The sequence below is a fragment of the Hemiscyllium ocellatum genome, chromosome 14 (assembly GCF_020745735.1).
Source record: "Hemiscyllium ocellatum isolate sHemOce1 chromosome 14, sHemOce1.pat.X.cur, whole genome shotgun sequence".
NCBI lineage: Eukaryota > Metazoa > Chordata > Chondrichthyes > Orectolobiformes > Hemiscylliidae > Hemiscyllium > Hemiscyllium ocellatum.
Genome location: NC_083414.1, coordinates 85,354,595 through 85,498,773, shown reverse-complemented (window position 1 = coordinate 85,498,773; position 144,179 = coordinate 85,354,595).

Here is a 144,179-nt window from a genome sequence, read left to right as displayed (position 1 = left end):
CCCTCTCTCAATCCCCCTCTCTCTGTCCACCCTCTCCATTTTCCCACTCTCTGCCCCCCTCTCTGTCCAACCTCTCTCCCTGTCCCCTTCTCTCTGTCCTCCTCTCTCTGCCCCCTCTCTCTGTCCCCCTCTCTCTGTACCCTCTCTCTGTCCCCTTCTCTCTGTTCCTCTCTCTCTGTCTCCCTCTCTCTGTCCCCCCATTTGTACCCAACTTTCCCCCCTCAGTCTGCACCCTGCTCTCTCCCTCTCTCTGTCCTCCCTCCGTCTGTCCCCCATTCTCTGTTCCCCTCTCAATCTCACTCTCTCTGTGTCACACTCTCTCTGTCCCAAATCTCTCGGCCCACTCTCTCTTACCCACCTCTCTCTGTCCCCTCCTTTCTGTTCCCCTTACTCTTTCACCCTCTGTCTGTCCCCCAAGTCTGCCCCCACTCTCTGTCACCCCTCTCTCTGTGCCCCTCTCTCTGACCCCACTCTCTTTGCACCACTCTCTTACCCCCTCTCTCTGTCCTCCCTCTCTCTGTCCCCTTCTCTCTGTTCCCCTCTCCCTGTCCCCCTCTCTCTGTCCCCACTCTCTCAGTCCCTCTCTCTCTCTGCCCCCCCTCTCTCTGTCCACTTTCTCTCTGTTCCCCCTCTCTCTGTCCCCTCTCTCTCTGTCCCCTCTCTCTCTGTCCACCCTCTCTCTGTTCCCCCTCACTCTGTCCCCACTCTCTCTTACCCCCTCTCTCTCTCCCCTCCTTTCTGTTCCCCTTACTCTTTTACCCTCTGTCTGTCCCCCAAGCCTGCCCCCACTCTCTGGCACCCCTCTCTCTGTCCCCCTCTCTCTGACCCCACTCTCTTTGCACCACTCTCTTACCCCCTCTCTCTTACCCCTCTCTCTCAGTCCCCTCTCTCTCTGTCCCCTCTCTCTCTGTCCACCCTCTCTCTGTTCCCCCTCACTCTGTCCCAGCTCTCTCTGTCCCCCCTCTCCCTGTCTCCCCTCTCGCTGTCACCCTCTCTCTTTCCCCCCTCTCCCTGCCCCCTTCTCTCGTTTCCCCACTCTCTGTCCACCCCCTCTCTGTCATCGTAACTTTCTCCCCTCTCTCTGTCCCCTTCTCTCTGTTCCCCTCACTCTATCCCACTCTCTCTCTCCCCTTCACTCTGTCCCCCTCCCTCTGTCCCACTCTCTCTGTCCCCTTCTCTCTGCTCCCCCTCTCCTTATCCACCTCTCCCTGTCCCCACTCTCTCTGTACACCCGCTCTCTGTTCCTCTCTCTCTGTCCCCTCTCTCTGACCCTCTCTTTGTACCCCTCTCCCTGTCCCCCTCTCTTTATCCCCCTCTGTCTGTCCCCACTCTTTCTGTTTCCCTCTCTCTGTCCTCCCACTTTGTCCCCTCTCTTTGTCACCCCCTCTCTGTCCATCCGCACTCTGTCCCCCTCTCTCTGTCCGCCCTCTTTCTGTCCCCTTCTCTCTTTCCCGCTCTCTCTGTCCGCCATCTCTCTGTCTCCTTCTCTGTGTCGCCCTCTCTTTGTCCCGTTCTCTCTATCCCCCTCTCTCTGTCACCCTCTCTCTGTCCCCTTCTTTCTCTGCCCCCGTCTTTCTGTCCCCCTCTCTCTCTCCACCCTCTCTCTGTGCACCCTCTCTCTGTCTCCCCTCTCTCTGTCAACCTCTCTCTGTCTCCCCTCTCTCTGTACACCCTCTCTCTGTCTCCCCTCTCTCTGTCACCCTCTCTCTGTCTCCCCTCTCTCTCTCCACCCTCTCTCTGTACACCCTCTCTCTGTCTCCCCTCTCTCTGTCACCCTCTCTCTGTCTCACCTCTCTCTGTCACCCTATCTCTCTGTACCCCTCTCTCTCTCTCTCTGTCCCCCTCTCTCTCTGTCACCCTCTCACTCTGTCCCCACTCTCTCTGCCTCTCACTCTTACCCCCCTCTCCCTGTCCCCTCCTTTCTGATCCCCTCTCTCTTCCCCCCTCTGTCTGTCCCCCAAGTCTGTCCCCACTCTCTGTCCCCTTCTCTCTGTTCCCCTTTCTCTCTGTCCGCTTTTTCTCTGTCCCCTTCTCTCTGTCCTCCTCTCTCTGTCCCCCTTATCTATCCCCCATCTCTCTGTCCCCTCTCTCTCTGCCCCTCTCTCTTAACCCCCTCTCTCTGTCCCCTCCTTTCTGTTCCCCTTACTCTTTCCCCACTGTCTGTCCTCCAAGTCTGTCCCAACTCTCTCTGTCACCCCTCTCTCTGTCCCCCTCTCTATCCCCTCTCTCTGTACCCCCTCTCTGTTCGCCCCTCTCTGTTCCCCTCTCTATGTCCCCCTCTGCCTTTCCCCCTCTGAGTCCTCCACTCTGCCTCCTCAGTCTGCCCCCCTCTGTCCCTCTCTCTGTCCTACCTCTCTCTGCCCCCTTCTCACTGTCCCAAATCTCTCTGCCCCCTCTCTCTTATCACCCCTCTCTCTGTCCCCTTCTTTCTGTTCCCCTCGCTCTCTCCCCCTCTGTCTGTCCCCCAAGTTTGTCCCCACTCTCTCTGTCACTCCTCTCTCTTTTCCCACTCACTGTCCTCCTCTCTCTGTCCCCCTCTCTCTGTCCCCCTCTCTCTGTCCCCTTCTCTTTGTCCCCTTCTCGTTCTCCGCTCTCTCACCCTCCCCTCCCTCTCCCTCTCTCTCGCCCTCCCCACCCTCCCTCACCTCTCTCTTGCACTCTCCATCCATCTTGCCTTCCCCTCCCTCTCCACCTCTCTCCCCTTCCCCTCTCTTCCCCCCTCACTCGCGCTCCCCCTCTCTACCATCCACTCTCTCCCTCCCTCTGCCTTTCTCTTGTTCTCCCATCCCTCACTTCCCTGTCTCGCCCTCTCCCTCCCTCTCGGCCTCCCCTTCCTCCTTCCCCTCTCTGACGGTCCCCTCCCCTTCCTCTCCCCCTCACTCACCTCCATCCATCTTGCCTTCCCTCCCTCTCCACCTCTCTTACCCTCCCCCTCTCTTTCCCCACTCGCGCTCCCCCTCTCTCCCATCGGCTCACTCACCCTCTCCCTTCCTCTCGCCCTCCTCTCCCTCCCTCCCCTCTCTCTCCCTCTCCCTCTCTCTCAGCCTCCCCTACCTCCTTCCCCTCTCTCACCCTCCCCTCCTCCCTTCCTCCCCTCTCTCGCCCTCCTCTCTCACCCTCTCCATTCTTCTCGCCCTCCCTTCCCTTCCCTCTCTTTCTCTCTCCTGCCTCCCTCCCCTCTCTTTCCCTCCCCTCTCTTGCACTCCTATCTCTCGACCTTAATTCCCTCACCACTCTTGTCCTCCTCTCTCTCACCCTCACCCTTCTCTCACCCTCCCCTCCATCCCTATCCTGTCACGCCCTCCACTCCGTACCTCCCCTGTCTCCCCCTCCCTCTCGCCCTCTCCTTCCCTCTCGCCCTCCCCTTTCACGCCTTCCCACCTCTCACACTCCCCTCTCTCACCCTCACTCCTCTCTCACCCTCCACTCCCTCCCTTCCCTCTCAAGCCCTCACCCTCCCTCATGCCCTCGCCTCCCTCCTTCCCCTCTCTCGCCCACCCCCTCTCTCGCCCTATCCTCTCCCGCCCTCCCCCTTCCTCGCACCCTCCCCTCCCTCCCCTCTCTCGCCCTTCTCTCTCTCCCTCCCCTCTCTCATCCCCTCCCCTCTCTCGCCAACCCCTCCCTCCCCTCTTTCACCATTGCCTCTCTCACCATCCCTTCTCTCACCCTCCCACTCTCTCGCACTCCCCTATCTCGCCCTCTCCATCCCTCTCGCCCTCGCCATCCCTCTTGCCCACCCCTCCCTCTCCTCCCTCTCTCGCCCTCCCCTCTTTCACTCTCTCCCTCCCTCTCGCCTTCACCTTCCTCTCCCCTCTCGTGCACTGCGCTCTCTTACCCAACCCGTCTCTCACCCTCCACCTCTCACAACCTCCCCCTTTTCTCGCCCTCCCCCCCGTCTCACCCTCCCATCCCTTCCCTCTCGTCTCTCGGTCTACCCTCTCTTGCCATCTCCTCTCTCATCCTCCTCGATCTCGCCCTCCTCCTCTCTCTCCTCCCTCTACCACTCTCCCTCCCTCTCGTGCTCCTCTCTCTTGCTCTCCACTCCCTCACTCCTCTGTTTCATTCTCCCTCTCACAACCTCTCCCCTCTCTCTCTCCCTCCCCTCACTCCCTCCTATCTCTCGCCCTCTCCCTCCCTTTTCCTACCCCCGCGCTCCCTCTCTCTCCCATCCCCTCTTTCGCCCTCTCCCTCCCTGTTGACATTCCCTCCCCTACCTCCGTCCCATCTCTCGCCCTCCCCTATCTCACCCTATCTCTCCCTTGCCCCCTCTCTCTCTTCCCCTCTCCTTCACTCTCCCTCCACCTTCTCTCACTCTTGACCCCCCTCAATCAGTGTCTCTCTCTCTCCCCCACCTTCCTCCGTTTCTCTCTGACTGAATCGCTCTCCCTCCTGTCCCTCCCTCCCCCTGTCTCAGACACATTCTGTCTCCCTGGTCCTTCCCTCTCCCTCTGAACCAGAGACTGGGGGATGCGGGGTTGGTTGGTCGTGAGGCTGCGTGTGGGGAGGGGGGGAGATTTGGGAGGTAGGAGGAGGGAAAATGGGGTAGAGATAGAACTGCTAGAGGGAGACAGAGACAGCAGGACAGAGAGAGTGAGGGTGAGGGGATAGGGAAGATGTGGGCAGGTGGAGAAACCGGGGTTGGGGGGATTGTGTGTGAGAGGGGAAACAAGGGAGTGTGATGAGGAGAGGTCATGACGGAGAGATAGAGAATTGAGGAGGGAGAGTAGGGGAGAGGTAATGGGGTGGCCAGGTTGGAGTCAGGGGGAGCAGAGGGGGTTAACCCCAGCTCCTGAGCTCAGGGCGAGGTGCCCTCCCCTTCCCTGAGAACCAGGACATGGGGCTGAGTCTGTCTCTCTCCAGCTCAGCTTCTCCAACACAAAGACACACAACAACATCGGTCACTCTGCTGCTCGGCACGCTTTCATCAGCATTTTTATTGGTTACAAATGGAAGTGTTGGATACAGTCAGTGGGATGGTGCCTTTTCTCACTGGCCCCTGAGTTGTGAGAAACATTGAAATGTTGCCCTGTAACCCCCCTGTGGGATAAGGATGGACAATCCAGCGCTCCCCTCAGTCTGTTACCATAGCGACAGGCTGCTCCATCGCTGAAACACTGAACTGAAATGAGAAAATCCCGGATGATGTGATTAATGAGGGAATTTGATGGATGGATGGATTTGGGTGAAGGGATATTTCAGCACATTCTTCAGCTGCTGCCTGAACTTAGTCTGGGTCACGGCATAAATCGCGGTGTTTGTGCAGCAACTGAGGAGCTGCAGCATGAAGCCCAATTCCTGCACAAACCAATCGAGATGCACAGACTTATACCCAATATTATACATCCGGCTCCATATAGAATACAGCATTAACGTTGACCATAACAGGATGAAATTGGCCGAGATCACAAACAGTAAAATGATGGATTTTTTTCGGTTTCTCATTTCAGTGTCAGACTGAGCGTCCCCATTGGTGTGAGCGCGGAGTCTCCTGCGGCCTCTGCTGGTCACTAAAATGTGTCTGACGGTGAGAACATTGAGCAGCAGAATCAGGAGAAATGGGACACACGGGGTTAGAATGTGGTGGAGGAACTCGATTGTGACCCAGACACTGGAGAAATAAACAGCTTGTGTTACATCACAAAACCAGGGGTCGTGCCCCAGCGAATACCGAGCCGTGAACATAAAATACCAGAAAATGTTCTTTAAACAGCTCAGCACACTCACTGCTCCCAGAACCACAGCCGCCGTTTTCTCACTGCAATATTTACTTTTCAGCTTCTGGCAACAAATGGCCACAAACCGATCAAAGGTGAAAGTGACGGTGAACCAGACAGAGCAGTCAGTGGCTGCATAAAGCAGGACAGCGTGGATATTACACAAGGGGACGGAGTACAGGAAATAAAACTGTTCCGGATAAAAAATGGGAATGTGTCTCAGGATCAGGTCGAGGATAATGACCAGGAGATCCGCCGCTGCCATGGCCCCCAGGTAACGTCTGACACATGGAGACAATCCACAATCTTTATAAAGCAGGACGTAGATGGTCACTACGTTAACTGTGAGGAAGGAAAACAAACTCATTATCCATCAGACGGGAGGCAAAGGGACCCGTTTGATCAGGGACCCAGTGAGATTTTCAAATGTGTCCCTGTATTCAGGGATTTATTAAAATAATTGGAGCTGGAATAAGAAATGGGAAGGTCAGAATTACTGACAAAAATGTGACATAAACCATAAGAAGCCCTCCCTCCCCAAACACACAGAGACACATCCATAAGGACAGATGGTTTCTAGAACATTCCCACAAACTCGATCACTCGAGAGCAGACACAGGTCACTCCTTCCCAGTTCATAATACAGAGGATGGAAACGTTGCTGTCCTGAAGGATTCTCTCCCAATTTCCTGCAGATAAATGGAGTTTGGGAATTTCCTGTATTTTGGTCTAAATTGTGATCGATCCTGTGTCAGGAGGAAATGTAAACGTAGGGAACACATTTTCAATCCTTTAACTGCCTGAGGGATCTCTTCCCTCGGGATCTTATCGTTTGTTCAATTCACTGACGTCCGGCCGTTCACAAACAAACAACGTCAGGGACAGAACGTTCCGGGGAATGTCAGTTATAGAATGTCAGGGACAGAACGTTCCGGGAATGGCAGTTATAGAATGTCAGGGTCAGAACGTTCCGGGGAATGTCAGTTATAGAATGTCAGGGACAGAACGGTCCGGGAATGGCAGTTATAGAATGTCAGGGTCAGAACGTTCCGGGGAATGTCATTTATAGAATGTCAGGGACAGAACGTTCCGGGGAATGTCAGTTATAGAATGTCAGGGACAGAACGCTCCGTGGAGCTCCGTGAACTGTCCATCACCTTTCCCCCCATCCACCCCACCAACATGATGTACTGTGCAGAGGCTACATATCTATCCAGTACGGGGAGCCGTGCAGACCACAGCAGGGCAGTAATGCGTGAACCTGCAACAAATATCCATCCAGCGCAGGGAGCTGCACATCCCACAACATTGTAATATCTATAAACGGCAACCTGATAGTCTGACCAGCACAGCGACCTGTGCAGTGATCACCCGTGAATTAATCTGTAACCCAGGAGCAATTACCCTCCCAGCATGTAGGGCTGTGTACACCACCCCAGTGCATTCATCTGTAACCCAGGAGCAGTTACCCTCCCTGCATGTAGCACTGTGTACACAACCCCAGTGCATTGATCTGTAACCCAGGAGCAGTTACCCTCCCAGCATGTAGGACTGTGTACGCCACCCCAGTGCATTGCTCAGTTACACTGTGTTAGATCCCGCCCAGTGAGAGGAAACTTGCAGCCCATGCTGGAAGTGACAGGATGTACAGCTACCACCCATTTACAGCTCCATATCTCCATTTTACCATGACAAGGGGTTGCTGTGGGTGTGAACATCCCTGCCAGAGAGAGATGGCGGGGGAATCAGTTTAAATATCACCACATGGGAGGGGTTTGGGGTATAGACAGAGAGGGGGAGACTGAGAGATAGTGTCATGGAAGGATGTGTTCCCAGGTTTCAGAATGCTGAAACGGAGACACTTCGATCACATCCTGTAACATGAGCCAGTCTTCCCAGGAAAGATGGGAAAAAGTGATATTGATGTGAGGTGAAATGTTGGAGATATTTGGATGAGCATTTGTAGAAGGGAGTAATTACAACAGAATCTATGACTCACTGGGCTGATTCTAACAATAATTTGCCTCAGTGTCATTTTCATTGAGTGTGACAGAGAGATTATCTGTACGAGGCCAAGCTAGATTCCTGGTGCTATCTTATCAAACTCAACTCGTTGACTACCCACACACCCCACGCCCACCATGGTGTCCCTCTTATTCAGTACCAGCCCGATTCTCCCACCCGTCATGGCTGGATGGACTCACAGTCGCCCGGGTGCCCCTGGATATTCCGTGACTCCTGGCACTGGTGCCATCTTTGAAAGGCCAATGGGCACACGGTTGACATTTCTCAGTTTGGAACTGCCCTGCACAGTTTACCCCGAACATGGCAGATAAGGGGCAATTACAACACGGTTTGTCGACAGGGACACGGAGGTCCTGGTGGATGGGCAAGTACAGAGGGTGACAATTCTCTTCCCAGAGGGAGCCGCACCACCAGACCCACCGAGCATGGTCTGAGCTCCCCACCCAGCTCAGTGCTGTATCTGCGGTCTGAAGAAATGTCCAGCCATTCAGGACAAGCATCAATCAATGTGGACGGCACGGTGGCACAGTGGTTAGCACTGCTGCCTCACAGCGCCTGAGACCCGGATTCAATTCCCGACTCAGGTGACTGACTGTGTGGAGTTTGCACGTTCTCCCCGTGTCTGCGTGGGTTTCCTCCGGGTGCTCCGGTTTCCTCCCACAGTCCAAAGATGTGCGGGTCAGGTGAATTGGCCATGCTAAATTGCCCATAGTGTTAGGTAAGCGGTTAATGTAGGGGTATGGGTGGGTTGCGCGTCGGTGTGGACTTGTTGGGCCGAAGGACCTGTTTCCACACTGTAAGTAATTTAATCTAATCTAACCTTCCCTGCTCTGTCAGGATAAGGGTCACTGTAGTCTCTCTGCTCCCTCACACTCGCGGTATATCTGTTATAGCACCCTGAACAAAGCTCCTGCTCATCCACACGCAGCGTGTTCTGTTCCTGCAGCCCCTTTATAACGGCACAGCCTGTTTTAAACTGTCTTTCTTTATCTTTCATACCAAAGTGCATCACCTCACACTGCTCTGCATTGATTCCCGTCTACCAGCGTGTCACTGTCCTGTTAGAGTTCCACACTGTCCTCCATAGACTTTACAATTCTTGCAGGTTTGGTACCATTTACAAACATTAAGATTGTCCTTGTGTCACAGTGCCCATGAAACAACTGAAATCCTGCCCCACACACAGGAGTATGAGCAAGTGAAATACTGATATATTCCCACGGACAGAGTCGAATAACGACATACTGTCAATGGAGCAACAAAACTCCTGACATATACGAGACAGAGTAGATGAAATATTGACAAACCACAGAGCAAGAGAAATCTGGATAGGTTCCACTTATCTATATTCATCAGGGTATAATAGGATCAAGGTGAAAGTGTGTACTGTACCTTTAAGAGAGAGTGAATGTTGCTCTGAACTGAGAGTTTACAAGTACCTGTGATATGAGAGGATGACAGACCCAGAAACAGTATATTACAGTAGGGCTGGAGTTTGATTATAAGCAGTTAAGAGATAGAAGGTCTTTCAGTTCACTTTCAGTGTTAAACAATACATTGTTGTTTTTATTTAAACAGTGGAATTTGGGAGTTCTCTGTCACGCATATTTTAACAGTTTACGAGGCGAATTGAGCATTTATTTATGTTTAGTTTAAATTACCAGATGGGATCTATGCCGTGTCCTAACAATTGCTGTGTGTGTATCTGTGGGTCTCTGTGTGAGGCAGGTCTGCCAGTCTCTGTGGTGCTGAAAATAATGCAGTGCCACCCTCTGCTGGTCTCCTCACGCCAATGTACAGGCATTGGCAGAGGGTGAAAACCAACAGGGATTCATTCAGAGAGGGGGAGAGAGAGGGCAGCTGCTCACAGCACCATCCAAACTGATGTCTTATCCATGTACTGATCTAAATATCCTTTAAACGTTGTAACTGTCCCTGTTTTCACCACTTGCTCTGCAAGTTCATTCCAAACACAAGCCAGCTTCTGTCTAAAATAATTACCTCTCCTGACTTTTGTAAATCTTTTTCCATGCACATTAAACTATCCCTCAGTTTTGAATCCCCAACTCTCGGGAAAAGACATCAGCCCTTCAGCTTATCTGTACCCCTCATTATTTTATAAACCTCTGCAAAGTTACCCCTCCATCTCATACTCTCCAGTGAAAAATGTCCCAGCCTACCCAGCCTCTCCTTATAGCTCAATCCCTCCATTTCCAGCAACATCCAGGTTAATCTCTTCTGAACCCTCTCCAGCTTAATAACATCAAGGTCAATAATATCAAAGTGAATAGTCAATGTATTTTATAAGGGTAGTGGAGACCAAAACTAGAGGACATAGGCTTAACTTGAGAGGGGAAACATTTAAAAGTGACCTAATGGGCAGTTTGTTTCACCCAGAGGGTGGTGAGCCTATGGAATGAGCGGGCAGGATGTCCAGACTGGACACAGTATTCCAGAAGTGGTCTCACCAATGTCCTGTACAGCCACAACACGACATTCCAATTCCAATGCTCAAAGGTCTGACCAATTAGGAAAGTGTGCTAAACACCTTCTTAATCACATTATCTATATGAGATGCACATTTTAAAGAATACTTCCTGACGGCCTTGGTCTCTGACCTTCAGCACTGCCAAAGACCCTACATTTAATTGTACAGGTCCTGCTCTTGTTGATTTACCAAATCCAATACCTCACATTAATCCAAACTAAACTCCATCTGCCACGCCTCGGCCAGTGAGTGATATTGCCACCTCCTCACCTTCCCCGTTTAATTTTAAAATGTCCCCCCCTCTCCAGGAGGCCTGCACACTCCGGCCTTGATTTTCACGAAGACCCTGAGCTTGGTTTGCCTTGTGTGGTTAGAGGGAGGAGGGACGGATTTCAGACACAGTCAGTGGGGAGGAGAGGCTGGACAGTAATCAGCGGCCTGGTATCATTTCATGGTTTTAGGCAGAGGGCAGACACACGTGAGAGTCGGGTTATACTGATCGGTGTTTTGGGACCAGAACGTATGGTCTTTCTCCGTGTCTGGTGTTCAGTAATAAATATCTATTTGAGACCCTTCATTGGGCAGAGTATGTCTGCAGGATTCCTTGCCCTAATATTGCAGACTACAGACAATAGCGATTGAAGATGGTCATAGTTAATTTCGATCTTGCACTTGTTTAACAAAACAAAATGTTTTGTGTAGTTCAGTAATGGTAACCTGATTATAATAAATCCACACTGAGCTGAATGCTGCCCCTTAAAATGTGACCAAAAATCTGGGTATAGCAGTTTAGTGGGTAGTGTCCCTGCCTCTGAGCCATTGTTCTGGGTTTGATTCCAATTTCTGAAATTGTTTGGTAGTGTTCCTAGCTCTGGACCAGAAGGTGTGGATTCATGTCCTGCCTGTTGCAGAGGTATGTCACAGCATGTCATAACAGGCTGATGAACAAACACACAGGAGAATAATGTTACAGCTTAATGGGTATTGCCGAGTGGTGCTCGTGTCCCTACCTCCGGGCACAAATGTCTAGGTGTAAATCCCACAGAAGTGTCTCATAATATATCTGAACAAACTGATGAAACTGGTTTTAGCATTGTGACTTGATGGAGAAAGAGTAGGTGTCGGTGTTGAATTTCAGCATTTCGGCCCGGGATTATTGAAAGTACGGCCATTCGTGTTGATTGAAGTCACATTTCGCAGCAGGAAAGGTTTATAAAATCAGAACGGTCATGGATAGGGTTTGTAGTCAAGGTTTTTCCCCAGGTTAGGGGCATCCAAAACTAGAGGACATTGCTGAGAAGTGAGAGGGGAAAGATTTTGAAGAGGCCTAAGGGGCACCTTTTCACACAGAGGGTGGTGTGTGTATGGAATGAGCTGCCAGAGAAAGTGGTGGAGGCTGGTACAACTACATCATGTGAAAGGCATCTGGATGCTGACAGACCTGCCGAGCTTTTCCAGCAATTTCTGTATTTGTTAAACAAAACATTTATTTTAACACCGGGTATCTGTGTTAGCTGTTTGGATACAGAATTGGCTGGCCAATAGATGTCAGCGAGTGGTAGTGGAAGGAAAATATTCTGCCTGGAAGTCTGTGGTGAGTGGTGTTCCACAGGGCTCTGTTCTTGGGCCTCTCCTGTTTGTAATTTTTATTAATGACTTGGATGAGGGAATTGAAGAATGAGTCAGCAAGTTTGCAGATGACACGAATGTTGGAGGTGTCGTTGACAGTATATAGGGCTGTTGTAGACTAGCGGGACATTGACAGGTTGTGGAGATGGACTGAGAGGTGACAGATGGAGTTTAACCTGGATAAATGCGATGTGATGCATTTTGAAGATCGAATTTGAAAGCTGAGTACAGGATTAAGGAAAGGATTAGATTAAATACAGTATGGAAACAGGCCCTTCGGCTCAACAAGTCCACACCGACCCGCCGAAGGGCAACCCACCCATACCCCTACATATACCCCTTACCTAACACTATGGGCAATTTAGCATGGCCAATTCATCTGGCCCGCACATCTGTGGACTGTGGGAGGAAACCAGAGCACCCAGAGGAAACCCACGCAGACACGGGGAGAACGTGCAAAATCCACACAGTCATTCACCTGAGGCGGGAATTGAACCCGGGTCTTTGGCGCTGTGAGGCAGCAGTGCTAACCACAATTTTTGGCTGTGTGAAGGAACAGAGAGATCTTGGTGTGCAGGTACATAGATTCCTTAAAATGGCCACACAAGTGGACAGAGTTTTAAGAAAGCATATGGTGTTTTGCCTTTTATTAACGGGGGATTGAGTTTAAGAGTCATGAGATCTTGTTGCAGCTCTATAAAACTTTGGTTCGAACGCACTTGGAAGACTGCGTCCAGATCTAGTCACCCTATTATAGGAAAGATGTGGGTACTTTGGAGAGGGTTCAGAGGAGGTTTACCAGGATGCTGCCTGGACTGGAGGGCTTATCTTATGAAGAGAGGTTGACTGATCTCGGACTTCTTTCATTGGAGAAAAAAGAGGTGTTGATGGGACCTAATTGAGCTAATCAAGATAATGAGAGGCTTAGATAGAGTTGATAGCCAGAGACTATTTCCAAGGGCAGAAGTTGTTCACACGAGGGGTCATAGTTTTAAGCTGGTTGGAGGAAAGTATAGAGGGGATGTCAGAGACGGATTCTTTACACAGAGAGTTGTGAGAGCATGGAATGCGTTGCCAGCAGCAGTTGTGGAGGCAGGGTCATTGGGGACATTTACGAGACTGCTGGACATGCATATGGTCACAGAAATTTAAGGGTGCATACATGAGGATCAGTGGTCAGCACAACATCGTGGGCTGAAGGGCCTATTCTGTGCTGGACTGTTCTATGTTCTATGTATTCTGAATACATTAAACATTTTATTTTTTAATGACGCAGGGACATATATACATATCTTCAAATCGACCAAGACCATGTTCTGCTCAGGGTATGGCTCTGTGTATGACAGCAGCAATGATGTACCGACATGGAACAGGGAATGTGATGGAGACATAGTTTGGACAATGTACAAGGAGACCTCACATGGTGCAGTTTGGGAGAGAATGACATTATTGTGTGATTCAACTCAGAAAGGGAGAAAATGTCATCTGCCAGAGAAGGAACGGCCTTTTGCACTCTCTCTCCTTCATTATTCCTCATCACAGTAACGTGTGCAAGCTAAAATAAAATGCTACTATTATTGTTACCATTCTTATTTTTATAGAATCCCTACAGTGTGGAAACAAGTCCTTTGGCCCAACAAGTCCATACCAACCTTCCAAAGAGTAACCTTCTCATGCCCTTACAGTTACCACTGACTCGTGCACCTAAAGTAGAAATCGCTGAACACTATGGACTATTTGACCAATCCACTTGAATTATACAGCTTTGGGCTGTGGGAGGAAACGGGAGCACCCATCAGAAGCTCACGCAGACAAGGGGAGAAGATGCAAACTCCACGCAGATAGTCGCCCGAGGTTGGAGTTGAACTCATGCCCTTGATGCTGTGATGGAACAATGGGAACGACTGAGCCACTGTGCTAACCTGGAACCTCCTGACAGCCTAATGCAAAGGGAATTCAGCCAAATCCAACTCTCCCAGGATAAAATCCCATTGCTAGCATCTGTGTGACTACAATATCTTCAGAAGCAGAATGACATTTTGGACAATCTCTCAATTTTTCCTTTTGTCATTAGTTACACTAATATTTGGGCAAGGTTCTTTCAACATGAAATTGCAGAGATTTTGTTTGTGTGTGTGTGTGTGTGTGTGTGTGTGTGTGTGTGTGTGTGTGTGTGTGTGTGTGTGTCAGTGTTTTTAGAACGGGAAATATCGATTCTTTATTTGCAATACCCAAACAGTTTGCCATTCAGCATTCCATCATAGTTGGAGTAGCGTTGCTCTGGATCATAAACGTGCTATTTGAGCAGATTAAAGAAACTAGCCTGACTTGTTCCTAAAACTGACCCTGACCCTGTCTGAGACCGATATCGTCGGCCATATCACCGACCTGGTTACATTTAACATTTGTTGTGAGCAGTGGAGGAGTGGGATGAGAAATGGGACCGGTGAGCCTGATGTCGGTGATGGGTAAGTTTTTGGAGGGGATTCTGAGGGAAGTTAAGGGCTGATCGGAGTAGACTTCGTGGCTTTCTGCATGGGAAATCATGCCTCATTAATTTGGTTGAGTTTTATGAAGAGGTGACAAAGAAGATTGATGAAGGCAGTTTGGTAGACATTGTCAATATGGACCTCAGCAAGGTGTTCAGAACATTCCGATTGGTAGACAGATTAGTAAGGTTAGGTTTCATGGGCTACAGAAGAAGCTCGTCACAATTGGCTTGAAGGAAGAGGGTATTTTTCAGACTGGAGGCTTGTGAGCAGAAATTGTACACTTAATGGTAAGGGCCTGGTGAGTGTTGTGAAACAAATGGACATAGGGCTGCAGGTACATTGTTCTTTGAAAGTGGACTCGAATGCAGACAGTGCGGTACAGAACACATTTTACACATTTGCCTTAATCAGTCAGAGCATTGAGTATAGGAGTTGTGGTGGCATGTTGTATCTGTACAGGTTGTTGGTGAGGCCACTTTAAGAATACTGCGTACAACTCTGTTTTCTGCAGAAAAGATTTACACAGATGTCCCAGGACTGGAGGTTTGAGCTTTAGGGAGAGGTACATTAGTTTGAGGTGTTCCTCCCTGGAGTGTCAGAGGCTGAAGGGTGACATTATAGAGGTTTATAAAATCATCAGCGGCATGGATATTCTGAACATCCATGTCCTGCTCCCCCGGGTAGGGGAGATCAGAACAGGAGAGCATAGGTTGAAGGGGAGAGGGCGAATGATTTAGAAGGGATCTGATGTTAAATGTTTCATACAGAGAGTGATGTGTGTACATAAAGTGCTGTCAGAGGAAGTGGTGAGGCGGTTACAATCGCACATTTAAAAAGTATCTGAAAGAGGAGGGATATCGGCCAAATGCTGGCAAATGGGACTGGATCAGATGTGATATCTGATCGGCGTGACCAGATTGGATTAACGGGTCTGTTTCTACTCTGCAAGACTGATTTTATAAGAGGGATGACGAAAAATTCTGAAAGTATCTTTCAAATCAGAATCCTCTTCACTGGAAGTTTATCGTGCCTCTATGTTCATATTGATTGAAAGTTGCGTTAGTGAAATATTTGACAGAGAACTGAGTCATGGATAATGGGACACAGACAGGAAAGTGGGGCTGAGACCCCAACCTGATCAGCCACAATCTTATTGCCTGGTGGAGAAGGTTTAATGTATCTAATGACTCATGTCACTCAATCCCGTGTTCCTGTGTTCCATTCAGCCCATTAAACCTGTTAGGCAGGAGCATTTAGAGACTACTTACTTCTATAACCTGGTGCACAGAAACAGAGGAGATCATTCGGCCCTTCAAGACTCTCCGACATGCTTTGAGGTGATTTGAGAAATGTAATTGTAAAACACAGGCTGCGTATGAAAGAGGCTCCCTCATCTCTCTTTACAGAGATTCCCCTCTCTGAAACTTGTGCTCCATTTGTTGGTCATGTTGTAGACCCAAATTCACTGTGAATATCGCTCCCATACCTCACCCAGCGATGGCTCACAAAATCCTCTGGTCTCCCTGACAGCAACATTCAATAACAGAACATTCATGAAAATTATTCCCACTAACTTTCTAATAACAGAATGTGAGAACATCAGACACAGGGGCAGGCCATTCACTCCTCAAACCTGCCTTGCCCTTCACTAAGATCATGACTGATCTGCTCTTGGTCTCAACTCCTCTTTCATACCCAATTTTTCATTGCCCTCAACTCTCTGACAGGTCAATATCCATCTCCCTCCTCTTCAAATAAGTTCAGACATCTGGTTCCCGAACACTCTTGAGAAGAGAAATCCTGACATTCAATCCACCTGTTTGAAGAAAACCCTTGCTGCTCCTATACCATGGCCTATTGATATGACCAAAAGAGGTTGACACAAGGGTTCCAGTAAAAATGACTGGCCCTGATATCAAGGCTTCTGTTGACTTCTGTTGACATCAATGAGCTTAACAAATCTGAACTTAATGGGAATCAGAGAAAAATCTCCAATGTTTGGAGTCAAACATGGCACAAAGGAAGATGTTCATCATCTCAGTCCTGGGTCACCTCTGTGGGAGATCCTCAGGGTAGCTTCCTCTTCACAAACACCTTCAGCTGCTTCATCAATGTCTCCCCGCCCTCACCCTCCCCACCATAAGATCCGAAGTGGGGATGGTCACTGAGAATTCCACAATGTTCAGAATAATTTGACGCCCCTGTCAGCTTCTGAACGGGACTGTGTCCATGTGCAGCCAGACATGGACTCCATTGAGGCTTGTGCTTTTAAAAAGTCTGTAACATTCATATAAAGGACTGTCTGACACTGCACATTGCCACAGTAAGATAAGAGTTCATTCCGCACCTCACACTGTTTTCACAGGAATACGAGGAAGTCGTTCAGCCCGTTGACACTATTGGAGAAGAACAGGGACAGCCCATTCAGTGCCACCAACTTATTACTCAGGAAGAGAAGGGGTCTAGTGTGATGGACCACACCAGAGCCCCTCGACAATATTTGCAAACGGTAGCCTAGACTCTAATGTTTTCTTATTAAAAGGAAATGTAAAGTGTCTCTCCCAGATGCAATGTGACTGATCAAACAACTCGGTGTGAAGCAAAACACCATGTACTTAAACACAATAGATTAAAAAAAAACAAAAAAGAGGAATTTAGAATAACGTAATTATATTGGATGAGTTAACAGAATAATAGATCTAGGAACTAATACTAATGAACTGTTCCAATACTGGAAAATCACATGAACACAGCCCTTGGAAAAAAGGAATATTCAGACACTGAATGACACAAATATTTCTACAATTTAGGATTTAAAAACAGCACCAAGAGAAAATTCATAGAGAGTACCTGCCAGGAGACATTCACTAAAGCTTTCAATTTGGTGGAGACCCCATAATTTCTGATGTTACTGAGGAACCAAAACGCAGAAATCCTAATCTGTGAGAGCTGACCACACCCATTCCATCTGCATTAAAATAAACCTAAGGCCTCACTAGTTGTTTATTCAAGTGGTCCTAACTAGCCAGCTTGGTAACAGTCATTCAATCTCTCTCTTAAAATAAACCAGAACAAAATAACCTCTTAAAGCTACAGCACCATCACACTAGTCAGCACATCGAGCTGTCATACAGGAACCAGGGGTAACCTAATCAGGCCCTTGGCCCTGTCCAATCGGACGGGGAAGAAGCCAGTTAGTCCCTTGAGTCACTTTCACAGGAACAGTAGGAGGCCATTCCCATCTCGAAGCACTTACACAGGGGCAGAATGAGGTAATTGATGCTGATTCCTGATGAACGGCTTATGCTCGAAACATCGATTCTCCTGCTGTGCTTTTCCAGCAAGCCACTGTCTACTCTAATCTCCAACATCAACAGTCCTCGCTGTCTCCTAATTGATGCTCTAACATGATGACCAAGTGGAGCAGAGGCTGCACAGACAGACTGCTCCACGTTGTTCCTCGTAGCTCCGTCTGTCATGATTCACACGTGGGACAGCTCAGGTACTACCTCATATTTATCTTCCAGCCCCCTTGTCCCCCCACCACGTTCCGGACGATGGGTTTCTGCCTGATATGCGATTGTCCTGCTGTTCGGACACTGCCTGATCTGTTGTGCTTTTCCGGCGCCTCACTTCCCAACTAATAGAGAGTGAACAGATCCCTTATCTCACAAAATTATAATTTCTTATCCTTCTCCCTCTGTTCTTTCTGAGTAAACTTTACCTACAGAGGCAAATTCTTTAGAGAGATCAGGCACTGCCTCCATACCCAGCCCTTGCCTAGGCTGTGCAATCTCCTGCAGCTCCTCGGCTGCACTTGGGGTTTCCTTTACTAATTTCACTAATGCCACTGGCTTAGCCTTTTCTACCGCATCTTTCCCCAAAGTGTCTTCCTTTAACGCCCCGCACAGTGTGTGCCAGCTAATTGCAGTGAAAACAACTTTTTCCCTGTGCCCTTCTTAAACAATCGACACTGCAATTCTATGTGTTCCACTCCATTATGGTGAGAGCACCTGAGGCCTTTCACCACCTTGCAACCACCTTGGGATTCTTTCTTCACCTGTGGTAAACTATTGTGAGCTACTGTTCGCTTTGTAATGTGTGATCTTCCCTTCTCCCAATTTCTATCCCCCACAGGATGAAATTCCTGCCAGAAGCTAAATTTCATCACATGCCACAATGCCCCAATCACCTGGCATTTCTGCCGCGCTTTTCACTTCTTGAACTTTCTATTCATTCACATGAATTCTTACTACCTCTGGAAGTGAGTCTTTTAACTTCTCCAGCTGATTAATCTTCCTTCAAGCCTCACAGGTCTTATCCATTTTGAAGGCCATAATCCACCTATCAAAATGACTGTGGTTAATTCTTTCAAACTCACTATAAGTCTGACCTGGTTCCGTCTCTATCTTTCCGAATTTCTGTCTATATGCTTCTAGTACCAATTCATAACGAATCAAAATAGCCAATTTCACATTTGATAATGTCTTGATCCCTCGTCTGACAGAGCTGCACATACCTCACTAGCTGTGCCCATCAGATTAGTCTGAACTAGCATTACCCACAAGTTCACTGGACACGTCACCTGCCGAGTCATTTTTTCAAATGAAATAAAAAAAAGGTATGGACATTTTTCTCAACGAAATATGGCAAGTTACTAACCTAGTTGTATATATCCCTACGTTCTCCCTTCATCTCCATTCTGTTAATTTAACTTTCTTACCTAATTCCCAACTTCTGAATTTCAATTGCCCTCTCTCTTTCTTTCTCTTCTCTTTCTCTTTTCTCTCTCTCTGTTTCTGCCCCTTTACTTATCTTCTAACTCCAGTTGCCACATTTGCAAGTTAAGTTTTTATAACTCTACTGCAGTTGCCTATTTCTCTGAAACATCAAAGTGCTTGACCAACTCACTTACAATTTCAGCTTCCCTTTTCTCCCAGGTTAAACCCAATTCCAACCTATTGGATAATTCTGAAAAAGATCCTCCTTCTGTCTTTTGAAGTTTCCTTGGAAAATTTGGGAACCTCTTCAGTAATGTTAAATGCCATTTTTCTCACTTTTCATTTAACCAACCACAAGTAACAAAATTAAACGGATTTTCCCAATGGTTTTATTTGAAGCTCAAAGTCACTAATTACAATGAGTTGGAATTTGCTGGGACCTGTTGTATCACAGATCTGTTCAAGTCTGTCCAAATGCCATATGGCAAGGCCCCAAACTGTATAACATCAATGTCAAACCCCTCTGTTAATTAAAACCACATACCCAGAAAAGCTCACCTCACATCATAATCTGTCAAAACGTGAGCGACAGAGAACTCCTAAATTCCACTAATAAACAAAAAAAAATAACAACTTATATGTATGCAGTTTAGCTCACTGAGCTTGAAGGTATGTTTTCAGAAGTTTCGTCACGATGACTATGTTTCTTAAATTGGGTGATGTCATTTCAGGTTATTTTAACATTAGAATGTGGACAGAATCTAAATTGATGAGTTTATTGATGGACTTCTGCTTAGAATACCATTCTTCTAAGAAGGTCCTTGCGTGTCTTAGTATGTGTGTGTGCTTTGTCCCAGTCAAAGTGGTGCCCTTCTTTGTCTGTATGTATGGAACATAGTGATAGTGCGTCATGTCTTTTGGTGGCTACTTGGTGTTCATGTATCCTTGTAACACGACAGTAGGTCAGTTTCAATGGTGGAAAAAAGATTGCATATACACTGTTTAATCAATGTGTGTGTGTGCAGACAAGTCACAAATGATGTATAAAATTGATAAAATATTAAAACATTACTTGATCCTCTCAACGTTCCCTCTTTTTCTGGGATTCCCAACTCTAATTTCTCATTCTTACCAGGATGTGTGCTCCAAATTCTTGATTCTGGTGTCCCAAATTATTTCAATATGTTGGCCTGCTGGGTTCTTTCCAAAGCTAGTGTCTATCATATTATTGGAGATAGATATTCTGGCATCAGATTAAGCATTTGAACATATGACTCTGTTGTACGTGCACTGTACAAAGGAACACAGCACACAGTCATTGCCAAAATATTGGGGGATGTTCATCTGCTTCTTTCGAGAATGTGGTTTTCTCATTTTCCACATCTCCATATCTATATACTCTCTCTCTCGTTCTCCCTTTGTAGCTGGTTTAGAATTCCACCGATTATTCTTCGTGTCCCATCTCTCAAAACTCCTTCTTTTAGTTTACATCTCTTCAAGATGTAATGTGGTTATAATTGAGCAATGTAAATACAAAGACACGCGGGCGTACCTGGCCAGAGTTAATTGGAAGTGGAGCTGAGCAGGAAACACCATGGAGCAGCAATGGGAGGAGGTTCTGGTGATAATTTGGAAGATAATACAAGAAGTGCAACCCCAAGAACATGAAACATACCCATGGGAGGACAAGGCAGCCATGAGTGATAAGGCATCAAACCAAAAGAGAAAACATACAATGTGGTGAAGATGATTGGGAATCCAGAGAATGCATTGGCTCTGAAACTACATAACTCTGGTATCACTGACACTACAGAGCTCTTAATCATGGTCAGCGAAAGAAACAGAGGAAAAACAATCAATTTAAACACAGAAGATTGCATTTCTCAAGGAAAAAGATTCAGGTGAATAAAACATTTGAATTAAGATCAGTTCAATGCTTTTGCAGAATGTGTCAGATTGGAGGCAAGACCCGGGGAGACAGACCCTCAGCAGAATGAGAGTTTGAAAATGGAAGCATTTCCACATCAGAAACTAAGTTAGGTCACTGAGTACGGGGCTGATGGGTGAATGGGTCTCAATGAGAATTGGGGAACAGACAGCAGAATTGCATTGCAGCTATTGCAGCTCCAAACTGCGTATTCATGTAGTGCTTTAGACCACAGCAGCAGGAGAAGCAGAACAGCATCCAACCACAACCTGTAACTTTTTGCGAGGATAACACTTCGGTCTGTCATTACCATCAACACCATCTATGGCTCAGTGACGAGTGTGGGGGAACATGTCAGAGTCGGAATCACATGAACCTTAACCTGATGCTAACTCATTAAAGCTACCAGACTTGACCAACAGATCTGAACGAAGCCCTGCAGTCCTGCCACATTCAGTTATAAATGGTGATGGACGATTAAACAAATGACTGGAGGAGAGGGCTCCACAAACATCCCCATTCTAAATAATGGAACAGACCTGCACATCAGTGTAAAAGAGAAGAATGTTTTATCTACACCAACTTCTGCCAGAAGTGTTGAGTCGATGATAATCCTCACCCTCGCCATGATGCCCACAAAATCACAGATGCCAGTCTTCAACTAATTTGATTCGCTGCACGTGACATGAAGAAACAGCTGAACACAGTAGATATTAAACACAGGCAATGGGCCAGGACACCATTCCTGCAATAGGACTGAAGACTTGTGCTGCACAACAAGCCGTGTCCCTGGGGGAGCATTTTCATTCCAGCTCCAACTCTGACATCTCCCTGGCAATGTGGAAAATTACTCAGCTAAGTCCCGTTCCCTAAAACGGGAATAATTACAATCTGATCATTTACCACCCCCTCAGTCCCATCACGACAGTCAAATTGGTGGGAGTTCTTTTTGACAGAGCTGTCAAGCAGCACAGAAATATCCTGCTCAGTGTTGTCTCTGACAGGTCCCCATGTGGAGATGGTGCTGTTGTGGAAATGTCACTGGATTACTAATCCAAACCAGGCTAATGCTCTGGCAGCATTTGGAAGTCAAAGACAATTAATAAAATATCGAGGTCTAAAATCTGGGGTCAGTAACAGTGACCTTGAAGACAATATCGATTGTAAACAGAATTTCCTTCTCCAATGTACTTTTAGGAAGTGAATCTCCCGGGATTTCCTGGGCTGGCCTAAAACTGACTCCAAAGACCCTGACATGTGATAAACATTTTAATGGTCTCTGAAACAGCCAATCAAGGCACTCACTTGTATCAAACTGCTCCGAGGACAGAAAAGATGAAACCGGACAGAACATCCGGCCTCAGCATCAGTGTCAGAAAAGGGAATGGGAACACAATCCTGTCGACCCTGCAGAGACCTCCTTCTTAACATCTGAGAGCTTGTGACAACATTTACCGAGCTTTCCCACACACGGCACAGAAACAGCGGGAAAGGAGTAGGTCATACAACACATTGAGCCTCCCCCATTATAGTTCATGGAAAAAATTCTCCTCAATGCAATTACCCCACATGATATACATATCCGTTAATGTGAGTAACCTTGGGAAGTTATAAAATAGGAAATGCAGTAGTACATTTGGTCCATTCAGTTTGATAACCAATTCCATGTAATGATGGTTGGCGCTTCATTTCCACACCGTACTTCTGCTCTCCCACCATCCCTTTACTGTCTCTAAATCCTTATTTATAATCAGTGTCTTGGTTTCCAGGTGCAAGCCAATTCCCCATGTTCCCCAGTCTGTGAGTGCAGACATTTATTCACATCTCATTGCAGAGTGACCTGCCTTACCTAATACTGTGGTTCCTTGTTTTAGTAATCCCGCCAGGGGAATATTATCCCTGCTTTTAATCTGTCTCACCCTGTCAGAGTTTTGTGTATTTCACTGCGACCTCCACTCATTTTCCGAAATCCCGTTGAATACTGGCCCAGACACCCCAAACTCGGTTCCCACAACAAGCCTGTCATCCCAGAGATCAGTCTGGTCATCCTTCACTGCACAGCCTCAATGTCAGGTTTGTCCTTTATTAGGTGAGGAGCCCAAAACTGCACATAATGGTGCACAATGTTCGAATTGATGTCTCACCAGGGCCCTGTACAGCTGCAGTAAGATACCCTTACTCCTAGACTCAAATCCTCCTGAAGTGCAGGTCAACACAACATTTATCTTCCTCACTGCTTTCTGTTTCTGCAATATTGCTTTCAGCAATTGGTGTACAAGGAGATGCAGATCCTTTTCCGTGTTATAGCTCCCCACTTGCTGGTTGTATATACACTGGACAGCGTGTCAATGCCATTCCGAGTATTGACATCTGGTTACTGCGCTGCAGGAACTTAGAGGTTTATGCAGAAGGAAACAACAAAAAGGAGCATAAGTCCCTTTCTAGATCAACATGTTTCAACCAATCCTTTTCAAATGGTAGACTTTCAATTTATCGTTTCCACCAAAGGACACATTGTCACCTCTATCCACATTGTTCTCCATCTGTCACGTATTTAACCATTCACTCCACTTGTCTTAGTCTTCTTGGTGCATTTTTACAACCTCCTCACCCACTCACAATCCCACATCCGTTAGTGCTGTCAGCAGGCTGGGATATATTGTTTCTGATTCCAGCAACCAAATGTTTAAAGGACATTGTGAACAGCTGGGACCAAGCACCGATCTCTGTGATACCTCAGCAACCGTCCTCTGTTAATTTCTATTTCTGTATTTCCTCAATCTGGGTGTCACTGGCTGGGCCAGCATTTATTGCCTGTCCCTAGTTGCCCTTGAGAAGGTGGTGGTGAGCTGCCTTGTTGAACACTGCAGTCCACCTGCTGTGGTTGACCTCCAATTCCATTAGGGAGAGAATCCCAGGATTCTGACCCAACGACTGTGAAGGAGCTGTGATATATTTCCAAGTCAGGATGGTGAATGGCTTGGAGGGGAACCAAAAGATGATGCTTTTTCCATACATCTGCATCCCTTGTCCTTCTATATAGACGTGGTCGTGAGTTGGAAAGATGGCCTCTGAGGATCTTTGGTGAATCACTTCATTGCAGCATGTAGATAATAAACACTGCTGCTGCTGCTGCGCGTTGATGGTGGAGGATTGTGAATGAAGGGACAGTCAAACTGGCTGCTTTGTCCTGGATGGTATAAAGCTTCTGGAGTGTTGTTGGGGCTGCACTCATCCAGGCAAACTGGGAATCTCCTATCGCACTTCTGACTTAGATGATGGAGAGACTTTTGGAAGTCAGGATGTGATTTACTCGCCGTAGCATTCCTAACTTCTGACCTCCTCTTGTAGTTACTGTGTTCATGTGGCGAGACCAGTGAGTTTCTGAGCAATGATTACCCACCAGGAATTTGATACTGGGGGATTCAGTGATAGTAACACTATTGACTGCCAAGGGGAAGGTTAGATTGTATTTTATTGGTGATGGTCATTGTCTGGCATTTACGTGGCCTGAATATTACTTGCCACTTGTCAGCCTGGATGCTGTCCATATCTTGTCGCATTTGAACATGGACTCTTTCAGTATCCGAGGAACCACAAATGTTGCAGAATATTGTACAATCACTGGCGAACATCCCCACTTCTGACCTTAAAATGGAGGGAAGGTCGTGGATGAAGCAGCCTTGAAGAAGCTTTCGGCCGAGGCCACTGCCCGAGGGACTCCTACAGACTTGGAGCTGAGTTGACTGACCTTCATCAACCATGACCATCTTCCTACGTGTCAGGTATGATTCTAACCAGCGGGAAGTTTGCCCCGATACGCATTGATTCTAGTGTTGCTAAAGCCCCTTGATGCCACACTTGGTCGAAGGCAGCCTATATTTAAAGGGCTGTCACTCTAACCCCTCCTCTGGAATTCAGCTGTTTTGTCCATGTTTGAACTAAGGTAATGAGGTCAGGAGCTGAGTGGACCTGGTGGAGCCCAAACTGGACGTCATTGAGCAGGGTATTGCTGAGCAAGTGCTGCTGAAAAGCACTGACACCTTCCACCACTTTACTGATGATCGAATGTTGGCTGATGGGGTGGTAATTGGCCGGAATAGATTTGTTCTGCTTTTTATATACAGGAGATACTTGGGGTAATTTTCACATAATCAGGAAAAGCCATTGTTGTAACTGTATTGAAACAGTTTGGCTAGGAGAGTGGCAAGTTATGGAGCACAAGTTTTTGGTACTATTGCCAGAATGTTGTCAGGGTATGTACCCCATAGAGTATCCCGTATCTCCAACCGTTTCTGGATATCGCGTGGACTGAATCGAATTAGTTGATGACTGGTAACTGAATTGCTGAGGACCACTGGAGGGGGTTGAGATGGGTCATCCACTCAGCATTTCTGACTGAAGATTGTTACGAGTGCATCAGCCTTATCTTATACACTGAAGTGCTGGGCTCTTCCATCATGGAGGTAGGGGTTACTTGTGGAATCTTTTTCTCCAGTGAATTGTTTAATTGTCCCCAACCTTTCTCGACAAGGTGTGGAAGGACTGCAGAGCTTAGATCTGATCATTTGCTTGTAGGATCACTTAGCTCTGTTTATCACTTACTGCTTATGCTGTTTGGCGCACAAGTTGTCCCGTGTGGTGGCTTCACCAGGCTGACACTTCATTGTCAGGTATGCCCAGTGCTGCTCCTGCCAACGTGCACATCCATTGAACCAACGTTGATCCTCTGGATTGATGGTAATTGTTGTGAGGGGGATATGCCAGGACATGAGGTTGTGTGGGTGTACAATTCTGCTCCTATAGATGAACCACAGCACCTTATGGACACCCAAATTTGAGCTGCTAGATCTGTTTGAAGTCTGTCCTATTTAGCACTGTGATAGTACCACCCAAAATGGTGGAGGTTATTCTCAATGTGCAGGTGTGACTTTGTCTCCACAATGACTATCCGGTGGCCGCTCTTAACGATACTGTCATGGACAGATACTTCTGAAACTGACAGATTAGTTAGGCTGTGGTCAGTATGTATTTTCCTCTTGATGGTTCCTTCACCACTTGCCAGTCTAGCAGTTATATCCTTTAGTACCAGGTCAACTCGATCAGTAATGCTGTGGCTGAGATACTCTTGGAGGTGGACATTGAAATCCTCTACCCAGAGTACATCTTGCGTCCGTGCGACCCTGAGTGCTTCCTCCAAGAGTTGGTCAGCATGGAGGAGTACTGACTTATCAGTTGAAAGATGCTGGTACATGGAAAGCAGCAGGAGGTTTCTTTTCCGATGTGTAAACTAATGCCATGAGACTTCATGGGATACGGAGTCATTGTTGAGGACTCCAAGAGCAATTCCATTCCAACTGTATCCCAATGTGCCGCCACTTCTGCTGTATCCGTCCTGCTGATGAGACAGGAGGTTTCCGGGGAAGGTGATGGGGAGTATGGAACATAGTCTGAAATGGATCATCCACTTAGTATTTCTGACTGAGGATTGTTACGAATGAATCAGTCTTATCTTATACACTAAAGTGCTGGGCTCTTACATCATGGAGGAAGGGGTTATTTGGGGAATCTATTCCTCCAGTGAATTGTGTAATTGACCCCAACGTTTCTTGACTAGATGTGGAAGGACTTATACCTTACAGAATCATACCTTACAGACAATGTCAGGCTGTTGTTTGACGAGTCTGGTTATTTCTATTCAATGTTTCCTGCCAGCTGTCCCATTCTAGAAACATTTAAAGTCTGATTGAAGATTTGTAGCTCGGGTGTCCGTTGTTGTGGTTCTGCTCACCGAGCTGGAAGATTTTGCTGCAAACGTTTCGTTCCCTGGCTAGGGAACATCATCAGTGCTATTGGAGCCACCTGTGAAGCGTTGCTTTGATGTTTCTTCCGGTATTTATAGTGATTTGTTCTTGCCGCTTCCGGGTGTCAGTTTCAGCTGTAGTAGTTTGTATATGGGGTCCAGGTCGGTATGTCTGTTGATGAATGTTCTTGCCGCTTCCGGGTGTCAGTTTCAGCTGTAGTGGTTTGTATATGGGGTCCAGGTCAATGTGTCTGTTGATGGAGTTTGTGGATGAATGCCATGCCTCTAGGAATTCCCTGGCTGTTCTCTGTCTGGCTTGTCCTATGATGGCAGTGTTTTCCCAGTCAAATTCATGTTGCTGGTTGTCTGAGTGTATGGCTACTAGGGATAGCTGGTCGTGTCGTTTTGTGGCTAGCTGATGTTCATGGATGCGGATTGTTAGCTGTCTTCCTGTTTGTCCTATACAGTGTTTTGCGCAGTCCTTGCATGGTATTTTGTAAACTACGTTAGTTTGGCTCGTGCTGGCTATTGGGTCCTTTGTTCTAGTGAGTTGTTGTCTGAGCGTGGATGTTGGCTTGTGTGCCGTTATGAGTCCTAAGGGTCGCAGTAGTCTGGCGTTCTGAGACGCTCCTGACGTATGGTAGTGTGGCTAGTCCTTTAGGTTGTGGCATGTCCTCGTTCCGTGGTCTATAGAGCGTCTCAGAACTGACAGCCAGACTACTGCGACCCTTAGGACTCATAACAGCACAAAAGCCAACATCCACGCTCAGACAACAACTCACTAGAACAAAGGACCCAATACACAGCACGAGCCAAACTAACGTAGTTTACAAAATACCATGCAAGGACTGCACAAAACACTACTTAGGACAAACAGGAAGACAGCTAACAATCCGCATCCATGAACATTAGCTAGCCACAAAACGACACGACCAGCTATCCCTAGTAGCCATACACTCAGACAACCAGCAACATGAATTTGACTGGGAAAACACTGCCATCATAGGACAAGCCAGACAGAGAACAACCAGGGAATTCCTAGAGGCATGGCATTTATCCACAAACTCCATCAACAGACACATTGACCTGGACCCCATATACAAACCACTACAGCTGAAACTGACACCCGGAAGCGGCAAGAACATCCATCAACAGACATACCGACCTGGACCCCATATACAAACTACTACAGCTGAAACTGACACCCGGAAGCGGCAAGAACAAACCACTATAAATACCGGAAGAAACATCAAAGCAACGCTTCACAGGAGGCTCCAATAGCACTGATGATGTTCCCTAGCCAGGGAACGAAACGTTTGCAGCAAAAACTTCCAGCTCGGCGAGCAGAACCACAACATACTAGAAACATGTCCATACATTAGCCCCAATCCACTCAGATTTGATTATGCAAACTGGGCTTGGAGCTGTACCAAAATTTTTCTAAAAATCAAAATGTTTAACATATATTGCTTCTCTTTCATTTATCTCCTATTCTGTTTCTCAAACATAATCCCCATTTCATAAATCTATGTTAGTGTTGTATATGACCATTACTTTAAACCCCAATAATTTCTCCTAAACAATTTCCTTACTATGTTCTATGTTCCACGTACTCTAGCATTTTCCCACACCAGACTTGGTTTTCCTTGTATTGTTAGAAAGTTCTGTGAAGACAGAACTGAAGTAGTAGCTTCATAGTTCTGCCATTTCCCTGTTCCCCATTCTCCATTCTCTGGTTTCAAAATGTAAGGAAACTGTACATGTTACTCAAAGTTTTCACATTGATATGATTTATCAAGTTATTACAGTTCACTCTTATAACCCTTGTGAATATACTCTTCAGAAACCCATCAATTCCTATCTTAAACTGCTCAATAATTGACCTTCCACACCATACACTCACAGGAGCATAGACTCTGTGCCAACAGAAGTACAGCACGATCTATGTTAGTCCCACTTTCTGCAGCAGGCCCATAACCTGGAATGTTATGACACTCCCAAGTGCTCGTCCAAGTCCGTTTTAACGATTGCGAGGTTATCTGTGATAATTTCCCTATCAGCAAGTAATCCCAGAACACAACATCCTCGAGCTAAATCGTCTCTGAAACTCAAACTTTTCACTTTAAAAGTGTGCTCCTTTGTTCTCGACCCACAGACTAAAAGGAACAGCTGCTGTCTATCCACCCTGTCCATGTCGCTCATAATCGTATCCTTCTGAATCACTGACTCCTCAGCTTTCTCTGCTCCAAAGTAAACAACCCGATCTTATCCAGCCTCTCTCCAAAGTTGATATGCTCCATCCCAGGGAGCATGCTGGTGAATCATCTCTGCACCCTCTCCAGTACAATCACATCCTTCCTGGAATGTGGCTCCCTGAGCTACATACAGTACTCCATTTTGGCCGAACCAAAGCCCTGTATTACTCTTATAATCTACGCCCTGATTAGGAAACACAGCACCCAAGGTCCAATTCTTAACTATTCCATTACCCTGTCCAGCCACATTCTGGGATGTGTGGAGAAGCACACTCTGAGGTTCCCAGTGTGCTGCCATGCATTGAGTCCTCCCCTGCCTGCTTCCTTCTCCCAAAGAGCATCACCTCTTATTTATCAGGGTTAAATTCAATCTGCCATTGATCTGCCCATCTGACCATTCTATCTGCATCTTCCTGCAACTTAAGGCCTTCCTCCTCACTACTAATAACTCAGCCAATCTTTATGTCAAACATACACTTACTTATCACACCTTCCCCACTCTCCACCTAGCCCCCTCCACATTCACACACACACACATACATATATATGTGTGTGTGTGTGTGTGTGTGTGTGTGTGTGTGTGTGTGTGTGTGTGTGTGTGTATATATATATATATTACACAAACAATAAGGGATACACCTCTATCCCTGTGGTACACCAGGGGACACTGGACTCCAGTTACACGAACAGCCCTCTCCCACCACCCTCTGTCTCCTGCTCCTAAGATAGTTTTCGTTGTAACTTGTCAAGCTTTGCTTCATATTGTAAGATTTTACTTTATTTTTCAGTGTCCCGGGTGGAAATTTGTCAAAGGCCTTCCTAAAAAAAAACAATCGACCTCCTCAAACTAATTCAATCAAACCCATGAGATGTGACTTCCTTCTGATAGTCATGTTAATTATCCCTGATCAAACCTTGCGACTCTGATTGGAGTTCGATTTTTTCCTTCCCTTTTTTCTCCAGTAGTTTCCTTAAGAGTGATCTAACACTCGCTCATCTACAATTCCCTGGTCTATTTCTCCAACCCTTCCTGTGAAGTGGAATCATATTAGCAGTTATCCAGTTCTCTGGCACCTCCCCTATGGTCAGATTCTAATTAAAATATTCAGTCCGCAATGCAATCAACGTGTGTATTGCTGCTTCCTCTGAAATACATGTATGAAGTACATCTAGTCTGTCAGATTTATAAATACTGAATCCAGCTTTCTTTTCAAAGATGACCCAACATTGATAAGAATTATCTCAGATTTTACTTACACAAGTCCTCTGGTCACTTGGTATTTCTGGAAGAATTTCTGGACATTCTTCCATGAAGGTAGACACCAAAGAAACTGTTTCCTTTCCCTGCAATTTCTCTGTTCTCTGCAATAACTTATCCTGAACGCACATCCTTATCCAACTGCATCACATTTGATCTTATTTTGTTTCATACATTAATAGATGCTTTTTAGCAGTCTTTACGTTTTTTTTTCGTTCGCACGTTTTTTCTCTTTTTGTTTTTCTTCTCAGTTTCTTGGTCATCCTTTGCTGGGTCCTACATTTCTGTGAGTCTACTGGCTTACTGCAACACCTGCCATTTTTCTAAGCTGCCTCCTTTCATCTAATAGGTAGATGAAGGTGGGGTTGAAAGTGATAGTCAGAGAGGAGGGGGGACCAGATTGATAGGAAGGAAGGTGGACACATCAGAACATTCAAAAGGGCGGTGCTGACTTGGAAGGTTGGAGTGGGATAAGGTGGGATTAGGGGAAATCGGGAAATCCACTATGATCCCCCGTGGTTGGATGGTCCCAAGGCAGAAGAGGAGGCTTTCTTCCCCCAGGCTTCTGGTGGCTCTGGTTTGGTGATGGAGCAGGTCTAGGACCCTCATGTCCTTGGCAGATTGGGAAGGGGAGTTAAAGTGCTCAGCCACCAGGCGATGAAGTTGTTCAATGTGGCTGTACCATAGATATTCTCTGAAATGATCCACAAGTTGATCTCCTGCCTCGCCAATGTAGAGAAGACCACATTGGGTTTAATGGATGCAGTAGATGAGGCGTTTTGTCTCCCTTTATCACCTATCACTTTCAACCCCACCTTCATCTACCTATCGCAATCCCAGTTACCTCCCCACTGCCTCACCCTCTTCTCATTTATCTCTCAGCCCCCTTGGCCCATAAGCTTCATCTCTGATAAAAGGCTTATGCCCAAAATATCGATTTATCTGCTCTTGTATGCTGCCTGACAGTGCGTTTTCAGCACCACACTCTTCGACTCTGATCTCCAGCATCTGTAGTCCCGACTTTCTCCTCACACCTTGTTGGCTTGCATAACTCATATTTATAACAGTTACTTCAAATAAAACAAAAACTGTCGTGTACTCAAACAGCATAAATGAAAACCAATACATTGTGGTCACTGTTACCCAAAATTTTCAATGAGCCCTTCTGATCAGTCAAAACCAATTCCTAAATAACCTGATCTCGAGCTCAGTGCTCGACATAATGTTCATGTAAACTATCTTACACGTTGTAATGAAATCCATTTTCCCAGCATTAGCATTCAATTGAGTTAACACAGTTTAGATATAATTTAAACATGTATTATTACTGCAGTACCCACAAATGTGTATATCTCATTTCCTGTTTTATAACATGTCCTGCATTTGTATTCCAGCTTTCACTTTGATATATAACTCCCATCAATGTTTGATCCTCCTTGCTGTTTTTCCGCTCCACCTTACTAGATGCTGTGGAATCTGAGCGATGTGGGCCCTGGGGAGATTAATGGCAGAGATCATCTCGCCACATCATTTATGATCTTCTCAAACTTTAATTTCTCCAGATCTCTCGTTGTGCTGATGGAGTAGAGAAGGACAATGAACTTGCAACAATGCTCTGTATTCCTCCAGAGAGCAGTGACAGCTCTAACCTGGATGGGAACATTACAGCAGGCTGGTAAAGTGTTGCTGCTGCTGTACAGGGTCTTAGTGAGATCACATCTCGAGTAGTGTGTACAGATTTAATCTCTTCTATGAAGAAAGGGTGTTGTTATATTGGAAGCAGATCAGAGATGGTTCCCTCAACTGATTCCTGCAATGTAGGTGCTAGATTATAACGAAAGGATGATCAGATTGGTCCAGTAGTCATTGGAGTTTACAAAAAATAAAGATGATCTTATTTGAACACAGATGACAGAAGGAGTTAACGAGTGAAGGGAATTACACAGATAGTGAAGGAATCCATTCCGTTCTCCAGCCTGTTACACAGGAACAACAGAATGATATTCAGGCCTTCGACCCTGTTACCCCAAAACAGGACGAGGGTATTCAGCCCCTGGAGCCTGATATACATTTACAGAAGGAGGCCAATCAGCCCCTCGAGCCTATAACAGTAGGCCATGCTGCACCAGTATCCTGTTAAACAGCAACAGGATCAGTCCATTCAGCCTCCTCAAATCTGTAACATAGCAACTGGAAAAGGTCACACAGTGACTGGAGATTGTTACACTGGGATAACAGGAGGCCATTCAGACCCACCGAGCCGATTGCAAGGGAATTGGATAATGATAAAAACTATCTGAGACTTCTTTCATGAGAAAGGAAGAGGTAATTTAGACACGTGTCTGTTGTATGGGAACAAGAGAAGACCAATCAACCCTTGGTCCCTTTTCCGGGATACATGAGGAGACCGTTCAGTATTTCCACCTGTTATGAGAAGACCCATCAGCCCCTCAAAATGTTACACAGCAACGGGAAGATTCCATAATCTCCCAATCCTCTGAAGCGTCAACAGGAGGAGGTCATTCTGGCCTTGGAGACGACAACATGGGAACACCAGAAAGACATCAGCTCATCGATTTTGATGATGAGTCCATTCAGTGACACATGGCTCTTACACAGCAATTGGAGCACATCTCTTAAAGTCTTGTTCCCATTAAACAGGAATTCAAAGAAAATGTAAAGGTTTTTGAAAGGGAAGAACTTATAATAATGGTATACATTAGGTACTAAAGTGTAACAATAAACTATTGTAATGTAAGGCAAATTGTTAGAGTCCATTGTTCAGGACATTTGCCATGTTAAACCACAATCCATCAGAGTCACCATGGATTTACGAAGCTAAACGGTGTCTGAATTGTTTGCTTGAATTATTTGAAGATGTCACAAACAAGGTGGATCGTGGGAATCATGGAGATGGAACATATCTGGCCTTTCTGAAGGCATCGGATATGTCGCTTCTCCAAAGAGTAAGTGGTAATATCAGACAACATGGGTTTAGGAGTAATTTATTAGCTTGGACGGAGGATTGGATAACAAATAAAATGGAGTCAGATGGAATAAATGTGTCATTTTCTTTTGGCAAATGCAATTTGTGGGGTGCCATTGATTTCAGTACTCATGCCTCATACATTTGCAATCGATGGTATTACTGTACTCGGTTGATGGGATAGAAAATACAATGCCACATTTTCAGATGACACTAGCATTGGTGAGAAATTACTTCGGAAAGATCATGCAACAAATTTGAAAATTATATGGATAGGTTTGGTGAATGGGCCAACATTTGGCAAGCTGAAAATGTGTTGCTGGTTAAAGCACAGCAGGTCAGGCAGCATCTCAGGAATAGGAAATTCGACGTTTCGAGCATAGGTCCTTCTTCAGGAATGGGAGAGGGTTTGCCAAGCAGGACCTGGGGGGTGCTGTGAGAGAGAGACTCACTGAAATCCTTGTAGAGGGAGGAAGAGAGCTTCTTCGAGGAAGGCATCCTTGCAAGAGGATTCGCAGTAGGTTAAAATCTTCGAGTAAAAAATGAGGTCTGCAGATGCTGGAGATCACAGCTGAAAATGTGTTGCTGGTTAAAGCACAGCAGGTCAGGCAGCATCTCAGGAATAGGAAATTCGACGTTTCGAGCATCAGCCCTTCTTCAGGAATGGGAGAGAGTTTGCCAAGCAGGACCTGGGGGGTGCAGTGAGAGAGAGACTCACTGAAATCCTTGTAGAGGGAGGAAGAGAGCTTCTTCAAGGAAGGCATCCTTGCAAGAGGATTCGCAGTAGGTTAAAATCTTCGAGTAAAAAATGAGGTCTGCAGATGCTGGAGATCACAGCTGAAAATGTGTTGCTGGTTAAAGCACAGCAGGTCAGGCAGCATCTCAGGAATAGGAAATTCGACGTTTCGAGCATAAGCCCTTCTTCAGGAATGGAGAGAGTTTGCCAAGCAGGACCTGGGGGGTGCATTGAGAGAGAGACTCACTGAAATCCTTGTAGAGGGAGGAAGAGAGCTTCTTCAAGGGAGGCATCCTTGCAAGAGGATTCGCAGTAGGTTAAAATCTTAGAGTAGGAAAATTAAAGTGAATAAATTATGGGTTATTCAAGTTGGCCAGTATAAGAGAAAGACAAATTATTATCTAAATGGAAAGAAAGTTCAAAGTGCATAGGTGCAGAGGGATCTGGGTATCTGCTTGCATATCACAGAAAACCTACCTGCAGATACTGCAAGTAATGAGAATTGCAAGCATAATTTCAGTGTTTATTTGTAACTTGATAGAGTAGAAAGGTAGGGAGTGTTGGTGTAGCTATGCAAGGCATTAGTGAGGCTGCAACTGGAGTAGAGTTTGGTGTCCTGCAGAATGAGGTATTTCCATTGGAGACAATTCAGAAGAGATTCATTAGATTGATTCCATATTTGAAGAGTTTGTCTTATGAAGAAAAATTGAGCAGTTTAGGCCTATACTCTCCAGTTTATAAGAATGAAAGGAGATCTCATTGAGGTCTGTAAAATGCTAAAAGTAATTTAAAGTGTAGATGTGGAGTGGATTTTTTTTCATGTGTCGCAATCTACAACAAGAGACTAGAGTCTTAGGATGGAGAGATGGCAGAAAAGTGGAACAGAGGCCGTGTTGACATCAGCCTCATCGAGGGGTTGGATTCCTCACAGATGCTCCTTGTTCTTATTCAACCCTTCAACTGTGTTGCACAGGAATGGGGGGCGGGCTGGGTATCATACAGGAAGCAGGCACTCAGGATAAATCAGTCTCAATCAGTTAGAAAGAATGTAACCAGTAAGGTCACACAGTGACCAGCACTGGGTTCTCAACTATTTACAGTCTATATTAATGATCAGGAGGATGGAACAGATATACAGATGCAGAGTTTGGTGATGTCGCTGTGGTAAGCAAGAGATTAAATTACTAAGAGAAGGTGGAAAGTCTGCAAATAGATTCAGAGAGGTAAAGGCAATAGATAATAGTTTGGCAGGTGGAATTTAACATGATATAACCTGTCATTTCATTTACAGGAATAACGGAAAGCAATGTGCTACTGAAATGGAGAGGGATTTTAGGACTTAGTGATACTGTGTATTGGGGGGTTCACTCAGACGTTCAGACATGCGAGGTTTTGCACCATCCCTGATCATCTGCTCCTTGACGCTCCAAGTGACCCCATTGCTCTCCGTACACATGGAATTCATTAATGTAGTTGATTGGTGGTGGAGATGGTGTTTTGAAACGTGCATCAAGTGGACGGCCTTTATCCAAGATATATTCATTTCTTTCTACGTAGAGAACCGCTGACGATGGGAAATGGCTGACTGTTTTGAATGAAGAGGCCGTGACTGCTGCCAGGACAGGGACTATTCACCAACATGATGTACTGTGCATGGGCACACTGTAACATTAATAGAGAGAGAGAGAGAGCTCCTTCAGTTCCTCTACCTCTATCCATTGACATGGGCACTCTGCAGATGCCATGTACACCATCGCAAATCCTCCTATACCACTGGTTACACACAGCAGCTCCCTGCTGTGGGAAAAACAATGTATTTACCTCATCCACAATATATATCCTCCATCACCGAATGGTGACTTTGATGTTGAGATATTGGGATTTGATGGATATGTCACCTAGTTCTGCCTGGAAAGTTATGGATCATAGAAACTGAATGAAACTGTGATCCTAACAGCCACTGGCAGCACCACCCATCCCCTGGTGTGATGCGCCAGGATGTGTTGAAGGAGATGACACCACTTTGTGTCCATCTCCTTGTTCAGTCAGGGTCCCCTCACTATCTGCTCCTGGGTTAAGTGTAGCTTGGGAAGTTGTTCCTGGAATACTTGGAGTGGATACAGCAGATCCTTTTCCCCACACACACTCACTCCGTGGCTTCAGAGCTTCCCCTCTCTGCAGCCTCTGTTTCATGTGTTGTTCATGTTGCAGGCTCAGATGCTGTAACTACAGTCCCCATGCTCCATCCAGAGTTGGTCACCAAATCCTCCGGTCTCCCTGAATGTCTGAGGCAGCTTACAGCACAACGTCCAGCAAACCATCCACAGCCACTCCACTAATTTTTTTAATAACAGGAGTCAGTCAGAAACCTCTTGGCTACAAGTGTTGTGGACTAGACCAGATCCCCGCAAAACATTTTAAGAAGCCCGCTTAGACACAAACCTTTACTTATTTTGAATATAGATGTGAAGCGTGCTTTCTCGATATATTGTGACTGGTCAACCTACTCGACATTCAGCAAAATATAATCTATTCAAATACTTTAGTTAAAATACAATCAAAGAAAAGAAAAAATTGGGATGGTTTATATGTTGGAACACTGACACAAATAATATATACCATACCATCTTGGTTTACACCGCTTGGCACAAAGATATGCTCATCCTCACTAACCTCCTCATCCAGCCTAAAGTCTACCTTCATCACCGCCTTCCATGTCCACTTTCCTCTCTAATTACTAACTTTTGAAGTTGAAACTCTCTGCTTTTCTTCTCTTTTTCTCTTTCTCTTCTTCATGTCCTTTTCTTTTATTTCTATTTTTCATCATAATTCAAACTGTTTCAATTCTTTCTCATGCTCAAGCCGCCTCATTTGAAATTGAATTCTCGCCAGTTCCAAAGAGTCTGATGGCGGTTCCACCAAATGTATTTGCTGAGCTATCGCTGTAATTATCTCTCATTTTCTCACAGACAAACACAGCCCCAACTCCAGTTACTCTGTCAATTCCTACAGCTTTGCCTTCATTACCTTTGTAAAACTTTACTTCTTCCACATACAGAAAACTCTTAGTGACTGAAAGAATCTTTATACACAAAACACTGTTTAACCAGCTGGAACAAAAGACACTGACTGCTACCATACGCGACCTTGGAACCCAATAGCCTCCTGGTGCGTTCTCTCCAGCGTCTGCATGAGCTTATTCGGGATGCTCTGGTTTCCCCCCACAATCCAAAGGTGTACATGTCAGATGAATTGGTCATGCTTAGTTGTTCATAGTTTTCAGGGATGTGTGGCTTAGGTGCCTTAGTCGGGGTAAATGTGTCATAATAGGGTAGAGGAATTGGCCTGGGTAGGTTACTCCTCGGAGGGTCGGGTGTAGACGTGTTGGGTCAAATAACCTGTTTGCACGCTGTAGGGATTGTAATTCTAAACCCAATTACCGATTTAGAACCAGACAAGAGACCCCAGTTTGCTATAGACCAGCCAGACTCTCTCAAACTATTTTAAGAAGGTAGATTGGATGCCAAATTTTCCTTAATAACAAGATAGATGGGAAATGGATGTCCCAGATGTGATTCCAATCAACAAACCAATCACCATTATGCAAAATACACTATAATTAAACACTCTCATGGAAATCCATACAAAATAAGAGGAATTTAGAATAACTTAGCTATTGGAAACCTGAACTGAATGATGGACACAGACCCTGCTACAAATGAACTGTTCCAATACACTAACATCACCTAAACACACCCCTTGGCAAAAATGAGCATTCGGACATACATTCTTGCATACAGTTCTCAAGTCCAAGAGGAAACAGTATCAAGTGAGGTTTCAGAGAGAATAGCAGCTAGGGATAATTTATTAAAACTTCCAACCCTTCTGGGACCCAAGCACCTGGTGACTGTGACATCTGCAAGGAAAAAAAAACTATAAAGCCTGGTCTGCGCCAGCTGGCCATTGTTACTACTATTTATTTAAAAAAAAAGCCTCAAAAGTTTTTTCGTTGAGCCGTTTTCATTCGCACTTTGGCCTTTAAGACCTCTTACTAAAAAAAAGGAGAAAATAACATTTTCTTTAAAAAAAAGACAGCATTGCTACATAATTTAAATGACTGTTCCTTTATTCAAGGGGCTTCCTCGTGTTACTGACAGCAAGGTCACCTGAGAGGGACAAACACAGGCACAGACCAAGTTACAAGGATGTGTCTCATAACTTCTGAAGCACACTGTCCATGGGCCATCACATGGGACATACCGGGAAGTGAATAACAGCCTGACACACACCATTTCACTGTTTCTGAGTTTCACAATGCCAGCACTCAATAAACTACAGAGCCAAAACCCAAGGACAGGGAAAGATACAGAGGGACAGAGAGATTCACATTAAAGACAGTAACAGACAGTTAATTAACTGGGAGGAGGTTGTGGAAATATGGGGAAAAAGACAGGGCAGTGGGACTAACTGGAGAAGTGTGATCTTCGAAAGCAAAATTACAAGAATGAGAACATTGAATAAAGGCATTGTCAGATCAGCTGAAATGGTTTGTTACATCAAATTCTGAATTTGCTTCACAGAACATCACAAACAACATAAACTGGGACAAGATGACAGCCCAGAATGGAGAGCTGTGCAGACCATGCGACTGTATTGCTCAGTAAACTGCACTATCTGCCCAGTATGGAGAGTATTGCAAACTTTACTATCATATGCTAACTATACTCGCAACAGATTATTGCCTACAATGGGAAGATTTGTTGAGTGTATGTGTTCATCAGAAACTGAGGGACAGTGCATGTGTGTGCACGATAGACGTGGTTGAATGTGAACCTCATTGTTTGAGACGGAACGCACATGGAAGAAATTATTTTAAATACGAACGACTGGCAGGCTTTTTGTTAATCAACAGAGAGAGAACGAGAGACGTTTCATGGACAGATAAGGTAAACTGTTTGAGAATGTTAAAATAAAGACATTGCCAGACACAACAGTAATATACTTTGGCGTGCACATGAATGACAGATAGATGGGAGTTTGGTGTGAGTTAGAATCAGATTTCCTTTGGCAGGTTTGAAGCCGGGAGCATCAGCAGCAGATTATTAACTTCATTAAGACGATATTTCATAGCTCAAGGTTCAAACAGCAGATGGAATACATCAGTGAGACATATTCTGGGGTGGTGAGTTTTTCAAGTTAGAAATGGTCAGGGTATGGTGTCAGGAATCAGCTCATGGTCAAAGGGATCTCCCACAGTTGTGACTTGTTTGCTTCAGCCGCAGATATTAGCCAGGGATGGGATGGAAGTGGAGTTTGTAAACAGAACAGTGGAGAGTGACCTCCATGCTGTTAATATTTAAATAACAAAGACAATGATACAATAAATTGTAGTTCTCCGCTGAAATTGAGTAGGTCAACATAGAGACTCATGAGTAACACTGCCAGAGCAGAGAGGGACGCAGGAATTTAACACCTTCCTTGATGTAGTTAGTAGTGGTCTGTAGAGTGAATATCTGGATTGAGAGTTTCAACAGGAAAATAATAGTGACAAGAGGTGTAGTCTATATGAAAGAACAGTAATACAGTCATAACCGGTTTATAGAAAAACAAATCTGGACAGTGACACTTACCAGGAACACCAACGATAGCCAGGAAAGGATAATAAAAATATTGAATAATGAGAAGAGCGTAATAGATCCGTGATGATAATGACCACCAATAAAATACAGAAAGATACCAAACGTAATTGGATAAACTCCTGTCTATTTTTGGAACGTGCCAGTCTAATGTTCCCAGATTCGGATACATTTTTGGAACATTCCAATCTAATGTTCTCAGATTCTGATCTCTCCGCCCCGCTCTCTCCAAATCTGCCGATCCCTGTCAGCGCTGTCGGTGTAGCTCCCACTCATGTTATGGGTTAACACATTGAACGGCGTCCATTTATCATTAAAAGATGGAAACCCTCCACTCGGATAATTAGAATCCATAGAGATTGGCATTAATCACAGTCACGGAACAAACACTGGGAAACTGAGCAAAGGCTACGACAACGGATGAATGGGCACCACACAACAATCAACAGACAGGAGTGTTCCCTTCCAATTGGGGAATACTTCAGTGGTCCAGGACATTAAACCTCGGAGCTTCTGGTGACCATCCTTCAAGGTGGACTTCGGGACAGGCAGCAGTGGCCGAGCAGAGGCTGATAACTATTTTCAGTACCCATAGGGAGGGCCTCAACCGGAACTTGGGTTCATGTCATATTACCGTTGACAACCATTGCACTGTATACACACACACACACACACACACACACACACACACACACACACACACACACTCTCTCTTATACACACACATGCACACAGACACGCACACCGACACTCACACACACCCTTACAGACGCCCACACTCAGACAGGCATCCGATCAGAGATTTAGACCACTCTGCACTCATGCACACACATATACACTCTTTCTCTCTGATACTCAAACCACCCCCCATCCTAGCCATGCACACACACTCCCACACTCACACATGCACCCCTCACAGACTTAAGAAACTCTACATCACTCACACACATATACACTCCCTCTCACACTCACAACCCCCAACCAAGCCAAACACACACACACACACAAACAGACAAAGACCCACATGCACACATATATTTTGTGGGGTGAATTTGTACTTGCAGAGTTACATTGTACTTTGCTCAAAAACTACATGAATTCATGTAAATCTCTGAGCTCAAAAACTGCATGAATTCATGTAAAACTCTGTAATCTCACTTTTCAGATTAGAATCCATCTAGAAACATCATGGTATAGACAGAGAACACAGGGGGCGAACACCTTCAAGGTATTGTCTAGCTGTCACTCAATGTTACAGCTAACCTGAGAATACAACTTTAAAAGAAAAAGGTTTTGTGATTTACACATGAAAGAAGTGAAACTATCATGGTATTCGAACAGATGAAAGACACAAGAGACAATCAAGGTATTTTCCAATGGATAATTTCAGTTACATCAATCACCCTGTAAATTTTTGCTATAAATTCTGTGCCTTAGAAATGTGTCCTCCACTATCACCTGATGAAGGAGCGGCGCTCCGAAAGCTAGTGTGCTTCCAATTAAACCTATTGGACTATATCCTGGTACTGTGTGATATTTAACTTTGTACACCCCAGTCAAACACTGGCATCACCAATTCATGACTAAACAAACAGGCTCAGGTGAACCAGCTCCACACATCACTTTTCATATCACTATAAAAGGGAACATTTACGGGGTTTGGATGGAATGGATGAGGGTTGCTGAGGGATGGACAATAAATCTTTAAACCTTTTAAATCTTTTTTTAACTTGTATATGAGAGTATTAACAAGACACTACAGGGGTCTATATATGTTCCGGTCTGTTTATGAAAGGAGGCAATTACAAAATAACAGATCGGCTGCATGAAAAAAAAACTCAGGTGGGTAAGTTTGTAGATACCTCAACACAAAGTGCGGTACTTTTTGACCAGTGTGAGGCTACTCCTGGTTTTAAGTGCCCTGTTGTCAAGTCCTTTCATAACCTTGAGACAGAGCAATGAGACTGCTGCTCAGGAACAGGCCGAAGCAATTCTGTCCCTATGGACCTATTACAGAGAGATAGGAGAAGGCCATTCAGATCATATTAGCCTGTTGCTACTTAAAAAGGTGGAAATCTAGAATATTGGCACATTTAGCCAACAGAATCATTCAAAACAAAGAGCTGTATCGCTGCAGCTGTATGATGGGTTACTGAGATAGCACCTCGAGTACATTGTGTTGTTTATGTTTCGGTAACTGACAAGGCATGGACCTCCATCAGATACAGTTTACCAGTTGCTCATAATTCATGGGCTGCTGTGTCATTTAATGTCTCGGGTCTGTTACACAGGGCCACGAGGAGCCCATTCAGCCTCTCGAGCCTGTTCCAGAGGGACTGGAAGCGTTTATTTAACTTTCAAGTCTGTTACGCATAGATATTAGTTTTAAATTAGTTTTGGAATACAAAAGACGTAATGTAAATATTAAAGTTCTAACTTTGAACAAGGCCAATTTTGAAAGTGTTATGCAGACCTGTGAAAGGCTGATTGCAATAACCTATTCACAGGTAAAGGGGTTGTTGGAAAATGCAAGGCCATTAAACTGGGTTTCAGAGAGTCCAGTGCCAACGTGTTCCTATTAGTGAGAGGGGAAAGGCTGGTGGGTGCAGGGAGTGCTGGATGGCTAGATATATTGATGTCCTGGTCAAGGTAAGGACGGAGGCATATGTCAGGTAAACACAGCTGAGATCAAGTGAATCCCGAGAGGTGTATAAGGGCAACAAGTGTATAGTCAATGGGGAAATCTGGCCAGAAAAATGAGGACAAGGGATGGCTTTAGAAATAGGGTTAATGAGGCATTGAAGAAATTCTATACATCCTTCTATGGGAAAAGATTAACTCGGGAGAGAATATGGCCCCTTAAAGATCAGTCAGGCTACCTATGTATGGAACCACATATACATAGGTTGGAGAGATACTAAACAAGCATTTATCCTCAGTATTTAATGTGGAGGATGATACAAGAGTGAGAGAATGAAGAAATATATAGTGATACCTTGAAAAGTGTCTATATTACAAGGAGGCGTTGGACATTTTAAAACACATAAAGGTGAACAAATCCCTGGAACCTGAACAGTTGTATCCCAGATACTTTTGGGAAGCTAGGACATCGATTGCTCAGCATTTTGCTGATATATTTGTAACATTGATTTCCACAGGTGAGGTGTCAAAAGACTGGAGGGCTGCTAACATAGTGTCATTATTTAAGAAAGTAAGGAAAAACATGTAACTATAGATCAATGAGCCTGACGCTAATGGTGACTAAATTGTTGGAGAAGATTTCGAGGAAAAGGATCGACATGCATTTGGAAAGACAAGGACAGAAGAGGGCTTTGTACATTGGAGATCACGTCTCAGTGACTCGGTGGAATCTTTTGAGGAAGTGATGAAGATGATTGATAAAGACAGGACAGTGGATGTTGTCTTTATGGAAATCAGTAAGAAAACCAAAATATTCTACATGTTAGACCGGTAGCAAGGTCAGACTGTCTGGGATCCAGGGAGAGTTCGCCATTTAGATCCAACATTTTCTTGAATATTGGAGACAGGGCGTGATAGTGGACATTTGTTCATTAAACATGGAGACCTGTGACCAGTGGCGTGCCGCCACGTTCAATAGGGGGTCCACTGCCTTTTGTTACTTAAACAAATCATTTGCATTTGGGTATATGATGTATGATCAGTACGTTTGCAGATAATACCGAATTTGTTGGTGTAGTCGACAGTGAAGAATGATCTGTCAGATTATAATGGGACCTTGTTGAGGTGAACCGAGGAGTGGCAGATGGAGTTTATTTTAGTTAAATGTGAGGTGTTGCATTTTGGCAAGACACATCAAGGCAAGACAAAAAGGTAGGGTCCTATCGAAATCTGCCAATCAGGGAGAACTCCATCGAAATTATCGAATCCCTACAGTGAGGAAACAGCCTATTCAACCCATCGAGGCCACACCGAACCTCTAAACAGTATTCCACTGGACAAACCCCTACCCTAAACCTCTGATCCTGCATTTCCCATGGCTAATCCACCTCCACTACCATGCCTCGGTACTTTAGCATGGCCAATCTACCCTTATCTGTATATTAGATTAGATTAGATTACTTACAGTGTGGAAACAGGCCCTTCGGCCCAACAAGTCCACACCGACCCGCCGAAGCGCAACCCACCCATACCCCTACATATACCCCTTACCTAACACTACGTGCAATTGAGCATGGCCAATTCACCTGACCCGCACATCTTTGGACTGTGGGAGGAAACCGGAGCACCCGGAGGAAACCCACGCAGACACGGGGAGAACGTGCAAACTCCACACAGTCAGTCGCCTGAGGTGGGAATTGAACCCAGGTCCCTGGCGCTGTGAGGCAGCAGTGCTAACCACTGTGCCACCGTGCCGCCCTTAACTGTGCCACCGTGCCGCCCTTTATACTTTCAGAGGAAAACATAACATCCGGAGGAAACTCATGCAGACACGGGGAGAATGTGCAAACTCCGTGCAGGCAGTCATTCAAGGATGGAGTTAAACCCAGATCGCTGTGCTCTGAGGTAGCAATGTTAGCCACTGAGCTACTGTGTAACCTGGTGGTGCAGGTTCTCCTTTCCTTGAAAGTGCCGCCACAGGTAGACAGCGTAGTGAAGAAGGCACTTGGTGATCATCCCTTTATTGGTGCGTCCTTTGAGTCTAAACGTTTGCAAGACATGTTACATTTGTACAGGACATTGGTTTGGCCACTTTTGTAATATTACCTTTAATTCTGGTCTCCCTGCTGTCGGAAAGATGTTGTCAAACTTGAAAGGGTGTAGAAGAGATTTAATAGAATGTTGCAGGTGTTGGAGGGTTAGAGTTGCAGGGAGAGTTTGAATAGGCTGGGGCTATTTTCAAGTGTTGAGGCTAAGGGGAGACGTTAAAGAGGTTTATAAAATCATGAGGGGCATAGATAAGGTAAACAGTCAATGTCTTTTACACAGAATAGAACATCGAGCATAGAACATAGAACAATACAGCACAGAACAGGCCCTTCGGCCCACGATGTTGTGCCGAACATCTATCCTAGATTAAGCACCCATCCATGTAACTATCCAATTGCCGCTTAAAGGTCGCCAATGATTCTGACTCTACCACTCCCACGGGCAGCGCATTCCATGCCCCCACCACTCTCTGGGTAAAGAACCCACCCCTGACATCTCCCCTATACCTTCCACCCTTCACCTTAAATTTATGCCCCTTTGTAACACTCTGTTGTACCCGGGGAAAAATTTTCTGACTGTCTACTCTATCTATTCCTCTGATCACCTTATAAACCTCTATCAAGTCACCCATCATCCTTCGCCGTTCCAACGAGAAAAGGCCGAGAACGCTCAATCTATCCTCGTACGACCTATTCTCCATTCCAGGCAACATCCTGCTAAATCTTCTCTGCACCCTCTCCAAAGCTTCCACATCTTTCCGAAAGTGAGGCGACCAGAACTGCACACAGTACTCCAAATGTGCCCTAACCAAAGTACAGCTGCAACATCACTTCACGACTATTGAATTGAATCCCTCTGCTAATGAACGCTAATAGAACATAGGCTATCTTACAAGCTCTATCCACCTGAGTGGCAACTTCCAAAGATCTATGTACATAGACCCCAAGATCCCTCTGTTCCTCCACCTGACTGAGAACCCAACCGTTAACCCTGTATTCCGCATTCTTATTTGTTCTTCCAAAATGGACAACCTCACACTTGGCAGGGTTGAACTCCACCTGCCACTCCTCAGCCCAGCTCTGCATCATATCTAAGTTCCTTTGCAGCCGACAACAGCCCTCCTCACTGTCCACAACTCCACCAATCTTCGTATCATCTGCAAATTTACTGACACACCCTTCGACTCCCTCATCCAAGTCATTAATAAAAATTACAAACAGCAGAGGACCGAGAACTGATCCCTGCGGAACTCCACTTGTAACTGAGCTCCAGGCTGAATATTTACCATCTACCACCACACTCTGACTTCGACCGGTTAGCCAATTTACTATCCAATTGGCCAAATCTCCCTCTATCCCATGCCTCCTGACTATCCGCATAAGCCTACCATGGGGAACCTTATCAAATGCCTTACTAAAATCCATGTACACTACATCCACTGCTCTACCCTCATCCACATGCTTGGTCATCTCCTGAAAGAATTCAATAAGACTTGTAAGGCAAGCCCTACCCTTCACAAATCCGTGCTGGCTGTCCCTGATCAAGCAGTGTCTTTCCAGATACTCATAAATCCTATCCCTCAGTACCCTTTCCATTACTTTGCCTACCACAGAAGTAAGACTAACTGGCCTGTAATTCCCGGGGATATCCTTATTCCCTTTTTTGAACAGGGGCACAACATTCGCTACTCTCCAGTCCCCTGGTACCATCCCCGTTGACAGTGAAGACGAAAAGATCATTGCCAACAGTACTGCAATTTCCTCTCATGCTTCCCACATAATCCTAGGATATATCCCGTCAGGCCCGGGGGATTTGTCTCTCCTCAAGTTGTTCAAAATGTCCAACACATCTTCCTTCCTAACAATTATCTCTTCTAGCTTACCAGTCCGTTTCACACTCTCCTCTTCAACAATACGGTCCCTCTCGTTCGTAAATACTGAAGAGAAGTACTTGTTCAAGACCTCTCCTATCTCTTCCGACTCAATACACAATCTCCCACTACTGTCCTTGATCGGACCTATCCTCGTTCTCGTCATTCTCATGTTTCTCACATACGCATAAAATGTCTTGGGGTTATCCCTGATCCTATCCGCCAAGGATTTTTCATGCCCTCTCTTAGCTCTCCTAATCCCTTTCTTCAGGTCCCTTCTGGCTGTACTGTATCCCTCCACTGCTTTGACTGAACCCTGTTTCCTCAACCTTATGTAAGCCTCCTTCTTCCTCTTTACTAGACATTCAACCTCCCTCGTCAACCAAGGCTCCCTCACACGACCATTTCTTTCCTGCCTGACAGGTAGATACATATCAAGGACGCGTCGTATCTGCTCCTTGAAAAAGTTCCACATTTCCACCACATCCTTCCCTGACAGCCTATGCTCCCAACTTATGCTCCTCAAATCCAGTCTTACAGCATCGTAATTGCCCTTCCCCCAATTGTAAAATCTACCCTGTTGTACGCACCTATCTCTCTCCATAACCAAGGTGAAAGTCACAGAATTGTGGTCACCATCACCAAAATGTTCACCCACTAACAAGCCCATCACTTGTCCCGGTTCATTACAGAGTACCAAATCCAATATGGCCTTCCCTCTGGTTGGACAATCTACATACTGAGTTAGGAAAGCTTCCTGGACACACTGCACAAACACCGCCCCATCCAATCTACTTGATCTAAAAAGCTTCCAATCAATATTTGGGAAGTTGAAGTCGCCCATGACTGCGACCCTGTGGCTTCTGCACCTTTCCAAAATCTGTTTCCCAATCTGTTCCTCCACATCTCTGCTGCTATTGGGGAGCCTATAGTAAACACCCAACAAGGTGACTGCACCTTTCCTATTTCTGACTTCAATCCATACTACCTCCAAAGGCAGATCCCCCTCAAACTTCCTTTCTGCAGCCGTTATACCATTTCCATTTAGCAATGCCACACCCCCTCCTTTTTTACCACTCTCCCTAATCTTACTGAAACATCTGTTACCAGGAACCTCCAACAACCATTCCTGTCCCTCTTCTATCCACGTTTCCGTGATGGCCACAACGTCATAGTCCCAGGTACCAATCCATGCCTTAAGTTCCCCGACCTTATTTCTGTTACTTCTTGCGTTGAAGTATATGCACTTGAGCCCATCTCTGTGTCTGCAAGTATTCCCTGTCAGTGCTACCTTCTCCACAGCCTCCCTACATTCTTGGACATCCTGAAACACAGCTAGCTTACTTGCTGGACTACAAGTCCGGATCCCATCCCCCTGCCAAATTAGTTTAAACCCCCCCGAAGATGCTAGCAAACCTACCCCCCAGGATATTGGTGCCCTTCTGGTTCAGGTGCAACTCGTCCTGTTTGTAACGGTCCCACCTTCCCCAGAATGCAGTCCAATTGTCCAAATACCTGAAGCCCTCCCTCCTACACCATCCTTGCAGCCACGTGTTCAACTGCACTCTCTCCCTATTCCTTGCCTCACTGTCACGTGGCACCGGCAACAACCCAGAGATGACGACTCTGTCTGTCCTAGCTTTTAGCTTCCAGCCTAACTCCCTGAGTTCTTGAATGACCTCCCCACCCCTCGTCCTACCTATGTCGTTGGTGCCAACGTGTACCACGACTTCTGGCTGCACACCCTCCCCCTTAAGAATTCTGAAGACACAGTCCGAGACGTCTCCGACCCTGGCACCCGGGAGACAACAAACCATCCAAGAGTCTCGCCCATGTCCACAGAACCGCCTGTCCGTCCCTCTAAATAGAGAGTCTCCTATAACTAGCGCGCTCCTGATCTCCCCCTTTCCCTTCTTAGTCTCAGAGCCAGTCCTCACGCCACAGACCCCTTCACTGCAGCTTACACCTGCAAGGCTGTCCCCCCCAACAGTTTCCAAAGCTGTATACCTATTTTTTAGGGGAACGACCACAGGGGAACCCTGCACTGCCTGCTTCTTCCCCTTCCCACCTCTAACTGTTACCCAGCTACCTCTGTTCTCTGGCGTAACTATGTCCCTGTAGCTTCTATCAATCACCCTCTCAGCCTCTCGAATAATCCTCAGTTCATCCAACTCCAGTTACAGTTCCCTAACGTGTTCGGTGAGGAGCAGGATCTGACTGCATTTCCTGCAGACGAAATTGGCAGGAGTATCGATGGTCACCCCTACCTCAAACATCCTGCAGGAGGAACATTCCACCGCCCGTGCTGCCATGACTGTACACTGTCTCCAAACACTGAGTCAATAACACCGATTCTCTTACCAGTGGACTTTAAAGTTAGGTTAGAGGAGGAGGGTGGGACAAATGCCCGACGAATTAGGGCCTGGGGTCTAGAACACACCCAATAAAATACTAATCACTTACCTTCCCGACCAGCTCTGCGCTCCAACTTCACTTCCGCTGCTCCCACTCAAATGACCGCTGTTGTTAAAGGGAGAGTATTGAAACTCACTATTCTCCTTCCCGGCTGCCCCTCTGCTGGCCGTCACTTCCTCTGCTGCTCCCGCTCTTTCTGTGAAGAGAGAGAAAAAAAACACCGCTGCCCGCTACTGGTAAGTAATTTTAAAACAAACTGTCTTACCTTAGCTGTAGTCTCCCGGGTTCGCTTTTACTCGGCCGCTGCTCCCACTCAAATGACCGAAGGGCTTATGCCCGAAACGTCGAATCTCCTGTGCCTTGGATGCTGCCTGACCTGCTGCACTTTTCCAGCAACACATTTTCAGCTCTGATCTCCAGCATCTGCAGAACTCACTTTCTCCACAAGTTAAAGAACAAAATTCGTCTTGCTGCAATCCAGAAATTATTGGTGAAGAGTTTTTGGCAATTGATTGTGGAGGCTATTTGCAGGTAAAGGGATGTCAGGCAGATTGGAAGCTTTCAAAAGAGTGATAAAATGAGAGTTCAGGGACACCATATTTCTGTTAGTGTGAAGGACAATGCTGACACAAGTAGGATACACTGGATGACTGGGGGTATTGAGACTCTGGTCAACAAAAAGGGGGCACATGTCACATATAGGCAGCTGGATTAAGGCAATCCATTGAAGAACACAGCGGGTGGAGTAATTCACTTAAGAGGGAAATCAGGAGGGCATAAAGGGGACCACAAAAAGCATTGGCAGATGAGGCTGAGGGAAATCCAAAGAGATTCTTCAAGTATATTCTTCAGGAGATTAACTAGAGGAAGTGGGGCCATGACGATGAATGGGGCCATCCAAGTGTGGAAACAGAGGAGATGGGTGAGATCCTGAACAAAAATTTCATGTTTGAACTTAACTTGGAGAAATACTGGGGAAGTCAGGGAATAAGGAACAGTGACGTCTTCAAAAGACTCCACTTAACAGAAAAGGAGATACTGAAGGTTCTATAATGTATATAAGATGGACAAATCCTTGGGAACTAATCAAGTATATCCCAGGATATTGCGGGAAGCTCAGGCTGAAATTGTGGGGTCCCATAAAGAGATATTTCTATCACTGATAGCCATGGGTGATGAGCTGGAAGCCTGGAGGGTGGCTAAGGTTGTGCAAGTGTTTAGGAAAGGCTGCAAGGGAAAGTCAGGGACATCAACACCAATTAGTTTGATGTCAGCGATGCAGACATTGTTGGAAGCAATTCTGCGGGACAGAAGTTACATGCATTTGCAACAACAAGGATTGATTAGGGATAATCAGCACAGCTTTGGAACGCTGCATAGAATTCTGATCATCCTGATCTGGGAAGCATTTCCTGAAAGTGCAAATGGAGCAAAGAGTGACGAAGATGTTACTGATACTGGAAGGTTTGACAGAAACGAAGAGGCTGGATAAGCTGGAAAGCAACATGGGGGAATGAGATAGATTTGGCAGATAAGGTTAAGTAGAATGCGAAGAATTTTCTACAACACACAAGTACAAAAAAGCAACTGGAGAGACACTTGGGCTCCTCAATGATCAGTGAGGCCATCCAAGTGTCGAACCACAGGAGGTGGGAGAGAGCCTAAATAAGCGTTTCATGTCAGAATGTACTGTGGACAAAGACGAGGAAACAAAGGGAAAGAAACAGTGATGGCTTGTAAAGAGTCGCCATGACAGAAGAGGTGGTGCTGGAGGTCTTAGAACACAAAGGTAGAGAAAACCCTAGGTCCTGAACAAGTGTATACCAGAACATTGTAGCAAAGTAGTAGCAGGGACACAAGCAGAAATATTTATATCATTGTCCTTCACATTTCCACTGGGTGTAGGAGGCTGAGGGGTGACCTTATAAAGTTTATAAAACCACGAGGGGTACAGGTAGTCAATGTCTTTACCCCAGGGTAGTGGAGTCCATAACGAGATGGGATTGAACTGCAGAAGGATAAGGTGTTAGCAATTCTGGAAAGTGAAATAAAAGTCCCCTGGGCCAGATGGGATTTATTCTTGGCTTCTCCGGGAGGCCAGGAAGGAGATTGCTGAGCCTTTGGCTTGGACCTTTATGCCGTCATTGCCTTCAGGAATAGTGTCAGAAGGTTGGAGGACAGCAAATGTTGTCCCCTTGACCAAGAATGGGAATAGAGACGACACTGGTAATTATAGAGCTGTGAGCCTTACTTTGATTCTGGGAAAAAGTGTTGGAAAGGCTTGTAAAAGCTAGCATTTATAATCATCTGGAGATGAATACGTTGATGAGGGATACTCAGCACGGTTTTGTGAAGGGCAGGCCATGCCTCACAAACCTTGTTGATTTCTTTGAGGTGACCAAACAGGTGAATGTGGGTAAAGCAGAACTTGTTGGTGCAGATCAGCAGAGAGATTACTGTGTCCATATACATGGATCGCTGAAAGTTGCCACCGAGTTTGATAGGGTTCTCAAGAAGGCTTTCACCATGTGAGCTTTTATTGGTACAGGGACTGAGTTTCGGTACCATGTGACAATGCTGCAGCTGTACAAAACTCTGGTGCGGCTGCATTTGGAGAGTTGCCTATGGTCCAGGTCACCGCATTAGAAGAAGGGTGTTGAAATATTTGGAAAGGGTTCCGAGGAGTTTTACTACGATGTTACCTGGTACGGAGGGAAGGTGTCATGAGGAAGGCTGAGGTACTTGAATCTGTTTTTGTTTGAGAGAAGAGTTTAAGGCCAATTAATTGAGATATATAAGATAATCAGAGGGTGACATGGGTTGGACAGTCTGAGCCTTTTCCCTCGGATGGCGATGCCTAGCAAGAGGGCAAATAGCTTTAAATTGAGGTAGCAATTAATATTACTATTAATTAATAGATATGGGACAGATGTCAGAGGTAGGTCCTTTACTCAGAATAGTCAGGGCATGGAATGCATGGCCTGAAACAGTGGTAGACTCGCCAACGTTAAGGGCATTTAAATGATCATTGGATAGGCATATGGTTGAGATTGGACTAGGGAAGGTCAGATGGACTTCAGATTGGCTCCACAGGTTGGCGCACATTGAGGGCCGAAGGGCCTGTACTGCAATGTCATATTCTATGTTCTGGAGGGCATAAGTAGGAGATGGGAGAGGAAAAAACTTAAAAGGGTTTGGAGGAGAAGATTTTCCACACAGAGTATGGTGCAGGTAAGGAATGGGTTTCGAGGGGAAGTGGTAGAGAAACGTACAATAACAACACGTAAAAGACATTTGGGCAGGTACATGGAGAGGAGAGGGTTTGAAGGGATATGGGTCAAGTGCAGGGAAACGCGACTCGTTCAGGGACTCTGGTCAGCATTGACTAGTTGGATCGAAGGAACTGTTTCCGTGCTGCAAGACCCTGTCTCCTGTTATTGGAGGAGGAGACTACTGAGATAAGGCACGTTATAGACACTGAAACAAGTTACAGCGATAGGGATGGTAGTTTGGAATGCAGTACAATTCAAGTATGTCGAGGGAGTATAGGGATGGGAGGAGGTTACCAGGACAGGAACTGTTATAGGAGTTACAAATTATTGAAGACAAGAGTCACCAAGACATGCCATAGATAGATTTTGCAGAGTAGTGAGTCTTAACACAACAGAACTTACTTTAGGGGTCTTGGTTGAGCCAGGGGTCTGTCTGTACTGCGTTCCCCCTCCAGCACTGTATCTATGTCGTGATTTGTTAGCCGATGATTGGAGCTCTGTCTTTGCTCTCTGCTCTGTGCACTGTGAGTGACCTTACCTCACTGCAGGATTTATTTAAGACTCCAAATCTCCCTTCCCTTTGTCTCCCTGGCTGATCAACCATCTTCAATGTGGCGATGGACGAGGCACTCAGCAGCTGGGAAGTCTATTGAGTCAGGCCCTTCCTAATTTCAACAGGAGTCAGAGGAATAGACAGTGTGGGAAATCAGACTGATCCCGTGAGGGAAACACATGGAGAATGGCGCTAAGTCCAACAGAGATCTGAAAAACCCCGTCTCCATCCCCGGCCTGTGCTGCTGTGTCTCTCTGGAGTGAAGACTTCAATTGGCTCAGGATCTGGAGTAGCTGCAAGAGTGAGAGACACTGACAGAGGTGGCAATTAGAACGTCACAGAGAGGGATACCACATGGAGAGAGTCTGAGTGATATCACCAGAGTGCGGGAAGATTTCATAATGAAACAATCAACTACACTGGCACCACCCCCCACCTTTTCCTCCGCTACATCGATGACTGTATCGGCGCTGCCTCGTGCTCCCACGAGGAGGTTGAACAGTTCATCAACTTTACTAACACCTTCCATCCCGACCTGAAATTCACCTGGACTGTCTCAGACTCCTCCCTCCCCTTCCTAGACCTTTCCATTTCTATCTCGGGCGACCGACTCAACACAGACATCTATTATAAACCGACTGACTCCCACAGCTACCTGGACTACACCTCCTCCCACCCTGCCCCCTGTAAAAACGCCATCCCATATTCCCAATTCCTTCGTCTCCGCCGCATCTGCTCCCAGGAGGACCAATTCCAACACCGCACAGCCCAGATGGCCTCCTTCTTCAAGGACCGCAGATTCCCCCCAGACGTGATCGACGATGCCCTCCACCGCATCTCCTCCACTTCCCGCTCCTCCGCCCTTGAGCCCCGCTCCTCCAACCGCCACCAAGACAGAACCCCACTGGTTCTCACCTACCACCCCACCAACCTCCGCATACAACGTATCATCCGCCGCCATTTCCGCCACCTCCAAACGGACCCCACCACCAAGGATATATTTCCCTCCCCTCTCCTATCAGCGTTCCGCAAGGACCACTCCCTTCGTGACTCCCTCGTCAGATCCACACCCCCCACCAACCCAACCTCCACCCCCGGCACCTTCCCCTGCAACCGCAGGAAATGTAAAACTTGCGCCCACACCTCCACACTCACTTCCCTCCAAGGCCCCAAGGGATCCTTCCATATCCGCCACAAGTTCACCTGTACCTCCACACACATCATCTATTGTATCCGCTGCACCCGATGTGGCCTCCTCTATATTGGTGAGACAGGCCGCTTACTTGCGGAACGCTTCAGAGAACACCTCTGGGCCGCCCGGACCAACCAACCCAATCACCCCGTGGCTCAACACTTTAACTCTCCCTCCCACTCCACCGAGGACATGCAGGTCCTTGGACTCCTCCACGGCAGAACACAACTACACGACGGCTGGAGGAGGAGCGCCTCATCTTCCGCCTGGGAACCCTCCAACCACAAGGTATGAATTCAGATTTCTCCAGTTTCCTCATTTCCCCTCCCCCCACCTTGTCTCAGTCGGTTCCCTCAACTCAGCACCGCCCTCCTAACCTGCAATCCTCTTCCTGACCTCTCCGCCCCCACCCCACTCCGGCCTATCACCCTCACCTTGACCTCCTTCCACCTATCCCACCTCCATCGCCCCTCCCCCTAGTCCCTCCTCCCTACCTTTTATCTTAGCCTGCTTGGCTCTCTCTCTCTTATTCCTGATGAAGGGCTTATGCTCGAAACGTCGAATTCTCTATTCCTGAGATGCTGCCTGGCCTGCTGTGCTTTGACCAGCAACACATTTGCAGCTTACTACTTAATCATGTAGGAAGAGCAGGTTTAGCTTCCTGATGCCCTGGTATCAGTGCTCAGGAATGAGCAACCTTTGAGCAGGTGAAGTGATGGCCTCATGGTATTACTGCGAGAGCATGTATCCGAAACCTCACCCAATGTTCAGTGGAGGCAGGTTTAAACCCACCATCAGAAATGGTGGAATTTGCAATCATCATTTTTAAAATAAAATTGCAATTAACAATCCATGAATAAGTATGAAATCATTGCTGATGTCCAAAACAATGTTTGTTCATCAAAAATACACTAAGGGACATCTGCCATCCTCACTTGGTCTGTACGATATCCCCACAGCAAAGTGTTTGCCTCTGAAATGGCCGAGCAAGTTACTCAGCTCAAGGGCAGCGAGGGCTGGGCAGGAAAGACTGGTCAGTCAGAGACACCCACATCCCATACCTGAGTTTAAAAATAAACCATTTGGATGGTCCCACTGGAACCGTGCTGTGCCCAGGCTCGTGGACAGTCACGCCAGTAGGTTTAGGGATAGGGCTTTCAACTGAGAGAGAGGATGCAGGGACAGTGTTCAGGTGAAAGGAGCTTTCCAAATCCAAATAGAAAAGGTGAAGCTTTGGAATAGCATGGGGATGTGGCTGAAGACAAGCGGAAAGGAACAGGATGGGACCAAGTTTAACTAAAAATGTACGTCAGCGAATCAATTTGTGACAGGAAATTGTCGGAAACAGTAAATTAAGTTTTTTTTTGAGAAATGGACAAAGTGTCTGACATAAGGTAGATGGAGTTGTGTCCCAGAGATAAAAGAGAGTTAGATACCAGGGTGACGTGGTCACAGGGTGAAAAAAGGTGGACATAAATATTCAATGGTTCACAACCTTGGTCAAACTCAGGCAAAGAGGGCAACGCTGACAATAATTGATAACAAAGGCATTACAGAGAAAGCATTTGGCCGCAGAGCATGAAGTCGAGTCCTTCTGAATGCAAATTCTGGCTACTACTTGCCAAGGACACAAGCAGCAGAACAGTTTTAGGCCACTGAACAGTATTTCATTGCTCATCACTGCATTAAACAGGAACTCATTGGAATTTTTAATAAAGGCCTTAAGAAAAATTGAGTGAACATTCAAAATTCGCATAATCTTGACAATCACACTGACAACAGTGATATTTGAAGGGAAGTTCAGAAAATTGTTTTCACTGTTTCTTTAAATAACACGTTGTGCAACTGGCTAGGGATGTAACTATGTCAGATCGACCGTTGTGAGATGAAAGATAGTGAATGAGTAATGTCACCTGGAGAGATCCTCTGGGAAATTGTGATAAAGTGCATTTTAAAGAAATATAAAATTTTAAAGTGAATCACAGAAAGGACAAGCTACAACTAAAAACAAAAATTGCCAATTCCATGAGTTTGAGAGGAGAACTGACAAAGGTAAACATGCTAAACAGACTGAAACATGTGTATGTGTAAATGAACAGTGGTAAACATTTGAAGGAACAGTGTAAATCACTCAACAAAAGGATATTCCATTGAAACAGACAAAATCTTAACAAGAAACTCACACCTGTCCCTCACTCAGGACAAAATGGATCACATTAGATTATGAGGCTGAGAAGATCACCACAAAGTACTTAAAATCCTGAAGTGCGAGTGTGCTTTAGGAGTAAGTTTTAAAGGGATTGCAAAGGTTCTGCTCGCAGGAGGAGGGCAGTTGGCAGAGGAATCCCTGTGAGGGTGTAATGTCACAATAGGAACAGGGAGAGGTGAAGGTGCTGGAGGTGGTGAGAGTGTTACAGAGAGTGGTCAGGGCCTGAATGTATTTCAAACTAAGTCCGGATTGTTGCAGCTGGAGGGATTTGCAGAAGTAGGGAGGGACATATGTATTTTTATTTATTCATTTATGGGATGTGGGTGTCACTGCCTGGACTAACATTCTTTGACCCCACTCTTAATTACCCAGAGGGCAGCTCAGAGTCAGCCCTCTTGCTGTCTGGAGTCACATGTTGACCAGACCAGGTGAGAATATTTGGTGTCCTTCCCTAAAGGAGATCAGTGAACCTGATGAGTTCTTCCTACTGATCAGCAATGCATTTATGGTGGCCTCGCCAATGTCTTGTACAGATACAACATGACATCCCAACTCCTACACTCAAAGCCCTGTCCAATGAAGGTAACCATTCCAAATGCCTGCTTCACCAGCCTGCCTGCCTGTAATGCAACTTTCAAAGAACTGTGTACCTGCATCCCGGTGTCTCTGACTGACAACACCTCCCAGGGCCCGAACGTCAGCTGTACAAGTCCCACCCTGGTTTGTTTCACCAAAGTGGAACACTTCACATTTATCTAATTAATATATCATAGATAACCTTCTTCACTTTCCACTTTACCACCAATTCCAGTGTCACCCCAAACCTTACTTACAAGGAAACCAATATTCCCTTCCAAACCATTTACCCAAATGACAAACAACAGGAGACCCACTCCACCGCTGGTTACATGCCTCCAGGCAGAAAACAACATGTCTCCCATCACCCTCTGTCTCCAACCATCAAGTCCAATTTGGATCCAGTTGACTAGCTCCTCCTGAATGCCATATCCTTTTACACTAATCTAAGCTTATTACCCAGTTTCCCACACAGAACGTAGAACACAGAATAGTACAGAATAAGACCCTTCGGCCATGATGTCATGCCAACCTTTTAACCGACTGTAAGATCAAACTAACTTCCATACCCTTCATTTTACTATCATCCATATGCCTATCCAAGAGTCTATTAAATGTCCCGAAAGTATCTAATTTTATTACCACCATTGTCAGTGCATTCCAACCACCTACCATTCTCTATCCTTTTATCTATCCCCATTCACCTTAAAATTACGCCCCTTTGTAATAGCCATTTATGCCATAGGAGAAAAAGTCTCTGACTATTCACTCTCTCTGTGCCTCTCATCATCTTGTTCACCTCTACCACATTGTCCACTCCTTTCTTCACTCCAATGAGAAAAGCCTTATCCCACTCAAACTTTCTTCATAACAAATGCCCTCCATTCCCTGCAGCATCCTGGTAAATCTCCTGTGTACGCTCTCCAAAACTTGCAAATCCTTTCTGTAAAGACGGGACCAAAACTGAACACAATATTCCAAGTGTGTTCTCAACAGGATGCAATAAAGATGCAGTAAAACCTCACGGCTCTTAAAATCAATCCCCTTGCTTGAGGAATCTATGGACATGGACCCCTTAATCTCTCTGATCCTCCACACTGCCAAGCATTCTGCCTTTCACCCTGTATCCAGACAGATAGATTTCCCTGTATCCCAATCATCCTTCTTTTCTTAATGAGCCGTCAACGTATGCTGTCATATCCTCGAAGAATTCAATAAGGTTTGTGAGGCATGACCTGACCCCTCACAAACCCGTGCTGACTGTCTAAAATTTAACTATGGTTTTCCAAGTAGTCATAAATCCTCTCTGTCAGAGTCCTCTCCAATAATCTGCACTTCACAGACATAAGACTAAATCTGTAATTCCCAGAATTCTACCTCAGTAACATGGCCCGGACTCACAAATCTTCCCTCTTCTGCCAGGTTCTCCAAAATGGCACTGGAGGTTGGTGGGGGTTACAGAGACAGGGAGGGATATCAGGACAGGAGGGTTTTGCAGACATTAGGAGTGTTGCAGTGCCGAAAGGAGGATTCAGTAATTGTGAAGTTAAATGTCAATGAATGCATTTGAGGAGGGAGGGAGGGAGAATTGTAGAGAAATGAGAGGTTTCACAGTTTAGTTGTTTTGTTATGCCTGCAAGTGGTTACTGAGTTGGGAAGGGTGTATTTGGTTTTGGTTGCAATTGCAGGAAGACGATGCAAGAAGCTGGAGAGTATGGTGTTTGAACGAGGTAACACAAATGGGAAGAGTTGTCAGGAGTGGAGGTGTTTACAGAGACAGGAATGGTCTGATCTGGAGCAGAGGACCCAGATTGGGAGGAATGTGGGGACTGCAAGTAGTTTGACAGGGAAGGAGGACCATAGACCAACAGGAGGTTACAGAAATGTGGAGAGCTGTAGGGCCTGCAGGAGTTCATGGAGATGGGGAGTTTGGGAGGAATGGATCAGTTTACAGGGGTAAGGATAGTGGTAGGAGTGTGTTGGTTTATACTGACAGGGACTATTTAGGGAATGGAGCAGATTACAGAGATAATGTAGGTTGTATCGGCTGGAAGTAAAAAACACACATATGGAGGGTAGTCGGGACTGAACAGGTTGAGAGATATCGAAATTCTTAGGTTCTGGTGTTATTTAGCCATGGAGGATGTGGAATCGGACAGATTTTCCTGGAGATGAGAACTGGCCGATGGTCTCTCTCTTTTTCAGAATCCCAATCGCCTGGCAAACCAGATTAAGCCCTCCCAGGTAACACTAGCAAATCTCCCTCCCAGGTTGCTAGTACTCCTCTGGTTCAAGTCTAACTCGCTCCCCTTTTCCAGGTCACCTCAACTGCAGAAGAGATCCCAATGATCCAAGACGTAAAAACCGTAACCCCTTCCACCAACTCCTCAGGCAATCATTCATCAGCTTATTTTTCTACTTTCGTATTCACTGGCGAGTGGCACTGGGAGTAATCTGGAGCTCACTGCCCTTGTGGTCCTGCTTTTTAACTTCTTACCTAACTCTCAATACTCACTTGACCAGAACCCACCTAACTGTATCTATCTCATGTGTACTGATGTGCACAATTACCACTGGTTGTTTGTCCTCCCCTTGGAGAAAAGGGCAAAATCTGACCTCTCATTTTTTTTTCTGTCTTCACAGAAAGAGCGGGAGCAGGAGGGGAAGTGACGACGACCAGAGGGGCAGCGGGGAAGGAAAGCAGTGAGTATATAAATCAGGAAGGCAGCTAAACCCGAGATTCTACACCTGTAGTATCTCCCACCCACCCTCCTCCTCTAACCTCCTTAACTACTCTATTTTTTTAAAGTATTTTTTACCAGAGACTGGTTAAAAATTTATTTTGTTTTTTTGTATATATATATATTTTTTTTAGGAAAAGAGTATAGCAGAGAGGTATCAGAACGTATTCTAACTCAAACCTGTACAAAGTAACAAAGTAATTAACTAAGCAAAGATGGCTGGGCAGGTGATGTGCTGCAGCTGTATGATGTGGGAGCTGGCTGCTCCCGTTGTGAATGGCAGTGACCACACCTGCAGCAAGTGTTGGTTGGTGGAAGAACTCCGGATCAGATTTGATGATCTGGAATCTGACCTTCAAACACTGCAGCACATCCAGGAGGGGGAGATTTACCTGGACGCTTTGTTTCAGGAGGCAGTCACACCTGGGAGATTAAGTAATTCACAGTCAGCTAGTGATCAGGCACATCAGAGCGTGACTGTCAGTGAGGCAGGTAGAGGGAACCTGAGTTCAGCAATGGAGTAGCCTCAGCCCTTGACCTTGTCCTACAGCTACGGATGAGGAAAAGGGCTGTGGACAGGAGAGCTGACCATGGCACCATGGTGCAGAAGGCGATTCAAGAGGGGGCAGCAAACAGACAAGTAGTGGTTATAGGGGATTCTATAATTAGGGGGACAGATAGAATCCTCTACAAGCCAGATCGGGAGTCTCGCATGATGTGTTGCCCGCCCGGTGCCAGGGTGCAGGACATCTCCGACCGGCTTGAAAGGATATTGGAGTGGGAGCGGGAGGATCAAGTTGTTGTGGTCCACGTTGGTACTAACAACATAGGCAAGTCGAGGGTGGAGGACCTGTTTGGGGATTACGAAGCGCTAGGCAGGAAATTGAAGTACAGGCCCTCAAGGGTCATAATCTCCGAATTACTGTCCGAGCCACGTGCCAATTGGCACAGGGATAAGAAAATTAGGCAAGTAAACACGTGGCTGAGGGATTGGTGTGGGAAAGAGGGATTCCACTTCATAGGGCATTGGCATCAGTTTTGGAACGGAGGGATCTGTACCGTTGGGATGGTCTCCACCTGAAGCGATCAGGTACCAATGTTCAAGCGAAGAGGATAAATAGGGTGGTCAGTAGGACTTTAAACTTCTGAGTTGGGGGGGGGGAGGGAAAGTGAAAATGACAGGGAGTATGGAGTTAAATGAAAAGATAAGCAACAGGATAGCATATGTGCAGGCGGTTCTAAACTCGAGGCAGACTGGGAATGCAGCAAAAAGGAAGGCTAATTTAGGACATCTTACGACTTCCAATATCTCTAATGATAAAGTTAGCAATTAAGGCACTTTACCTGAATGATCGTAGAATTCATAACAAAGCAGATGAACTAATGGCCCAGATCATAGTGAATGATTATGATGTGGTAGGCGTCACAGAGACGTGCTTACAGAGGGGTTAGGACTGACAGTTAAACCTCCATGGTTTTTCAACTTATCAAAAAGACAGGGAGGTCGGCAGAGGGGGTGGGGTTGTCTTGTTAGTTAACAAAATTAAATCTATGACACTGAATGACATAGCATCAGATGATGTGGAGTCTGTGTGGGTGGAATTGAAGAACCACAAAGGCAAAAAAAAACATAATTGGAGTTGTGTACAGACCTCCTAACCGTGGTCAGGACCAGGGGTGCAACATGTACCAGGAAATAGAGAAGGTGTGTCAGAAAGGGAAGGTCACGGTGATCATGGGAGACTTCAATATGCAGGTGGACTGGGTAAATAATGTTGCCAATGGATCCAAACAAAGGGAATTCATGGAATGCTTACAGGATGGCCTTTTGGAACAACTGGTCATGGAGCCCACAAGGGAGCAGGCTATTCTGGACCTAGTGCTATGTAATGAACCAGACTTTATAAAAGATCTTAAAGTAAGGGAACACTTAGGAAGCAGTGATCATAATATGGTAGAGTTCAGTCTGCGATTTGAAAGAGAGAAGGCAAAATCAGATGTAATGGTATTACAGTTAAATAAAGGTAATTATGAGGGCATGAGAGAGGAACTGACAAAAATAGACTGGAAGCAGAGCCGAGCGGGGAAGACAGTAGAGCAAAAATGGCAGGTGTTTGTGGGTATAATTGAGGACACTGTACAGAGGTTCATCCCAAGAAAAGAAAGATTATCCGGGGAGGGATTAGACAGCCATGGCTGACAAAGAAAGTCAGGAAACGTATTCAAGAAAAAGAGAGATCCTATAAAGTGGCCAAGAGCAGTGGGAAATCAGAAGATTGGGAAGGCTACAAAAACAAACAGAGGACAACAAAGAGAGTAATAAGGAAGTAGAGGATCAAATATGAAGGTAGTCTAGCCAGTAATATTAGAAATGATAGTAAAAGTTTCTTTCAATACATAAGAAACAAACGACAGGCAAAAGTAGACATTGGGCCACTTCAAACTGATGCTGGAAGCCTAGTGATGAGAGATAAGGAAATAGCAGGAGAACTTAACAAGTACTTTGCGTCAGTTTTCACGGTGGAAGACATGAGTAATATCCCAACAATTAAAGGGAGTCTGGGGGCTGACTTGAGTATGGTTGCCGTTACAAAAGAGAAAGTGCTAGAAAAGCTAAAAGTCTTAAAATTGATAAATCTCCTGGCCCCGATGGGATACATCCTAGAGTTCTGAGAGAGGTGGCTGAGGAAATAGCAGAGGCATTGGTTGAGATCTTCCAAGAGTCACTGGAGTCAGGGAAAGTCCCGGATGATTGGAAGATGGCTGTTGTAACCCCCTTGTTCAAAAAAAGATCAAGGTAAAAGATGTAAAATTATAGGCCAATTAGCCTAACCTCCGTTGTTGGTAAAATTCTAGAATCCATCATTAAGGATGAGGTTTCTAAATTCTTGGAAGAGCAGACTCTGATTAGAACAAGTCAACGTGGATTTAGTAATGGGAGGTCATGTCTGACAAACCTGCTGGAATTCTTTGAAGAGGTGTAAAGGCAGTTAGGCCAGGGAAACCCAGTGGATGTGGTATATCTAGTATTCTAAAAGGCCTTTGATAAGGTGCCACACGGGAGGCTGCTGAGCAAGGTGAGGACCCATGGTGTTCGAGGTGAGCTACTGGTATGGATTGAGGATTGGCTGTCTGACAGAAGGCAGTGTGTTGGGATAAAAGGTTCTCTTTCGGAATGGCAGCCGGTGACAAGCGGTATCTCGCAGGGTTCAGTGTTAGGGCCGCTGCTTTTAAAATTATATATTAATGATCTGGATGAAGAGACTGGGGGCATTCTAACAATGTTTGCAGATGATACAATGTTAAGTGGACAGGCAGGTAGTACTGAGGAAGTGGGGAGGCTGTTGAAGGATCTAGACAATTTGGGAGAGCGGTCAAGGAAATGGTTGATGGAATTCAACGTGAGCAAATGCGAGGTCTTGCACTTTGGAAAAAAGAATAAAAGCATAAACTACTTTCTAACGGTGAGAAAATTCATGAAGCCAAAGTACAAAGGGATCTGGGAGTGCTAGTCGAGGAATCTCTAAAGGTAAACATGCAGGTTGAGTCCATGATTAAGAAAGCGAATGCAATGTTGTCATTTATGATCAAGACGGTTGGAATATAAAAGCACCGTTGTGCAACTGAGAATTCATAAAGCTCTGGTTAGGTCCCATTTGGAGTATTGTGTCCAGGTTTGTTCCCCACACCTCAGGAAGGAAATACTGGGACAGCAGCATATCCAGCGGAGATTCACACGGATGATCCCTGGAATGGTTGGTCTAACATACAAGGGACGGCTGATGATCCTGCGATTGTATTCATTGGAGTTTAGAAGATTAAGGGGAGATTTAATAGAAACTTACAAGAAAATACATAGCTTGGAAAGGGTGGATGCTCGGAAATTGTTTGCATTAGGCGAGGAGACTACGATCCGTGGACACAGCCTTAGAATTAGAGAGGGTCAATTCAGAACAGAAATGCGGAGATATTTCTTCAGCCAGGTGGGTTTGTGGAATGCATTGACGCAGAGTGTAGCGGAGGCTGGGATGCTAAATGTCTTCAAGTCAGAGATTGATAAATTCTTGATGTCACAAGGAATTAAGGGCTACGGGAGAATGTGGGTAAGTGGAGTTGAAATGCCCATCAGCCATGATTGAATGGAGGAGTGTACTCATTGGGCCGAATGGCCTTACTTCCACTCCTATGTCTTATGGTCTTATGGTCTTAACTTACCAAAATGCAAAACCTCACAAATATCTAAATTAAAGTTTATCTGCCAGTCCTTGGCTCTTTGATGGTCAACGGTGTCGTTGTGCTCTGAGATAATCTTCTTCACTGTCTACTGCACCATGATTTTTATGTTATCTGTAAACTTACTAAACATGCCTCCGCTATCCCCATCCGAGTCGTTTATATACATGATGAAAAGCAGTGAGCTTAGCACTGATTCTTTCAGCACACCGCTGGCGACAGGACTCCAGTCTGGAAAACAATCAGTTACCTTCAGGACAATTTTGTACCCAAATGGTTAGCTTTCCTGTGTGACCTAACCTTAATAACCTGTCTACCATGGGGAACCTTATTAAACACCTTGCTGTAGTCTGTGTAAACAATATATACGACAGTGCCTTCCTCAGTCTTTTTTGTCACCACTTCACATGACTCAAACACATCAATGCGACATGATTTCCATCACACAAAGCCATGTTGTCTATCCCTAATCAGTCCTTGTCTTTTTAAATGGATGGAAGTCCTATTCCTCAGATCCATCAAACTATGATGGAAACAAGAATGACGAGAGAATTTGCAAACGTGTACATTGATATTTCTATTTGAAAAACATTGTGGAACACACACACACATACACACACTCGTATATATATAGTATTGTTATTTTTTTCTGGTGAAGGTTTGCTCACAACTGTCCTCTTCTGTATGCCATTGCGTGATGCTCTGACCTCCCCCAGTCTGTGTCACATTGCAGACGTTCTGCACTCCCTCTGTCTGCATCCCATTGCAGACACTGTGCTCTCCCCTCTCTGTATCACAAAGCAAACGCTCTCCTCACCCCATCTGTATCCCTTTGCAGCCGCCCAAATCTCCACGTCTGCATTCCATTGCAGAGGCGATGCCGTCGCCCTGTCTGTATTCCACTTCAGATGTCGTAACGTCCCCTGTCTCTATCCCATTGCAGACATACTGCCCTCCCCTGTGTCTATCCCACTGCAGATGTTCTGCCCTTCCCCCGTCACTATCCCATTGCAGATGCTTTGCCCTTCCCCGTCCCTATCCATTGCAGACGCTCTGCCCTCCCCCTGTCTGTGTCCATTGTCCCATCCCCCTTCTGTATACCATTGCAGATGCTCTGTCTCCATTTGGCATCTTATTGAATGACTATCCTGGTGCGTGAGCAAACGGAGCTCCATCCCTTTCATCCAATTGATTGGTATGGATTGTAATTTGTTGATGACATCACACAGATCCCTGAAGAATTCAACTAGTTACAGCTTTCCAAACACAAAATGTGTAAGGACCTCTACTCTGTATTTCCAGACGTACCTCAGGTGTCCCTTGACCACTCGCCCTTTCCATGCCCTTCATCATTTTATAAACTTATAGGAAGTGCAAATGTGACATCAATCAACACCAATGGCTGTGCTCTCAGTCATCCTGAGTCTAAATTCTCAAATTCAGTAGTCATACCTCTTCCTTCTCCATCAAGGCACGATTCCAAAAAGAGTTTAATCAATTTGTTCAGACATATTATGAAACAGCTCTGTGGGCTTTAAAACTGGAATTTTCGGGCCAATGATAGGGACCTACCATCATTCAGCATTAGCCGCTAAAGCTGCAAGATGATGCTTCTGTGTGTTTATTCATCAGCCTGTTGTAACATGCTGTGACACACCTGAACAGGACATGAATACACACCACCTTCTCCAGTGATAGAGGCAATACCAGCCTGTCATGGACTGGAATCATTTCCAGAGTTCTGCCTCAGAAACGTGGGCACCATCCATTAAACAAGGCCTAAACCATGTCCACATTTTGGCTCATATTTTAAGTGTATGGATCAATTAAATTCTGGTTAACATTACCAATATTTACAGGGGACATTTCTCATTGAAAAACGTGCAAGTTTATCGCCTTAACTATAGGATGTTGATTGCATTTGCTGTGCCATTGAGATAAACAATGAAGATCTTTAATTGCTTGTTTTTAATGGCTATTATCAGTAGTCTCCTATATTAGGGGAAGAAATCCTGCAACACATTGTGCACTACGAATGATCTCGAGTAGATACCAATACTGAATACCAGAGATGAGGAAGGAGCACAATTCTGGTCCCAAAACACCGGTCACTATTTCAAATCTCTAACATGTGGCTTCCCTCTTCCTAAAAACATTTATTGACACAAGCCAACTGTTTCCCTTCCAGCTTTTGCTTACTGCTCCCTCTGTTTGCTCAAGGCAAACCAAGATCTGGGTCTTTGGGAAACTCAAAGCTGGTGTCTGTAGGCCTTCTGGAGAGGGGATTATCGTTTTAATACGAAGCGGGAATGTGAGGGGGCAGTAATATCATTCACTGGGTTGAGATGTGGCAGGTGGATTTTAACATGGATACATGTGAGGTACTGCATTTTGGTAAAACAAACAAGGGGAGGGCTTACACAATGAATGCTGGCTTTGGTGGTTATATAGAAAAGAGGGACCCACGGGCGCAGGTATAATTCTTTGAAGTTTGTGGAAAAGGGTGTTTAAGGTTACTTCATTGCTCAGACCTTAGAGGTTAGAAGTTGGGAAGTCATGATAAGATTCTGCAGGACATTGATAAAGCATCTTCTGATCCTATAACAGAACTGTACACCTAGTAAGGAGATTATGCAGCTGCAGAGGGTTCAGAAGATATTTACCAGGGTGTTACCAGTAACACCTCATCTTCTGTCTCGGAAGCCAGCAAAATCACGGCAGGAACATTGGATTCAGTGATTTACAAATCTCCCCTGGCCAATCCAGATCCCAGATCCAACCCCCGGACTCCCATCTGCTCTCCTGAGGAGACGGAATGCCCATCTTCTTTCCCCCATTTGCTCCACACTCCCGACCGATCTATCACTATCACCCCAACCTTCACTCACCTATAACTTATCTTTTCCCCAGCCTCGACCCATCACCCAGTTTCTCTTAGCGTCCTCTCCCTCCCCAGTCCTGAAGAAAGGTCCTTTCTAAAACGTTGACTCTCTTGCTCCTCGGATGCTGCCTGGCTTACTGTGCCTTTTCCACCTCCATGCTTTACCTACACGGAATCATCAAACATTTGCAGACCCCATTGTCTCTTAGGCACCATGTCGTTGTCTTTTATAACCGCATATAGTCTTAGGGATAAGAAAATAGCAGAGAAACTAAACAGCTACTTTGCATCTGTCTTCCTGGAGAAAGCACCAGGAAATCTCCGTGTAAAGCAAGTGTTCACATGGGACTTGTGGAAATAAAGACATAAAGTGAATTCATATCAGCAACGAGGTAGTACTTGAAAATTGAGCTAGATTGATCATTGCTAAAGCTGATAGGCCAGATATACTTCATATCAAAGTGTCAAAAATAAAACAGCATATTAATTGAACTCTCAGTGACTGTGTTTTTTTTTTCTTGCAGATCCTCCAAAGGCCATAGCCACTGTAGATAACTGAAAGGTAGTAAACATAATCCATCTATGTGCACAGAAGAAGACATAATGTGGAGGACTGCAAACAAATCAATTTGACATCTGTAAGGAAAGAGTTGGAATCCATTATATAGGATGTGATATTGGGTACTTAGAAGTGAACAGCAAAATTGCAGAGAATCACAATACATTTCTGACAGAGAAATCATGCCTGACAAACCTCGGAATTATTTGAAGTTGTTTCTTGTAGCATAGACCACAAAAACCAGTGGGAGTAGTGCATTTGGATTTTCAGAAATCTGGGCGGGAAAAATTTCTGGCTGTAACAGCTGCTCCTTTTTTGAAGTATTTTAGGTGTTGAAAGTGATTTCCTCCAATTCCAGAAGCAGCATCTTATTGTTATGTAGGCTGTTGCATTGTTTTGGAACAATGGGAAAAAAAGTCAAAGCAACAGCAGTTTTAAGAGGGAAAAGAACAGACAAAGGAAGCACATTGTGAGGGGAAGAAACTGACAGGTCAACGTATCTGCACAGTTACTGCCTTTACTGTTTGAATTCATGTATTCCTGGATATCGGAGTGCCTCTAGGAAAATTAATAAACAGTGAAATTTACAACTGGTTTGGAGGAACTGTTTGGGCAAATTTCCCAGCCAGATAGTGAATTGTTTTAACTATGTTATACTGAAAGTCTGCAGAAGTGAGTAGAGTTGGTTCTTCCTTAATTATATGTGTTTGAAATATGTCTCTTGATTAATCTTAAAATATACGCCATAAATAATAATTTAACATTGGGCAGTGTTTTTTAGAGGAATAAGACAGTTTTCTTTTTCTGGGTCTGTAGATTGTGAAGGAGCACAAATGGCCTTAGTAGAATCATAAGCGCTTCTTGTCAGATGTGGGAGTTTGAGGATTTAAGGGTTACTGCGGATTATATCTGCAATAAATGCTTCTGGTTGCGAATGCTATTAGATCGAATGGATCGGTTAGAGAGACAGTTTAAGACAATGAAGAATTGGTAACAGAAACAGTATGAGACAGATGACAGTTATTGGAAGGGGAAAAGTCACAGATGCAGTTACATAGATGGGTTAACTCCAAGAAAGGCAAGAGAGTTAAGCAGCTAGTGCAGGAGTCTTCTGGGGCTGTCCCCATTTCAAACAAATATGCTGTTTTGGAAAATGGAGCAGGTGATGGATTCACAGGGGAACGTAGCACAAACAGGCAAGTTTCTAGTATGGAGACAGTCTGTAATGCAACAAGGGATACTCGCTAGTCTGAGGTACAGACAGACGGTTCTGTAGCCAGCAGAGGGATAAGCATAATGGTGTGTTGCTTCCTTGGTGCCAGGATCAAGGATGTCTCAGAAAGGGTGCAGAATGTTCTCATGGGGGAGAAGGTCCAGCAAGAGGTCATTGTCAAATTTGGAACCAACGACATAAAGGGAAAAGTTTGAGATTGTGGACGGAGATTGCAGGGTGTAGGCAGAAATTTAAAAAGGTATTCGAGAGTAGTAATATCTGCATTACTCCCGGCGCTATGAGCTAGTGAGGGCAGGAATAGAGGGATAGAGCAGATGAATGCACTGCTGTGGAGCTGGTGTATGGGAGAATTATTCACATTTTTGGATCACTGGAATCTCTTTTGGGGTAGAAGGAACCTGTACGGAAAGACGGATTGCACCTCAATTGGAAGGGGATGAATATACTGGCAGGGAGATTTGCTAGAGCTGCTCGGGAGGATTTAAACTAGTAAAGGGGGGCGCGGCTGGGGGCAGGGAGATAGTGAGGAAATAGATCAATCTGAGATTGATACAATTGAGAACAGAAACGGGTCAAACAGTCAGGGCAAGCAGGGACAAAGTAGGACTAATAGAGTAAACTGCATTCATTTCAATGCAAAGGGTCCTAACAGGGAAGTCAGATGAACTCAGGGCATGGTTAGGAACATGGGACTGGGATATCATAGCAATTACACAAACATGACTCAGGGATGGGCAGGACTGGCAGCTAAATGTTCCAGGATACAAATGCTACAGGAAAGATAGAAAGGGAGGTAGGACAGGAGGAGAAGCAGTGTTTTTGATAATGGATAGCATTATAGCTGCACTGAGGGAGGATATTCCTGGAAATACATCCAGGGAAGGTATTTGGCTAGAACTGAGAAATGAGAACGGGTTGATCACCTTATTGGGATTGTATTATAGACTCCCTAATAGTCAGAGGGAAATTGAGAAACAAACTTGTCAAGAGATCTCAGGTGTCTGTAAGAAAGTACTGTGATTATGGAAGGAGATTTTAACTTTCCAAACATAGGCTTAAGGGGCTAGATGGAGAGGAATTTACTAAGTGTGTACAAGAAAATTTTCTGATTCAGTATGTGGATGAACCTAATAGACAAGGTGCAAAACTTGACCCATTCTGGGGAAACAAGGCAGGGCAGGTGACTAAGGTGTCAGTGGAGATGAACTTTTGGGCCAGCTACCATAATTATATTAGAGTTAAAATAATTATGGAAAAGGATATACCAGATATAAAAGTTGAAGTTCTAAATTGGAGAAAGGCCAATTTTGACGGTGTTTTGCAAGAAATTTCGAAACCGGATTGGGGGCAGATGTTCACAGATAAATGGACGGCTGGAAAATGGGAAGCCTTAAAAAAAATGAGATAACAAAAATCCAGAGAAAGTATATTCCTGTTAGGATGAAAGCAAAGGCTGGTAGGTATAGGGAATGCTGGCTAACTAAAGGGTTTGCTTTATAAAAAAAAGAGAAGCTTATGCCTGGTATAGACAGGGTAGATCGAGCGAATCCTTCGAAGAGTATAAAGGCCGTACATAGAACATAGAAAAATACAGCGCAGTACAGGCCCTTCGGCCCTCGATGTTGCTCCGATCCAAGCCCACCTAACCTACACTAGCCCACCTTTCTCCATATGCCTATCCAATGCCCGTTTAAATGCCCGTAACGATGGAGAGTCCATCACTTTTACTGGCAGGGCATTCCTTGAACTCACGACTCGCTGAGAAGAGAATCTACCCCTAACATCAGTCCTATACCTACAACCCCTTAATTTAAAGCTATGCCCCCTCGAAATTTCTGACTCCATACATGGAAAAAGGTTCTCATGGTCAACCCTATGTAAACCGCTAATCATCTTGTTCACCTCCATCAAGTCACCCCTAAACCTTCTTTTCTCCAATGAAAACAGCCCCAAATGCCTCAGCCTTTCCTCCTACGATCTTCCTACCATACCAGGCAACATCCTGGTGAACCACCTTTGCACCCGTTTCAGTGCCTCCACATCCTTCTAATAGTATGGAGACCAAAACTGCACACAATACTCCTGATGCGGCCGCACCAGAGTCTTATGCAAATGCAACTTGACCTCAGGACTCCGGAACTCAATTCCTCTACCAATAAAAGCCAGTACGACATATGCCTTCTTCACAGCACTATTTACCTGGGTGGCAACTTTCAGACATCTGTGTACATGGACACCAAGATCCCTCTGCTCATCCACACTACCAATTATCCGACCATTAGCCCAGTACTCCATCTTCTTTTTACTCTTAACAAAGTGAATCACTTCACACTTATCTACGTTGAACTCCATTGGCCACACTTCTGCCCAGCTCTGCAGTTTATCTACATCCCGCTGTAACCTGCCACATCCTTCCTCACTGTCAACAACTCCACCGACTTTTGTATCATCCGCAAACTTGCTCACCCAACCTTCTAGCCCCTCCTCCAGGTCATTTATAAAAATGACAAACAGCAATGGTCCCAAAACAGATCCTTGTGGAACACCGCTGGTAACTGCACTCCAAGATGAACCTTTACCATAAACTACTACCCTCTCTTCTTCCAGCCAGCTAATTCCTAATCCAAACCTTCAACTCTCACTCTGCCATACCTCCGTATGTTTTGCAGTAGCCTACCATGGTTAACCTTATCAAACGCCTTACTAAAATCCATATACACCTCACCTACCGCTTTACCCTCGTCCACCTCATTAGTCACCTTCTCAAAGATTTCAATAAGGCTTGTGAGGCACGACCTGCCCTTCACAAAACCATACTGACGATCCTTGATCACATTAGTCCTATCCAGATGATCATAATTCCTATCCCTTCCAATTCTCTAAGACTTTGCCCACAACAGAGGTAAGACTCCCCGGCCTATAGTTACTAGGGTTATCCCTACTCCCCTTCCTGAACAAGGGAACCACATTTGCTATCCTCCAGTCTTCTGGCACTATTCCTGTAGACAACGAGGACATAAAAATCAAGGCCAATGGCTCTGCAATCTCCTCCCTTGCTTCCCAGAGAATCCTAGCATAAATGCCATCAGGCCCAGGGGACTTATCTATATTCACACTTTCCAGAATTTCCAACACCTCTTCCCTACATATCAAAAAGCCATCCATTCTAATTAATTGTGATTCAATATTCACATTGACCAATGTCTTGTTCCTGATTGAACACTGAAGAGAAGTATTCATTCAGTGCTCCCCAATTTCTTCAGCCTCCACACGCAACTTCCCACTATTATCCTTGACTGGACGTATTCCTACCCTACTCATTCATTTATTCCTGACGTACCTATAGAAAGCCTTTGGGTTTTCCCTAATCTTACCAACCAAGGACTTTTCATGCCCCATCCATGCTGCTCTTAGTTCTCTCTTTAGATCCTTCCTGGCTACCTTATAACTCTTAATCACCACAATTGAACCTTCACGACTCATCTTTACATAGGCCGCCCTCTTCCCTTTAACAAGGGATTCCAATTCCTTATTAAACCACGGCTCCCTCACACGACCCTTTCCTGCCTGCCTGACAGGTACATACTTATCAAGGATACTCAATAGTTGCTCCTTGAACAAGCTCCACGTATCGATTGCACCCTTCCCTTGAAGCCTACTTTTCCAAGCCACGCATCCAAAATAATGCCTCACCGCATCATAATTTCCCTGCCCCCAGCTATAACTTTTGCCCTGTAGTGCACACTTATCCCTCTCCATCACTAGACCAGAAGTCACCGAACTGTAGTCACTGTCCCCAAAGTGCTCACCTACCTCCAATTCTAACACCTGGCCTGGTTCGTTACGCAGAACCAAATCCAGTATGGCCTCACCTCTTGTTGGCCTATCTACATATTGTGTCAGGAAACCCTCCTGCACACATCGGACAAACACCGACCCATCTAATGAACTCGATCTATCGCTTTCCCAGTCAATATCTGGAAAGTTAACGTCCCCCATAACAACCACCCTGCTACTTTCACTCTTCTCCTGAATCATCCTCTCAATCCTTTCTTCTACGTCTCTAGGACTAATAGGAGGCCTGTAGAAAACTCCTAACAGGGTGCCCTCACCTTTCCTATTTCTAAGCTCAGCCCAAACTACCTCAGATGGCGAGTCTTCATCCATCGCCCTTTCGAATGCTGTAATACTATCTTTGACATGCAATGCCACACCTCCCCCTCTTTTAACCCTATCTCTGACCCTACTAAAACATTAAAACCCTGGAACCTGCAACAACCAATACTGTCCCTGTTCTACCCATGTCTCTGTAATAGCCACAACATCGAAATCCCAGGTACCAACCCACGCTGCAAGTTCACCTACCTTATTTCGTATACTTCTCGCATTGACGTATACACTCTTCAAGCCACCTTTCTGTTTACAGGCACCCTCCTTCGAGATTGACGCCATGTTCCTAACCTCCCTACACTCCAGGTCCTGCAGCCTAAAGCTACAGTCTGGGTTCCCATGCCCCTGCAGAGTTAGTTTAAACCCCCCGAAAGAGCACTAGCAAACCTCCCCCCACGGATACTGGTGCCCCTCAGGTTCAGGTGTAGACCATCCTGTTTATAGAGGTCCCACCTTCCCCAGAAAGAACCCCAGTTTTCCAGAAACTGGAAACCCTCCCTCCTGCACCATCCCTGTAGCCACGCATTTAACTACTCTCTCTCCCTATTCGTCGACTCTCTATCACGTGGCACGGGTAACAAACCAGAGACAACAACTCTGTTTGTTGTAACTGAGCTTCCAACCTAGCTCCCTGAAAGCCTGCCTAACATCCTCATCCCTCTTCCTACCTATGTCGTTGGTGCCAATGTGGACCACGACTTCGGGCTGCTCTCCCTCCCCCTTAAGGATCCGGCAAACACGATCAGAGACATCACGTACCCTTGCACCTGGGAGGCAACATACCAATCGTGAGTCTCTCTCGCCCCCGCAAAACGTCTATCTGTGCTCCGAACTATCGACTCTCCAATAACTATTGCTCTGCTCTTCTCCACCCTTCCCTTCTGAGCAACGGGGATAGGCTCCGTGCCAGAGGCCTGAACCCCATTGCTTACCCCTGGTAAGACGTCGCCCCCACAAGTATCCAAAATGGTACACTTGATCTCCTGCGCGCCTTTATAGGAAAACAACCTACCCAGGTAAGCCTGCGCAACACCAGCTTCCGGGTCCGTTCCGCGCTTTCTTTAAAAAACTTTCAAATTTAAACCGTGAAACAAACGTCACCGAGTCTTCAAGCAGCCACTGCCAAAGAGCCCTTACCTGCTCTGCTGAGAGAGTGAGGGTAGTAATATAATTAAGAGCGAAATCAGGAGGGCAAAAAGGGGACATGAGATCGTTTTAGCAAGTAGAATTAAGGACAATCCAAAGGGTTTTTACAAATACACTAATGAACAAAATCATAACTATGGAGAGAATAGAGCCCCTCAAAGATCAGCAATGCAGCCCTTGTGTGGAGCTGCAGGAAATGGGGGAGATACCAAGCGAGTATTTTGCATCAGTATTTAAATATGGAAACGGATATGGAAGATATAGACTATCAGGAAATTGATGGTTACACTTGAAAAATGTCCATATTACAAAGGAGGAAGTGCTGGATATCTTTAAACGGGTAAAGGTGGATAACTCCCCAGGACCTGAACAGGTGTACTCTAGAGCTCTGTGGGAAGCTAGAGAAGTGATTGCTGGGCTTCTTGCTGAGACATTTGTACCATTGATAGTCACAGGAGAGGTGCCAGAAGACTGGAGTTTGGCAAACTTGGTGCAACTGTTTAAGAAGGGTGGTACGGACAAGCCAGGGAACTATAGGCCAGTGAGCCTGACGTCGGTGGTGGGCAAGTTGTTGAAGAGAATCCTGAAGGACAGGATGTACATGCATTTGGAAAGACAAGGACTGATTAGGAATAGTCAACATGGCTTTGTGCTTGGGAAATCATATCTCACAATCTTGATTGAATTTTTTGAAGAAATAACGAAGAGGGCAGAGCGGTAGATGTGATCTATATGGACTTCAGTAACGCGTTCGACAAGATTCTTCATGGAAGACTGGTTAGCTAGTTTAGATCTCACGGAATACAGGGACAACTAGCCATTTGGATACAGAACTGGCTCAAAGGTTGAAGACAGAGGGTGGAGATGGAGGGTTGTTTTTTCAGACTGGAGCCTTGCGACCAGTGGAGTACCACAAGGATCAGTGCTGGATCCTCTGTTTTTTGTCATTTACATAAATGACTTGGATGCAAGCGTAAGAGGTATCGTTAGTAAGTTTACAGATGACAACAAAATTGGAGGTGTAGTGGACAGCGAAGAAGGTTACCTCAGAGTACAACAGGATCTTGATCAGTTGGGCCAATGTGCTGAGAAGTGGCAGATGGAGTTTAATTCAGATAAATGTTAGGTGTTGCCTTTTAGGAAAGCAAATTTTAGCAGGACTTATACACTTAATGGCAAGGTCCTGGGGTGTGTTGCTGAACAAAGAGACCTTGGAATGCAGGTTTATGGTTCCTTGAAAGTGGACTCGCAGGTAGATAGGATAGGGAAGGTGTTGTTTGGTTTGCTTTCCTTTATTGGTTAGAATATTGAGTATTGGAGTTGGGAGGTCATGTTAGGCCACTCTTGGTATATTTCGTTGAATTCTGGTCTCCTTCCTACCAGAAATATGTTGTGAAAAATGAAATGTTTCAGGAAAGATTTACAAGGATGTTGACAGGGTTAGAGGATTTGAGGTATATGGAGAGGCTGTACAGGCTGGGTCTGTTTTCCCTTGAGCGTTGGAGGTTGAGGGGTGACCTTATAGATATGTACAATATTATGAAGGGCATGGAGAGGATAAATGAATAAAGTCTTTTCCCTGGTGTCGGGGCGTCCAGAACTAAAGGACATAGGTTGAGGGTGGGAGGATAAAGACGTTGGGTGGCACGGTGGCAAGAAATGCTGCCTCACAATGCCAGAGACTCGGGTTCAATTCCAGACTCAGGCTGTGTGGGCCCTTTGTGTGGCTTTTGCACATTCTCCCTACGTCTGCGTGGGTTTCCTCCCACAATCCAAAAATGTGCAGGTGAGATGAATTGGCTATGCTAAATTGCCTGTTGTGTTCGGTGTCGGCGGATGGGTCTGGGTGGGTTGTGCTTCGGCAGGTCGGTGTGGACTTGATTCCACACTCTCATAACTCTAAATGTAAAAGAGACCAAGGGGCAACTTTTTCTCACAGACGATGGTACGTGTATGGAATGAGCTGCCAGAGGATGTGGTGGAGGCTGGTACAATTGCAGCATTTAAAAGGCATTTCGATGGTTGTATGAATAGGAAGGGGTTGGAGGGATATGGGCCGGGTGCGAGCAGGTAGGACTAGATTGGGTTGGGATATCTGTTCGACATGGACGGATTGGATTGAAGAGTCTGTTGCCATGCTGTACATCACTATACCTCTATAACTCACACAGTGAGTTCGTAAATGCAATTAATGTGAATGGTATTTGAAGGAACACATGTAATTGGAATGCTAAAGTTAGGTTGGAGTTTGTTTAAGGGAATCAGAATATGGAGGTAAAGACATCATGAAGCAGTTGCAATGAGTGTTGGTGAGAGAGTGCCTGAGTTATTGAGTGCAGTGTTGATGACCTATTCTAAGAAAGATTACACTGATCACAAAGGACGTGCAATGGACATTCTTCAGATTAATTCCTGAGATGACAAGGCTTTCTGATGGGGAGAGTTGTCTTCCGACCTCTCCAGTTTCAAAGCATGAGTGGTGATCTCAGTGAAATTTCAAAAATCTATGATCCATGTGATAAGGTGAAAATAAATTGGATGTTTGTCGAGCTGTCTACTCTATATTTAAGGCAAATGATGACAGGATAAGGGATATCGTATTTAAGACCGTAATAAGGAGGAGATTCTTCCCTTGGAGGGGACTGCCTAACACAGGGCCATGGAAGCCTGCTGGCAGGGCAAGATTCCCTGATATTCTTCACGTTTGTCAAGTGGGGCAGAACAACCAGGGAACATGTAGGGCCGATAAGTGACTTGCCAACTTGCATCGCAACTTGACTTCATGGTCGAAGGCTGTTTGTGTGACTGGAGCCCAAACTGTCCTGGCGTACCGCAGAGATCAGTGCCGTGTCCCTTATTATTTGTGGCATTCAGAAGTGATGTGAGTGTGAAGTGGGTAGGGGGAGTGTGATAAGTAAGTTTGTGTTTGACACAAAGATTGGCCAGGTGGTTGGCAGTGAGAAGGAAGATACAGATGGAATGATCAGACGGTCAGATCAATGGCAGATGGAATGTAACCGTGATAAATATGAGGTGATACTCTTTGGAAGAAGGAACCAGACAGGGGAGGACTAAAAGAATGGCATCATACTAGGAATCTCAGAGTGTGCTTCTCCACATATCCCTGAAAGTGACTGGATATGATAATTGATGATTTCAGCATTACTGTAGATAAAGCCTTTATTCATTGACCGAAAGATTATACGGGTTTTATATGGCACTTTGGTAAGGCCAAATGAAATATTGTGTGCAGTTCTGGGAGCCACATTACAGGAAGGATGTGATTGTATTGGATGAGGTGCAGAAGAGATTCACTAGGATGTTCCCTGGGATGAAACATATGAGCTGTGGAGAGAGGTTGGGTAAGCTCGAGTTATTTATTTTGGAGCAGAGAAATTTGATTGGATAAGTAACTCAGGTTTAAGATTACAAGGGGCATGGACAGGGTGAATAGACAACAGCTGTTCTTTTTAGTCAAAGTTTCAGCTTCCTTACAGTCTGAAACCAGGGAATGGAGAATGGAGAACAGAGAAACATGACACAGCTACTTCACTTCTGCCTTCACAGAAAAATACATAAACAAAGCCTTCCCAGCAATAGGAGAAAATCTGAAACTGAGGAGAAAATGATGTAGAATCAAATTAAACACAAATAAACTAATTTGGAGAAATTATTGGAACTGAAAATAACGGGCATAGAAAAAATCAACACATATTGATGAAATGGGAAACATATTTGAGAAACTGACTGGTAGATTAATTACAGAAGAAAAAAAATAATAGAGACACTGAACTTGGATTTTCAGCAAGAATTTTAAGAGAGTCGCAAACCTCGTGTGCAAATTAAAACCAATGGGATAGGGCGTAATATATGAACATGGTCTTAAAATGGGAGTGTTGACAGGAAACAATGAGTAGGAATAAATGGATGGTTTTCAGTTTGGAAGGCTCATGAGGCATCGCATATTCATAATACATCTCACACATCTCTTTGAGGGAATCAAATGCAAAGTTTCCAAGTCTGCTGACAGAACGAGGATTTTGAAAATTGACGAGAATGTGAAAAAAAACTTCAAGGTGATTGAAACAAATGGTGTGAATGAGTAAATATGTGGCAGATGAAGAGCAGTGTGGATAGATGTGATGTTGCCAACTTTGTTGGGAAATACCAGCCAACCATTGGAAAAGGGAGTGTTTGAGAAATGTCGATCTATGAAGGAAACTGCACTTTTCTTCTGTTATTGTTTGGACAGACTTCTGAGTTCCATGCAGGGCAGTCAGTTTTGAAAACAGAAGCCAATATTTGGAATACATTTGCACACAGACCAGTTTACGCAGATCCACCAAGTGGGGAGCTGTAACATTGAAAAGGATCTGGGATCTCCCTGTACACCAGTCACTGAAAGCAACATTGCAGGAGCAGAAAGCAGTCAGGAAGGTAAATGGGATTTTGACACTTATTTCAGGGGGGCTTGAGTCCAGGAGCAAGGGTGTCTCAATACAGCTGCACAGGCCCTTGGTGAGGCTTCAACTCAAACATTGTGCAGTATTGACAAACGTGACATTGAGGGAGTGCAGCGAAGGATGAGCAGACTGATCTCTGGGATGACAGACTTTTTGTTGAGCAGAGTTTGGGTTGACTGAGCCTGTATTCTATGGGGTTTAGGAAAATCAGTGGAGATCTCAGTGAGATATCTAAAACACTGACAGGGTTAGATTGATTGGAAGCAGTGATGATTATACCCCTGGCTGGGACGTCTAAACCAAGAGGCCACAGCATTAGGTACAGACAGGTCACATTGTATTTAGATAAGAATAAATGTCTGCACTCAGAGACTGGTGAACCTGGGAATTCTCTCTCTCATAAGGCTATGGAAGTCAAGGCACTAAAGACTAAAGAAGATGTCTAGACACCGAAAGGATGGGGGAGAGAGCAGGAGTATGGTGTAGAAATAAAGGGTCAGCCATCATTATATTGAATTGGATAGCAAACTCGACAGACCAAAGGGAACACCGCAGTTCCTATTTTATAGCTTCAGAAGGTTAATCCCGTAAAGGGATGTGTACAGTGTGGGGGGAAAGTGCATTGAGGAGATGTTCAGACATTAACTAGAATGGGGCAGGCTCAATGTGCTGTATGGCCTATTCCATTCCTGGTGTTTCTGTGCAGTCATTGGGAAAGCTTTGTAAATGTTGTCACATGATCGCAGATGTTAGGAAGGAGATCTCTGCAGGGTCAACAGGACTGTGTTTCCTATTCCCTTTGCCATACTGAGGCTGAGGCTGGGTGTTCTGTCCGGTTTTATCCTTTTAGACCTCGGAGCAGTTTGACACAATAGAGTGTCTTGCTTGGCTGTTTCAGAGACCATTGAAGAGTTTATCACATGGCTGTGGATCTGGACTCACGTTTAGCCAGACCAGGAAAGCACGGGAGATTCACTTCCTGAAAGTACATTGGAAAAGCAAATTGGTGTTTCCTATCGACATTGACTTCAAGGTCACTGTTACTGACACCAGATTTGAGATCTCGATATTTTATTAATTGTTTTTAACTTCCACCAGCTGTCAGAGCATTAGCCTGGTCTGGATTTTTATTCCAGTGACTTTAACAAAACAGCACCATCTCCACATGGGGACCTATCGAAAACCGCACTGAGCAGGATATTTCTGAGCTGCTTAACAGCTCTATCAAAAAGAACTCCCAATTTGACTATCGTGATGACACTGAGGGGATTGTAATTGGTCAGATTGTAATTATTCCCCTCTTAGGGGACTGGACATAGCTGAGTAATTTTCCACATTGCCAGGGAGAGGTCAGAGTTGGAGCTGGAATGAAACATCTTCCCCAGGGACACGGCTTGTTGTGCAGCACAAGGCTTCAGTCCTATTGCAGGAATGGGGTCAGGGGCCATTACCTTTGCCGTATCTAATGTGTTCAGCTGTTTCTTCATGTCACGTGCAGCAAATCGAATTGGTTGAAGACTGACTTCTGTGATTCTGTGAGCATCATGATGATGGTGAGTTGAATCCTCGACTCAACACCCCTAGCTAGGATAGTACAGATACTAATTCCTTGTTTTTTACACTGATGTGCAGAGCTGATCCATTGATAGAATGGGAATAATTGTGGAGCCCTCTCCACCAGTTAGTTGTTTAATCGTCTATCACGATTTTTGGCCAGATGTGGCAGGCTGCAAAGGTTTCATCTGGGTGTATTTTCCTTGTGACAATTTCTCTCTCTCTCTCTCGATCATATGATTTGGCTTCATTTGATTTGATAGGATTCATTGTCGCATGTATCTAAGTAGAGTGAAACTCCTTGTTTATACACAGTTCTGGCAGATCGTAGTGAGAGTTGGAGCTGCCTTTTTTAAGAGACATGGAGTGGCCGAAATGTAAACGTCTACTTCAACTGTCTGTTTTTGAAGAGCCACAAAATAGCCAGAAATTAAAATAGATTGCTTCAGCATTAGTGAAAAACGGCCTTTGAGAAGACAATTATTCCAAGGCAAAAGAAAAGATAACCTGATTCACAAAGGATAATCTGATCTGATCTGGTCTGATTCTGAAACATGCCAACATAGTGATAAAGAAAGTTCTTTTTTTTTAAAAAAAATGATGATTTGTAACAGAACACACATGAAATAATGAAATTGTAGCACAAAAACTTTGAAGAATCACTACAAAAGGTTACTTAATCTGATCTCAGTCAGGATTTTCTTCATTCAGAAAAACAGCTACTCAGGTTACCTTTCAGAAGCTAGCTGCGCCTTTGAAATTATTTACAATAATAAAAAGTTCTAGTTAAATATTTGGTTAATAATCATGGACACAGATTTCAACGTAATTATAAAACCTTAAAGAGATGCCTGGCATGTCTTGTCCAATTCGATAAGAAAAGGGTTAACAGTAGAAATAATAATAATAATAATAATACGCATTTTGCAACAGAATCAACTTTTTAATGTAAACTGTGATCACAGAATTTGATACGAGATAGCCTGCCCATTGGAGAATAGAATTCATGCAAGCCATCAAGATAAACAATGAGGAGTATGACTAAAAAGAGCATAGCCACAAACTTTAGAATGCATTATACAAAGATCTAAAGGACTAGATATAACAGAAATCGTTAAACATCCGAAACAAATAAGAACCTCGAGCTGTCCATGCGAGTGTCCATCAGTAATCAGTTGTTTTGCAAGATTAGTTCTGCAGAAGGGGAGTGGAGGGTATACTGACAAAGTTGTGTATGATCATTGCAACGCAGAACGTATACAAATACTGTATTTTTACTGTAAAATTGAAGTATGTCATTGATTTGCCTTCTGATCTGAGCTAAAGATTAGGGAAACGATTGTCTTCTCATGTCTAAGCCAGTTTCGAGGAAGATCCTTTGGTATTCTCCCAGCATTAATCAGGTTTTGCTGGAATTAAAGTCCATTCCGTGCCTGTGCCCTGTCTGCCTCCAGAGTCTTTGATCCTATCTGGGGAATCTCGCTCCTACAATAAGCAAGGACATACAGATCATAGGGTAAAGGAAAAACTTAGACTGAGGCATACAGGCTACACCAGAAAGGGCATGCAATAGGCAACATCAATGTGAGCAAGATCAGCATTATTGGATGTTAGCGAGTCCATTCCTCAGTTTAATAATAGCTAAGAAAATGCTGTTCATGAGCCGCTGGTTTGTGTGTTCAAGCTTCTGTATTGTCTGCGTGATGGAAGAGATTGTAGGAAATCCAGTGTGCGATCGGTTTTTGATCATGTTGTCAGCCTTTTCGCGGCAGTGAGCTGTGTAAATGGAGACAATGAATGGAACATTGGTTTCCGTGATGGCATGGGCTGTGCACACAACCTTCTGTCTTTTCTCTTACTGTCCTGGACAGGACTGTGGCCACACCAGGCCATTATGCACGTAGATAGTTTGCTCTCAGTGGTGCATTTGTAGACATTGGTGAGGGTCCTTGTGAACATGTCAAATGTCTTGAGGCACCATAGAAAGAAGAGACGTTGTTGTGCCATCTCGACTGTCACATTTACATGGGAAGTCAGTTATCGTCACTCCAAGCAACTTAATGCTTTCCACTTTCCTTTCAACTTCAGTTCCATTGATGCAGATGGGGGCATGTTCTCGTCCTTTCTTTCTGAAGTCATTGATCAGTTGGTTATTTCTGCCGACGTTGAAGGAGAGTTTGGGCTCAGTGCAGCACATCACCAAGTCCTCTATTTCCATTCTGTATTTTGACTTGCCATCATCACATACCTGTACTACTATGATGGTGTCATCAGTGAACATGTAGATGGCACTCGTTCAAAACTTGGCAATACAGTCGTGGGTGTACAGGGAGTATAGTAGGGGGCTGAGGACACATCCTTTGGGAATTCAGTGTTGAATGTTATCATGGAAGAGTCACGATTACCCATTTACACTGATTGTGCAGTGTAGGTCAGAAAGCTTAGGATCCAATTTCAGAGGGCAGAGCTGACACAAAAGTCAGGGAGTTTGTGATTATTCTGAAGGGAATAGTGGTGATGAAGGTGAATCTATAGTCAATGAGCAGGAATCTGACGTGGGTGTCCTTGTTGTCCAGATGTTCCAGGGATATGGCACCCGCTGTGGACCCATTCCACTGGTCGGAAAATTGTAGTGGATCGAAGCAGGCTGGGAGACTGGAACTGATGTGGGCCATGCCTAGCTTCTCGAAGCACTTCATGCCCCTCTCAGTCTCCTGCACTCTAAAGATAAATGTCCCAACTTATCCAATCTCTCCCTTTGACTCATACCCTTGAGACCTGGCAACATCCTTGTAAAGTTCCAGTTTAATACCATCTTTCCTATAGCAAGGTGACCAAAACTGAACACAATGCTGAATGTGGAAATATTTGGAACTGTAACTTTTATTCTGCTGCCAATTATTATGCTGCTGTGATATTGTTTTTTTTTGTGTTATTCTGAAATCTTATTATTCATTGAATCCTCTGACAGCAATCCCCTTGGGTGAACGTCCTACTGATTGCTTGAATTTGAATCAATCTATTTTGTTTGGACAGATATTTTGAGGCCGTTGTATATCAGAAAACAGGAAGAGATGATGGATGATTGTGCAGTGTGTGTACTTTACTGGACCAGCTTGTCTCTCCAGGCACCTGAAGCTTTTATTGTGGGCCAGAGTATCTCAAAATTGTTACATCACAGAAGGAAGCTATTCATCCGATTGTAGGTGCATGAAGATAGAACATTGCAGCTCAGTACCTAGAGCATCCTTCAGCACTGCCGACAGATCCACCGACCTTACTGTCAACCGTAAATTTACTAACCCATCCTTCTCTCCACTCATTAAGGTCATTTTTAAAAGGACAAACAACAGTCACCCAAAGCAGATCCTTGCAGTATACCACTAGCAACTAAACTCCAGGAGGAACATTTCCCATCAACTACCACCTTCTGTCTCTTTTCAGCTAGCTGATTTGTGATCCAAACGTCTCCATAAAATCTGGGAGAAAGTAAGAACTGTAGATGTTTGAGATCAGAGTCGAGAGTGTGCCGCTGGAAATGCACAACAGGTCAGGCAACATCCGAGGAGAGAGGAGAAAATGAACACTGCAGATACTGCAGACCAGAAAACTGATTCCCGATGAAGTGCTTACAAGAGAAACATTAACTTGCATGCACCTTGGACGCAGCCTCATCTGTGCTGCTTTTCCAACACCACACTCTTCATATTTTCATCAATAGCCTGCCATAGTGGACCTGATCAAACGCTTCACTGAAATCCATATACTCCACTTTACCCTCATCCACCTATTTGGTCATCTTTTCAATGAACTCTGTAAGATTTTTGAGGCAAAAATCTTGTTGACTATTCCTAATCAAATGATTCCTTTCTAGATGATAGTAAATCCTATCTCTTATAATCCTTTCCACAACCAAAGTAAGACAGATATACAATTACCAGGGTTGTTTCTTCTCCATTTCTTGAGCAAGGGGGCAACGTTTGCTGTCCTCCAGTCTTCTGGCACTATTTCTGTAGACAATGGCGATTTAAAAATTCTAACAGATGGTTGTGTAAACTCCTCCCTAGATTCTCAGAGAAGCCTAGGATAAATCTCATCTGGCCAGGGGACTTATCTATTGTCACACTCTACAGAACTGCTAACATCTCTATATTACGAACTTCAATCCCGTCTAGTCTAATGGCCTCTCAGTATTGGCCTCGACAGCATTTTCTTTTTTCATTGTGAATACTGATTCAAATATTAATTTACAGATGTCCTATCTCCTCAGACTCCACACACAACTTAACACAACTGTCCTTGATTGCCATTAATCTTCATTTGGTCATTTTTTTATTCGTGACATACTGATAGAAAGCTTGAGGGTTTCCCTCGATCCTACTTGACAAAGACTTATCATGCTCTCTCCTGGCTATTCTTAGCTCTTACTTTAAGTCCTTCCATGCTAACTTGTAACTCTCAAGCATCCGAACTGAGCCTTCACGTTTCATCTTTACATAAGCCTCCTTCTTCCTCTTGACAAGAGATTCAACTTCTTCAGTAAACCACAGCAGCCTCACTCGACCACTTACTTCTTTCCTGACATGTATAAACTTATCAAGGACACACAGTAGCTGTTGTTTGAAAAAGCTCCACACTTAAATTGTACCCATCTTCTGCAGTTTCCTTCCCCATCCTATGCATCCTAAAACCTTTCCTAATCGCATCATAATTGCCTTTCCCTCAGCTATAAGTCTTGCCCTGCGGTATACACCTGTCCCTTTCCATCGCTAAGGTAAACATAACTGAATTGTGGTCACTATCAGCAAAGTGTTCACCTACCTCCAAATCTAACAACTGGTCTGGTTCATTACCAAAGACAAGATCCAATTTGGCCACGGCCCTTGTTGGCCTATCTACATACTGTGTCAGGAAACCATTCTGCACACATTGGACAAAAACTGACCCATATAAAGTAATTGAACTGTAGCGTTTCCAGTCAATATATGGAAAGATAAATTCTTCCATCACAACTACTCTGTTATTTTCGCTCCTATCCAGTATCATCTTTGTAATCCTTTCCTCTACATCTCTGGAACTTTTAAGGGGGCAATGGAGAACTGTCAAAAGGGTAACCTCTCCGTTTTTGTTTCTAAACCTCTTCCCATACTACCTCAGTAGACGAGTCCTTATTAAGCATGCTTTCAACCAACGTAATGCTGTCTTTGATTTTCAATGCAACCCCACCCTCCCCACCCCAAACCCCACCCTGCCCCACTTTTAGTACCTTCCTTGTTCTTAATGAAGCATCTAAACGCCGGACCCTCCAACGATCAGTCCTGTCCCTGCTCTATCCATTTCTCCAAAATGACCACAAATCAAGCTGTACAACTGAACAATTTGGAATCAGGGAGTGATTGGAGGGATGTTAAACGCGGGTGAGTTGGATAGATCAGAAGACAGCATGAGAGGAGATATACAGGAACAAACAGAAAATGGAAGTTTTATTTAGAAATTATCACGGATTGCAAGGCCTTTATCTATTGCCATACGGTTTGAGCACTTTGCGGATACTGGCTGTGGTCTCAGATCATTTATCTCCAATAATATCACAGAGTTGAGTTACTGACAGTTAAACAGAGTCCAAAAAGGCCAAGTGATTTTTTTCTACAGTGACAAGGTGATTTAATTTAAATAGACTGGGTGAACAACAGCAGGAACTAAGAACCCCCTCTGGACTGAGATACTGCGCCAGAGAATTTCAATGAGGTGGATCACTGACAGAGGGGAAATCAGCATCTCAGCTGTGGGCCAAATAATGATTGATAAAGATTGCACACCACTTTCGTGATTTTGTAATACACACTTCAATTTATGAAGCTCAATATCATGAGTGTATCTTATTTCTTTGTACTTCCCATAGTTTATTACGGACAGAAAATCATTTTGTCCCCGTATTTTCTGTTCAATAAACAAATTTTACTCCTCATTCCTCACTTTAGATGTATCTTTGAATCTGTTCTTCATATGAGTTATAAAGATTAACATTCCAATACTATGACTGAGAAATAATATTGTCCCTCCCTCCTGTCTGAACTGCCATGTCCCCCAATTCTCTCTGTTTTCTGTCCCCTCCACAATGCCATAACCACACTGTAATTGAAGTCCAGTAAATGACATTTCATCACAGTTCACTAACATCGATCACATCAATAACACAGGCCTCATCTGACTCTCTCTGAACCTGGAATAACAATCTGAATTGCATTTGTCACGTTCAATTCTCTGTTAACATAACCATGCCATTTGTCTGTTACAACCCCACGTTTCTCAGACACATGTTCCTCTCAGACCATAAACTATAAAAATTGTCTCAATGTCTAATTGGAATTATGATGCTTGATCAATAGTGCCAGAATGTATGTTTCTATTTATAATCAGAGACGCATGTTTAAGTTCTGATACACTTATGGCATTACTCCTGCATCCAAGACAGATTGAATGGTTACACTCAGTTGATCTACCAGCCTCAAGATTTGTTCCATCAGTCACCCTCACATAGTCCATCCAGAAAATGACAGTTTGAATCATTGTTTTGAATTGGAATAAAACAATATTAAATTGAAAGGCGTTGGCTGGAGCTATTTGTTCAGGGTGACTGTGATTGATGTCAGTCTCCGTGGATCCGAGCTGTGTCACTGGAGGGTTTGCCTCTGCTATTAATTAAGGACTTGATTCAATGTGTTATCCCAGTATGGGCGGGAGCAGCAATGACTGGACTAACAGGGATCAGCAGCTCGAGAGATGGAGGAGGAGCGACCAGAATCTGAGAACATTAGACTGGAATGTTCCAACAATGGACAGGAGTTTATCCGAGGGTCTTTACTACCTTTCTCAGCCTTGGATATCATTAGCATCACGAATCGAAGATATCCTTTGGATTATTCAAGGCGGTTACTATCCCATCCTCGCTATAGTTGGTGTTCCTGGTAAGTCATTCCATCTGTCTATTAAGCTAAGTTTAACTGAAGTGCTGTTCATTTTCAAAGTTTAAAACTTGGAAGTCACCATTTTCAGATCCAGTCTAAGATTTTATTCCTCACTGATTATAACTAGCAAATTACTATCCACAACTTACTCAACAATACACGAGGAGAAACCAGACTCTTATTAAACTCCAAGAGCTTTTTTCTCCATTCATATTTACATTTCTAAATATTCTTCCCACTCACCAATCCTGCCCAGGACGACTATCAGGATATTTCAATCACATTCTCAGCCTCAAAGCAACTGCTGAATAACCAACGTTTGTGCCGTTGGTAAATCCAGATATAACCGTTTCAAGTCCCTTCTAACTATGCTTACGTCACAACATATTTGCACTTGAGTTGGTTAATTTGTCTTCTCCACAGAATCTGTCAGATAGACAGACAGTGCATGGTGGACAAGTCATTGACTCATCATCAAGCGGCACACAATAATAATCTTTTTGTGCCTCATGAAGGAAGTTGATGGATTGCAAATGAAATCATCACCACCTGTTTTAAACAGAAGCCTATCTGTTTGCCTCATGTCCTGCAGAGAAGGCAGTGGGTTATCCTTCCATGTTCAAGTCTCTGTGTGACTGCAAACCCACAGCAATATGGTTTACCCTTTATTATCCTGTGCAACAGCTGAAACAGCCACTCAGTTCAAGATCAGCATAACATGCTGGCCTGACCAAGGCTGCACACATCCCTTGAGAGCAGAACAACAGGAAAGATAGCTTCCTTCCTCTGCCTGATTTCCATGTTCCTGCAAGTAAGTTCCATTCAGGTAGGTGACCATTCTCTGTTTCAAGTGAATTCTTTCTGATTGAGTCTCTCTCTCTGAACGTGATATACATCTCCATCGACACCTGTGGTGATGACTGACGCAAAGATGTACGAAACTTCAAAATTCCACATCATGCGCAGTGTAGTGAGAAGGACTGGCTTTTCATACCACAGGAAAAAAGCTGAGACAGCTACGTGAGGGAACAGAACGAGTGTGATCAACCCTAGAGTGTTGTTGAGATAGTATTTGGGGTATTGTGCACAGATTTTCTCTACTTTATACGAAATAATCCTCTTGGGAGAAGGAGTGTAAAGGAGTTTCACCAGACTAATTATTGGGATGATTGAACCATCGGGTGTGCATGAGGATTAATCTGTAGCGCTTTGAAGAATAAGAGATGATTGCATGGAACCTTACGGTGATGGACAGTCACTCATTATATTCCAAACAGAACTAATACGGTGATAAATTCAATGTTTTTTTTAACTTGGTTTACATGATTCTCGATGGCTTAAACGACTCTGAGAACGTTCCTCTCATTCCACGCCACTCCTCATTTCGATTGAGAGCGAGAGATGGCCAGTCTTTAACTAATCTCTTCCAACATGAATACAGTGCATTTGGTGTGTGATCATATATAGAACTTCACGTTATCCACAATCCTGACAGGAGCCACAATACCTTCATTCCTAAACAGTTAACTATCCCCACCAGCTTCTGACTCCCACGGAGAACATTGATCTCTCTTCTTGGAGATGGAAGATACCTCCTTGAGGCTTGGCACAAAACATTTGGCTTCCTTCCTCACTGCCGGCAAAACACGTTAAAGTATCATTTCTTCCACAGGCAGTGGAGCCACGAGGAACATTGTGAACAGTCTATGAGTGCAGTCTCTGCTCCATTCCTTTTCCTTTTTCCAGGATGGAGCATCAGTGACACCCTCCTATTCCTATGTAAGTGTCTCGAGGTGTGAATGGTCTCGTCCTGGTTCTGTAGAAGAGGTTTAGGGGTCTTACTGAACTCTGCCTGTTCCTGCTTAACAGCTCAATGTACTGACCAGACGCCTCCTCTTCCTGTGGAACAGGCAGGAGGATTGAATGGGCTGTCCCTCTTCTTGTTCAGTCATTTCGATGGACTGAATGGCCTCCACATATCCGTGTACCATTTCCCTACATTCATTTATCTTTCAAATGTCTTACATAGACAATTTTGAACACATGGAAATATCCAGGCTGTGGAAGGGAATTCACACCTTACCAACCCTTTGAGAATCTCTTGTTTGTGTTCTGACCAATGTTGGAGGGTCACTCATGTCTTTTCCCACTCCTCTATTGGTGAAAGCAAATTTTAAATGTAACCAGTTGAGTGCTGTGTCCAATGATATCGGTATCGGACTGGGTAATCTGGGACACATAAAGTTGAACAGTGAACAAATGGTAAAATGATAGTGTCCCAAATGTTTTTCTGACTTTGAACTTATTCTGCTCACACAAATGTCTGGGAATGCGGATTTCTTCCTGGAACAGTTGGTTTGGCTGAATTCCCTTTTCTTAGAGCTGTACAGAAATTCCTATGAATCCTCATCAGGAATCCTCTACGAGTGGTAAAGATGACTCAGGATTTTTCTGCTCTCACGCCTTGTTTTCAGGCAGAACACAGTAAGAGAGAGAGATAGGGACCAATAGGCTGCTGCTTCTGAAGCAAGTAATATTTTTCTCCGTCTCTGTGTAGAAAAATACAAGAATGTCAACTGAAAACCAAACTGGACCATGTGCACCTCCATGTACATTCTCTGGAATGAATGATAATAGACTGTATGCTGTATGCAGCATCATTGCTGTTGTTGTGCACAGTGCCTTTCATTAGCAAAAGAAAAGAATGTGCCCGTTTTATGATTTGATGAGATGTTTATATGCATCTGCGTAATTTTTAAAAATGGGTTGATATCTTCATAATATTTGTGTTAATACTAATGCATCTCATTCAAAAAAAATATTATCTAGCTTTAGTCTTCTTAACAAGAGAAAATATGTATCCAGCTGAATGACTTCTCTGATAATCGTGGTTCAATAAGATTTCTCATCTAAGATCTAAACAGATAATACCCGATAACAAAAGGCCTTCATTTCAGTAATGAGTAAAAGGAAGCATCTTCGAACATCTTTGAAAAGAATTGTATCCGGTTTTATTTTTAGTTTAGAGGATCAAAACTGCCCCCAGTGTATCTGATGGGGTCTCAGCAATGCCCCGTACAGATACAGTGAAATATTCCTAATTAAACCCAATACCCATTGCCACAAACAGCATCATTCCACTTACCTTCCGAATCGCTTGCTGCATCTGCAGACAGACTCCATATGATTCAAGTACCAGGAATATGAAAAACATCTGCATCACAGATTTATGCAATCTCTCTCCATTTAAATTGTTCCTGACTGCAATAGACAACTCACATTATATTATTTCTGCTGAGGGTATCCTCACTAACCTTCCCTGTCTACATCATAATGCAGATTCACTACCTCCATTTGAAGATCTATTGAATGATCATTTTGGTGTACAAGGTAGTTCGGCTTTGATTCATTCAGTCCGTTCATCCAGATATTGGACATAGATTATTGATCATTGATGACCCTACAGAGATCTCTGAGTCAAAACTAGTTACAGTTTTGTTTAAAAAATCATATATCTCTACTATTTCCTGTTAGTGACAGCATCCCTGTTTCTGTGCAGCACTTCAGGCGCGTTGAATAGCCTCGTTCTGGGCTGTGTAATGTACTCAACGAGCTGAATTACTTCATCCTATATTCCTGTGTAATTCTTTGTAGGGATAGATTGGTCTCCTCCCGTCTCATTGTAACGATCCAGTCTGGCTGAATGGGATGGTCGTCTACCCTGTAATCGCGTTGAGAGGTGGATTGAGGGAACAACCCACGGGGTAGGGACAGCAGTATATCTTTTAACGGCCGGGAGCGTGGATTGAGGGAACAACACATGGAGTAGGGGCAGCAGTATATTCCTGTAAAAGCCGGGAGGGTGGATTGATGTAACAACACATTGGAAAAGGGCAGCAGTTGGCCATTTGATGACACTATTCAGAATGCTCATGGCTGATCCCAGTGTGTCTGACCATCTGTCTCCAGTCTGTTCCCAATAAACATTGACTGTCCTGTCCAGCAAAGATCAGTCAAGCTCAAACTAAAATACCATAATTAACCGACTCTTCACTGCTCCCTGACGATGAGGACACCACAGACAGCACAACAGTGAAGGGAAAGGGACATCCTTCTTCCACTGTGGGACACATTTTTAAAAAACTGTGTTAACCTCATGTCAAATCACTGCCCCATTTCGGATATAGTGGTACAATAACTAGGAATCGACATTAACCATTCTGCCCTCCAATCTTTTCCCACATTACCACTGACTCTTTCCAATCAAATATGATGCTGCTGCTGTCTCAGGAAGAGCATGACACCACATGAGCATTAAAAAAGGAGCAGAATTAGACCTATCGAGTCTGATATACCATTCAGTCATTTCTAATATATTCCTCAACATCAGTCTCCTACCTTCTCCCTAGAATCTTTGATCTCCTTATAAATAGAAAAAAGTGTTTATTTGTGACTTAATGGCACTACTGTCTGTGTCTTAATGTGCATTTATATGTGTGTGTCCATGTGCTTGTTATTGTTTTGTATTTGCGTGACTATGTCTGTCAGTCTGTGTATCAGCCTGTGTGTTTCTATCTGTGTTTGTGTCTATTTGTGTGTGACGGTATATGTCTTTGTGTGCTTCTACGTGTGTGCATGCTTATCTCCTTTTATGCATTGTGCATGTTCGTACATTGGGGTATTTACCAATACTTCTGTGTAATTTAATGCCTGCATCTCTGTGCAATGGGATATCTGTTCGTCTGCGAGTGAGAGAGATGAGTTTGGAACTGACAGTAGGTTTGAATTGAGAATTGTTCTTTACTGAATATTGCTCCTTACTCGGTTGGTGGGACGTGGATGTTTCAGAATCTCCACACAAGGCTTCCTGGTCCTCTCCAGCTCTCTCCAGGATCCTCCCCACATATAATGGTAGGGGAATGATGGAACGGATATCCGGCACTCCATCACCCGGCTTGGCCCTTTCTGTCCTATTCCAGGCTGTTTCTCCTGGAATGGGAGAAAGGGAGAGAATGAGTGAGGGTGGGAGTGGATGTCCCTGCTGTTAGTGCTGGGGTAGGTGAGGCTTATGCCCGAAACGTCGACTCTCCTGTTCCTTGGATGCTGCCTGACCTGCTGCGCTTTTCCAGCAACACATTTTCAGCTCTGATCTCCAGCATCTGCAAACCTCACTTTCTCCCAGGTGAGGTGTGACATGGTGAGGTGGCCGGAGGGCGTCTGTCCATAGTGTTGTATGAATGTAGTGCTATTAGTGTGCGGGGCTATTGTATCAGGGACAGAGAATGTGGGGGAGGAAGGTGCTGAATTCAACAGCGGGAATGGTCGTGCTTGAGCCTTATTTGGAGATAGAGCATGAGCCTTGGTTGAGGGTAGGTGCTGTAACAGATATACAGTGAGTGTGAGGGAACAGTGAAAATATACGGTGACACTTATCCTGACAGAGCGAAATGGATATTGATGCTTGTCCTATATTGCTGGACATGTCTTCAGATCATCTCAGCATCGAGGTGAGCCTCCCCGAATGCTTTATCCAAGTCTATCACTAGTAACGACACAGGCCCTGTCCATCAGATTCCACAGAATCAGTTTGGGTGGATCTTACAAATAGCAAAGAGAAACAAACTTGTTGTGTTATATATCTGAACCAAAACTGTCGCGCAAATGTTTTGCATCATATGCTCTGGAAATTAAATATGCAACTATATGCAAAGGCTGCAATAAGGAGGAAATTCTGCACGCGTAGGGGACTCACTCACACCGGGCATGGAAACCAGCTGGCAGAGCAAGTTAGAGAGAATTTCCAGATATTGCACAAATGTGTCCAGGAATCAGACTAACCAGGGAACAGGTCGGACTCATTAGTGACTTGCCAAATTGCATCCAAATGATGTTTGGTGGTAAGACACAGAAGGTGGTGGTAGACGGCTGCTTGTGTGACTGGAGACCAGTGTCTCATGTATACCACAGGGTTCAGTGATGTGTCCCTTATTGTTTGTGATTCAGAGGTGCTGGTGTTGAACTAGGTGGACAATGCTAAAAATCGCATAACCCCAGATTATAGTCCAACAGGTTTATTCGGCGGCACTAACTTTTGAAGCGCTGCTTCTTCATCAAAGCACACAATCATCTGATGAAGAAGTAGCGCTTCTAAAGCTAGTACCTCCGAACAACCTGTTGGACTCTAACCTGATGTTGTGTGATTTTCAACTTTAATATTTGTAGTACTCAAAAAATAATGTAGCTGTGAATATGGACGAGGGGTGAGGAGTGTGATAAGTTAGTTTGTGTTTGATATGCAGATTGGCCGGTTGGTTGGCAGTGAGGAGGAAGGCCTTAAGTTACAGGAAGATACAGATTGAATGGTCAGCTGGCAAGTTCAATGGCAGATGGAATGTAACCCTGATAAATATGAGGTGATACACTTTGGAAGAAGGAACCAGACAGGGGAGGACACAATGAATGGCAGCACACCAGAAAGGTCAGAGGGTGCTTCTTCACACACCCCTGAATATGATGGACCGGTTAATACACAATTTTGGAAAGCATAGGGGACTATAAACATAACCTTGTTTCATTGAGGCACAGATTATATGAGTTATGCGGAACTTTGGTGATGCCAAGATGGAATACTGTGTGTAGTTCTGTGAATCACATTACAGGAAGGATGTGACTGCACTGGAGGGGCTGCAAAGGAGATTAACCAGGATGTTCCCTTGGATGGAGCATATCAGCTATAGAGAGAAACTGGATAAGCTTTAGTTGTTTAGATTGGTGGAGAGGAGGCTGAGGGGGACGTAATTCAGGCGCATAAGATTACAGGGTGGATGGACAGCAGTTGTTCCTTTTAGTCAAAGGCCCACATTTATAACGTGAAGGGTTTGCGGTTATTTGAGAATTGCTTTTCACTCAGAGTTTGTTGGGGTCTGAAATGCAATTCTTGAGAGGGGAGTTATCATGGTAACCTCAAAACCATTAGAAAATACACGGTAGTGCACTTGAAATGCCTCAAGATTCACGGCTATGGGTATTGTGTTGGCAAATGGGCCTCATTTAGACCGTGCTGTATTTCTGATGATACAGCATCTTTGCTGCTGTGATTGTATGGCTGTGGAAGGTCAATCACTGAGTACCTTAAAATAGGAATTGATAGGTTTCTGAAGAATCTCTTAACAAAGTTTATAAGACAGAACTTGTAATATTTTCTGAAAATATGTCAATGGCAAAATTAAGAGAAAGAGATGTGCAGCTTTCTTACAGTTTGATACCAGATAATTGACGACTGGGAAATAGCAGAACTATGGACAAAATGCTTCAGTTCTGCCTCCACAGGGGAAAACAAAACAAAAAAGAAAACTTCTTAGCAATACTAGGGATCTTTATTCTGGTGAGAAAAGGGGAATATAATGAAATTAGCAACTAACCAGTTTAAAGAAAGTATTGGACTGACATTAATGGGCATCGACGAAGTCAACAGAGATTTATGAAATGGGAGTCATATTTGAGAAAGTGGCTTTTAGCAAAATTATGGAGAAGCTATCAATGCAATACGAGTGGAATTTCAGAAAGTGTTTTGATAAAGCCCCAAGCCTATTGTGTGAATTCGAATCCTGTGGGACTGAGGCTAATATATGGTCATGGTTTTAGAATGGGAGAGCTGGCTGGAAACACTGAGTAGGAATAAAGCAATATATTTTTTTTAAATGGAAGACTAGTAGGATATAGCAAGGATCGTCGCTTTGGCCTCAGCTATCCCCAATACACACCATAAATATGGTTGAGGGGCTCAAATGCAATATCCTCAACTCTGCTGACAGCACTGAACGATGACAGCATGTGGGTGGGTGAGGGGGGTGTAAAAAAGCTCCAAAGTGACTGAGACAATTGAAATTACTGGGAAAATACGTGGCAGGTGGAGACCAATGGGAGAGATGAGATGTTGTGCACATTGATGGGAACAATAAAATCGCAGCCTCTCATTTGAAAAAGGGCGTGTTTGAAAAATGTTGCTATATGAAGGAACTTAAGCTGCATTTTTGTTTATTTCTGCGCAGCCCTCTCGGTACATGTAGGGCAATGAGTTCTAAAGCCAGAAGTCAATACTAGGAATGGCATTGGCACGCTGACCAGTGTATATAGACCCGGCAAGTGGGGAACTGTGACATTGAAATGAATCTGGATCTCCCTGTACACCAGTCACTGAAAGCAATTTTGCAGGAGCAGAAAGCAGGTAGGAAGATAAATGGTGTATTCACCTTCATTTTAGGTGGATTGAGTGCAGGAGTAAGAGTAAGTGCAGCTGTACAGGGCCTTAGTGAGACCGCATCCCGAACATTGTACAGTATTGTGCGCAACTTTGGTCTCCTTACCCAATAAAGGGCAAACCTGACATTGAGGGAGAGCAGTGAAGGATGACCAGACTGATCTCTGGGATGACACTTTTGTTGTTGGAGCGGAGTTTGGGGCGACTGGGCTTGTATTCTATGCCGTTTAGGAAAATGAGTGTTGATCACAGTGAAATATATAAAACTCTGACAGGGCAAGACAGATTGGAAGCACGGATGGTAATTCCCTGGCGTGGACGTCTAAAACAAGGGGCCACAGTATTAGGTACAGACAGGCCACTTTTCATTGTGATGAGAATAAATGTCTGCACTCAGAGACTGGCGAACCAGGGGTACTCTTTCCCAGATCAGGCTGTGGAAACCAAGGTGCTGAATATAAATAAAGATTTCTGGAAATTATAGGGATAGGGAGAGAGCAGGAGTGTCGTGTGAAGGTAGATCAGCTATCAGTCCAGTTTGTTCTCCAATGGCGCGGCAGCTGTGTTCCTTTGCAACACCGTTTTGTAGAAAATAGTGCAAAATTAATAATGGGGTCTATGGGAAAAAGAGGGCAAGGGACGAACCCCCCAAAATATCAGTAAAGGCAAAAATTAATTTTAGTCTAACACACACTAGCACAGTCTAAAATACATCTTTAAATCACATATAGTCATGAAACTGTCCTCTAAATGTAACACTTTCAAACTACAGTCACTGACTACAGCAGTGTACCTTTCACCACACTCTTCTCCAGAAAGCGCATGTGGCTGACTGACCACGTGATGCCGATGGGGAAATTCCAGTTCTCCTCAAGATTTTCCCACAGTTTGAAATAAAGTTCTTTCTAAATGTAGACTAAAATTTCAGGCTCAGTTTCAAGGCTTCCAGAGCGGATTGTATTCCTGTTTTAGCTGAACACACTGATTGTACATTTTGCAGACAGAGGATCCTGAGGCTGGGTTGTGCTGTGCAGCTGGTTCCTGGCAAGGAATCGCGTCACAATGAATGAGAGTTCACTTCATGGATAAAGGTTCATGAATCACATTGCAGCCAAATTATATTTAATCAACACGCGTTATCTGAGAACTGCCTGCATATTGAATGGAGGAGCAAAATTGATGTGCTGCAGGGACTCCAGCAGTTCTCATTTTATATTTCACAATGTTTAAACATATTAAGGCATACGAATATTGTATGGGCAAAACTGCATGAAGGAGATGTTCAGCCATTAACTAGCACAGGGAAAGCTCAATGTGTTGTGTGAAGTACTCATTTTCCTATGTTCCTGTGCAGTCTGTGGGAAAGCTCTGTAAATGTTGTCACAAACCGTCAGATGTCAGGGTGGAGGTCTCTGCATGGTCAACATGACTATGTTTCCTGTTCCCTTTTCCGACACCAAGGTTGGGCCGGCTGTTCTCATCAGGTATATCATTTCAGAGCTCGGACCAGTTGATACAATCGAGTGTTTTGCTTGGCTGTTTCAGAGACCATTGAAGAGTTTATCACATATCTGTGTGTCTTGAGTCACTTTTAGGCCAGATCAGGAAAGCACGGGAGACTCACTTCCTGAAAGTACATTGGGAAGGAGATCGATGTTTACAATCAACATTGGACACAAGATCACTGTTACTGACACCAGATTTTACAGCTCGATATGTTAATAATTGTTTTTATTATTCCACCAGCTGCCACCAGCTGCCCAAGCATTAGCCTGCTCTGTATTAATAATCCAATGACAATTCCACAACAGCACTATCTCCGCATGGGGACCTATTGGAAACCACACTGAGCTGCTTCACAACTCTGTTAAAAAAAGAACTCCAGCCAATTTTGACTGTCGTGATGGGACTGATGGGGTGCTAATTGGTCAGATTGTATTTATTCCCCTCTTAGGGAACTGGACATACCTGAGTAATTTTCCACATTGCCAGGGAGATGTCAGAGTTGGAGCTGGAATTAAACAGTTTCCCGAGGGACACGGCTTGTTGTGTAGAAAACTCTTCAGTCCTATTGCAGGAATGGGGTCAGGGCCCATTGCCTTTGTCGTATCTACTGTGTTCAGCTGTTTCTTCATGTCACGCGCAGCGAATCGAATTAGTTGTGATTCTATGGGCATCATGACAGGGTGAGATGGATCATCGACTCAACATGTCTGGCTGAGGATAGTGCAGACAACACATAATTGATTTTTACACTGATGTACAGAACGGTTCCATTATTTAGGATGGGGATATTTATGGAGTCCTCTCCTCCAGTAACTTGTTTAATGGTCCATCGACTTTTATGCTTATATTTGGCAGGATGACAGAGCTTAGATCAGAATTGTTAGTCGTGGGATCATTTCAGCCTCTGTACCAGATGTTAGTTCTGCTGTTTCGAATGTAACCAGTCAATTGTGGTAGCTTTGATGGGTTGTCTTCAGGTAAAGGTACACATGGTACTGACCCTGGCATGTTCACCCACACTCAGCACTGAACCATAGATCTGCTTGATGGTAATAGTGTACTGAGAGATTATCCTGAGCGAAAGGTTGCAGATTGTCATTGAATACAATTCTGCCTCTGCTGCTGCTGTGATCTACAGCATCAGATGATAACCCAATTTAAGCTGCAATGTCTACAATTCAATTCCACTGACTGTCTCCCAGTTCACACCGAGACCCATTCACCCAACAGCCCTGTATTCACTGACCTACTCTGGTTTCTGGTGCGGCAACCCTTCCATTTTCATATTCTCATTCTGCTGAAATTCTTTCCTTGGTGTCACGCCTCCAATTTGTTACTTTCACTCAATCAATTTAAGGTACTAATCTGAATCTTTTCCTTTCAGTAAAAACATCTTCAGTATTTGGAGTGAATGTGTTTCCTTCTGTTTTTCTCCCTGGCGATGATTCTGAACTCCGCAGTGTCAGTGATGCCAGCCTTCTGCAGTTTCAGAATCAAGGAACTTATGCGTTATTGTTCTGTTCCCAGTGTGCAGCGCTCCTTGTTTGACAGAATGTTTGGGCATCTTTGACATATGTCGTTGGAAATTGTTCAAAACCAGAAATTGCTGAAGAAGTTGCTGAAGATGTTGCAGCATTTTCCGGAGTGAATACAGATATAAACTTGCAGGTCTCGTGAACCTTCTACAAAGCTCCCTGTTTCTCCAGCAATTTTTGGTATTCTATTTCCAGTATCGATCGTTATTTGTTTAACTGAAAATTTGTTCTGTGCCCCTATTTCTGGATAAACACAGCAGGTCTGTCAGCATCTGCAGAGACAGAGAAACAGAGTTGGTGTTTCAAGTCTAGTGTGAGACTTCTTCAGTACTGAATATGATAAGAAAATGTGCTTTTAAACCCGTGGCAGAGATGGGGAATGGGTAACAGGGAAAAGAGAGTGTGACAAAAGATAAATGAAGAGTATGTAAAACGGGTTTACATTGAGATGTAACTGAGGGAAAGGGGTTCTCTCTATTGAATGTAAGATAAGCAAGACACAAGCACACAAGGCCATAGGGAGGCCAGAAGGGGGCATTTTGACTATATGGTATTATATAGATCTGGCCATAGATACGTTTTCATTGTTGAGATCATCACCCCCTTTAGATAAATAAATTCAGCTGCTTGACCTCTTATTGGCACTTGTAAGAGTTTCATGCTGCCTCAGTATATAATATGGAGAAAGACAAATAATAGTATGAAGTTTGGGCTGAGTACTGTTTTACTGTCGTGTTTAATATAGTTTCAAATTTGCAGTACTTATCTTTAAATGTATGTTCTTGAAGTTAGTATCAGATGGAGTGTAGAAGGTTGTGGGGCTGACATTCCAGAAGTTTATGAAATCATGAGAGGTATGGATCGGGTGAATATCCAAGGGATTTTCCACAGGATGGGAGAGTTCAACCATAGAAGGCATAGGCTTAAGTTGAAAGGGGGAACATTTACAAGGGACACAGGGACAATGTTTTTACAGAGAGGGTGGTGTGGAAATGGAATGAGCTGCCAGAGGAAGAGTGGTAGATCCATGTACAGCTCCAACATTTGAAACTCATTTGGACAAACATATGAATGGGAAACATTTAGAGGCATATGGGCCAAATGAAAGCAGATGGGGCTCGTATAGTTTGGAAAACCTGGCCAGCATGGGCATTGAGGAAAGCTTCACGCAGAGTCAGTGTGGTTTGGTGAAAGGGAAGTTATATTTTGCCCTGTAAGATCATGCAAACTTTTTCTGGAGATGCCTGAAAATGTAACAAGCGGATTTGATATGGGGGGAATCTGATAGACAACAGGCTTTCCAGAGATTTTCCACAGGGTATGACCAAATAAAAGATCTTACTCAAGCCAGAAGCTCGTAGGATGACGAATAATATATTAACATGCGATGGTGATTGGTTAACACATCGAAATCGGAGAGTCAGGATTAGTGGATCTTTATGATAAATGTGAATCTGCTGGAATACCACACATATCAGTCCGATGGCATCAGTTATTGACAATCTATACTGACAGCCAGAAGGAGGGAGCTGAGTGCAATATACATCCGAGTTTGTGGATGACACTGAGAATCAAAGGAAGGATGTTATTTAACGGAGAGGACTTCCAGAAAAGGAGCAGTACAAAGATATTGGAGTCTTCCTGTGTATGAAACATAACGTCAGCATGCTGATGCAGAAAGTAACTAGGTTGGGACATTAGCGTTCATTAGCAGAGGGATTGAATTCAAGAGTCGTGAAGTGATGTTGCAGCTGTACAGGACTTTGGTTAGGCCACATTTGGAGTTCTGTATGCAGTTCTGGTCGCCTCACTTTAGGAAAGATGTGGAAGCTTTGGAGAGGGTGCAGAGAAGATTTACCAGGATGTTGCCTGGAATGGAGAATAGGTCGTACGAGGATAGTTTGAGAGTTCTCGGTCTTTTCTCGTTGGAACGGTGAAGGATGAGGGGTGACTTGATAGAGGTTTATAAGATGATCAGAGGAATAGATAGAGTAGACAGTCAGAAACGTTTTCCCCGGGTACAACAGAGTGTTACAAAGGGACATAAATTTAAGGTGAAGGGTGGAAGGTATAGGGACGATGTCAGGGGTGGGTTCTTTACCCAGAGAGTGGTGGGGGCATGGAATGCGCTGCCCGTGGGAGTGGTGGAGTCAGAATCATTGGCGACCTTTAAGCGGCATTTGGATAGGTACATGCTTAACCTAGGATAGAAGTTCGGCACAACATCGTGGGCCGAAGGGCCTGTTCTGTGCTGTATTGTTCTATGTTCTATGTTCTATGTTCTATTAGGCGGCTTCCTGGGATGAAATGGTTGACTTACTGAGAACCTCAATAATAGAGAAGCAATTATTCATTCGGGTTAAATGAATGGTGAGTCATACTGCTGAAATATCCAACACACAGAAAGGGCTTGAGAAGGCAGATATTGAGAAGTTGTTTCCATTCCTGGGCAGAGTGTCACACTCGAGGATATAGGTACCGAAAAAGAAGTATCGATTTCAATCTGAGATGCAAAGTGGTGTCTTCTCTCAGAATATAGTAAATGTCTGGAATTCCCTAACCCAGAGAGGTGTGGAGGGATACAAGACGTCGGCAAGATAGTGGAGTTGAGCCCTGGAGTAGATCAGCCATGTTCTTATTAAATGACAGGGTTAGCTTGATGGGCCGAATGGCCTAGTCTTGTTCCTATTTATTAATTTCACATGTTATGCTTTTGGAAAGTAACTGGGTATTTTCCTGGAAGTTGTGTTGTACAATGTTGCACTCAGGGAGAGCAGATGATTTGTTTGAGTTAACCCCGGGTGGGGTATGGGGGCTGTATTCCCAGCGAATCTGGGTATGTAACATGACCAACATCTGGAGCAGAAGTTACAGAGAGGGGAAGCTTGGAAAGAGGGATTTGGGGTGGGTGTCGGTTCCTGATCCAGCCTAGATTTTCCAAGTATATTTCCGAAACTACACCTCACCATCGGAGTGGCCTCGATCTTCCCCTCTGTATCAGGTCCGAAGGGCTGAATGGAACATCAGAACACAGGGCTGAGGGATACGAATGGGCCATTCGGCCCTTGGACACTAGTCCACCAGTAAATAAGTTCGTGGCTCATCTCATTGTGGTCCCAACTACACTTCTCTATCCATGCGCCATTATCCCTGATTCATCTGTCAGTGGGCAATCAGGTGAAACCAAGCTCAATATAATATAAAGATTCAGCCATCCCAAACTTCTGGGAAAGTGAATTCGCGCTTGAATGAATTCCCACTTGGTGAGTTTCTCCTAATTCCTGCTCTGACTGAGATTAGACGCAGTTACTGTTTCTTTTTCTAGTCCCACTCCTCCACTGCTCCCAACAAATTTTAAATGTAACCAGGTTGGTGATATGGCCAATCATAAAGGTCTCAGACTGGGTCAGGTTCAGTGGAAGGAACAAGTCAGGCAGATTTCTTTAGTCAGCCACAATTAACTAAGAGAACTAACGGCTGTGCATGTTGGATCTGTGATTAGCACTGCTACGTCACATCACCAAGGAGCTGGGTTCAATTCCAACCTCGGGCGGCGCTCTGTGTGGAGTTTCCTCACAATGCTCCAATTACCCCCCACAGTCGAAAGATATGCAACTTACAGTGGATTGGCCATGCTAAATTGCCCATAGTGTCCAGGGATGGGTAGGTTAGTCATGGGAAATGCAGGGTCACATGGATAGGGAAGGGCGGGCAGATCCGGGGGGATGCTGTTCGGAGGGTCAGTGTGTACTTAATGGATGGGTTTTCCTACTTCCACACTGAAGAGATTCTATAAAAATGCCAATAAATTTGGACTATACCCAGTAGGTATCTATCTGATCCACTCTCCTCTAGGTCTTGTATATTTCAATAAGATCAGCTCTGTTTCCAAGAGTGACCTGTTAAAGCCTTCGGAATATAAGGTACTCATTCCTGGAATACGTGAAGTGAAACATGTCTGAACTACTTCCAATATAATTATATCCTTCCTCAGATAAGGAGACAAAGAAAAAATAATCTCACACTCAGAGCTTGTGTTTTATTTTTGTTTTCTCAGTGTTGTGGGTCTTTGTAACTCTCTCCCCCACAAATCATTGAAGGCAAAGATATTGAATATTTTTGAGGGACAGACAGAAGGTTCATAAATGACAACGGAGTCGAGGATTATCGGGGATTGGCAGGAATGTGCGATCTGGGGGAAAATGTAGACGGTAGTAACAAATGACACGGCTCCAGAACATCCAGGAATATAATTCAAAACTGATGGAAGCTCAATGTAGATTCCGATGGTTTTAATTCATGAGAGCTCCAGGATTATGTTTTTTCAGGACTTTTCAGCGGCAGTGATTCAGAAAAGAAAATATTGTGATGACATCAAGAGAAGGGTAAAGGAACTCAGGATTCAGTATTCCTTATGACTCCCAACGGTGCTTCGAATTGCTTTGAATGGATCGATGAACTTGTCTGACTCTCCAGAGAAAGCAAAAACTTTGTGGACATTTTAAAGTAAGCTGGATGTTGAGATAATCATGTTTCTCTCTTAAAGAAATTTTGTTGGATTTTTCTGGTATCAACCAGTGTTAAATTACAGTCAGGGATTAGTAGAATACTCACTTTTAACTTCTTCATACTATCATTACTCTTTTTCTCTTTGTTTGTGTCTGGGGTGAGGCTCAAGCTGGAGCGAGATACAAATGTGGTTGTGATGATTAAGTGCCCGCTTATTAATTGTTATTAATTGCCCTGGATGCCATATTGGAAGCGGGCAGAAGATAAAGTTTTGTGATATGTAAGCGTCCCCATTGGGTGGGGTGGGGTGGGGGTGGAGGGAGTTGAGAAAACTCTATCAAGTGTCATTGGTACTTTGGATTTTGTTTCGTTCTTTTTTTAAATGTTTTTAGCTTTGGAAAGTTTTTACTGCTTGTTAGTTGCAGGAGTTTTAGTTTGTACAGATTTAAGCTCGATGAGTGTTTTGTCATCAATACTTAGCGATGTGTAATTCGATATGAAATTCTCTCGAGTTCAAATGTTGCTCCAGTATGTTATGGATAATGATGTGCTTAAACGGTGTACCTGGAACATTAAGGGGAGCCATCTGCCATTCAAGAGGGAAAATGTACTTTATCGTCTTACAAAAGAGAGAGTGAATGTTGTTCTATTGCAGGAGATGCACCTTGATTACAAGGAACGTTTGACGTTACAGCAGGGAGAGTTTGATCGAGTTTATTTCTCATGTTTTAATACTAAGAGTGGGGGGAAATCATAATGGATAGGAAGAATCTTTCATTTAAATTACTAGATTATATTAAACACCCATGGAAGGATCGTAATCCTCAAAGCCTTGAACTATGGGAATTAATACATTATTTTGAATGACAATGCATCAGATTGAGGGCAATACAGCCAAAACCATGTTTCTTACCCCTATAATTGGTATACCGGGTTGTCATCCTGGGATAACAGATTCCAGGTTTAAACTGTGGGCAGCAAGGGGTGGGCTTTGCTTGAGTGATTTAGAATTCGTAGAATCCCTACGGTGTGGATACAAGCCCTGGGTCCAGCAAGTCCACTTCAACCCTCTGAAGAGTCACCCACCCAGACCCATTTCCCTACCATCCTGTATTTACCCTGACTAATGCCTAAACCTACACATCCCTGAACACTATGAGTGATTTATCAATGGTTAATTCATCTGACCTGCACATCTTTAGACTGTGGGAGGAAACCCACACAGACATGGCGAGAATGTTAACTCCACGCAGCCAGTCACCCAAACCAGAACCAAAGCTGAGGCCCTGGTGCTGTGAGGCAGCAGCGCTAACCACTGAGTCACCACGTGTTATTTGATGGAGAAATAATGACATCATTTGATCAAATAACTCGCACGTATGGACTACCTAGTAGAGACCTCTTCTGCTTTTTTTTTTCCAGATCAGAGATTTGACTTTTAAAAAAGCACACTTTGAACAGACTCTTACAGATCCGATAGAGGGAAGAGGGTGCCTATTGCTTAGAATACACTCTCTGTCAGTACCCTCTATCATTAGTTGGAGAATGTCCGCTCAGACAAGATTGTGCAGCTTTGTGATGTCTGCGAGAGAGAGTTCAGAACACTTCGGAGACATGGGATGATATTTGTGAAAATGCTCAAAGGATTATGATCTGTAGTAGGACCCTTTCCATGCAGTTGAAAATTCTTCATAGGGTCGATCTGACCCCAAATTGTCTCTCAAAATGCAAAGTGGGATTACCTTCATGTCCTAAATGCTGAATGACTACAGGCACTCTTACTCATTGCTTGTGGTCCTGTTGCAGGCTTCATCTACATTGGAGCACTGTGGTAGGTGTGATAGAGTGGGTATTGAAGACTGAATTGGAGATGGACCTGGTTTCTGTTTTCCTGGTTCTGCCCAGGGTAGTTTCCACAGATACACATGGGGAAAAATAAATGTATCCTTACTTTCCGTACTTTCCATGCTAGGAAAAATAGACTGTTGGGTCGTCGTCAGCTCTTCATGGAGAATATCCCTTTTGGGTTTCTCACTGGAATGGTGCACCAAAAAACAAAGATGTATATGAGACATGGCAGCCCTTTTTGGATTACGGCAATGCAGGGTTATCGGCCACTCCAAGAAGGGTTTTTATATAACCATGATGCTATTGTCTGATGAATCTAATATCCATCGATGTGAAGAACCATGAACAAAGAAAACGTATTCGTTAATACTCTTAATGAACGAGAGCTATCGTTGTGTTGTGCTGAGCTGTATTGTTTATTCATTATTTATTGTTTAGTTTTGTTTTTCTTCTGTCTGTGCAGTGTTTTAACTTGTTTTGTATGTACATGCAACTGGATGTATTTTTTCAGTTATTTGAGTTGTGTTGTTATTGACTTATTATAATATTAAAAATCTCTTTTTCAATAAAATATTTTTGAAAATTAAAATGCTAACATTGATAGAATAGAGTCCAAAGTACTCTCATTAGGGAGACCACTCATGTTGGTTTCTCCTGAGGATCACCAAACCTCGGATGATGGGGTGACCATTGCATGAAAGTATAAAGATGATGGAATATATTGTTAGGTAGCCGTAACCATGGGAAAAGCCCTCAAACAGGCGTTTGAAAAAAAAGGGGTAAAAGTGTCTGAGCGCTGTTTGGCCAATGACAGGAACCTCGGGGGTTGAATGACTCAAAGTTCCCGTAACATGGAGCTGAGAAGACCATCAGTTCAGCGGGGACCTTACTAAATGCCAGAGCAGGTTTGAAGGGCTGAATGGCCTCAGCATGATTTGAATTTTATGTGATTTGAAAAACGTACTTCTCTACTCCTTCCTCTTATATGTTACACACTGGGAAACTGCCATTTTCCTGAAGCTGGTAATTATTTGGAACATAATCTGGAACATTCCATAATCGGCATTCTTCAGAATATTCCGTGATTGTGTGGGATGTTTTGCAAAGGCGAGAGATAGAGAGAGAGAGAGTAAGTGTTGCATGCAGTTATGAGAGTGGGGGCCATGAGTCTTTTTCGGGGGTAGGTGCGATCACAGATATACAGTGAGTGTGAGGGTGCAGAGAGAATAAGGTGACACTTATCCTGAAAGAGCAGGGAAGGTTATTGATATTTGTCCTGTACTACTGGACATTTCTTCACACCTCAGATACTGCACTGAGCTGGGCGGTGAACTCAGACCATGATTGGTGGGTCTAGTGGTGTGGCTCCCTCTGGGAAGAGAATGTTCTCCCTCTGTAGTAGCCCATCTAATACGCCCGCGTGCTCCGTCAACAAACCATGCTGTAATTGCCCCTTATCTGCCAAACTGCCATTTCCCTGCCTTTGCACTGTATCCATCTAATCCTGTCCTATCTGTGTATTTGTCCAATTGCCTTTTCAACGTTGTTATTGTACCCACTTCAATCACTTCCCCTGGCAGCTCAGTCCATATGCGTACCACACGCTGTGTTAAAAAGATGACCCTCAGGTTCCTGTTTTATTTTTCCTCTCCAGACATGAACGGATGTCCTCTTGTCTTCGATTCCCCAACCTTGCAAAAAAAAGTATTCACTCCAGGCATGCATCTAATAATTTGATAAACTCTATACTTCCATAAGAACCACCTCAGTTTCCTACTCTGTAAAGAAATAAGTTCTAACCTGTCCAAATTCTTCCTATAACTCAACCCTTTAGCCCAGGAAACATCTTGTAAGTTCCTTCTACATTATTTTTTGTTCAATAATATCCTTTCTAGAGCAAGGTGAACAAAACTGTACACAATACTCCAACTGCAGCCTTACCAACATTCTGTACACCTGCAACATAACGTCCCAACTTCTATACTCAATGCCCTGATGTAGGCCAGTGTGCCAACAGCCTTCCTCATGGTCCTGTGTACCTGTGACCCAAATTTCAGATAACCGTGCACCTGATCTCCAACGTCGTTTTGTTCCACTACACTCCTTAAGTCCCTCTCATTCATCCTTAAACTCCTACCTGGATTTGACTTTCCAAAATGCAAGACGTCACACTTATCTATATTAAACTCCATTTGCTAATTCTCAGCCCACTTTCCCAGCTGGTCAAGGTATTGCTGTAATTTCTGATAATGTTCCTCTCTCTAAACGATGCCTCTAATTTTAGTGTCATCTGCAAACTTACTAACCTTGCGTTGTGCACTCTGATCCAAATCATTGATATAGATAACAAACAGCAATGGGCCCCGGACCGACCGCTGAGGCACGCCAATTGTCACAGGCTTCCAGTCCCACAAGCATACCTCCACCTTAGCCGTTTGCTTCATAATGTTAAGCCAATTGTGTCGCCAATTTGCCAGTTCACCTTGGATTCTATGTGATATAATCTTCTAGAGTGGCCTACTATTTGGATCCTTATCAAAGGTCTTACTGAAATCGAAATAGAAGATGTCTACCACTGTGTCCTCGTCAACGTTCCTGGTCACTTCCTCAAAAATCTCTAACAAACTTCATAAGGCATGATCCGCCACGCTCAAAACGAAGCTGACTGCTTCAACTCAAACTTTGTATTTCCAAATGCATGCACGTTTTATCTTTCAGAAGCTGCTCAAGTGGTTCAGCGAAAACAGGTGTTAAGCTTACTGGTCTATATTTCCTGGGCTTTTCTTTGCAGCCATTCTTGAATAAGGCACGACGTTTGCTACCGCCCAGACTTCCGGGATCTTGGCGCTTAAGCTTTATCTCTCGCTTCTTGCAGTGGTCTTGGATGTATCTGGTCAGGACCAAGAGATTTGTCTGACTTTGTGCATTCTAATATATCCATCAGCAATTCTACTGTGATATGGACAGTACCAAGATTTGACAACTAACCTCCTAAATGTCACAGGTCTTCATGTCTTTCTTCATGGTAAACACAGAGGGGAAATTGAGGAATTCACCAATCTCTTGAGGTTTTACACATGCATGCGTATTTTGTATTTTAATGCATCCTATTCTTTCCCTAGTTGTTCTTTATTTTTACTCTACTGAATTTGGATTCTCTCTACATTTCTCAGCCAAGGCTATCCCATACCCCCTTTCGCCTTGCTGATTTCCTTCTTCACTAAACTCCTCTATCCCCTGTATACCTCCAGGGATTCCATTGATCTGAGCTGCCTGAACCTGAGCCACGCCTCCATTTTTTCTGGTCAGAGCCTCAATATCTCTTGACATCCAGGGTTCTCTCTTCCAGTCTCACTTTGCCTTCACCCTCACAGGAAAATGGAAATCTTGAACTTGAGCTCTCTCACTTTTAAAGCCCTCCCACTTGCCCGAAATCCTTTTACCTCGAAACAAACAACTCCAACCATCCCCTGCAATCCCCTGTCTAATTCCAACAACATACGCCTTACCCCAATTTAGAAGTTGAATCAGTGGACCAATTTTGTCCCTCCCATAACTATTTTAAAATTAATACAACTCTAATCACTTTTCCCAAAATGCTCCTCGACTTTATCTCCTTCACCTATCCTGCCCTATTTCCCAACAGTAGGTCGAGTTTGTCCCTTCCCGAGTAGGTTATTCTATATATTGATTGTTGAAACTTTCCTGAACACACTTAACAAATCAAGTTCCATCTGAGTTCTTAACCATCTGGAAGTCCCAGTCTATGTTCGGAAAATTGAAATCACCTATTATAACAATCCTGTTGCTCCTGCAAGTCTCCTCAGTCTCCCTGTATATTTCTTCCTTTAAATCCTATTGTTCATTTGGAGGCTTATAGTGCAACCACTATAACATTACCATCCCCCTCTAACTACTTTGCACCATTCACAAAAGCTCATTGGATATTATCTCAATCATTTCAACTTTAAATACTGGTGTGATACTCGACTTAATCAGTACTATTGGTATTTCAACTGTTTCCATTTACATCTCTCCATCGCAGTGATTTTCATATCATGGCACCCCTTGTCAAGGCACAGTGGAGATATGGAGCTGTAAATGGATGGGAGCTGCACATCCTGTCACTTTCAGCATTGTTTACAAGTTTCCCCACACTGGGCAGCAATCTAACACAGTGTTACTGAACAATGCAACAGTCTGGGTTTATATATGAATGAACCAGTGCGGTCTGCACAGCTCCCCACGCTGGACATTTAGCCCATGATTATAGATCGAGCATTGGTGTGGGCTGCACAGAGTTCCATTCTGGATATTGCTGGGTTGCATTCAGCAGTACGCTAGCCGGATCTACACAGTGCTCCATCGTGAACATATAATGGATGGAGTGGTTATGTGAGTTGGATTGCGAATGTGAGAGAGCTAAACATCTGGCAATACCTTTATTATTTGTTTTCATTCTTATGATTGGACCCTGTGTCCCAGTCTCGAGCAGTTGAGTGATGGCCTTCTGTTCCTGTGTCCCAGTCCAGAACAGTTGAATAACTGCCTCCTGTTCCTGTGTCCCAGTCTCGAGTAGTTGTGTGATGGCCTTCTGTTCCTGTGTCCCAGTCTCGACCAGTTGAATAACTGCCTCCTGTTCCTGTGTCCCAGTCTCGAGCAGTTGAGTGACTGCCTCCTGTTCCTGTGTCCCAGTCTCGAGCAGTTGAGTGACTGCCTCCTGTTCCTGTGTCCCAGTCTCGAGCAGTTGAGTGACTGTCGCCTCATCCAAGTTTTGTGAAAATAGATGTCCTCCTCCTGCTCCAGAGTAACAGGCTCCAATAGCTCTGTGCTCAACTGCTGCTTCTGTGGAAAGGAGTTGAGGGACTGAAGCCTCTTCACATTCTTTCCCGCTTTTCTTGAGTAAAAGCCCTTCTCCTGTTTCTGTAAAACACCATCAAATTCTGAATGATTAATTTTTGTATTTGACTGTCAGTAATTGAGCAAACAAGCTGACTGACAGAATTCAGAAGCTGAATAATCACCTTCTGTTCCCATGTTAAACACTCAAGAGTCAATAGAAGCTCAGAGATGTACTGCACGGAAAAAGATCCTGCGGTCTGGTCATCCATACCGACCAAATATCCTAAATTAATCTCGTTCCCCCTTGACAGCAGTTGGCCCATCTCCCTCTAAACACTTCCCATGCGTGTATCCATCCAAATGCTTTTTAAAAGGTGTAACTGTACCTGCCTCCACTACCTCTTTTGGCTGTTCAATCCATACACACAGAAGTGTCTGTGTGAAAATGTTGTTTTAGCGTTCCTTTTTAAATCTTTCTCCTCTCACCTTAAACCTTTGTTATCTATATTTGGACTCGTCTATCCTGGGAAAAGACATCGACTGTTTACCTTATCTATGACCCTCATGATTTTATAAACCTCTTTAACGTCACCCCTCAGGCTCAATACTTGAAAATAGCCCCAGTCTATTCAAACTCTCCCTGTAACTGTAACCCTCCATTACCTGCAACATTCTTTTAAATCTCTTCTGCACCCTTTCAAGGTTGACAACATCTCCCCGACAGCAGGGAGACCAGAATTAAAGGCAATATTACAAAAGTGGCCAAATATCCTGTACAGATCCAACACGTCATGCAAATGCTTAGAGTCAAAGCACACACCAATAAAGGGAAGATCACCAAGTGGCTTCTTCACTATGTTATCTACCTGTGACGGCACTTTCAAGGAACTGAGAACCTGCACCACAAGGTGCCTCACAGGACAACGATCTGGGTTTCATTCCATCCGTGAATGACTGACTGTGTGGTGTATGTACATTCTCCCCGTGTCTGTGTGAGTTTCCTCCGGGTACTATGTTTTCCTCTGACAGTATAAAGATATAAAGGTGAGGGTAGATTGACCATCCTAAATTGTGCATGGTACCCTGGGACGTGTGGGCGAGGTGGGTTAGCCATGGGAAATGCAGGCTCAGAGGGATAGGGTAGGGGTTTGTCCAGTGGGATACTGTTGAGAGGGTCGGTGTGGCCTCGATGGGTAGAATAGCCTGTTTCCTCACTGTAGGGATTCCATAATTTCTATGGAGTTATCCTTGATTGGCGACTTTCAACAGGACCCTACCTATATCTCTTACTCTGATATTTCTTGCCAAAATGCAACACCTCACATTTATCTAAAATAAACTCCATCTGCCACTCCTCATCTCACCTAATCAACGTCTCATTATATTCTGAGACATTATTCTTCACTGTCGACATTACCACCAAAATTGGAATTATCTACAAACTTACTGGCCATACTTCACTTACTCAAGTACAAATGATTTGCATAAGCAATAAAAGACTCACTATTGATCTTTGTGGCACGCCACTAGTCACAGGTCTCCAAGTTCAATGAACAAATGTCCACTGTCACGCCCTATCTCTAATATTCAAGAAGAAAATGGGCCTAAATGACGAGCTCTCCAGGATTCCAGGCAGTCTAACCTTGATAACTAGTCTACCATGTAGAACATTTTGGTTTTCTTCCTGAATTGCATAAAGACAACATCCACTGTCCTGCCGTCATCAATCATCTTCTTCACTTCCTCAAAAAATTCCACCCAGTCAGTGAGACGTGATCTCCAATGTACAAAGCTCTCTTCAGTCCTTGTCTTTCCAAATGCATATACATCCTTTCAATCAACCACACCCCCGCACCCACCGCCAACAATTTAGTCACCATTGACGTCAGGCTCACCAATCTATAGTTAGCTGTATTTTCCTTACTTTCTTAAATAATGACACTATGTTAGCAGCCCTCCAGTCTTTTGACGCCTCACCAGTGTAAATCAATAATACAGATATATCAGCAAAATGCTGAGCAATCTCTTTCCGAGCTTCCCACAAACTTCTAGGATACAACTGATCAGGTCACAGGGATTTGTTCACCTTTGTATGTTTTAAAATGTCCGATATCTCCTTGTAATATAGATACTATTCAAGATATCACTATATATTTCTTCCTTCTCTCACTGTTGTAAACTCCCCTACATTAAATACTGAGGAGAAATACTTGTTTAGTAAACCTTCCATCTCCTATGGTTACGCACATAGGTAGCCTTATTGAGCTGTAAGGTGCCCTATTCTCTCCCTAGTTAATATTTTGCCATTAAAGGACGTGTAGAGTTGCTTCAATGCCTCGTTAAACCTATTTCTAAAGTCATCTCATGTCCATATTTTTCTGGCTGGAGTTCCCCATTGACTATACACTTACTTTCCTTATACCCCTCTCGGGACTCACTTGATCTCAGCCCTGTTTACCTGACATATGCCTCTTTCCTTACCTTGACCAGAGCATCAATATATCTAACCATCCAGCACTCCCTGCACCCACCAGCCTTGCCCATCTCACTAATAGGAACACGATGGCTCTGGACTCTCTGACACCAAGTTTTAATCACCTTGCATTTTCCAACCATCCCTTTACCTGCGAATAGGGTATCCTAATCAGCCTTTCACAGGGCTCACCTAACACTTTCAAAATTGACCTTATTCAAAGTAGGAACTTTAATGTTTACATCAGGTCGTTCCTATTCCACAACTAGTTTGAAACTAATATTTATTTTTAACAGATTTGAAAGTTTAATAAACGCTTCCTACCCCTCTGGAACAGGTTTGAGAGGCTGAATTGGCTCCTCCTGTCCCTCTGGAATAGACTGGAGAGGCTGAATGACCTCCTCCTGTCCCACTGAAATAGACTCAAGAGACTTCATGCCATCCTCCTGTCCCTGTGTAACAGACCCGAGACATCAAATGACACAGCAACCCGTGGATTACGCACTGCCAGTAAACTGTATCTAATGGCGGTCCAACCATTCTCAGTTACAGAAACACAGAGAACACAATGTACTCCAGATGCCCTCTCAGTAACACCTCATACAGCTGCAGTGACACATCTCTTTGTTTTGAATGATTCTGTTGGCAAAATGTGCCAATATTCCAGTTTTCCATCTTTTCAGTTAGCAACAGGTTAATATGGGCTGAATGGCTTTCTCTTATCCCTCTGTAAGAGGCCCATAGGGACAGAATTGTTTTGGCCAGTTCCTGAGCAGCAGTCTCAATGCTCTGTCTCAAGGTTATGAAAGGATTTGATAACAGGGCATTAAAACCATGAGTAGACACACACTGGTCAATAAGTACCGTACTTTGTGTTCAGGTATCTAGAAACTTGCCTACCCGACTTCTTTTTATGCAGCCGATCTGTTTTTTTTTATAACTGCCTCCTTTCATAAACAGAGTAGAACATATATAGACTGCTGCAGTGTTCTGTTCATATTCTCATATACAAGTAAAAAAAATTTAAAAGATTGAAAGATTTATGGTCTATCCCTCAGCAACCCTCAACCATTCCATCCAAAACCAGTAAATGAAAAGTGATGTATGGAACTGGTTAACTGAGTCTGTTTGTTCAGTGACTGTGATTAATGCCAACCGCCATGGATTCTAATTACCCCAGTGGAGAGTTTCCATCTTTTAATGATAAATGGCCTCCGTACAATGTGTCAACCCATAACATGAGCGGGAGCATCACCGACAGCACTGCCGGGGATGAGCAGATCCAGAGAGTGGGGGAGGAGAGATCAGACTCTGATAACATCAGACGGGAATGTTCCAAAAATGGATCAGAATCTGACAACATTAGACATGAATATGTCAACATTAGACAGGAGCTTATCATATTATGTTTGGTATATTTCTGCATTTAATTGGTTGTCATTATCATCGCAGATCTATTACGCTCTTCTCATTTTTCAATACTTCTATTATCCCTTCCTGGCTATCGTTGGTGCTGCTGGTGAGTGTCACTGTCCAGATTTTGTTTTCTATAAACCAGTTATGACTGTATTCTTGTTATTTCATATAGTCTACACTTCTTGCCAAAATTATTGTTCCTGTGGAATCTCTCAAACCAGATATTCACTTTACAGACTACTACTAACTGACATCAATGAAGGTGTACAATTACTGTCTCGCTCTCTGCTCTGGCAGTGTTACTCCGGGTCTCTATGTTGACCTATTCTGTTTCAGGGGAGAACCACAATTCATTATATCATTGCCTTTGCTGTTAAGAGCATGGAGGTCACTGTCTACTGTTCTGGTTACAAACTCCACTTCCTCTACTGTTTCCATCCCATCCCTGGACAATATCTGCAGCAGAAGCAGACACGTCACAAATGTGGGAGATCCCTTTGACACTGAGCTGATTCTTGACACCATTCCTTGACCATTTCTAACTTGAAATATTCACCACTCCAGAATATGTCTCACTGGTTTATTCCATCTGCTGTTTGAATCTTGAGATATGAAATACAGTCTTAATGAAGGCAAGAATCTGCTGCTGATGCTCCCGGCTTCAAACCTGCCCAAACAAATCTGATTCAAACTCACACCAACCCCCATCCATCTGAAATTCATGCACGCTGACGTATATTGCTGTTGTGTCTGGCAATGCCTTTATTTTAACATTCTCAAAAACATTACCTTATCTATCCATGAAACTTCTCTCGTTCTCTCTGTTGATTAACAAAAAGCCTGCCAGTTGTTCGTATTTAAAATTGTTTTCTTCATGTGCGTTCTTTCTCAGACAATAAGTTTCTCATTTAACGACGTCAATCGCGCGCACAAGCTTTCTCTCTCTCTCTCTCTCTCCCTGATGCACACATACACACAAGCAGAGAGAGCAAACCTTCCCATTGTAGGCAGTAACCTGATGTGAATAGTGTTAGCATATGAAAGTAAAGTTTGCAATACTCTCATAGTGGGCAGATAGTGCAGTTTACTGAGCAACACGCGAGCATGATCTGCACAGCTCTCCATATGGGGCTGTCATCTTGTCCCAGTTAATGTTGTTTGTGGTGTTCTGTGAAGCAGATTCAGAATTTGATGTAACAAACCATTTCAGCTAATCTGGCAATACCTTTTTTGAATGTTCTCTTTGTTGTAATTTTACTCACGAAGATGTCAATTCTCCAATTAGTCCCACTGCCCTGACTTTTTCCATATATTTCCACAACATCTTTTCAGTTAATTAACTGTCTGTTTCAGTCTTTAATATGAATCTCTCTGTCCCTTTGTATTTTTCCCCGGCCTTGGGTTTTGGCTCCCTAGTGTATCGAGTGCTGGCATTGTGTAGCTCAAAATAATGAAATGGGGTGTGATAAGCGGTTGTTCAATTCCTGGTATGTCCCATATGATGGTCCATGGATAGGCATGTTTCAGAAGTTATGAGAAACATCCTTGTAACTTGGTCAGTACCTGTGGCTGTCCCTCTCTGGTGATCTTGCAATCAGTAACACGAGCAAGCCCACTGAGTAAAGGACCAGGCATCTAAATTGCCTGATAATGCTGTCACTTTTTTTTAAATAAAAGGTTATTTTATCCTTTTTTTTTAGTAAGAGATCTTAAAGGCCAAATTGCCTACTGAAAACGGCTCAAGTAAATAAATTACGGGGCTTTTAGGGTTTTTAAAAATAAATTGTAGTAACAATGGCCAGCTGGCACAGACCAGGCTTTCTAAGTTTCTATTTATTGTAGCTATAACAATCACCAGGTGCGTGGGGTCCCAGAAGGTTGGAAATTTTAGTAAATTATCCCGAGCTGCTATTCTCTCTGGAACCACACTTGATGCTGTTTCCTCCTGGATTGGAGAACCGTATGTTTAGGTGATGTGTGTTTAGGTGATTTTAGTATATTGGAACAGTTCATTTGTAGAAGGTACTGCATCCATTATTCGGTTAAGATTTCCAATATTTAAGTTATTCTAAATTCCTCTTCATTTTGTCTGGATTTTCATGAGAGTGTTTAAATATATTGCTTTTTACTTAATGGTGAGTGGTTTGACTAGTAGCATCACATCTGGAACTCACACTTCACATCTACCATTAAAATAAGGAAAGATTGGCATCCAAGCTACCTTCTTAAAATAGTTTGAGGCGGTCTGGTTGGTCTATAGCAAACTGGGGTCTCTTGTCTGGTTCTAAGTCGATAATACCAAATTGGGTTTAGAATTACAATCCATACAGTATGCAAACAGCCCATTCGACCCAACATGTCCACACTGACCCTATGAGGAGTAACCTACCCAGACCCATTCCTTTACCCTATTGTTACACATCTATCCCGACTAAGGCACCTAACCCACACATCCCTGAAAACTGTGAACAATTTATCATGGCCAATACACCTGACATGCACAACTTTGGATTGTGGGAGGAAACCAAAGCATCCAGAATAAGCTCATGCAGACACTGGAGAGAATGCAACAGGAGACTATTGGGTTCAAAGGTCGTATATGATGATTGCTAGTGTCTTTTTTCCAGATGTTGAATTCGGTTGGTATTTTTTGTATAAAGATTCAGTCACCAAGAGTTCTCTGGGTGTGGAAAAGTGAAGTTGGGGGGTTTACAAATGGTAATGAAGGCAAAACTGTAGGAATTGACAGACAAGCTGGAGTTGGGGTTGCGATTGTCTGTGAGAAAATGTGAGATAATTACAGCGATAGCTCGGCAATTACATTTGGTGGAAAGGCCATCAGACCCTTTGGAAATGGCGAGAATTCAATTTCAAATGAGGTACTTAGAACATGAGAAGGAATGGAAACAGTTTGAATTATGATGAAAAGCAGAAATAAAAGAAAGGGAAATGAAGAAGAAAGAGAGAAAAGGACAGAAGAAAAGCAGAGAGTTTCAACTTAAAAAGTTTGCAATTAGAGAGGAAAGTTGACATAGAAGGCGGTGATGAAGATAGACGGTCGGCTGGATGTGGAGGTTAGTGAGGTTGAGCAACCCTATTGTAAACAATGGCCTAATGGGGATCTGCTTAAATGCATCCAGGCATTCTCCAAATTTGATGAGAAGGATGGGGAAGCCTTCTGAATTTCGTTTGAGAAGGGGCTAAGCAAATGCAGACACCAGTGGCCATGTGGATTTAGTTGATCCAAACAAAGCTGATAGGTATTTGCATCCCTATCGGATGAGGTATCTGGCCAGTATGGAGTGGCCAGTATGCCAACTGAAAGTGCATATGAACTTGGGCCAGAAGCTGACAGACAGCATTACAGGAATCTAAAAAAGGATCTCTGGTTAAACGCACATTGAGTTTGAAAGGATCAAACAAAGTAATTTTGAAAAGTGGGCAAAGGTATTAAAAACAGAGCAAACCTATGACACTCTTAGAGAGATTCTTATTTTGGAGAAGTTCAACAATTCACTTCCTGCAGTCGTGAGAACTCGTGTGGAAGAGCTGAGAGTTAAAATGGCAAGGTGAGAAGCTGAAATGGCTGATGATGCTGATTGACTTCAGAAATCAAAGTTTGGTTTCTGTGAGAGATTGAAGAATGTGTGAGATCTTCTTAAAACATATACCTGTGAAAGTAAGGTTTACTGGCATAGGCCAGTAGTAGCAGGTAAAGAGGTTAGAGCATTAAGAGGGACGGAAACATGTAAGTCTTTTATGCTGAGACATGGGGAGCTATGTCATTCAGAAGGACTATTGGAGAGATGAGGAGTGCTCCATTATGTAACGTGTGGTTGGAGAGTCCAGTGGAAACACCAACAGATTTATTCCACAATGGGGAAGGAGGCCTTCGGCTTGGTGTTGGCGTTACAACATTTCAGATTTACATTGCCAATAATATACATGAGACAAATCTTTTTCACTGATCATGACCCCTTAAAGTTTTTGGAGAAGTTTAGGGAGAAAAATACCAGTCTGTTTCGATTGAGCTTATTATTGCTGCCATTCAATTTGAAACTACACAGGTGACAGGGCGAGAAAACCTACATTTTGACACCTTGTGGAGACTTGGATGAAGAAAGACAAAGGCATTCTGTGGCAGGAGTAAAATGACTGAAATCAAAGTAGTTGTGAACATTTGTATAGTATATATATACATTTCCGTCTACTAATAGATGAAGATTAGGAGGTCTAAAATGAATCCACAATTGTGTATTGATGGATTATTTTATTAAAGAATGAGTTGTGAAGATACTATCATTGTAAAACGTATATTTTCTCTTGTGTTTTTTTTTGAAGAGAGGTTTTAAAGGCAGAGGTGCAGAACTGCTGTCTGAAATCAGTTTAAGTAAATAACTGAGATTTCAGGTTTCATTAAAACGGTGGTAACAATGGAAGGGCAGAGGCCAACCCTCCCAGACCAGGTTTTCTCGTTTTGATTTTAGCTGCAGCATTCTGAAGCTGTTGGAGATCCCAGAATGGTTTGAAGTTTCAATAAATGATCCACAGCTGCTTTTCCCTCTGAGATCTCCGTTGATGTTGTAACCTCCGGGATTGGCAAACTGCTGTAAGGATCTGCATTTGAATATACAAAGCAAAGCAGTGTAAACCAAGAAGGTACGGTATCTATTGTTTGTGTAAGTGTTCCAACATATACGCTCTCGCAAAATATTCTTTTCTTTGATTTTATTTTAACCAAAGCATTTGAATAGATTATATTTTGCTTAATGTTGAGTAGTTTGACCAGTCACAACATATCTGGAACGCACACCTCCCATCTATATTCAAAATAAGGAAAGGTTTGGGTCTAAGCGGCCTTCTTAAAATATTTTGGGGAGATCTGGACTGGTCCACAACACTTGTAGCCAAGGGATTTGTGATGAATCCTGTAATTAAAAATTAAGTGGAGGGAATGGGGATGGTTTGCTGGAGGATGTGCTGTGAGCTGCCTCAGACATGCAGGGAGACCTGAGGATTTGGTGACCCAACTCTGGATGCAGCATCTGAGTCTGTTACATGAACAACGAATGGAGCAGAGGCTGCAGAGAGGGGAACTCTGAAACCACGCAGTGAGTGTGTGTGGGGAAAGGGATCTGCTGTATCCACATTGGGTTTTCCAGGAACAGCTTCCCAAGCTTCACTTAACCCAGGAGCAGAGTGTGAGGGGACACTGATTGAACAAGGAGCTGGTCATAGAATGGTATCACCTCCACCTCCTTCAACACGACCTGCAGTTTCACACCAGGGGGAGGATGGTGCTGGCAGTGGCTGTTAGGGTTGCTGTTTCTCATACAGCTTCTATGATCCAGAACATTCCAGGCTGGACAAGGTGACACATCCCTCATTTCCCGATATCTGAATATCAATGTCACCATTCGGTTATGGAGGATATACATGGCGGATGAGGTGAATACATTGTTTCTCCCACAGCAGGGAGCTTCCGGATATATCCAGTATAGTGGTATTTCCGATGCTGTACTGTGCATCTGCAGAGTACCCATGTCAATGGGGAGAGGATTTCTCTCTCTATTAATGTAACACATGCACAGTATATCATGTTGGTGAATATCCACTGTCCTGGTAGCAGTCATGGCCTCTACATTCAGAAGCAGTCAGCCATTTTCATCGTCATCGGGTCTCCACGTGGAAAGAAATGAATATATCTTGGATAAAGGACATCCGCTTGATGCAGGTTTCAAAACACCATCCCTACCATCAATCAACCACATCAAAGTATTCCATGTATACGGAGAGCAATTGGGTCACTTGGAGCGTCTGGGAGCTGGCAAAAGGGATGGAGCAAAACCTGCCATTTCTGAACGGGTCTGAGTGAACCTCCCAGTACACAGTATTGCTAAGTCCTGTAATCCCTCTCCATTTCAGTAACATACTGCCTTCCATTATTTCTGTAAATGAAATGACAGTTTATATCATGTTAGATTCCACCTGACAAAATATTATCTATTGTCTTTACCTCTCTGAATCTATTTGCAGACTCTCCACCCTCTCTTGATAATTTAATCTCTTGCTTATCACAGCGACATCACCAAACTCAGCATCTGTATATCTGTTCCATCTTCCTGATCATTAATATAGACTGTAAATAGTTGAGAACCCAGCGCTGGTCACTGTGTGGCGCGACTGGTTACGTTCTCTCTAACTGATTTATCCTGAGTGCCTGCTTCCTGTATGATATCCAATCCTCCCTCATTCCTATACAACACAGTTGAAGAGTTGAATAAGAACAATGAGCATCTGTGAGGAATCCAACCGCTCGATGAGGCTAATGTCAACTCGGCCTCTATTCCCTTTTCGTGCCATCTCTCCACCCTAACACTCTCGTCTCTTGTTGTAGATTGCGCCACATGAAAAAATAATCCACCCACATCTACACTTCCAATTACTTATCGAATTTTACAGAACGCAATAAGATTTCCTTTCATTCTTATAAACTCGAGCGTGTAGGCCTAAACTGCTCAATTTCCCTTCATAAGACAAACACTTCAAATATGGAATCAATCTAATGAAGCTCTTCTGAATTGCCTTCAATGGAAATACCTCATTCTGCAGGACACCCAAACTGTACTCCAGTTGCAGCCTCACAAATGCCTTGCATAGCTACACCAACACTCCCTACTCTATCCTTTTATAAGTAAACACTGAAATTATGCTTGCATTTCTCATTACTTGCAGTACCCGAATGCAGGTTTTCTGTGATATGCAAGCAGACATCCAGATCCCTCTGCACCTAAGCACTTGGAACTTTCTCGCCATTTAGATAATAATTTGTCTCTCCATTAATACTGGCCAACTTGAATAGCAACATTTTTTTTCCCAAGGTTTGTGAAGGTTTGTAGCTCAGGTTGAGATTTGGGGTGTATGTTTGCTCCTTGAGCTGTAGTTTTGATATCCAGACGTTTCGTTACCTGGCTAGGTAACATCATCAGTGGCGACCTCCAAGTGAAGCGAAGCTGTTGTCTCCTGCTTTCTATTTATATCTTTCTCCTGGATGTGGTTTCTGGGGTTTGTGGTGATGTCATTTCCGGTTCGTTTTCTGAGGAGTTGATTGATGGCATCTAGATCTATGTGTTTGTTTATGGCGTTGTGGTTGGAGTGGCAGGCCTCTAGGAATTCTCTGGCATGCCTTTGCTTAGCCTGTACCAGGATAGACGTGTTGTCCCAGTCAAAATGGTGGATTTTTTCATCCGTGTGTAGGGCTATGAGGGAGAGAGGGTCGTGTCTTTTTGTGGCTAGCTGGTGTTCGTGTATCCTGGTGTTTAACTTTCTTCCTGTTTATCCTACGTAGTGTTTGTGGCAGTGCTTGCATGGAACTTTGTAGATGTCATTGGTTTTGTCCATGGGTTGTACTGTGTCTTTTAAGTTTGTTAGTTTTTGTGTTAGAGTGTTGGTGGGTTTGTGTGCTACTAGGATTCCGAGGGGTCTCAGTAGTCTGGCTGTCATTTCTGAAAATTCTTTGATGTATGGTGGTTAGGGGTTCTGGCTGTGTTTGGTCTGATTGTCGTGGTTTGTCCTTGAGGAATCTGCTCACTTTATTTCTTGAGTATCCGTTCATCTTGAATACGTCGTATAGGTGGTTCTCCGCTGTTTTGCGTATCTCGTCTGAGCGACAGTGTGTGGTGGCTCGTTGGAGTAGTGTCCTGATACAGCTTCGTTTGTGTGTGTTGGGATGATTGCTGGTGTAGTTAACTATTTGGTCAGTTATTGTCCGTTTTCTCTATATGCAGGTTTGTAGTTTTCCATTGTCCTTTCTTTCGACTGTGACGTCCAGGAATGCGAGTTTGTTGTCGGTTTCTTCCTCCTTGGTGAACTTTATTCCTGTGAGAGTGTTGTTGATGATGTTAAATGTCTCTTCTATCTTGTTTCATTTTGTGATGCCAAAAGTGTCATCTGCATAGCGAACCCAGATATTTGGTTTGATAATTGGTAGGGCTGTTTGTTCTAGTCCTTGCATTACCGCTTCTACTATGAATCCTGATAAAGTGGAGATCCCATGGGTGTGTCGTTGGTTTGCTTGTAGATTATGTTTTTGAAGGTGAAGTGGGTGGTGAGGCACAGGTCCATTAGCTCCATGATATTTTCGTTGGTAATGTGATTGATGGTGGTTGGTGTGTGTGTGATGGTCTCTTCTAAAAGGGTGGTAAGTGTTTCCGTTGCCAGGTCGATGTTAATGGAGATGAACAGTGCTGTTATGTCGAATGAGATCATTGCATCGTCTTCCTCTATTTTGGCGTTTTTGATGATTTTTAGGACTTTCTGGGTGGAGTGGATGGAGTGTTGTGACTCTTCTACTAGGTATTTTAGTCTTGTGTGTAGTTCTTTGGCTCGTCTGTAAATTGGTGTTCCGGGTAGTGCGACTATAGGTCTGAGGGGGGCTCCTGGTTTATGGATTCTTGGTAGTCCGTAGAATTGTGGGGTATTGGTCCCATCGGGTTTCATTTTCTGGAATTCTGTCTTGTTTAGTTGTCCAGAATTGTGTAATTTTCTTAGGAGATAAGTAATTTTGTTTCCTAGTTGTGTGGCCGGGTCAAGCGCCACCTGTTGGTAGGTGTTGGTGCCTGTGAGTGGTGCATTAGATTTTTCTATGTCGTCCCTTTAGTTCAGGATGACTGTGAGCGACCTTTGTCTTCAGGTAATATAATGATGTCTTTGTCTTTTTTGAGGTTTTCTAGGGCTTTCTTTTCTTGTGTGGTCAGTTTGTTTCCTTCCCTCTTTCGGCTGAGAATAGGTGCAACTGTCTGTCTGATCGTTTGTTGTGTTTCTTCCATGAGATTGTTGTCCTTCAATGTGGTTTCTAATGCCGCAAGTAATTCCTTCTGGTCAGCGTCTCGGTAATTGAAATTTAATCCTTTGACTAGTACCGCTTTTTCTGTGTCTGATAGGGTCCGGTCTGATAAGTTCTTTATCCATGCCCCTGTGTTAGCGGTTTTGTGTTTTTTTTTGTGAGTTTGTCCAGTTTTTTGTTCACGTCCCGATTTTTCTTTATCTGTCTTTGTCGGTGTTTGGTGTTGATGGCTTGTTCTATCACGTCTGACCATACTTGGTTTGTTGCTTGTTTGAATAACGGCTTTTAGCGCGCAATTTCCCATTTGTATTTTCAGAGTCTATGGTGGGCGTCATTGAGTAATTCTCGGAGCATTCTGTGGCCATTTTATTCTGTTAAACTTTTGGCTTGAGGTGTTTTTATCGGCGTTTATATTGCAGACATTTTGGCAGTAGTTGTTGTCTTAAACATTCATGCAGGAAGTACAGTTGTTCGCGAGTGGAACTCTCTCGGATGGCATTCCTTTCTCATCTACGGGCAAGTTGTAGTGTGTTGCGCTCATGGCTTTTGCAAGGTTTGTGAAGGCTTTTAGCTCAGATTGAGATTTAGGATGTTGGTTTGCTCGCTGAGTTGTATTTTTGATATCCAGACGTTTCATTACCTGGCTAGATAACATCAATGGTGGCGACCTCCAAGTGAAGCGAAGCTGTTGTCTCCTGCTTTCTATTTCTATTTATAAGGCACACGTTTTTAAGAGATCTGGTCCAAATCTGGTACAGACTTGAGGAGGATGAATGGACTGATCCTGTTGCTGTTTAACAGGATACTCGTGCAGCATGGCCTCCTGTTATAGGCTCGACTGGCTGATTGGCCTCCTTCTCTAAATGTATATCAGGCTCCAGGGGCTGAATAGCCTCGTCTTGTTTTGGTGTAACAGGATCGAAGGCCTGAATATCCTCCTGTTATTCCTTTGTAACAGACTGGAGAACGGAATGGATTCCTCCATTATCTGTGTAATTCACTTCACTCGTTCACTCCTTCTGCCATTTATGTTCAAATAAGTTCATCTTTAAACTTTGTAAACTCCAATGGCTACTTGGTCAACCTGATCATCATTTCGTTATAAGCTAGCAACTTCATTGCAGTAATCAGTTGAGGGAACTATCTCTGAGCTGCTTCCAATGTAACAACATCCTTTCTTCATTGAAGAGATTAAATCTGTACACACTACTCTAAAGAGCCTGTACAGCAGCACCAACACTTTACTGGCCTGCTGGAAGGTTCCCACCCAGGTTAGAGCTGTCTCAGCTCTCTGGGGGGATACAGAGCATTGTAGGAAGATTATTGTCCTTCTCTACTCCATCAGCATAACGGGAGATCTGGAGTAATTAAAGTTTGAGAAGATCATAAATGATGTGGCGAGATGATCTCTACCATCAATCTCCCCAGAGCCCACATCGCTCAGATTCCACAGAATCTAGTAAGGTGGATCGCAAAAACAGCAAGGAGGAGCAAACATTGATGGGAGTTATATATCAAATTGAAAGCTGCAATACAAATGTTGGGTATGTTATAAAACAGGAAATGAGATATACACATTTGTGGCTACTGCAGTGATAATGTACTGTTTACATTATATCTAAACTGTGTTAACCCAAATGAATGCTAATGCTGGGAAAAATGGATTTCAAGACCACGTGTGAGATGGTTTACATGAGCATTATGTTAAGCACTGAGCTCGAGATCATGCTATTTAGGAATGGGTGTTGAGTGATCAGAAGAGCTAATTGAAAAATTTGCCGGAAAGGACATTTTGGGAACAGTGCCCACAATGCACTGGGTTTCTTTTATGATGTTTGAGTACACGGCAGTTTTTGTTTTATTTGAAGTAACTGTTATAAATCTGAGTCATGCAAGCCATCAAGGTGTGAGGACAACGTCGGGACTACAGATGCTGGAGATCAGAGGCGAAGAGTGTGGTGATGGAAAAGCACAGTCAGGCAGCATACTAAGAGCAGATAAATCGATGTTTCGAGCATAAGCCCTTCATCAGGAATGAAGCTTCTGGGCTGAGGGATAAATGAGAAGAGGGTGAGGCAGGGAGTAGGTTAGCAGGGATTGCGGTAGGTAGATGAAGGTGGGGTTGAAAGTGATAGGTGATGAAGGGAGACAGACCGCCTCATCTACTGCATCCATTGAACCCAATGTGTTCTTCTCTACATTGGCGAGGCAGAAGGTCACCTTGTGGAACATTTCAGAGAACATCTCTGGGACAGCCTCATTGAACAATTCCATCGCCTTGTGGCTGAGCACTTTAACTCCCCTTCCCACTCTGCCAAGGACATGAGAGTCCTGGACCTGCTCCATCGCCAAACCCGAGCCACAAGAAGCCTGCAGGAAGGAAGCCTCTTCTTCTGCCTTGGGACCCTCCAAACACAGGGGGTCATAGTGGATTTCCCCATTACCCCTAATCCCACCCTATCCCACTCCAACCTTCCAAGTCAGCACCGCCCTTTTGTACATTCCTAAACGTCCACCTTCCTTGCTATCAATCTGGTCCACCCTCCTCTCCGAGTATCACTTTCAACTCCACCTTCACTTACCTATTTGATGAAAGGAAGCAGCTTAGAAAAATGCCAAGTTGTAGTAATCCAGTTGATTCAGAGAAATGTAGGACCCGGCAAATGATGACCAAGAAACTGAGAAGAAAATCGAAAAGAGAAAAAGCATGCAAATGAAAGAAAAACATAAAAAGTGCTAAAAAGCGTCTATCAAGGTATGAAAAAAAATAAAAACAAGGTCAAATGTGGAACAGTTGGTGTGCATTCAGGATAGTTTATTGCAGAGAACAGAGAAATCTCAGGGAAAAGAAACAGTTTATTTGCGTCTAGCTTCATTGGAAAAATGTCCAGAAATTCTTCCAGAAATACCAAGTGACCATGGGACTTGTGTAAGTAAAGTCTAAGATCATTCTTATCAATGTTGAGGTCATCTTTGAAAAGGAAACTGGATTGAATATTTATAAATCTGACAGACCAGATGCACTTCATACAAGGATTTATGAGGAAGCAGCAATAGACATGTTGATTGCATCGCGGATTTTTACTTTATCTTCCGACACATTCTCAAAAGTCATTTAGCCAATCTGTATAAGGCAAAGGTTACAAATATTATCCAACCATTTAAGAAAGGATGAAGATGGAGAGTGGTGAACTCCAGAGCAGTTATCTTGTCATCCGCAGTCGAGTGGCTGTTGGACTCGATTACAAAGAACATACGACTACATATGTAGAAGGTAATAACATAACTTGGGAGTGTGAGAATATACCGATGAAAGGAAAACCAGAAGTGGCAAACTTATTTTTTGGAATGGTTAGAAGATGATTCTTGTGGACATAGGCAATGAAGAACTAATGGATAACGTAGAGTTGAATATTTATGAGATTTTTTTTAAAACTCACACAGTAAGCTCATAAGAAAAGTTAAAGCGAGAGGTATTAGGAAGAACATATGAAAATAGCAAAGAAAAAATTAGTTTTACATTCAGGTGATTGTAATTGGAATATAGAAGACGTCATGCACCAGTTGTATCGAGTGTTCATGAGAGTATTTTGTATTGTTCGGAGACCCAATCTAAGAAATAAGATATTGACTACAGAGGAACTGCAGAAGGTATTATTCAGATTCGTCCCTAAAACGGCAAGATTTTCTGATGTGGAAACTCACCCTGTGATCTCGAGTTTTGAAACATGAGAGATGGTTGCAGTGAAACTTAGAAACACAGAGGGGACTGAATAACAGGGACATGGAGAAGTACAAGTAGGCGAGATCTGGGAGAATCCCACGATATTCTACACGGACAAGAAGAGCAGAATAATCAGCAAACAGTTAGTGTCCATTAGAAACCAAAGGGGCAATCTGTGTGTCAAGCTGGAGAACATTGATGGATTGTTACATAAGACATTCACATCTATTTTACTTTAGAGACGGAGAAGACAAGTACAGAATTCAAGGAGATGGACGGGGAAACTCTTGAACAGATTGATGTAAAATACGATAAAGGATTTGAGGCTTTGTTCTGTATAAATTTGGACCTATTTCCATGTCTGAATGAGTTGTATCACAGGCGGCTGTTGGGGTGAATGGAGGAAAGACCCTGACTGAATATTTTAATTAGGATCTGACCATAGGGGAGGTGCCAGAGAACTGGAGAACTGCTAACGCGATTCCACTTCACAGTTCGGGTGGGAGAGATAGACCAGGGAAGTATAGACGAGCGGGTATTAGGTCACTATTAAGGAAACTACTGGAGAAAATAGGGAAGGAGATAATTGAACTCCAATCAGAGTCGAAAGGTCTGATCAGGGATAATCATCATGACTTTATCAGAAGGAAGTGACATCTAATGGATTTGATTGAATTAGTTTGAGGAGGTCGATTCTTTAGCTTTGTAGGAAAGCCTTTGACAAAATTCCAGCTGGGAAACTGAAAAATAATGTAAAATCTCACAATATAAATGATAACTTGACAAGTTACAACGAAAATTGTCTTAGTGGCAGGAGGCAGAGGGTAGTGAGAGAAGGCTGTTTGTGTGACTGGAGACCAGTGTCCCCTGGTGTACCACAGTGATCAGTGATGTGTCCCTTATTGTTTGTGTTATTTATAACAAAAACAAATGCGAATGTGGAGGGGGCGATGTGGACAGTCAGGGAGGTGTGATCTGTAAGTGTACGTTTGACATAAAGATTGACCGGTTGGTTCGCAGTGAGCAGGAAGGCCTTAAGTTACAGGAAGATGCAGATGAAATGGTCAGATGGGCAGATCAATAACAGATACAATGTAACCTTGATAAATATGAGGTGATGTACATTGGGAGAAGGAACCAGGCAGGGAAGGACTCAATGAATGGCAGCACACTGGGAAGCTCAGATTGTGCTTCTCCACACATCCCTGAATGTGACTGGACAGGTTAATGCTTAAAAATGTGTTGCTGGCAAAGCGCAACAGGCCAGGCAGCATCAAAGGAGCAGGAGAATTGACGTTTCGGGCAGCTTCTTGAAGAAGGGCTTACGCTCGAAACAACGAGGTGTGGGCTTCTGGGATTACTTCCTGAGAGGGGAATTATCACGAGTAACCTCACAATCATTAAAAAGTACTTGGACAAGCACTTGGAAGTGTCATAACATTCCAGGCTATGGGACTGCTGTAGAAAGTGGGACTAATATAGATCGTGCTGTACTTCTGTTGGCACAGAGTCTTTGCTCCTGTGAGTGTACCATGTGGAAGGTAAATTATTGGAACATTTTAAGGCAGGAATTGATGGGTTTCTGAAGAGTTATATTCATAAGGGTTATAAGTCTGAACTGTAATAGCTTGTTAAATTATGTCAATCTGAGAAATATGAGAAAACAAGTGTAGTTTCCTTACAGTTTGGAACCAGAGAATGGAGAATGAGGAACAGGGAAATGGCAGAACTATGAAGCCACTACTTCAGTTCTGTCTTCACAAAACTTTCTAACAATATAAGGAAAACCAAGTCTGATGTGGGAAAATGATAGTGTACATGGAACGCAGAACATAGTAAGTAAATGGTTTAGCAGAAATTATTGTGGCTGAAAGTAATAGTCATAGACAACACTAACATAGATTTATGAAATGGGAATTATGTTTGAGAAGCAGACTGGCTGACAAATGAAAGAGCAGTAATGGATGTCAAACATTTTGATTTTTAGGAAAATGTTGGTAAAGCTCCAAGCCCAATTTGCAATATCAAATCTGAGTGGATTGGGGCAAATATATGGACATGTTTCGAGAATGGGACAGCTGGCAGTAAACAGTGAATAGAAATAAACAGACTCATCAAGCAACAGCCTGACATTGTCTGTAAGGTATGATTCTGTGAGTATGACTATGACCTAGACACCCCATCACCTTCCCCGGGCATGTCCTGTCTCATCAGCAGGATGGACACAGCAGAGGTGGCGGCACAGTGGGATGCAGTTAGAAGGGAATTGCTCTTGGAGTCCTCAACAGTGACTCCGTATCCCATGGCATTAGTTTGCATTTGGGAAAGGAAACCTCCTGCTGATTTCCAAGTACCAGCATCTCTCAACTGATGTATCAGTACTCCTCCATGCTGACCAACACTTGGAGGAAGCACTGAGGGTAGCATTCTGGTTGGGGTATTTCAATGTTCACCACCAACAGTATCTCAGCTACAGCATTATTGATCGAGAAGGATGGGTCCTAAAGGATATAACTGCTAGAGTGGTTCTGTGGCAGGCAGTGAAGGAACCAACAAGAGGAAAATATACACTTGACCACAGCCTTACTAATCTGCCAATTGCAGAAGTATCTGCCTATGACAGTATTGTTAAGAGTGGCCACCGCATAGTCATTGTGGAGACAAAGTCACACCTGCACATTGAGAATAACATTCACCATTTTGGGTGGTACTATCACAGTGCGAAATAGGGCAGACTTCGAACAGATCTAACAGCTCAAGTCTGGATATCCATAAGGTGCTGTGGTTCATCAATAGTAGCAGAATTGTACAGCTACACAACCTCATGACCTGGCATATCCCCCTCGCAACAATTACCATCAATCCAGAGGATCAACATTGGTTCAATGGATGTGCAAAATGGCAGGAGCAGCACCAGGCAAACCTGAAAATGAAGTGTCAGCCTGGTGAAGCCACCAAACAGGACTACTCTTGGGCCAAACAGCATAAGCAGTAAGTGATAGACAGAGCTAAGTGATCCCACAAGCAACGGTTCAGATCTAAGCTCTGCAGTCCTTCCACATCTAGTCGAGAAACGTTGGAGACAATTAAACAATTCATTGGAGGAAGAGGTTTCACAAATAACGCCTTTCTCCATGATGGAAGAGCCCAGCACTTCAGTGTATAAGATAAGGCTGATGTAACAACTTTCAGTCAGAAATGCTGAGTGGATGATCCATTTCAGCCTCCTCCAGTGGTCCTCAGCAATTCAGTTACCAGTCATCAACCAATTCGATTCAGTCCACGCGATATCCAGAAACGGTTGGAGATACGGGATACTCTATGGGGTCCATACTCTGACAACATTCTGGCAATAGTACTGGAAACTTGTGCTCCATAACTTGCCACTCACCCAGCCAAACTGTTTCAATACAGTAACAACAATGGCTTTTCCTGATTATGTGGAAAATTACCCCAAGTATCTCCTGTATATAAAAAGCAGAACAAATCCAATCCGGCCAGTTACTACTCCATCAGTCTACTCTCGATCATCAGTAAAGTGGTGGAAGGTCACAGTGCTTTTAAGCAGCAACCTGCTCATCAATACCCTATCAATGACGCCCAGTTTGGGCTCCACCAGGGCCACTCAACTTCTGACCTCATTACCTTGATTCAAACATGGACAAAAGAGATGAATTCCAGAGGTAGGGTGAGAGTGATAGCCCTTTAATTCAAGGCTGCATTCGACCTAGAGTGGTATCAAGGTGCTTTAGCAACACTGGATTCAATGGGTATCAGAGGCAAACTCCCCGCTGCTTAGAATTATACCTGACACTTAGGAAGATGGTCATGGTTGATGAAGGACAGTCAACTCAGCTCCATGTCTGTAGGAGTCCCTCGAGCAGTGAACAGAAACTTCTTCAGGGCTGCTTCATCAATAACCTTTCCTCCATGTTAAGGTCAGAAGTGGGGATGTTCGCCAATGATTGTACAATGTTCTGCAACATTTGTGGTTCCTCAGATACTGAAGCAGTCCATGTTCAAACAAGACAAGATACTGACAGTATCCAGGCGGGCAAGTGGCAAGTAATGTTCAGCTCACACGAATGCCAGACCATGACCAACACCAATAAAATACAATCTAACCTGCCCCTTGGCATTCAATGGTGTTACTATCACTGAGTCCCCCAGTATCAAAGCCCTGGTGGGTAATTATTTCTCAGAAACTCACTGGTCTCAACACATGAAGACTGTAACTATAATAGCAAGTCCGAAGCTAGGAATGCTGCGGCGAGTAACTCACATCCTGACTTCCAAAATTCTGTCCATCATCTACAATGCATGTCAATACAATATAGGTCAGAAGTGTGATAGAAGACTCCCAATTTGCCTGGATGAGTGCAGCCCCAACAACACTCCAGAAGCTTTATACCATCCAGGACAAAGCAGCCAGTTTGACTGTCCCTTCATCCACAATGCTCCACCATCAACGCGCAGCAGCAGAAGTGTTTTACTGTCCACATGCTGCAATGAAATGATTCACCAAAGATCCTCAGAAACCATCTTCCCAATTCATGACCACTTCTATCTAGAAGGACAAGGGCTACAGATGTATGGAAATACCATCATCTTTAGGTTCCCCTCCAAGCCATTCACCATCCTGACGTGGAAATATATCACCGCTCCTTCACAGTCACTGGGTCAGAATCCTGGAATTCCCTCCCTAATGGCACTGGAGGTCAACCACAGCAGGTGGACTGCGGTGTTCAACAAGGCAGCTCACCACCACCTTCTCAAGAGCAACTAGGGACAGGCAATAAATGCTGGCCCAGCCAGTGACACCCAGATTGACGAAATACAGAAATAGAAATTATCAGAGGACGGTTGCTGAGATATCACAGAGATCGGTGTTTAGGGCCCAGCTGTTCACAATGTCCTTTAAATATTTGGTTACTGCAATCAGATGCAATACATCCCAGCCTGCTGACAGCACTAACGGGTGTGGGATTGTGAGTGGGTGCGGAGGATGTAAAAAAGCACCAAGAAGACTAAGACAAATGGAGTGAATGGGTAAATACTTGACAGATGGAGAACAATGTGGATAGAGGTGACGGTGTGCCCTTTGGTGGAAATGATAAACTCGAATCCTACAATTTGAAAAGGATTGGTTGAAAAATGTTGTTTTGCAAAGGGACATATGCTCCTTTTTGTTGTTTCCTTTTGCATCAACCTCTGAGGTCCCTGCAGCGCAGTGAGTTCTGTAACCAGAAGTCAATACTGGGCATGGCATTGACACGCTGACCAGTGTACACAGACCCACCAAGTGGGGAGCTATAACACGGAAAAGGATCTGCATATCCTTGTACATATGTCGCTGAAAGCTATATTGCAGAAACAGAAAGCAGTCAAGAAGATAAATGGTGTGTTGACCTTCATTTCAGGGGGATGTGAGTCCTGGAGAAAGGATGTCTTACTGCTGCTGTACAGGCCTTTGGAGACATCCCATCTCGAGTATTGTGCAGTATTGTGTGCAGGCTTGGTCTCCTTACCTAATAAAGGACTAACCTGACATTGAGGGAGAGCACTGAAGGATGACCAGATTGATCTCTGGGATGACGGGCTTGTTGTGGGAGCAGAGTTTGGGGTGACTGGGCCAATATTCCATGGTGTTTAGGAAAATGAGTGGAGGGCTCAGTGAAATATACAAATCTCTGACTGGGTGAGACAGATTAAAAGCAGGGATGATATTCCCCTGGCTGGGATGACTAAAACAAGGAAGCACAGTATTAGGTAAGGCAGGTCACTCTGCAATGAGATGAGAATAAATGTCTGCACTCACTGACTGGTGAACATGGGGAATTGGCTTGCACCTGGAAACCAAGACACTGATTATAAATAAGGATTTAGAGACAGTAAAGGGATGGTGGGAGAGCAGGAGTACGGTGTGGAAATGGAGGGCCAGCCAACCATCATTACATGGAATTGGTTCGCAAACTCAATGGACCAAACGTACTACTGCATTTCCTATTTTATAACTTCTAAAGGTTACTAACATTAACGGATATGTATATCATGTGGGGTAATTGCATTGAGGAGATTTTTTTCCATGAACTAGAATGGGGAGGCTCAATGTGTTGTATGACCTACTCCTTTCCCGCTGTTTCTGTGCAGTCTGTGGGAAAGCTCAGTAAATGTTGTCACAAGCTCTCAGATGTTAGGAAGGAGGTCTCTGCAGGGTCGACAGGACTGTGTTCCCATTTCCTTTTCCGACACTGATGCTGAGGCCGGATGTTCTGTCCGGTTTCATCCTTTCAGACCTCGGAGCAGTTTGATACAAGTGAGTGCCTTGATTGGCCGTTTCAGAGACCATTGAAATGTTTATCACATGTCAGGGTCTTTGGAGTCAGTTTTAGGCCAGCCCAGGAAATCACGGGAGATGCACTTCCTAAAAGTACATTGGAGAAGGAAATTCTGTTCACAATCGATATTGGCTTCAAAGTCACTGTTACTGACCCCAGGTTTTAGATCTCGATATTTTATTAATTGTCTTTAACTTCCACCTGCTGCCAGAGCATTAGCCTGGTTTGGATTAGTAATCCAGTGACATTTCCACAACAGCACCATCTCCACATGGGGACCTGTCAGAGACAACACTGAGCAGGGTATTTTTGTGCTGCTTGACCCCTCTATCAAAAAGAACTCCCACCAATTTGACTGTCGTGATGGGACTGAGGGGGTGGTAAATGATCAGATTGTAAATATTCCCGTTTTAGGGAACGGGACTTAGCTGAGTAATTTTCAACATTGCCAGGGAGATGTCCGAGTTGGAGCTGGAATGAGAAATCTCCCCCATGTACACGGCTTCTTGTGCAGCACAAGTCTTCAGTCCTATTGCAGGAATGGTGTGCTGGCCCATTGCCTGTGTCATATCTACTGTGTTCAGCTGTTTCTTCATGTCACGTGTAGCGAATCACATTAGTTGAAGACTGGCATCTGTGATTTTGTGGGCATCATGGCGAGGGTGAGGATTATCATAGACTCAACACTTCTGGCAGAAGTTGGTGCAGATAAAACATCCTTCTCTTTTACACTGATGTGCAGGTCTGTTCCATTATTTAGGATGGGGATGTTTGTGGAGCCCTCTCCTCCAGCTATTTGTTTAATCGTCCATCACCATTTATAACTGAATGTGCCAGGACTGCAGGGCTTCGTTCAGATCTGTTGGTCAAGTCTGGTAGCTTTAATGAGTTAGCATCAGGTTAAGGATCATGTGATTCTGACTCTGACATGTTCACCCACACTCGTCACTGAGCCATAGATGGTGTTGATGGTAATGACAGACTGAGGTGTTATCCTGGCAAAAAGTTACAGGTTGTGGTTGGATGCTGTTCTGCTTCTCCCGCTGCTGTGGTCTAAAGCACTACATGAATACGCAGTTTCCAGCTGCAATATCTGCAATGCAATTCTGCTGTCTGTTCCCCAATTCTCATTGAGACCCATTCACCCATCAGCCCTGTACTCAGTGACCTAACTGGTTTCTGATGTGGAAATACTTCAATTTCAAAATCTCATTCTGCTGAGGGTCTGTCTCCCCGGGTCTTGCTTCCAATCCAACACATTCCGCAAAAGCATTTAACTGATCTTAATTCAAATGTTAAATTCACCTGAATCTTTTTTCCTTGAGTAATGCCATCTTCTGTGTTTAAAGTGATTGTTTTTTCCTCTGTTTCTTGACCATGATTAAGAGCTCTGTAGTGTCAGTGATACCAGAGTTATGTAGTTTCAGAGCCAATACATTCTCTAGATTCCCAATCATCTTCACCACATTGTATGTTTCTCTTTTGGTTTGATGCCTTGTCACTCATGGCTGCCTTGTCCACCCATGAGTATGTTTCAAGTTCTTGGGGTTGCATTTCTGGTATTATCTTCCGAATTATCCCCACAAATTCGTGCTATTGCTGCTCCACGGTCTTTCCTGCTCAGCTCCCCTTCTAATTAACTCTGGCCAGCTCCTCCCACATGTCTTTGTAGTTACATTCCTCAATTATAATCACGTTATATCTTGAAGAAATGTAAACTGAAAGAAGGAATTTTGAGAGATGGGACACGAAGAATAATTGGTGGAATTCTTAACCAGATACAAAGGGAGAACTAGAGAGAGGATATAGATATGGAGATGTGGAAAATGAGAAAACTACATTATCGAAAGAAGTAGATGAACATCTCCCAATATTTTGGCAATGCCTGTGTGCTGTGGTCCTTTGTACAGTGCATGTACAACAGAGTAATATGTTCAAATGCTGAGCCTGATGCCAGAATATTTATCTCCAATAATGTGACTGACACTAGCTTTGGAAAGAACCCAGCAGGCCAGTATATTGAAGTCCCAGTAGAAAGGGGATTAACTGGAATAGGTTGGGGCACCAGAATCAAGAATTTGGAGCACACATCCTGGTAAGAATGAGAGATTAGAGTTGGGAATCCAAGAAAAGGAGGGAACATTGAGGATCAAATCATGTTTTAATATTATATCAATTTTATACATCATATGCGACTTATCTGCACTCACACATTGATTAAACAGTGTATATAAAATCTTTTCTCCACCATTGAAATTGTCCTGTTGTCGTGTTACGAGGATACATGAACACCAACTAGTCACTAAAAGACATGACGCACCATCACTATGTTCCATACATACAGACAAAGAAGGGCACCACTTTGACTCGGACAGTGCACACGCACATACTAAGACACGCAAGGACCTTCTTAGAGGAATGGTGTTCTAACCAGAAGTCCATCAATAAATGCATCAATTTAGATCCTGTCTACATTCTCTTGTTAAAATAACCGGAAATGACATCACCCACATTAAGAAACAAAGGCCTATAAATCGAGAGGGGGGACATACCACCAGCACTTCAGCAGATACTCTCACTGCTGATGTCACCTAGTCATGTTTATGAAACTTCTGAAAACATACCTTCAAGCTCAGCGAGCTAACTTATATACATATAAATTGTTATTTTTTGTTTATTAGTGGAATTTAGGAGTTCTCCATCGCTCACGTTCTGACAGATTATGATGTGAGGTGAGCTTTTCTGGGTATGTGGTTTTAATTAACAGAGTGGTTCGACATTGATGTCATGACAGTTTAGGGCCTTGCCGTATGAAACTTGGACCGACTTGAACAGATTGGAGATACAACAGGTCCCAGCAAATTCCAACTCATTGCAATTAGCGACTTTGAGCTTCAATTAAACCCAGTGGGAAAATTCGTTTAATTTTGTTACTTGTGGTTGTTGAAATGAAAAGTGAGGGAAATGGCTTTTAACATTACTAGAGAGGTTCCCAAATTTTCCAAGGAAATTTAGAAAGACAGAAGGAGAAAATTTTTTAGAATTAGCCAATAGGTTGGAATTGGGTTTAACCTGGGAGAAAAGGGAAGCTGAAATCGTAATGGAGTTGGTCAAGCACTTTGATGTATCAGAGAAATAGGCAACTGCAGTAGAGTTATAATAACTTAAATTGCAAATGTGGCAACTGGAGTTAGAAGATAAGTGAAGGGGCGGAAACAGAGAGAGAAAAGAGAGAAAGAGAAGAGAAAGAAAGAGAGAGGGGATTTGAAAATCAGAAGTTGGGAATTAGGTAAGAAAGTTAAATGAACAGGATGGAGATGAAGGGAGAACGTAGGGATATATACAACTAGGTTAGTAACTTGCCATATTTCGGTGAGAAAAATGTCAAAACCTTTTTTTTATTTCATTTGAAAAAATGACACGGCAGATGACGTGTCCAGTGAACTTGTGGGTAATGCTAGTTCAGACTAATCTGGTGGGCACAGCTAGTGAGGTATGTGCAGCGCAGTCAGATGAGGGATCAAGACATTATCAAGATGTGAAATTGGCTATTTTGATTCGTTATGAATTGGTACTAGAAGCATATAAACAGAAATTCGGAAAAATAGAGACGGAACCAGGTCAGACTTATATTGAGTTTGAAAGAATTAACCACAGTCATTTTGATAGGTTGGTTATGGCCTTAAAAATGGATAAGACCTGTGAGGCTTGAAGGAAGATTAATCAGCTGGAGAAGTTAAAAGACTCATTTCCAAGATAGGAAAACTTCATGTGAATGAATAGAAAGTTCAAGAAGTGAAAAGTGCGGCAGAAATGGCAGGTAAATATGCATTGTGGCATGTGATGAAATTTGACTTCTGGGAGGAATTTCATCCTGTGGGGGATAGAAATTGGGAGAAGGGAAGAACACACATTACACAGCGAATAGCAGCTCACAATAGTTTACCACAGGTGAAGAAAGAAGCCCAAGGGGGTTGAAAGGTGGTGAAAGGCCTCAGGTGCTCTCACTGTAAGGGAGTGGAACACATAATATTACAGTGCTGATGGTTTAAGAAGGGCACAGGGAAAAAGTTGTTTTCACTGCAGTAAGCTGGGACGCAACGTGCTGGGCGTTAAAGGAAGACACTTTGGGGAAAGATGCGGTGGAAGAGGCTAAGCCAGTGGCATTAGTGAAACTGGTAAAGGAAACCCCAAGTGCAGCCGAGGAGCTGCAGGACATTGCACAGCCTAGGCAAGGGCTGGGTATGGAGGCAGTGCCTGATCTCTCTAAAGAATTCAGCTCTGTAGATAAAGTTTACTCAGAAAGAACAGGGGAGAAGGATAAGAAATTATAATTTTGTGAGATAAGGGATCTGCTCACTCTCTATTAGTTGGGCAGTGAGGTGCCGGGAAAGCACAACAGATCAGGCAGCGTCCAAACAGCAGGACAATCGAATATCAGGCAGAAACCCATCGTCCGGAACGTGGTGGGAGGACAAGGGGGCTGGAAGATAAATACAAGAGTAGTACATGAGCTGGTGGCAGGGTCACTGGGAAGGCAATAAGATGATGTAGGTAGGAGTGATAGTGATATGTAGGAGGGAAGGGTGGAGTCGATGGGTGCATAGGAAGATGGCCAGTTAGGGCAGTCCAAGAGGGCTGTGCTAGGTTGATCGGTTGGATCTGGGAGAGGTTGGTGGAGGGGAGATTTGGAATTTGATGAAGTCAACGTTGATGTTGTACAGTTTGATGGTTCCAGCTGTCCTACCACCGATAGGTGTCCTATCACCCCCCTCTCCAACATATCACCATCACACCCCACCTGCATCTACCAATCGCCTTCCAAGCTCCCTTTCACCCAGCTCCACCCCCACCCACCCACCCATTTCTCAACCTCCTTCCCCCTTCCTTAAGCCCCACTTTCCTGCTGAAGGACGTATGCTTGAAACGTCAATGCTCCTGCCCCTTGGATGCTGCCGACATGCTGTGCTTTTCCAGCCCCACACTTTTCAACTCTCATCTCCAGCATCTGCCGCCCTCACTTTCTCTCACCCTCTAATAGTACGAGATGAAAGTTTTTTTCACTCTTTCTGACATGTTAATCAAGAGGGTGATAACTTGTGAAATGGGGACAGAAGTTAAGCATTCCCTTGTGTAACATCAGGTTGGAATGCCAAATCAAGGTTGGGGAAGTAACAGTGACAGTGAGTAATAGAGTGTCTGTTCTTGGGAACGTTTTAGCAGGAGGCGAGGTGGGAGACGAACCCCTTGTGAAGCCAAAGGAAGATGAGGGAATTGGTGAGTTAAACGAAAATTATCCAGGATTGTTTCCAGACTGTGTAGTAACAAGATCCCACTGTCATAAGTTACATCAGGAAGGAAAAACGAACGAAAAAGACAAATGAGTTGATGCTCAGTGAACTGACACCCTGTTTGATGTGACGGTGCAGGAAAAACCTGAACAGGCAGAGGTGTTCCGTCCTGAAAGGCTAATGGACGTACAACAGAGATATATACACACACATACACATGCACACACACAGAAAATGAATCAGAATATATTGTTGAACGTTATTAACTTAAAGATAAAATCATAAAATTAAAATGGAGACCCCGATAGGTTACTTATTGAATAAGAATGATAAAGTTCTACACTGGCCTGACAATATTTTAATGTGTATATGACAAACAAATTGTCAGAAATGGTTGTGGACAACGACAAATCTCTCGCATTTTTTGGAATATTTAAAGACCAGAATATGAAACTATTTCATTGGAGTCTTACCTTACCGACGTTAAACTTACAAAATGTACATGCTGTGGCTCCTAAAATGTGATAGCCGATGTGTTTTCGTGGATTTAAAAGAAAAAGTGTAGATTTGTTTTGACTTATTCCAGTGTTGTATTGATGTGCAGAATTAATATGAATGATATAACTGAGATTAACACTTTTGTATTTCATAAAATTGGGATTAAGAGTTAGAGGAAAACAAATGTAGCCATCTTTACATTCTGCTAGTTCATTTTATTTTCTGAAGCGGGGAGATGTTATGAAGACAAAAACAAAAAAAGATCCGGTTTATCTGAATAGAAATTAAAGCCACAGATGCCAGCTGAAGGTCACACTGTTCCACATGTCACCATTAGCTGAGAAATGGATTCCTGAGTTTTGGTTGCTGTTTTGACAGCCATTCAAATGTAACCAAAGTTTAAATAACGCTCAGGATACCAGAAGCGAACAGAATGTGAATATTATTGTTTGGACACCTGGACAGCAATCACATTATGAGAATTATTGTATCATGGAGAGTATATAAACCCAGCATTTTAAACACTGGAGGGAGAGCTGCTGCCATCCAACAGTAGAGCAACTGCTGTCGAGCAGGAGTGCTAACTGACCATCTCAAACACTCTCTCTCAAAGACACATGTTCATGCAAACCTATTTGCATTTTAAAAAATGACCCAGGGAGATGCAGCTGAAAGAGTGAAGACAACGGGGAAGATAGAGTCTGTATGGTCTTGAGATTGTAATGTTTAATATGTGGGTTGTTGGAACAACATATTTTTACAGTGTTAGGGGCAGATAGTAAGTAGCTAAGAAAAGAGGGACTTGTATTTGTGAAAAGTTGTTGTTTAGTGTTGACTATTAAGGTTAAGAAACTAACCTGTTAATTTTTGTTTAAAAGGAGGTCTGTGTCACTCATATTTTAACAGATTACGAGGTGAGGCGAGCCTTTCTGGGTGTTTGGTTTTAATTAACAGAGGGGTTCGACTCCACCTTGTAAATGTCCATCCACTGTCACTCCATTTCCCTGCAGTTGGCCCATATCCTTCCAGTCCTTTCCTATCCAAATATTTATCCAAACGCATTTGAAATGTTGTTAATTTACCCCCCTCAACTACATCTGCGAGTAGCTCATCCACGTACCAGCCTCTGTGGAAAGAAGTGGCCCCTCAGGTTCCCTTTTATTCCTTTCCTTCTAACGTTAAACTGATCCTCTCTCGTCCTCGATTCTCTACACCTTGGAAAAAGACTGAGACCATTAACCCTATCCATACCCCTCGTGATTTTATACAGCTCTATAACAACTCCCCCAGTCTCCTACACGCTAAAGAAAATGTCCTAGCTTGTCCAACCTCTCCCTATAACTCAGATCATTGGGTCCTGGCAACGTCCTTGTAAATTTCTTCGGTATTCTTTCTAATTTAATAACATCCTACCTTAAACAAAGTAACAAAACCTGAACACAATACTCCAAGTGCGGCCTTACCAAAGTCCTGTATAACTGCAACATAAATTCCCATCTTCTAAACTCAATATCCTGCCTGATGAAGGCCATTGTGCTAAATGCCTTCTTCACTGCCCTGTCTATCTGTGACTCCACTCTCAGGGAACCGTGCAACTGAGCACCAAGGTCTCTCTGCCCCCTGCACCCCTTAAGGTCCTCCCATTCACCATGAAACTCCTACCTTGATTTGAATTTCCAAAATGCAAGACCTCATACTTATATATTAAATTCCATTTCTCGGCCCATTTCCCCAACTGATTAAGGTCCTGCTGCAATTTCTGATAATATTCCTCACTGAGCATGCTCCCACTTACTTTAGTGTCATCTGCAAACTTATTAATCATACCTTGTACATTCTCAACCAAATCATAGATATCAAACAGCAATGGACCAAGCCTCCAGTCTGACAAACATCCTTCCACTAAATCCTCTGCTTCCTACCATCAAGCCAACTGTGGATCCAACTGGACAGTTCCCACGCATTCTACGTGTTGTAAGCTTCCTGAGCAGCCTGCCACGTGGAAACTTATCAAACCTCATCAAAGGACTGTAAGAAATTTGGGAAGTATGATCTCCCAAACACAAGTCTATGCTGACTGCTCCGAATCAAACCCTGTGTAAGTAATAGGTGCAGTCAATGGCATGCTGTCCTTCATTGTAAGAATATTCGAGTACATAAGTAAAGCCATCTTTCAGCTGTTGTAGAACCTTGCTCAGAGAGCATTTGGGGCATTCTGTACAGATTTGATCTCCTTTGTAAGGAATGGTTCCTGTACCACAGACACGGATGATGGTAACATGAGGATAGAGTGAAGAAACTGAATGTTTAACCTGTAGAGTGTGAGAGACGAAGAAATGTTGATGCTGAAACATGAGGAGTGGCAGGGGTCTCTTATTTCTAAAGCAGAAATTCCATACTTTACCCAGGATTGATTGGTTTGATTTATTGTCACGTGTACCTCAGTACAGTGAAACACTTTATTTATGAGCAGTGGAGGAGTAAACATGGCCAGACAGATCATAGGTTGGAAATAGACTTGGACAGAGTAAGGCATACAGGTTACACTGAACAGGACGTACACTAGACAAGATCAACATGAACAAGATCTGCATTATTTGAACTTAGAGAGTCCATTCATCAGTCTAGGGTGACTTTCCTAATAGTTTATATGCCTAAATTAACTCTCCCCACGTTATTGTGCAGTCGGTGTGTGAACCCGTACTGAACGCCATGTTGCGCACAATACCCAACAGCAGCCACAATACCTTCCATCTGAAACAGGTAGCCATTCCCACCTGCTTCCACCCTACATAGAGAACACCAGGCTGGCTTCTCGGAGATGGAAGGTGCCTTCTTGTGACTTCACACAAGACATATGGCTTCCCTCCTCACCGCTAGAAAACCGCATTAAAGTCCCACATGTGTATCATGACAGACGGAGCTAAGAGGAACAATGTGGAGCAGTCTGTCTGTGCAGCCTCTGCTCCACTTGGTCATCATGTTAGAGCATCAATTAGGAGACAATGAGGACTGCCAATGCTGAAGATCAGAGTAGACAGTGGTTTGCTGGAAAAGCACAGCAGGAGAATCGATGTTTTGAGCATAAGCCGTTCATCAGGAATCAGCATCAATTACCTCATTCTGTCCCTGTGTAAGTGCAGTGAGATGGGAATGGCCTCCTACTGTTCCTGTGTAAGTGACTCATGGGACTAACTGGCTTCTTCCCCGTCCGATTGGACAGGGTCAAGTGTCTGATTGGTTACCCCTCGTTCCTGTATGACAGCTCGATGTGCTGACTAGTGTGATGATGCTGTAGCTTTAAGAGGTTATTTTGTTCTGGTTTATTTTAAGAGAGAGAATGAATGACCGTTACCAAGCTGGCTAGTTAGGACCACTTGAATAAACAGCTAGTCAGGCCTTGAGTTTATTTTAATGCAGATGGAATGGGTATGGTCTGCTCTCATCGATTAGGATTTCTGCACTGTGGTTTCTCAGTAACATCAGAAATTATTGGGGTCTCCACTGAGTTGAAAGTATTAGTGAATGTCTCCTGGCAGCTATTCTCTGTGAATTTTCTCTTGGTGCTGTTTTTAAATCCTAAATTGTAGAAATATTTGTGTCATTCAGTGTCTGAATATTCCTTTTTTCCAAGGGCTGTGTTCATGTGATTTTCCAGTATTGGAACAGTTCATTAGTATTAGTTCCTAGATCTATTATTCTGTTAACTTGTCCAATATAATTACTATATTCTAAATTCCTCTTTTTTTGTTCTTTTTAATCTATAGTGTTTAAATAAATGGTGTTATGCTTCATACCGAGTTGTTTGACCAGTCACATTGCATCTGGAACAGACACTTTACATTTTCTTTAAAATAAGAAAACATTAGAGTCTAGGCTACCGCCTTCAAATATTGTCGAGGGGTTCTGGTGTGGCCCATCACACTAGAATCTTTCTCTTCCTGAGTAATAGGCTGGAGGCACTGAATGGGCTGTCCCTGTTCTTCTCCAATAGTGTCAATGAGCTGAACGACTTCCTCATATTCCTGTGAAACCAGTGTGAGGTACGAAATGATCTCTTAGTTTACTGTGGCAATATGCAGTGTCAGACAGTCCTTTATATGAATGTTACGGACTCTTTAAAAGCACAAGCCTCAATGGAGTCCATGTCCTGCTGCACATGGACACAGTCCAGTTCAGAAGCTGACAGGGACGCCAAATTATTCTGAACATTGTGGAATCCTCAGTGACCATCCCCACTTCGGATCTTATGGTGAGGAGGGTGGGGGCGGGGAGACATTGATGAAGCAGCTGAAGGTGTTTGTGAAGAGGAAGCTACGCTGAGGATCTCACACAGAGGTGACCCAGGACTGAGATGATGAACATCTTCCTTTGTGCCATGTTAGACTCCAAACACTGGAGAGTTTTCTCTGATTCCCATTAAGTTCAGATTTGTTAAGCTCCTTGATGTCAACAGAAGCCTTGATATCAGGGCCAGTCATTTTTACCTGACCCCTTGTGTGAACCTCTTTTGTCCATATCAACAGGCCATGGTATAGGAGCAGCAAGGGGTTTCTTCAAACAGGTGGCATTGAATGTCAGGATTTCTCTTCTCAAGAGTGTTCGGGGAGCTCGATGACTGAAAGTATTTGAAGAGGAGGTAGATGGATATTGACCTGTCAGAGAGTTGAAGGCGATGAAGAATTGGGTATGAAATAGGATTTGAGACCAAGAGCAGATCAGTCATGATCTTAGTGAAGGGCAAGGCAGGTGTGAATGGCCTGCCCCTGTGTATGATGTTCTCACATTCTGTTATTAGAAAGTTAGTGGGTGTTATTTTCATGGATGTTCTGTTATTGAATGTTGCTGTCGGGAGACGAGAGGATTTTGTGAGCCATCGCTGGGTGAGGTATGGGGGCTGTATTCACAGTGAATTTGGGTCTACAACATGGCCCACAAATGGAGCACAAGTTGCAGAGTGGGGAAGATCTGTAGAGAGAGATGAGGGGCTTCTTTCATACCCAGGCTGGGTTTTGCAATTACATTTCTCAAATCACCTCAAAGCATGTGGGACAGTCTTGAATGGCCGAATGATCTCCTCTCTTTCTGTCCACCATGTTATAGAAGTAAGTAGCCTCTAAATGCTCCTGCCTAACAGGTTTAATGGGCTGAATGGAACACAGGAACACGGGATTGAGGGACAGGAGTGAATCATTAGATACATTGAACCTTCTCCACCAGGCATAGAAGATTGTGGCTGATCAGGTTGGGGTCTCAGCCCCACTTTCCTGTCTGTGTCCCATTATCCATGACTCAGTTCTCTGTCAAATATTTCACTAACGCAACTTTCAATCAATATGAACATGGGGGCATGATAAACTTCCAGTGAAGAGGATTCTGATTTGAAAGGTACTTTCAGAATTTTTCATCATCCCTCTTATAAAATCAGTCATGCAGAGTCGAAACAGACCCGTTAATCCAATCTGGTCACGCCGATCAGATATCAAATCTGATCCAGTTCCATTTGCCAGCATTTGGCCGATATCCCTCCTCTTTCAGATACTTTTTAAATGTGCGATTGTAACCGCCTTCACCACTTCCTCTGACAGCACTTTATGTACAGACATCACTCTCTGTGTGAAACATTTAACTTCAGATCCCTTCTAAAGCATTCGCCCTCTCCCCTTCAACCTATGCTCTCCTGTTCTGATCTCCCCTACCCTGGGGAGCAGAACATGGCTGTTCAGAATATCCATGCCCCTGATGATTTTATAAACCTCTATAATGTCACCCTTCAGCCTCTGACACTCCAGGTGGAAACACCTCAAACTAATCTACCTCTCCCTAAAGCTCAAACCTCCAGTCCTGGGACATCCGTGTAAATCTTTTCTGCAGAAAACTGAGTTGTACGCAGTGTTCTTAAAGTGGCCTCACCAACATCCTGTACAGATGCAACATGCCACCACAACTCCTACATTCAATGCTCTGACTGATTAAGGCAAATTTGTAAAAGTGTTCTGTACCGCACTGTCTGCATTCAACTCCACTATCAAGGAGCAATATACCTGCAGCCCTATGTCCGTTTCTTTCACAACACTCACCAGGCCCTCACCATTAAGTGTATAATTTCTGCTCACAAGCGTCTAGGCTCTTCCTTCAAGCCAATTGTGACGAGCTTCTTCTGTATCCCATGTGACCGAACCTTACTAATCTGTCTACCAGTCAGAATATTATGAACACCTTGCTGAGGTCCACATTGACAATGTCTACCAAACTGCCCTCATCAATCTTCATTGTCACCTCTTCATAAAACTCAATTAAATTAATGAGGCATGATTTCCCATGCAGAAAGCCAAGTTGATGACCCCGATCAGCCCTTGCCTTCCCAATTGTATGTAAATGCTATCCCTCAGAATCCCCTCCAACAACTTACCCATCACCGACATCAGGCTCACCGGTCCCATTTCTCGTCCCACTCCTCCACTGCTCACAACAAATGTTAAATGTAACCAGGTCGGTGATATAGCCGATGATATTGGTCTCAGACTGGGTCAGGGTCAGTTTTAGGAACAAGTCAGGCTGTTTTTTTTAATCTGCTCAAATAGCACGTTTATGATCCAGAGCAATGTTACTGCAACCGTGATGGAATGCTGAATGGATATTGCAAATAAAGATTCGATATTTCCCGTTCCAGAAACACTGACACACACACACAAATAA